Genomic DNA, 107,417 nt, shown 5'->3' on the forward strand with positions numbered 1-107,417 from the left:
AACGTGTGACAAAAGTAATCCAATGGTCGTGTAACGCAGTTACATTTCTATTTCTTGCACCGACTAATTAATCAGATCTTAGTTTTACACTTTTTCTTAGTCTTAAACCAGAAACGAGTAGCTGTATATTCCTATTAAATGATGATTAGAAATCAAAAAGTTCAAATTTCCAATGTAAGAAAAACAAACTACATATATATTGAGTACAAAAACAAAGCAAAGCAAATTATATTGTATGTAAAATTAACGGATTCGTGTTTATTTCCCTAGTTTTAGGATTTAGCTTTTGGAGTGTCATGATTTTAAAAGTTATATGATTCAATTTTTGGACTATGAGGTTAAATTGAAAAGGACTAAAGGTTATTATTCTTTAAACTTTATAGTATTAAAATATAGAATGTTTTCATAACTTTACTAATTACTTGCTTGATGCTTCCACAATATAAAGTTCTATATAAAATAAAGGTTTTCATACAGCTACTCGTTTAAAACAACTTAAGCCTACAAGGAAGAAGACCAACATCAATTTTAATGCATTTAAAAGAACATTTTCTCTCGAAAAGGCGATTTTTCTGATCCCTTTCTTTCGAAGCTGCCGTTGCCGATTTTGACACTGACAACCCTCCTCCAATGACTAAGCCTAAGCGCTCTCCTCATAAACCCTCTTCCACAGCTTCCTCCTCCCCCTCCCCCGCTTCCTCCCCTCATCCTCCCTCCCCAGATCTAGTTTCCCCAAAGGTAGTGAATGAGTTTTCTGCTGTCCCCTCTGCGGCGATGAAAGCCCCAGTTCCCCCCTCCGCCTCTACCAAGGACCCCATCAAGGCTGGTTCTCGGTCGTCAAAATCCGTAAGTCCTACAGCGAGTGAATCGAGACTCCAAACCTCGAAAGTCCAAGAAGATCCCATGGCTGCCGATTCTGCCCAGATATCGGCTCTAGCTAACTGGAAGGAAATGCTCGTTGGCCCTTCAAGCAAGATGAAAAAGAAAAGTACCGCTATCACCTTAGAATCTGGTGAACTGTGTGTTAAAATCCCTAACACGGTGATACAAAAGAATCAAAATCTCTGGAAGGATTTTATTATTGGACAATTTCATGGTAATCTCCCCTCTAAAGGAGCTCTCTACGCCATTCTCAATGGAATCTGGAGTCGCAAGAGAAGAGACATCACTATCTCAAAGTAAGGTCCAAAGTCAGTTCTTATCCGTATACCTTGTGAGGAAACTCACAGAAGGGTCCTTGCCCAGAGGGTGTGGCATATTGAGGGACAATCTATGTTTGTCGTAGATTGGGAGCCTGGCCTCACCCCGGTGATGCCCGAGCTAACAGAAGCTCCGGTCTGGCTTGAATTTAGAGGTGTTCCTCCTCAGTTCTTCTCGCAGGAAGCTTTGAGCATATAGCGGGTCTTGTGGGTCACCCGGTCTTCTGTCACCCTGCTACTATCAATCTCACAGACTTGGAAGTTGCAAAAGTATTTACCATTGTGAACATCACCAAGCCGCTTCCGGTAGCAGTTAATGCTCAGTTTGAATCGGGTGAAATATTCAGGATAGAAGTCTCTAGTCCATGGCTTCCTCCTATCTGTGCTTTTTGTCAAGGAGTGGGACACTCCATCAAACGATGCCCCACGGTCCCGATCCTCTGTAACTTTTGTAAGTCAACTACTCACTCTAGGGAGGACTGTACTCGTGGAAAGAGGGATTCAAAAACTTTACCTGCGGATCCAGTGGTTCGACAAAGGGAAAACCCACTAAGAAGACGTAAGGAGCAAGCAAAAAGAAGTTCTCTAGCTCTAGAGAAAACTTCCTCTGTTAACCCTCGCCTGGAAGGATCCCTGGAACTGGACATTGGTCTCAATACTGCCTCTAATCCTCGTAAGAAGGGGACAAACAAATCCTCTTCCAAGTGCTTATCATCCTCGTCTTCTTCCTCTTCAGACTACGGCTCTCTAGAGGAAATCCTCTTCTTCTGACCCCCCGTCTGAAGAAGATGATAATCCAGATGATAGTGAGAAATTTATAAAGTTCCTATCTAAAAAGGAACGACGAAAAAAGAGGCGCTTTGAGCAGACTTCCTCAAGGAAGGGGACACTAACCAAATCTTCTCATTAATGGTAAAGGTAGACATTTTTTCTTGGAACGTTAGAGGTTTTAATCATAGTGTAAAGCGGAGAAGCTTCAGGAAATGGCTACGGCAGCATAAGCCGGTTTTTGGCAGCCTTATTGAGACTCGTGTCAAACAACACAAATCTCTGAAATATGTGCAGTCTACTTTTGCGGATTGGAATTTTGCAGCCAACTATGAGTTTGCAAAGCTAGGAAGGATCTGGATTGTATGGCATCCGTCTGTGAAGCTAACCATCCACTCGAAGTCTAAGCAGATGGTTACTTGTATTGTTCACTTACCAAAGGAGGATAGCGAGATTGTTGTGTCTTTTGTGTATGCTGTTAACTGTAGGATTGGGAGACAATTACTGTGGGAGGAGATGTGTGCCTTGTCTCGAGATTCTGCTGTGTGCTCTCGGCCTTGGGTAGTAATGGGAGATTTCTATCAAACCCTGAATCCTACTGAACACTCTTCTGGAGGCACTCGAATCAAGAAAGGGATGGAGGAATTCTGAGATTGTCTATCTTATGCTAGTCTTTAGGACCTTACCCTTAGGGGGAACCAATTCACTTGGTGGAACAATCAGGAGCTTAACCCGATTGCTAAAAAGCTGGATAGAGTCCTGATCAATGATGAATGGATGCTTAAATATCCTTTATCCTTTTCACTTTTTGCGGAGCCTGACTTCTCTGATCATAGTCCTTCTGTTGTGGATTTAGGAAAGCGGCAGCAGGGTCGAAGACATTTTATGATTTCCCATTTCCTCCTCCATGATGATGAGTTCCTCCCGTGACTCCTCAATTATTGGCATAATGCAGACTCTAATGGTACTGCACAGTTCAACCTGATCAGAAGGCTCAAAGAGCTTAAAGGTGTTATTCGAGACCTAAACAAGGAAAAGTTTTCGGGGTTGGAGAACCGTACAAGAGAAGCTCAGGAAACTCTGCATCAATGCCAAGCTTTGTTGTTGAGTGACCCCTCAAGGACCGCAGCAGCTCAGGAGAAACAGGCCCACAAGGAATGGATGAATCTTGCCATCGCTGAAGAAAAGTTCACTTATCAGAGATCTCAAATTAATTGGTTTGAGTGTGGGGATCTTAATACTGCATTTTTTCATAGGGTAATGGCGACCCACATAGCACAGATTCAGATACACTATCTGATCAATGAGCACGGTCAGAGGTTAACTAGTCCTGAGGAGGTGAAATCCCATTGTGTGTCCTACTACTAGGACCTGATTGGAGGTCATCCTATTTCTCTTTCTAATCCTGAGATTAAGCGAATCAAGGATCTTATCCCTTTCAGACTGGGGGAAAATTTTCAGGAGTCCTTAGTTGCTGAGATCACTGAGGCAGAAATAAAGAGAGAATTCTTCTCCATGCCAACGAACAAAACCCCAGGACCAGATGGATACACTGGAGAGTTCTTCAGGGCTTCTTGGGATATCATCGGGAATGACCTTATAGCTGCAGTCAAGGAATTCTTCGGACTGGTAACCTTCTCAAATAAGTCAATGCCACCGCACTCATTCTCATCCCTAAGGTGATAGGAGCCGATAAGATATCAAACTTCAGACCCATCTCGTGTTGCAACGTCCTTGATAAAGTCATCTCCAAAATTATAGCTCGTCGAATGGAGGACATCCTAACCCTGATGATCTCCAACTCTCAGTCTGCTTTTGTCAAAGGTCGACTTCTAGTGGAGAATGTATTGCTCGCCTTAGAAACGGTGCAAGGTTTTGGCAGGAATAATGTCACGTCAAAGGCTCTGTTAAAGGTAGATTTGAGGAAGGCTTTTGACTGTGTGAAATGGGACTTTGTTCTGAAGATCCTGGAGATTGCTCGCTTTCCCCCTCGTTTCATTAACTGGGTGAAGCAATGTGTCACTACCACATCTTTCTCCATCAACATCAATGGGAGCTCTGCGGATATTTCAAAGGAGGAAGGGGACTTAGACAGGGAGATCCTCTCTCCCCTACCCTCTTTGTAATCGCCATGGAAGCTCTATCCAACCTTCTTAGCCACCGTTTTGACTCTGGCCGTATAGGTTACCATCCCCTGGGAAGAAATCCAATCATCTTGCACCTAACTTTTGGGGATGACTTAATGATCTTCTTCGATGGGAGCAACTCCTCTCTGCAAGAGATTGCCTCTATTTTGGATGAATTCAAGGAACTCTCGGGGTTGAGTATGAATAGGGACAAGTCCACCCTTTTGTTGCTGGTGTCCCAGATCAGGCTCTTGAACAGCTGTCCCATCAAGGTTTTAACATTGGTTCCTTTTCTGTCCGCTACCTAGGACTCCCTCTCCTCCACCGTAAGCCCAGGAAAGCAGATTATTCTCCTCTACTGGATAATATCAAGGCTCAGTTCTCCTCCTGGTCCACTAAGGTTCTCTCCTTCGCGGGTCGGCTCCAGCTCATCTCTGCGGTGATCTACAGCTCTATCAACTTTTTGTCCTCCGCCTTCGCCCTCCCTAAAGGATATCTCCGCCTCATTGAATCCATGTGTAATGCCTTCCTTTGGTCAGGGAGCCTGGAAAAACGTGCAAATGCACAGGTTTCATGGAAAGATATTTGTCTCTCCAAAAAAGAAGGTGGTCTTGGACTAAGAAACTTCACCGTCTGGAATAAAACCCTCAATCTGAAGTTGGTTTGGCTGCTTTTCACGAATAGTAGATCCCTTTGGGTTGCTTGGATGAGGGAGCATATGCTTAAAACTAACAGCTACTGGTCTGCTGAGGAAAGTTTCGGGGCCTCCTGGATGTGGAAATTTCTAATCTCCGTGAAACCTATGGTAAAGCCTCTCATGGGATGCAATATAGGGGATGGCAAAATGGCAAGCTACTGGTTTGACAATTGAAGTCAGTCAAGACCTCTGATCGATGTTATAGGTCATGATGGTCCGCGACTTATGGGCATTCCCAGGGATGCGACCGTCATCCAGCGAACTGGTCCTCAAGGATGGAGACTTCCATCTTACATGACTAGAAACCCCTTCTCCAATCGCTCCGGCATTCTCTCCTCCAGCTAGATACTCCGGTGGAGTCTGCAGGACCTGACTCCTTCACCTGGGGACCTGAAGGTGACAGAAAATATTTTTTCAGCACAAAGGTAACCTGGAATGTGTTGCGACCTTCATCAGGGATCAAAGAGTGGCACAAAGCTATCTGGTTTAAGAAAAGCATACCCAAGCACTCCTTCACGTTTTGGGTTGCCAATCTTAACAGACTACCGGTTAAAGCGAAAACTGCAAACTGGGGAATGTCTACAGACACAAATTGTCACCTGTGCTCTAACGGTTTCGAGAACAGGGAGCATCTGTTTCTGCATTGTGACTATGATCTTCATCTGTGGGGACTAGCTTTCTCTAGACTCGGTCTCCCAAACCTCATGTTTTCCTCTTGGCAAACCTTGATCAGTTGGCTCCTAGGTACCTCGGCAGGTTTACCCTCCATGCTCAAGAAACTAGTATCCCAAGCTACAATCTACCTCCTCTGGAAGGAACGCAACTCTCGATCTCATGGTGGTCCATCTGTCTCGCCTGACTCGCTGTTCAGACTTCTTGATAGAACAATTCGAGACATCTTCTTAGCTCATCAACATAGCAAACAAGGACAAGGGCTCCTTCTCAAATGGCTAATGCACCTCTACTGAGGATATTCGGTTATTGTAATCAACCTTTTCCATGGGAAGTTTTTTCTCCTGTAACTTACGGCTTTTTAATTTTTTTGGGCTGTAGTTACCTATAAAAACTTTTGTAAACCTCAAGTTCCTTTTGATAATATAATTAACAGTTATACTTAAAACTAAATAAATAATTATAATTTATTACGAAAACTTTTTTTTATGCTTGTTACTCTAGCTTACACATGTGCTAGCTAGCATTGGTCAATAATTTTTTTTTTAATATAATCACAAACCGTAATTATTTACCAACCAAAGGTAAAGTGATAGTATTTCCTAAAAAAAAATAACATTTTAAAATATGTTTAAAATTATTGTATACTGTTATTATGGTATAATGTGGCCTCATTGTCAAGTCCTAGACACTCATATTAATTATACAAGAACTTGTATGTCATGCCACACAACTCAACAAATTAAATGCGTGGCTTCATATAACTTGAAAATTCATTTGACTATGCTTAACAGCATTCAACACATCAATACAATAAAAACACAATGTTTCTTTCCAGAGGTTGACACCTCAGCTTCTGTATTGAAGCAGGTGTTGACACCTCAGTAAAAATCAACAACCTATCAAATTATAACAATTAATACAGCTCAACTTTTCTCTTCCTTAGGTGGACAAAGCAAATCAAAAACGCTTTGTATCACTGCGTTTAATCATCAATACAAATTTATGTTCTTCGTCGCCTCATACCAACCTTCGACCTACTCTCTCTACCATTACCAATCGTTAGTCGATTGATTGATTGCTTGTGGTGGATTTCACAACAATAAAGTACCTAAACCCAGAAGATCTTCGATTAGATGTCGCCGGTTCAATGAGGTATGTTTCCCATCTCTCTATTCCTTGTCTTTGTTTGCTGATTCCTTGTCTTTGTTTGATTCAATGATATACTTATATATGAACACAAAAATTTCAACTTTGTTTTTAGTTCTGCTGTTTTCGAGATGGGCAATACCAAAGTAATTGCAGCTGTCTATGGTCCAAGAGAGGTACTTGATTTGACCTATAAAGATTGGTGCTTTTGTTGTATATAATCCAGTGAATTATGCGAATTGGTTTATTTCTGTTTGTTTTAATTGTATGTATCTATCTCGGTGAGAGCATTTTATCTCAGACAGAGAAGCCAAGTTGCATATCTAATCTTAAGCTGATCGGAGATTGGAAGATCTGCTATATTATACTAATTGCTTCATCGAAGATTCTGAGGTTGGCTAAGTTTGAGTTTCAAATAGATTAATAGATAGATAAAATTACGAAACATAGTTCGTTGTTCACTGAATTGTTTCTTGTTAGGGATCTGTTTGTTTTTTCTTTGTTAGGGATTCGTGATGATAGATTAATAGTTCAGATAGACAAGACAAGAGTTTAATTGTAAGATATATAAGAGATATATCTTATATATCTTATAGAGTACCTGAATGATGCCTTTGACTCGCCAGACGTTATGTTTGAGAAGCACAATATCGGAATGATCAGGATGCAGGGCCTGAAGTTCCCGTCGCACTGACTCTATAGATGCGTTGTGTTCGGCCGAGAGCTGAGTGGCGTGAGCCTCACCAGTCACCCTCATGACTTGTCCTAGCACTGCCCGTGAGTCCCCCGCGTTGGCCACATAGAGCTTCCCATCGCAGATGACGCTTACAAGACAGCAAGATCCTACAGTGGCTATCTGAGATCTTGAGTTCGAGAGAAGACAAACACGCATCTTCGAAAAGTCCATAAATATTGAGTTCTGTCTTGCTCATTAACGAAGATGCTAATCAATAATCGTAACTGTTTTCAGTGGCATAGAAAAGTACAACTGAATATTTTATTTTTGTCATCGTTGCACTTTTGAGTTTTGACTTTGTTTTGAATCATATTTGATGTTTACTCGAATATATTTTCATTACTTTCTCATAGTATTATACTATTATTGACAATGAACGATTTGAAAGTGTGATATGCTACTAAAACCTATAAAAATTTATTGTTATTGTAAAAATGTATATATATTATGAATAGTAGAAGAGTAATCAAATATAGTAGTTTATGTGAAAATTTCCAATTCCAAATAAATTGATAATAATGACTAATGAGTCTGAAAACTTTTCATCTCATTAGTGACATGAGATACGTGATCGTCGTGGTTACTAGGAACCGATTGGTTATGATGTGATTTCGAATATGCGACAGAGGTGGATGTTCAAATATTTTTTGGTTTGGGTTTGAGGCGGATTATGAAATATTTTTTGGTTTGGATTTGAGGCGGATTATGTTTCTTTGAATTTCATTATGAGTTTATATGGTATGGTTTTGGCCTTTTGCGATCTTAAAGTTTTTTATTATTTAAATATTATCTTTTCTTTTAATGTTGACAAATCATGTTTTAAGGTAAATAAAAAATAAAAAATGATAATCAATCAACACATGGTTTGATTTTTTTAATTATTATTGCAAACAACATATAAAAATTTTCTTTAAAATAATTAAAATAAAAACAAAATAAAAAATAATCTTGCGGCGTAGCGCAGGTACTATCCTAGTGTTAATAATACACTAGGGATCCTAACAAAAAAAACTTCTGTACATGTAATCTAAGATTTCAGTTGCGTTTCAGGTTGGCAACGTTTAAATTGCTCATTTGACCGATCTAATTTAGTCACGTTTCAAGTTCATTTAAGTCCCTTTTTACTTTTCAACATTTGATTACTTTTTCTATTCTATTAATTTCCCTTTTTCCTAAGGTTGGTTAGAAAAGTTTAAATCGACAGATTCAAACGTCTTTGGTGGAGTTGATTTAATCTCATAAACGTCCACACACACACACACACAAAAACACTCACCTAGCTAAAAAATGTCAATTGATCGAACATGAGAAAAAGAAAAAAAAAAAGAAAAATTGAACCCAATAATGTCATGGCACTTCTTCAATATTTTTAGTAAACAGCGCGTAGTTGGTTCTTCTCTCACAAGAAACTCACCCTCGACCTTTCCACGCTAAATCACTATACTAGTATACTGTATTGGATTAAGTCGATCCGGCCCATCTAAAATAAAGTCTCGACACTTTTTAACACTTCTTTTTACTGTTTTGGAAGTTGAAACTGAGAGTATGATTGCGTATCAACCATATTCATTACTTACCTAGATTTGTTTTTTAATCGAGATTCTAGGAAATGATGAATCTTAAACAGACTCAAAGAAACCCATTTACTTTTTTAATATCTTTTAAAAGTTAACTAATACTACTAGTCATAGTTCCTGTTTTAGAAATCGTTAGGTGTTAGTCCGGCAGTAAGGGAGGACCTAGCGATTAATCGGAAAATCGGATTTAAATCAGGCATTAATCGGAAACTAGTTTTTGGAGATTTATCTATATACATCTATAATATATTAAAATTGTAACATATTGTTAGGATTCGTTAGTGGTGCAGTAGTTTTCAGTTGCACCTATAATCCAGTGTTCACGGGTTTGAGCTGCACCAACCTCTTTTTGGTTTTTTTTTTTTAATTTTTTTTTAGTGAATACAAAATGAAAAAATTGTTCTTATCTTCTTCCTCATCGAATCTGAAAACCCTAATTTAAGTTGGGTTTTTATTTTCTTGGCGATTATTCTTTATTCTACTTTGTTATTCTTGTAGTTTTAGTCCTTATATGATAGATCTACAACAAAAATCATAGTTAAAACATCAAAACCCTTAAATTTTTTTTTTTTTTTTGGATCCCGACATTTTGGCTGATTGGGCTCAAATCGCGGAGGCAGAGAGCTGTCTAGCGTGTAACCGGCGATTACACGGCTGCCTAGACCGATTTTTAAAACAGGGGTCGTAGTTATGGTTACATTGATATGAGTATATGTTTCCAAAGCAACCGAATCGATGAAAATGGAGATACGAAGAGACATTTGAAAAGATTCGAAAAGACTACTCGCTTTCTCTTCTGAGTTTAATACACCACCACCGAGCATTAACCCAATCACAACCAGGCTGATCACAAGATAAATCGACATAATTTTACAGTGCACAAAACTATAAAATCATAAAGAAAAAAAGAAAAAAAGCTTATTGCGTTTCCAAAAATTTCTCAATCGCTCTTTCTCTTTCTTTCCGAAATCCCGATGGCTAAGAAGAAGCAACCTCAGCCTCCTCTGGTTACTCCATCTCCGGCGAAGGAGCCGTCGGAAGTTGCATCTCCGGTTAAGAAGCCGTCAGAACTCGCCTCTACTTCTTCTAATAAGAAGCAACCTGAACCGCTGCAAAATCCATCATCGGAATCTGGTTCAGAGTCAGAAGAATCGGGCTCCGAATCTGAAGGAGAAGAAGACAAAACACCCAAGAATCCAGAAACTGATTCTGCTCCGGTTGTAGCCAATGAAATCTCAGGTTCAAAGTCTGAGAGTGTATCTGACTCTGAATCTGAGCCAACTCATGCTCTTGCTTTCAATAGTATTAAAAGCTCATTCAGTTTCGAGGTGAGTTTGCATCAGTGCACCAACAAAATCCGGGGTTTAAAGAAAAAGTATGTCAAGAAAATGAAGAACGGTGGTGAGGCCTCAATTACAAAGCGTCATGATCTTATGTGTTTGGCACGTGTTAAGGAGATTTGGGGAACTACTGATGTCGATGTTGTTGACTCTACTCCTGTTGTGAAATCAAACAAGAATAAGAAGGAAGGTGAGGAGGTTAATAGGGTGAAGAATGATGATGACTCTTTGATGATGGTTGACGATGGTGATTGGTTTGAAAGGTCATTTATTCGTGGTGCGATTACGAGTTTTGGTGGTGTGATGGTTGATGAAGAAGCTGTGAAAGCAAAATGGAGGTTGGTACCGGTCACGAAGAAGAAGGGAATCGAGGATAAATGCAAGTCATTGGAAGCTGAGGAGATGAAATGCTTCTTGCTAAAGGCTGAGATTCTGAGTGAGGTGAGTTCTGCTCTTGCTAAATCTGACTAGAGAGAGAGAGAGATATAATCTATTTGAAGATGCATTTGCTCCTTTTTCCTTTTTGGTTTCATGTTGGATCTTTATTTTGGTTTTTGGTTGTAATTGACTAATTAGTTGTATCAGCTAATTAGTTAGTATCAGATGCATCTTTGTTTTTTCTTTTGGGGGTCGAAGTAACAGCGAACTATCTGATGGCTGATCTTATTTTGCTACGATGAAATTCATGATTATGTAATCCAAAATCTTTAATTGTATGTTAGCTTCTCTGCATATTATTATCTAGCCATATGTCTCTATTAGATGTATAATTGAGATGACAAAGGTGTGTGCTCTCGCTCTGAGTGTAGAACTATGTGGTCTTGCTAGGATGCTATGTGATGATATTTACTTATTTGCTTTCAATTATCATTAAGTTTTGACTTCTTAAAAGATCCTTTGTGAAACGAATCAAGATACATGAGTGGGACTGAATAGATTATGTAATAGAAGACAAGCCATGTTTAATGATTAATTTTTGTTTTCCATAAGTGTAGTTTTCCTTAAGTGTAGTTTTCCTGATCATTATCTTCACCTTGTAAATGTGAAATCCTAATAAAATTGTATGGTCGTTTTAGGCTTTTAGCTAGTGATGATTATGGTTTAGTTTAAAATTAAATCAGTCACCAACATAAAAAGATAGAAGTCACAGAACACATGTCTCTTGATCTGAAAAAACAAACAAGACAGAACATGTGTGAAATCTCAATCAGCTTTTTACCTCATTACTGTATATATATTTTACAGAGACTGACCAAACGGAGATGGAAATCTCAAGTTATGGCATCATACACACATTTCTTTCATTATCAATCACTTTGTATTTTGTCTTATTCCTTTGACATTATACTCTGTTACTGGACAACTGAGATGCTGTCTTATATTAGGCGGTGTATACTGTTTACTTAAAATGAATTGTCTAAAATTGTGAATCCACAAAAATATTTACCTCCATCTGAATGGAGTATTTACTCGTAGCACATACGCACTCTGTTTGGTCAAGTAGCAATGGGTTTGACTGGCTGGGATATTTTGGATTGTCGGTCAGATTTTTAGTGTTTGTTGAGTTGAACTTAGTGGGAGTTTCTCTGTTTGATCGTGGACTGTAACTTGTAAAGGAAGCTGATAAGCTATATGAGAGGCACGTGAGAAGGAAGCTTGAGTGAAGAAGAAAATATCTCTAAGTCCTAACAAACTTTAGAGAGTATAAATAGTTAGTAGAGTCTGTTGTAAAGACTGATCCTGCGTGATCAGTTTGTGTGAGTTAGTTAGATCAGAGCTGCGATTCTGTTACAGTGTGATAGGTGATTGAGAACTGTAACTCAGTCCTTATCAAATGGTGCGCTAGTGATCTGCGATCGAATCAAACGCTGAGAAAGTTAGGTTTCAAGCAATTTGGGGATTTTAATCACAATGTGTCTCGAGGGATTTCCCATCTTCGATGGTGTTGCTGGTGAATTGCGATCTTGGATTTCATGGCTGGAGGAGTTCTTTATTCAGGAGGCTTTCATAGGAGATGAGAAGCTGAATCTTGCACAGAGTCTTCTCGAAGGTGACGCTGAAGCTTGGTTTTACTGGCGACAATCACTTTGCACTTTCTCAAGCTGGCAGAAGTTGAAGGAGGCTTTATTGTTTCGGTTCGGTGAAGATGACGATCCAGAGAAGCTTCGATTGCAAGAAAGGAATGACCGACTCATCCAGCAATGGCGTGAGAATAAAATACGTAGGGATTTCATGACGATCGAACAAGAATCAGAAGCGGTAAGTGCAAATGACTCGATTCATGAGGTAGGATCAAGTTGCATAACAAAGGAAGCACATAATCATCTGGAAATTTCCAAAGAATCATTGAATCAAGCTGATGAAATCTTAGAGGAGAGGAACGAAGTCTCAGAGGAGATGAACAAATCGATTCCAGTGGAGAAATCTCAGCATCAACGGGAACTGGTCAAAGCTTCATCAGAACGGAACGATGATGGTGCAAAGAAAGAATCGAAGAGCACTGTGGATTTGTGCTTTGACACGCCCTCGTTCGACGTGAATCGCAACATCGTCACAAACGGGACTTTGCCAACTCCACAGGTACCAGTTTCTGTATTGGAACCAAGCCTTCGATTTAATGATGACGCATTGGTTGTTGGTGAGGATTTCCACTCTAGTTCTGATGTTAATGCATGGTTGATTCATCAAGAAGAGCAATTACAAGTTTTATATGTTGAAGAAGTGTATGTGTTATCTCCAAAGTCAGCATGTGTCACTGATCAGCAAATGGCATACCAAGTGTTCGACAAAATGACTCCACAGAAAGAAAGATTGAAATCACTGAAGAAGAGGAGATGTTTGAAAGCTTGGAGGTTCAAATTCAAATCTAAAAACAGGACAAAGTCAAGAAGTATGAAACAACGTTTTAATGTTGAAATGCAGAAACCTGCATTTCTATGTTATGATGATTCAAGAACTGTTCAAGAACATGGGGGAAGGGCATATCAGATTCACATGGTGAACTTCTACAGGTCTGAGCTTGATTCTAAGTTTCACAAGCGGTTGGAACAGCTACAACGATTGTGGAAGTCGCAGAAACTGCTCAGCTCTTGGACATTCAAGATGCTAGAGTTACAGGTCCACACACAGATTTCTCTCCGGTTGAAGAAACCAAAATTTCTCAAACCTTGGCATTTCAAGTACAAAACCACGGGCTGTGGGAGAGAAATAGAGCTGATAAAGCAACATACATTTGAACTTAAATGGGGTCACATCAGCGAGTTGCTACAAGAGTTGGCTGCAGATTGTGGGATAAAGTTTCTCTTACAGCATATTATACAAGGGAACGATGATTGGGAAGCTTCTACAAAGATGACGGACAAGTTGCAGTTAAAACTCAAACAAGGACTGGATGTAGATGGGGCTTCATGGCATTATTCCACTAACAAAACGAATCAATGGAGCTCTCCAAATGGATTTGTTGTTGCATTACACTCTGGTTTTGGAGAGAAGCTCCACTTTTTTCCTGCTGCAGAGGTGAATCAGTTACAATCTGCAGATGTTCAACTAGACATGGAGCAGCAGGCAGTTCCAGAAAGACAAATACTTTCTATTTGGCATCGTTGGAGACGCAAGGACTGCCTCAACTAGACCTTAGCATTCTATCTTGTCATCTGAGCACAAGCGCACATCAGATGCTTCCCCTTAACGCTTGAGGACAAGCTTTTCTACAGGGGAGGGTATTGATACATACATACATAGAAGAGAATGCTGCAAAAGAGTGAAGGTTAGCTGAGCTGCAGAAGAGTGTTGTAGAAGAGTGGGACGCATTTTTCTTACGTCATTGTTGGAGATGCCTAGAATGTTTCCAGCCACATCTATTTCTTCTTTTAAAGCTTGAGGACAAGCTTTTCTAAAGGGGAAGGTATTGATAAGCTATATGAGAGGCACGTGAGAAGGAAGCTTGAGTGAAGAAGAAAATATCTCTAAGTCCTAACAAACTTTAGAGAGTATAAATAGTTAGTAGAGTCTGTTGTAAAGACTGATCCTGCGTGATCATTTTGTGTGAGTTAGTTAGATCAGACCTGCGACTCTGTTACAGTGTGATAGGTGATTGAGAACTGTAACTCAGTCCTTATCAGAAGCAAGATAAATTCGCGTGAATACATGTTATAATGGCTGGTAATGATAACCCTACCTTCTTGGCTAAGCCAACTAAGATCACCAATGCATGACCAATATTGCCTAAAATAATAATGTCCAAAATCGGTAGACTTTTCTTCCATTATGCTTGTTAAGTGGGTTCGATAAGCAGGACGCCACCGTTTGTGTATATTCTTGACTAGTATTCTGCTGATTTCTTATTTAAACTACTTTAGATGATAAATATTTGTTATTTGTTTCCTTGTTTAACTTGTCCCGAAGATGTATTTTGTAAACTTCTATATCAACCAAAACAACTCGAGTCGATTTTTTTTGTGTGTGGGAATTCTTGATTGTTGAGGATAGTGGCCAAGCGCACGATGAGATACTCGTCCACAAAGGAGCAAACATGTGTTTTATTGCCGGTAAGTGCTCCTCTCGTATATTTGTTGTCGCATCCAGGATGATAAGAAGAAGTTTTGAAGCCTACTACAAATTAGTGAGTAGTGACATGCGGAATACATTGACTTGTTTGTTGATTGGATCATAGCCTAGATAGGTTCTTGCTAGAGCCCTCCGCCCCTCCCCCTCCTAGTTCTCACTATGGGTAATGTTATTGACTGTCCTGTGCTAGGGTTATAAACATTCGCCTTTAAACCATTATGTATATTCATTACAGAGAAATCCACGAATAGGGGCATTGATCCCACCTGATCCCGTGCTAGTGCGGAAACACATGTGACGATTGGTGGCTATAAGAGAAAAGTTCCCGTCTGGATTTAGAGGCTGAGGTGAAGAGAAAAAGAGCCACTTCCCGTTGAGTTTGATGATAAACAGGAGTTGGGGACGAGCCGAAGATATTTCACGAAAATCTCAGTGAATTCTGGACGGCGGAGGATGGAAGACCAGATCTTCGACACGCGACGATACCTCGCTATAGTTTTCACGGATAGTCTCGAGAATATTTCATCAAAAAGATCAAAGGGTAGAGTGTGGCCATTCTCCTCCTCGGAGACGTGCTTCTGTCGTACTTTCATGGCGGAAACTCTAATTGTTAAAATCCTAGATTTGTCCTATAACATTACCAAACCGGTTTACTTAATTAATAATCTTCACTTCATTCTTCCAATTTTTAATTTTTTTATATTAAAAATTAAAAACACTGAAATATATATAATATACAAAATATACCTTTCTAATAAGTAATAATCAACCTATATAAGATTTAAAAAGTTAAGATACAAAATTTATCTACCTAGCTAGAAGTTGTAAATCCGAATACTTGTGACTAAGAGAGGGAACCGAAAGAACCAATAAGATGTCCAAAAGACGATACAGCAACAAAAAAACACATGTCAGACTTAAAAAAGACAGTTCTCATAAATAACTAAATGACAGTTCTCATAAATACCATGAAACATGGTTTTAATTATCGCCTTATAAATACCGTACGTTCCCTTAATGTTCTTGACCCTAATGAGCCAAAATTATAAGGATGTAGTGAAACACATTCCTTTTAAAACATGTTTCCCCCAGCATATCATTGAGATGTATATGTGTGTACAATATTTTAGTCCTCAAGCCTAATCACAAAACAAAATTTGGTGCGATGTTTTGGCTTTAAGAGCATTCTTTACACACAGATCAAGTATGAGTACTAAAGAGAGAGAAAAGAATTAAGGTTCTTAGCTTTTGGATTGAAGGTGGAATATGAGCTAAAGAAGATGAATCAGTGCACATGTATGAAATAGGCATTGTGAGACACAAAGACAACACAAGAAGCATTGGTGGAAAAGGACATAAGTTGTTAAGCAAGTGAGCAAGTTAATGTTTAAGGTTAAGGTGATTCAGGAACAAAAAAGTTTCAAGATGCTGACAAAGAAGATTCAGATCATCAAACAAAGAATGAGAACATGTCAATAACACAGAACTAGAGGATTAAAATAAGCGGTTTGAATTTATAAAAAAGTGGTTTAAATTTTTTATTTTATAATAATATATACACATTTTGTTTCATTATTTTATAAGAAGATGAATAAATAGATTATTAAATGTATTATGACATGTGAAATTCTATTGGTTAAAATAAAAAAAAATGAATAAAGAAGTTCACCTTAAGGGGTGAACCCAAGAATTGTTCCATTACAAAATAGTTAGAAAATATTGTACAAAACCACAAAGACGACGATTAGCTAGTTAAACATAATAAAAGAGAAATGCAAAATATAGAAAAAAAGTTTTATATGGATGAAACTCATGTATAAATATATTGAATTCTAGAACAAAGTTGAAATAAAATATAAAGAAACCCACGGGTTGATTTATTTTAGTCTTTTCTTAAATTTTAGTAATCGAGATAAAGCATATTTTGATAAGCAAAGGAATTACAAACCACATTTTTGCAAGACCATAAAAGCGACTAAGAGTCTTATGAAATCCTAAGCACTCACATTATAAGCTTCACATCTTCAACGTGGTCTACAAAAGTATAGATATCTTGACCACTAATGGGTCCAATTCCTTGGATTCTAACTCTTACGACAGTATTCTTATCCACATTGTAGTAGAAAATGTAGAAAGGATCAGATAAACCGAGCGGAGAAAACACAATTTCACCATTACTAGTCATGCCGACAAATTTCAACCTTGTATCCGCAACAAGATTCTTCCACAAAGGAGGCAACACATAGATTTTCCTCAACCATTTGTGTTGCTCAACATCATCTAGAACCCACAACTCAAGACTTGTAGTTGTTCCACTGAAAAATCCATTACCATCAAGACGCATTACACCTAACTTATTAGTGTAATTTATCATAGTTGGGCACCACTTTGTTTTGTTGTCGAGAGCATAGTCAGTATATGTGAACTTCTCAGACATAACATCAAAGCAAACTATGGTATAAGGTTTTACAAACCTACGTTCTGGAAAGTTGTCGTTTGGATCCGCTATATAGTACAAGACTCCGTTGATACAAATCCCAATATTTAAAGGGTGATGAGGTAAGGAGCATTCAATCAACCTCCACGACAGTGAAAGTGCATCAGAGCTCTGAAGGTGACAGGAGCTTGTGAAGTGTCTCAGAGTGCTGATATGCTGACGTGGCAGGTGGACTGACGTGGAAGAAGATTATGGAAGTCATGATAAGAAGCGTGAGAAGGAAGGAAGAAGAAGATCAAGATATACATGAAGATATTGAGGGTATATTTGATCGAGAGAGTTAAGAGAGGATATTTCTTAGGATAAGGAATATTTCCTTTTAGTTAGGGATTCACAAAGATCTAGGTTAGAGGTCATTTGTGTAAGGTATAAAGGGACGAGGGCTAGCCGCAAAAAGAGCTAGCACTCGTGGGGAAAAGTTTGTGAGTTTTTGTAAACCTTCAAGCAATCGAAAAAAGGCTTTGAAGGTGAGTGTGTTCATTTTACTCTTTTAGATCTACACAGGGTGTTGCGATAGATAGACAAGAGAGTAGGCTTAGATTCATAACTTGTAAAAGGGAGTTTTTATAAGTTTGAATTAAAGCGTTTGCTTGGCGCGTTCCAAGCGGTTTGAGTGATTTGTTGTCCTCTATACCTTTACAATTGGTATCAGAGCAAGCACCTGATAAAAAGTTCTGATATCCTTTTTCAACAGGTGAGATCTTGCGGCAAGGGTATGGAGAAATCATTGGATTTTGTTGCGGTTCAATCACCATTGAAACTCGATCCTGAGTGCTTTGGTTTTTGGAAAGTGTCAATCAAGCAAGTCATCTCAAGCATCGGCATGGAAGCTTGGTTTGCGGTGGAAGATGGTTGGTCACATCCGACGGAAAAGAATGAGAAGGGAGAAATGGTACCTAAGCACATGAAGAAATGGACAGCCGAAGAAAAAGCGGAGTCCAAACATAACTCACAAGCTCTGTCAGTTATCTTCAAGTCGCTGCCTAGGGATATTTTCAATCAAGTTCAAGGATGTGAAGCTGCCAAGGAAGCATGGGACATTCTGGTAGTCACGTTTGAAGGCACAAGTAGGGTCAAACGTACAAGGCTGGACAATCTTGCTTCAGATTTTGAGAACTTGCACATGACTGAAACTGAGTCAGTTGCTGATTACAGCAGTCGTCTGAGTGGTATTGCACAAGAAGCTGTAGTTTTGGGTAAACGCTATAAGGAAAAGAAGCTGGTGAAGAAATTCCTCAGGAGTCTGCCAGATAAGTTTCAACCACACAGGTCTGCTATAGATGTTTCACTGGATTCTGATGAGCTCAAGTACAATCAAGTGGTTGGGATGATGCATGCATTTGAGATACAGCTGAAGAAGAAAGAAAAAGTGAATGAGAAATCTTTTGCCCTTAAAGCCATAGAAGAACAGAAGCTGGCTGAGTCTCAGGAGGTTGCAGATGAAGAAAAGGTGGGTTTGTTGGTTAAGAAGTACTTTCGCAAGATGGAAAGAAGTCAGCGGAAGGGAACATCATCGCTCTTAAAATCTGATACTGATAAGGATATCAGGAAGAGTGACAAGCAAGAACGACAGTGTGCTGAATGTGAAGGTTTTGGGCATTACAAGTCTGAGTGTCCAAACAACAAACGAAAGAATTCTTTGCAGTGCTATGGGTGTAAGGGCTACGGTCACACTAAGTTTGATTGTCCTTCACGAGAAAACAAGCAGAAGTCCTACATCACTTGGAGCGAAAGTGACTCAGATGAAGAAGTCAGCAAAGGAGAGGTTCTTAACAGCTTCCTTGCATTGCTGGATGTCATTGAGGAAGATGAAGAAGATGATGTGGTGCTGGAAACCAAGGACATAGATGAGAAAAGGAATTATGATTCAGATGGAGAAGAGGCTGATTTGTCAGTAGAAGATCAGATAGAGCTTCTCATCAAAACGGTGGTACAGAAGACTCAAGACAACACACAGTTAACTTCTGAGAGAGATACATTACAGATTCATGTTGCAATGATCTCTAAAGAGTTAAGTGAAGAACAGGCAAAGACTCTGCGACTTGAAAAGCAGTTAGAAGAACAGCTGAAGAATATCAGAATGCTGAATAAAGGAACTAAGGATCTGGATACACTGCTTAGCACTGGAAGATCCAGCAATCTGAAATGGGGTCTGGGTTATCAAGGAACAAACACCAATTCAACCACTCAATTTGTCAAAGGAGTGGAGGCTGAGCCCGAGCTGAAGGAGAGGAAGTTCCCTCGAACTACTAGGATGTATGATCAGGTTCCTGTGAAGCAGAATTCAAGAAACCCAAGGATGGTGGTGTTTCCTGAGGTAAATACTAGGCCGCCATATGCCTCGAATGGGTTTCGGCAGACGACTCAAAGACCTGTTCAGCGTAGTAGAAGGAGAGGATGTTGGTACTGTGGGCATCTAACTCACTACAAAGCGCAGTGTTATCAGTTCCAGAATCGTGTGTCTAGCCTGATGCAACGCGGTGAGTTTTATCCAGCTGTAAGGAGAAACACACAGGGATATGTCAGGAAAGACGATCTCTACTGTCATGTGGCTTTCACAGCAGAAAAATCAGAGGTTGATCAGGCCAAGTGGTATTTTGACAGTGGATGCTCCAGGCATATGACTGGTGCCCTTGATAATCTATCACATCTAGAAGGTGTTGCTGGAGGAAGAGTTACTTTCGGTAATGGAGGAAAGGGTACAATCCGAGGAAAAGGTACAACTGGTGGTGATTCTCAACCACATCTTAAGGATGTCTTTTTGGTCGAAGGGTTGAAGGCAAATCTGATAAGTATCAGCCAATTGCGTGATGAAGGTCTGGATGTCACATTCACCAAGAAGGGGTGCAAGGCTGTTGATCAACAAGGGTCAGTACGACTCAGAGGCAGGAGATCTGGTAACAACTGTTACATGTGGAAATCTTCAATGCAGTGTTTTAACACAACTGCTGAGTTGGACACAGAGCTGTGGCACCAGAAACTTGGTCATCTCAACATTCGCACTATGCTGAAATTGGCTAATCAAGAGGTTGTTCGTGGAATGCCAAAGCTGAAAGGTGATCCACATTTCATATGTGGTCCTTGCAACGAAGGCAACCAAGTCAAGTCGTCTCATGGGCCAGTGGCAGATATTCGCACTAGTCATGCACTCCAGTTGGTACATATGGATCTGATGGGTCCAATTCAAGTTCAGAGCATCTCTGGACGACGGTTCATCTTTGTCATGGTGGATGATTTCACTTGCTACACCTGGGTGCGATTTCTTCGTGAAAAAGCTGATACCCTTGAATGCTTTCGCATTCTTGCCCTGCAGATTAAAAGTGAAAAATGTTCCATCCAAGCTATTAGGAGTGATCATGGAGGAGAGTTTCAGAATGACAAGTTTGATCAATTCTGCGGGCTTCAGGGCATTGTCCATCAGTACTCTGCTCCAAGAACCCTAGAGCAGAATGGTGTTGTCGAACGAAAGAACAGAACACTGCAAGAGATGGCGCGAGCTATGCTGCATGGGAATCAAGTGCCACATCGGTTTTGGGATGAAGCTATCAACACTGCTTGTTACATTATCAACCGTGTGTAGGTCCGACCAGGGACCAGCAAGACTCCCTACGAGTTATGGAAAGGAAAGTCTCCAACTATAAGCTACTTTCATGTGTTTGGCTGTCTATGCTACATCCTGAATGACAAGGATCAGTTGGGTAAATTTGACTCTAAGAGTGATGAAGGGATCTTTCTTGGTTACTCAGGACACAACACTGCTTTTCGTGTGTACAACAAACGCACAAGATCAGTTCAGGAAACGGTAAATGTTGTTTTTGATGATACCTCGTTTCAACGGGTTGATATGGTGCCTGTTCTCTCTGACAAGAATCTGGTAACTGATGATGAGAAGTCTGAGCAAGCCTCTGGGAGTCTTAGTGATTATGCCCATCCTGGATTGATTACAGATGAGCTTCCTCCATCTTCTCAAGTTCATCGAAATCACTCCTCAGGCGATGTTATCGGTGCGATTCAGGGGGGTAGAGTTACCAGAGGCAAACAGATTGACTTTGCTCAACTGGCTGGAAAGAAACATAAGTCTGTAGTCCCAGACACTGTCTCTCAGGACTCTGAGATCGTTCAATTTGCTTGTTTTGTTTCCACTATGGAACCAAAGAATCACAAAGAGGCTCTTCGGGATGAGTTCTGGGTTTCTGCAATGCAAGATGAGCTGGAACAATTTGAGCGCAGCAATGTGTGGGAACTCACTAAACAGCCGACTAATGTCAATGTAGTGGGAACAAAGTGGATCTTCAAGAACAAGAGTGATGCCAGTGGATGCATTGTGAGAAACAAAGCGAGGCTTGTGGCTCAAGGTTACTCTTAAGTCGAAGGAGTTGACTTTGATGAGACCTTTGCACCAGTAGCAGGCTAGAATCCATCAGGTTCATGTTCGGCATGTCATGTGCTCTTAAGTTCACATTACATTAGATGGATGTTAAAAGTGCATTCCTGAATGGGATTCTACAAGAAGAAGTGTTTGTAGAACAACCAAAAGGCTTTGAGAATCCACAACATCCTGAGCATGTGTACCGTCTGAAGAAAGCGCTATATGGTCTCAAGCAGGCTCCAAGAGCATGGTATGAGAGGTTAACTACGTTTCTTCTAGATCAATGTTATGTTCGTGGAAGTGTAGACAAGACACTGTTTGTTCTCAACAGCAACAATGCATTGATGTTTGTTCAGATCTATGTGGACGACATAATTTTTGGTTCTACCTGTCAATCTCTGGTGCAAAGGTTTGTAAAAAACATGTCACAGGAGTTTGAGATGAGTATGGTGGGAGAGCTGAAATACTTCCTGGGTCTACAAGTAGAACAATCAGCTGATGGGATCTTTGTGTCTCAAAGCACCTATGCCAAAGAATTGGTACAGCGGTTTGGTTTAGGGAAGAGTAAAGAAGCTAAGATACTTATGGGAGTCAATGACAAGCTTTCAAAGGATGAGGAACGAGAGGATGTGGATGAACAACTATATAGAGGTATAATTGGAAGCTTGCTCTACCTGACAGCGAGTAGGCCTGACATCTGTCTGTCAGTGGGGATATGCGCACGGTACCAGGCCAAGCCCAAGATGTCTCACTTACTAGCAGTCAAGAAGATCATCAAAGGGGACAGTGACCTTTGGTATTTCCTTCACCAAGGATACCAACACCAGTCTGAGCGGATACTGCGATGCTGATTGGACAGGTTCTATGGATGATCGCCGAAGTACAAGTGGTGGATGCTTCTTTATGGGCAACAACCTAATTTCATGGCACATCAAGAAGCAGAACAGTGTCTCACTATCAACCGCTGAGGCTGAATACATTGCTTTGGGCAGCTGTTGTACACAACTCCTATGGATGCGACAAATGTCCTCTGACTATGGTATGGATTCTGATACTCTGTTAATTCATTGTGATAATTTGAGTGCTATAAACATCTCTAAGAATCCTGTCCAGCATTCTAGAACAAAACACATAGATATTAGACACCACTTTGTTCGTGAACTTGTTGAAGCGAAACTGATTGAGATAGACCATGTGAGCACGGAGTTTCAGCTGGCTGATTTATTTACTAAGCCTCTGGACTTCAACAGATTCATAAATCTGAGGAAGTCCATTGGTGTCTGTGAACTCTAACTATTTCTCTGAGTTGTGTTGGTCTAAGGGAGGAACTGGAGCTAGAACAGATCATAGAAATCCTGGAATATATAGAAAATCAACATCTGAACGAGTGTGGGAAATAGCTGACTGTCATGCCGGCCTGTCCATCTTGTTAAACGTTGTCATGATTGAGGAGGTCAAAGAGCTGTGAAGAGACATGCACAATCATTCTAAGGTTTAATAACCTAAGGAATGATGAGTTCCAAATCAGTGGCTGACACAATCAAATGATGTCACTGAAGCTCAAGATGCTGAAGCAGTCACCAGAAGGCTGTTTGAAGAAATAAAATAAAAAATAAAAAAATATAAAAAAATGTGTGTACTCTTCAAAGAGATGAACTCCAGCTGCCTTAACATGTTGGGATGGACTAAAGGCTAAAGGCATGCCAGTGTGAAAGACTACCCACATGCAACAGTCCTCTGATCTTCGACAATTCAAGAGGTTGTGATAGTTTCTAGTGAAGGTTCTGAACAAGTGGCTGATACGACAAAGGTCTGGTTAGTGTCTGATTTCTGCACTATTTGATATTAAAAATAATAATAATAATAATAATAATAATAATAATAATATTGGTGCTCATGTGTTTAATTCTCGATCTGGGTCCCTCAGAATCTGTCATTAGTGGATGTGTGTATCTGTGTGTTTGATTCATGAATCTGTTAAATTGGTTTGTAAAAGAGGAAGAATGAGATTTATTAATGCACTGGTATTAATTGTGATTGAATGAATTAACGATTGAATGCAGTCAAATGAGGTAATAGATGCGGTGTACACTGATGTTTAATTGAGTGGTTTCAGGAAATCTTTAATGTTTTGGGCCGAGTTTGTGCAGCCCATTGAGACTCACGAAGGTGTATAAAAAGGAGCAGCTAGGGTTTTGGCGTTTTCCTCATCCCCTCTGCAATTTCAATCCTGTGTCGATTAATCTTCTGCTCATATCTCTCTCGTCTCTTGTCGATCAGATCTCTAACAATCATGAAGTCCATCTTTAGTGGTTCCCACTATGACTCCAGTTCAGATGAGGAGCTTCACACTCCACCGTCTTCGTTGCCTCCGCCCACTCCACATGTTCCAATCGATCCCGCGACTGCCATGGTGGTTTACCAGCCTCGCGAGGAGTCTGTCACTGCATCTCCGACTCGGGTGGATCAGGTTCCCTCGCCGTCTCATGGGAATCAAGAGACCTGCGACTCCTCGTCTTCTCCGCCGAGAGAGGTGACTTCTCGATTTCCGGTGGTAGATCTTACCGGTGATGTGCCTGTACCTGTCCTGCCATCTCAAGGAGTTTCATCCCGTTTACGCAAAAGACAGCCGCCTGCTGATCTAGACAGTCGTGACTCCAAGCGCCCATCTCTCCACAGAGATAAGGGCACGTCCACCGCATCTCGAGGAACGTCGTCAAAGGATTTTGATGCCAAACGGTTCATCTCCTCATAAGCTGTTTGACGTTATGGGTTCTTTGCTTCTCGAACGCTCGCTCCAGAGGTCTGTTATCCACTAGATGCTGCAGACAAGGCTAGGGAGTTCATAGACAAAGCTGGGCTGCTTAAAACCATTACTCAGATTGGCTCGTACGACTCGGAGGTGGTCTATGAATTCTGGGCGAATCTCCCAACGGTCAAGATTGAGGGGGAGTCTGTCGACGTGCTTGTCCGAGCTGGACCTATGAGTTTTCTCCAAGCCGTATCAATGCCCTGTTTGGTCTGAGGTCTGTGGATGTGCGTGAACAGAGATTGCAGACGGCTGCAATTCTAGAGGAGGATCTGGCTCTGTTTCTTTCTGATGGAAGGGTCAAATCTTGCAAGCAGCTGGTGTCCACTGCAATCAAGAACCCGGTGATCAAGGATCTGCATCGGATCTGCTGTAGCAACTGGTCTCCCACGGTGAACACGGGGTACATCTCGACGAATAGGGCTCTGGTGATCTACATGATCATGCATAGGATTTCGTTCGATTTTGGACGGATGATCTACGACCAGATCATTCAACTAGGATTGCAAGCTCAGTCTGGCTTCCGGTTGCCGTTTCCCAGCCTCATCTATCAGTTGCTGACTGCTCAGAGACCTGTCCCGAGTTTGTCGTCAAAAGATGCAAAGAAGGCAAAGGGGAAGAAGACAGCATCCGTCCCTGTTGACCCTGTTTCTCCAAAAGGGTCTGCAGAGCGCAAAGCCATCCGGTTGGCAATCAAGATCCTGCAAGATGCCTTGGACGCTGGTAAGTAGTTTCTCACTTTGCTGTTCGTTCCAATTTCTGGTTTAGGTTCTTGGTATTTTTGACTAAACTGTGCCAAACAAGCAGGGGGAGATGAGTCTGTTTCAGAGGCCTGAGGGGGAGATTAAGCTATGGGGAGCAGTTGTTGTTGTTGCTCACTGTTTTTGTTGATTTTATGTGTTTCTCCCCTGTTTAAAACTTGAGACTTGTTTTATTTTGTTTCTGTTTTTGGCTTTGAACAATTTATTTTTACAAGTCTTTATCGGTTAACCGTCTTGAGTTGATTGCTGGAATATTTTGCTAGTACGGTTGTATTTTTGTCTTGGCTGTGTTGTCTGTGTATTTTCAGGGTTGATGCTGCGGTTGCTTGTGTGGCAAGATTCAGTCAAAAAGGGGGAGATTGAAAGTGCATCAGAGCTCTGAAGGTGACAGGAGCTTGTGAAGTGTCTCAGAGTGCTGATATGCTGACGTGGCAGGTGGGCTGACGTGGAAGAAGATTATGGAAGTCATGATAAGAAGCATGAGAAGGAAGGAAGAAGAAGATCAAGATATACATGAAGATATTGAGGGTATATTTGATCGAGAGAGTTAAGGGAGGATATTTCTTAGGATAAAGAATATTTCCTTTTAGTTAGGGATTCACAAAGATCTAGGTTAGAGGTCATTTGTGTAAGGTATAAAGGGACGAGGGCTAGCCGCAAAAAGAGCTAGCACTCGTGGGGAAAAGTTTGTGAGTTTTTGTAAACCTTCAAGCAATCGAAAAAAGGCTTTGAAGGTGAGTGTGTTCATTTTACTCTTTTAGATCTACACAGGGTGTTGTGATAGATAGACAAGATAGTAGGCTTAGATTCATAACTTGTAAAAGGGAATTTTTATAAGTTTGAATAAAAGCGTTTGCTTGGCGCGTTCCAAGCGGTTTGAGTGATTTGTTGTCCTCTATACCTTTACAGACAGTTCTCCTATTCCTAATGTCAGAACTTGATATGCCTGCCCTTTCAAAGGGTTTTTAGAAAGTGATATGCACAATACCTTGACTTGCTTGTTGATTAGATCATACCCTAATTGGGCTCTCGCATGAGTCCAACTTGTTATCAAGTTGGGTAATGTTATGGTTTGTCCTGTGCTAGGGTTATAAACTATTGCCTTGAAATCATTATATCTATCTTTACGCCACATAGATGTAGTACAGAGCAAACCTCGACTCTGACATTTATCATAAATTTTTACCTAAACTCTAAACTTAACAATTACGATAGCCAAGATTATAAATTAAGAAAATTCTTTAATATTATGAATGATAACAAAATAGATTATTTTATAATATAAATTTTTTAAATTATGAAAATTAAAAATTTCTTCATAAATTAATAAAATATTAATTTATCGATAATTTAATAATTATTAATTTATCGATAAATTAAAACCTCTATAAATTAATAAAATTTTATGGTCCTAACCTTATTAATTTATAGAGGTTTTACTGTATATAGCAGATGCAAAATTTATCTTTTTAGTATTATATACGATTATGTAAAATTTATCTTTGTTATCGTGTTTATTTAGAAGAGATAAATAAACGAAAATCTTCCGAACAATATGTAAAACAAGAAAAATAAACGAAAAACCAGGAAACTAAATATATACGTCATGGTCCAGTGCTGAATCAAACTCATACTTCCACACACGTGGCTCTCACAGGCGCTTACGTGTGTAACACTTGTCAAACAACATACATGAACTCGCAAACAAACCGTTGATCTTCAAATCTTTAATCTTAACCGTTGTTCACGTCCTGTAAAAGTGATCACTACAAAGTCCGTAACACTGGATTATGCCTCGGCCTTTATACTACATGTGAGATCTTTCTAGTCTCATGAGAGTCTTGAAGCTTCTCTGTAACTTCGATCACTGATTTAATCTACAGGTATGGATTCTAAGAAAATTTCCTACTATTTTCCTACAAAAGTTATACAAATTTTCTCGCATCATTGTCGCTCTCGCTTGTTAGTAATTTGTATCACACTATCATATTTCTTGCTTTGCCTCTCTGTTGATTGAATATCATAACATATTTTATACGGTGCAAAAACCTATACTTGCTTCAATTTTTGACATCTTTATCATTTTTTTAACTAGTAGTAAATATCAGTTTGCTTTTGCGGTTTGCTGATATTTGCTAATGTATTTGAAGAATCAAAAACAGAACACTATTATACACCAACATGTCAATCATTCTTTTTCTTTTCACAAATGCAAAATTGGAGTTGGAACGATGTGATAGTATTAGTATACACAAACACAAAGTTAAATTGATGCCATATTGTATATTAGTGTGATAAAATTCAATTTTTACTATGTTATTGAGAAGGAACTTATGAATATTATGTTCTGATAAGTACACTATATATTATATTAGGCGACCTAAATGGCAAATGTTCCGAAGATCGGGAAGGCTATCTATAAAGGACCAAGCATAGTCAAAGAGATATTATATGGAATAGCACTAGGCATTGCGGTTGGAGGGCTGTGGAAAATGCATCATTGGAACAACCAACGACGAACGAAGGAGTTCTATGATTTGCTTGAGAAGGGAGAGATCAGTGTTGTCGCGGAAGATGAGTAGTACTCGTGTACGTTTCTCGGTTTTCGTCTTGCACTATATTTAAATAATAAGCATTTTTGGCGACATGTAATGAAAGTGTGTCGTGTGCTTAACTGATCTGAATTTTGATTGTGTAATTTTTTTCTTGATGTAGGATGGCATTTGTTATGTTACCCAATACGAATTCAAGATCAAGACCCGTTAAGGAATGTGTCTTAGGTTGTTGTGTCATGGAATGATTGTGTTTTTTCAATAAATATTAGAAGAAACAATGGGAGGTTATAAAATGTCGGATATATATGTTGAAAGAGTTAGTATTTTGTTAATAAAAGGATATATTGTTAATTCAGTTTGTGAAATCCATATTCGTGCTAGAAAATCAGATTACCCGAAAAGTAGAGCTGTCAAAATGGACGGGCTGTCCATGGACGGACTATGTTTAATTCATTATGGACCGGTCAAGCCCATAATTGAAACGGGCTTAAGTGGACGTGGACAATAAATCCCATGGACAAAACAGACGTGGACAACCTGGACATTGGGCGGTCCATTGGACAGATAATTCTAGGTTAAAATTGATTTGGGGAAAATGTAAAGCACATTTCTCACTTTCTTCTAACTAAGTTAATTACACCATTATTTCTCATTTTACAAAATATGTTATATTTTTGTCCAATGGACACTCATGGACAGCCCATAAAAATATGGGCATAAGTGGACATGGTCGTTAATGGACTGGACGTTAATGGACACGGACAACTATTTGTCCAAAATCAAACTGAACAATGTTGGACGGGTCAAAATGGACGTGGACAGCCCATTTTGACAGTTCTACCGAAAAGAAAGCTCGATATAATGCATTCGTATGCAATCAAATGAATTTTGTGTACACGTACCTACCTCAAGAAATTGGTTTAATATTGTAGGGAAAAAAATCATTAGCTTCTATGAGTAGTAGAAGATTCTGAAGAGGTATATGAAGCTTGATCCGTTTTGACCATCGTGTTAAACGTCGTAGTACTATTGGTGCTATGAGATATAGTACTACTGTTGTCTAGGTCTGTAGTTAGAGGGCTAGTCCTCAAGAATGGAGGATTGGTTGGAGATGGAATCAGGTGTTCTCTCTCGGTTAACATGCGGATGACTTCTTCCATCGACGGTCTTAGTGATGGAGAAGCTTGCGTGCATAACAATCCCACGCGAAGAACTTTACAAGCTTCTGCTTCGCGGCCTTGTTCTTGACGAACCTCATCTTTTAGACATGAGTCAAGAGCTTCAACCAATCTATTCAGTGTGTAGAGGTTCCAGACCTAGATACAACAAACAATGGTGGATATGAAAATTCAAAGAAACCTTAAACTTTGATAACGATGAAAATGTTTTTTCGGGGATTCTTACTCTTTGTAGGAGATGACCTGTCACTGGTACGAAAGCGTTGTTTCTTTTTCCACAAGAAATCTCGAGAACAAGAACACCAAAGCTATAAACGTCTGCTTTTTCCGTTAACTGTCCTCTTACAACATACTCTGGAGCCATGTAACCTCTGTATAAAGTGACAAGTTAAACTTCGAGCTTAACACATAAAATATGGTAGTGATCCGGACCATCATAGGTTCTACTGTTTTTGAGTCGCTTACAGAGTTCCTGCGATGCCGGTACTAAGATGAGTTTTGTCCGGACCAAAACATCGAGCCAAACCGAAATCAGCGATCTTCGGATTGAGCTGTTCGTCTAGAAGAACATTACTAGTTTTGATGTCACGATGAATAATCCTCACTGGAGATCCACCGTGCAGGTAAGCCAGTCCCTCTGCTGTTCCCAAGATTATATTTAGCCTCTGGCTCCAGTTTAAGACCTTGCTTTTACATTCATCTGAAAATCACAAAGAAGTCACCTATTAGACTCTACTCTGTTTTCAAAACATTTTAATATTCATTTTCTTCTAGAGATCAACTTAAGGAGAATTTATTACCAAAGAGAAAGTGGTCGAGGCTTTTGTTGGGCACGTACTCGTAGACCAAGAGGCTCTCGGGTCCTTCAATGCTACAACCAAGAAGCTTGACGAGGTTTTTATGTTGGATTCCACTAATGAGATTCACTTCGTTGAAGAATTCTTCTACCCATTCTCTTGTGTTGAACACTAATCTCTTCACGGCCACGTTCTTACAATTTGGAAGAGTTCCTAAGAAAACGGTGCCGTTTCCTCCTTCTCCTAGTTTTTTCTTGGAGTTGAAGTAATCTGTTGCCTTCTCTAGTGTCTCATACTTGAACTTCGTCTTTGAATTGTTGAATTTTCTCGAAATTAAACCCAGGTTTTTTTGTTCTGATCCCGAGGAGATGAGGAAGATAAATCAATCAAAAATTAGGCTGCCATATGCATTTCGGGTATGTGACAGGTGACATGCCTAATCAAAATAATGTTCTAAGCTAGAAAACGAATGCTTCTACATATGGATTCAACATATCACATATGCATTTAATTGAATGTTTTACCTTGTTTGGTCTTTGATACTTTTATCATAATGGCATACGTTGCCAAGAGAATGACCATGACAAACGCTGACGTTGTCAAGACAATAGCCACAATGACTCCTTTGTTAAAAATCACTACAAGCAAAACAAAACACACCATTAGTTTGGTTCATAATGTAGTTATTTTTCAATCCATATATCAAAAATTTGAAAATATGACATAATAACTAGTAAAATCTTACCATGAATTTTATGATGTCCATCACCATTGTAAAACTTGTGATCAGAGTATCTGAGATAACACCCTGTGTTCATAGCTCTTCCTTCTCGCCTCGAAACGCACCGTTTCACTTCTTTAACAGCTTTCTCCAAACAAACCCTACAATCTTCCTTCCCCAAACTCTCCCAACACTGAGCAAGCGCGTGCACACCACTCTCTTCGGCGACTCCGAACCCTCTCTGTGTAACCGCGACTCTAGCCGCCGTCTCCGAAACTCGAGACCCGAACTGAGGATCCAAAACGGTGTTGTTGCTGCATGAATAACTATCCGACGTAGCGGAGACTGATTCGCCGTAGAACTCGTAAGTTTCGTAACGGAGGAAACAACCGTCGAGGAAGATTCTTGCGGAGGAGGAAGGGAGACAACGAGGGAGGCGCGTGCGTGCGATCGCGTAACAGAGCTGGCAATCAGACGGTGAGAGATCGTTGTGGCATTGGATCAGTGCGAAGACAGACGGCGTGGTGTTTAGAGATTGAGTTGCGAAACGTCGTGTGGTTAGTTTTAGAGAGAGTGAATGCATGTCTTCGACGAATGTTGGGATGAAGTTTGGATCTGCGGAGGATCTGCTACGTCCGCCGCAGAAAAGACCGGATACGGTGGTTCTTTGATCGTCGGTTGAGGAAGACAAGAACGGTAAAACGAAGAAGGAATATAAAAAGATGATGTAATGAAACGGTATTGTTTTTGTGAGGCAAAACATTTTTTTAATGTTTTCTTATGTTGTGATGTTGGTGTTTAGATATAGGACTGCATTTGAATGCATTATACTAATCACTTAACTGACTAAAAAAACATCTATTTGAATGAATTTTAACTAATCTATGATGTAATAAACGAATGTATACAGATAAACGATATAGAGACATCATGTATCACAATAGAGGATCCTGGATTTAAAGCGATAGGAAAACGTGTACAGTTGTAAGAGTCTGATTAGGTCCAAATTAAAAGTAGTGATAGATACTTCAGACATTCATACTGCTTTAATAATTGAGTACAAATTTTTAAAATTTTATTGGTTTTATCCTCGAAAATTTCAGGAAAAAGAAACCCATTAATAGATTTTTTTTTTTTTTTTTTTTTCAATTTTTTCTTAAAGGTGTAAGTAAGATTGTAAATATTATTACGATTTGTGTGTGAACGTACTATGTAACCAAGAGAACACTACACAAAGCATAATTTCAAATTGAGAAGTATCGTTTTCAGAAATTAAAAGAATGGGCCGTCCTAATTTATGCGTCGGTGGCTAACTCGTCAAGTGGGTGGGGTAGGGTTAGGTTTGGGTGCAGCTAAATTCAATAATCTTCGCCTCAGTATACTGACTCGAGTCGTACTCATCGGAATACAACGTTGCGTATTAATATTGGAGTCAGTTATATATAAATATTGTCTAGAGTTTTGGGACACAAATATTGAAAAACAAATATAAAACTATTAATCAACCTAAGTTGATTCTTTACAATTGTTCTAGCTAGTTTGATATTTTAAAAAGTTAGATCTTAGTTCATTTTTTTATATAACATCAACTTTTTGTTATGTGTATCAGTGTACGAGTGTATCTATCAAAGTTTCATGAAAAAAATATCGTATCTACAAATCCGTAGTAAAGTTTAGCAATACAAGGTTAAAACTTGCAATGCAAGTATGCAACTTAAGCCACATGATAAAATTTATTTGTTGACGGCCACATTTTCCAAACCTGTCTTAATTAACGTTGGAAATTGTTGCACACATGAATCATTTCTATAGGTTTAGACAGAAGCATTTAAAATCAAATTTGATTAATTAGTTCTAGTAATGATGGATAACTTTGTTCTTTAGTAGATGTCTCTAAATAAAGACTCATTCTCTTATCATAGATCCAACAACAGATAATGTGTGTGCACTGTGTAGAGTTCATTAAGCTACATCTGCTTGAAATTTATTTGTGGTTGGGTGCGTTGATTTGTTGTACAAATTATTGTTGTGATCGAATTTATTGTTGCACCAAGAGGCCTAAAGCCGTAGGCCCCTAGAATATTTTGAGCCTGATTACATATTAAGGAACACTGATTGTCAGATTGATGTAAAAAAAAAAAAAAAAAAAAAAAAAAGGAAAAAACAGATTAAATATTAGTTTATGTTGATTATTATTTCTCCATAACTTAACAAATCAAATTAGAAAATATATAATAAAATAGTGATTTCCTAAAAAAAAATAGTGATTTCCTAAAATTTATATTACACTAAATTTTATTCTATTTTATATGTAGGTAATTAATTTATTGAAAGCAATGCTGAGATTTCAAAAAAATGATTCTTTAAGAAGTACAGACGCTATTTTCACCAATTATATTAAAGAAATTAAAATATAATAAAACGAAATCATGTGATAAAAGTTAAAACTCTTTGTAATTAGTCTTTTTGTACTATTTTCTCTTTTATTATAAAAGGTATTAAAGGATCATTACAAAAATGAAAAATCCAATTGTTTCTTGATTAATTATTAACGTAGCGATGAAGAAAAAAAGAAAACGAAGGCCCACTAATAAGCCCAATAACATAAAATGTAAATGAAAACATCGTTAAGTTGGTGAACACAAAACAGTTTCCCTTCCCGTATCGGAAAATAATTAAATCACCGTTTCAAAATCGACGGCTGATATTGCATTAAATAAAAATCCCCGTTTGACTGATTCTACAAACAAAAATATCTTTTTTATCATCCATATTGCGTTTTTATAAAGCCTAAACTGATCCGCTTCTTCTTCTTCTCTTCTCTGATATTTTCATTTCCTTCTTCTCCTCAAAAGATCAGATCAAAACTTAAAGGTTTCTTAATCTCGACGAAGATGGCGACGCAGAAGGCTAAGGACATCGTTAACAGCGACTCAGTCGTTGTTTTCAGGTCCCGCTTCTCTTTTCTTTTCTCAATTTGCGCGATTCTCTCTGTTTTTTTTTTTTTTTTTTTGTATTTTTGTTTGTGAATCTTCGAATCTGTGGTCTGTGCTTTCTTTTTATGGCTTTGATTGTGTTGTTTTCATTGGAATTTTTATACGATTAGGAATCCATGGATGTATCTAGACGCTTTTTTTTGTGTACCAAAAGGGAGTAATCTGATCGGTAAATTTTGTGTGGCTGTGGTTGTTTTTGGAAATTGCAGCAAGACGTTTTGTCCTTACTGCGTGAGGGTCAAGGAGCTTTTGCAACAATTGGGAGCTAAGTTCAAGGCCGTTGAGCTCGACACCGAGAGTAATTTCACTAATTTTTCATCATGATTTTGGAATGTTCTAACAATTTTTTCATCCGAGGGGTTTGCTCTGTTTTAGGGATAGCTCTATTGCTCTGTGTATTGAGATTCATGTTTATGTTTACTGATCCAAGTATAGATTGTGTTCATGCATCAAACCGTAGAAACTTTTTCTGGAGATTCATGTTTAGTTTTTTTTTTTTTTATCCAAGTATCTGTTTTCTCTTGGATCTCATGATCATGTGGTTCTGTCTTCCATGAGTCAAGATAGTTTCATTAAGCTTATGATCATCAAAAGCACTTTCAGAAGCAATGAGTTATGTGTGTTACATTGATCAAAGTATAGGTTTTGTTCATGAACCCATCATATAAATGTTACCGGCTTTCTCTGGAGATTGGAGTTTGTGTTTTTTGATTCTAGTAGAGGTTTTTTTTTGCATGTTCCTTTTTTTCTCTGGGATCTCATGTTCATGTGTTTCTTACGTCCTTGAGTCAAATTAGTTTCAGAAAGCATGATCATTTACCACCCTTAAAGCAATCTTACAAGCAAGAGCTATGAGTTTTACTTTTATTCAGATTTGTATATATATACTCACTAGAGAGAATCCACACTCAAACATGGTAGTGCTATTTTCTGAATTATTCACTGCTGTTGTTGAATACAGGTGATGGTAGCCAAATTCAATCAGCTCTTGGAGAATGGACTGGACAACGCACTGTGCCTAATGTGTTTATTGGAGGAAATCACATCGGTGGCTGCGATGGTAAGACATTTAGATCTATTCCCTTCAAAACTTTTGCTTTTTCTTTTTTTTTTTTTCTGTTTGCGGTTGCGGACCTCTAATTTTGTTATCCTTAACCAAATTTTGTGATTTTTATTGCAATTGTAGCAACATCAAACTTGCATAAAGATGGGAAGTTGGTTCCTCTGCTAACTGAAGCTGGAGCTATCGCTGGAAAGACTGCAACAACTTCTGCTTAAGAAGCACATCCATTTGTGATTGCTTCATCAGTAATAAAATGGTTTGAGTCGGGCAATAAGTACTTGTTTCGTTGTCAAGTTAATAAGTATTCTGAAATGTTTTAAGATTGTGGTAATGTCGAAGTCGGTTTTGAACTTCTGATGCATTATGTTATCATCTTCTGGATTTGCGTTTGGTAACATTTTGTTATTAAATAGAAACTCGAGTTTAGGCTCTCAGGTTAAATCAATTGAAGAGTGTAGTATACTTTGGTATATAATTAAAATATATTTCAGAAAATTAAGCAGCTATTTTAGTTAAAATAAATCTTTTAAATAACATTATAAATAGGGGCATTCTCAAAAATACCCTTTTTTCTATACTCCTTTTTAAAAATACCCTTTCATATTGACCATTTTTAAAACTACCCCTCTTTATATACAAAATGACCAAATTATCCTTTTTGAGTGACAGCAAGAATGTACAGTCATCAAAATCGAAAATATTTTCCCACCAAAAAAGTTTCCCGCCAAAATTTTTTTTTCCCACCAAAAATCGAAAATTTTTCCCCAAAAAAAATATTTTTTCCCGCCAAAAAAAAAAATTTCCCGCCAAAATCGAAAATTTTTCCCGCCAAAAATATTAAAATTTATACCTTTTAAAAACATTGTAAACGCTTTTAAAAAACTTTTAAAAGCGTTTACAAGGTTTTTAAAAGGTTTTTAAACACATTGTAAACGCTTTTAAAAAGCTTGTAAATGCTTTTAAAAAGCTTGTAAATGCTTTTAAAAAGCTTGTAAATGCTTTTAAAAGGTTTTTAAACACCTTGTAAACGCTTTTAAAAGCTTTTTAAACCTTTTAAACCCTTTTAAAAAGTTTTTAAAAACTTTTACAAGGTTTTTAAAAACATTGTAAAAGCGTTTACAAGATGTTTAAAAACCTTTTAAAAAATCTTTTTAAAAACTATTTGAGAACCTTTTAAAAACCTTTTAAAAATCTTGTAAAAGCGTTTACAAGTTGTTTAAAAAACCTTTTAAAACTCTTTAAAATATCTTGTAAAAGCCTTTACAAGGTGTTTATAAGGCTTTTATAAGGTAGAAATCTTATAAAACCTTGTAAATTTTTTTTGGCGGGAAAATTTTTTTGTCGAAATTTTTTATCAAAATTTTTTTGACAAAAAAATTTTTGGCGGGAAAATTTTTTGGCGGGAAAATATGTCGGAAATTTTTTGGCGGGAAAATTTTGTTTTTCTTTTTATTGAATAAAATAATTTTCATCTAAGGGTAAAATGGTCATTAAAAATTAAAAGAGGGCAAAAATAAAAATGGCCAGAAAATAGGGTATTTTTGAAAAGGGGTATTTTTAACAAATTCTCAAAAAAACCATATAAAAGTTTAAAATAAAAGAATTAAAATTATATACTACAGAAACCATCTTGTAGATATTGGTGTTACCTTAATTCTTCCAACTCATAAGTAAAAATGACTAGTTTATCTTTAAAGGACTATTACATAAAAAAATCATAATTTATAAGAATTCTTTAATTTTCGAATTTTATTTCTAGCACGTAAATGTTTTTTTTTTGTTGCATTATAGTTTTTAAGAAAATTTGTCAAAATTTACCAAAAATATATTTTCAATGAAATAAATTATTGTTCATATAAACTTTTTATCATTAAGACTAGTTTTTACATTTTGCCATTTTAGTCAAGTTTAAGGAGTGCATTATTTTTATGGATTAATCTTTGTAAAATCTCAAATTCCGGTTCCGCAATTTCAATGTTTGGATTTGGCACCCAGTGGCGGAACCATGTTTTGTAAGAGAAGAGGGCGGCATATGCCCAAGATGAATTTTAAATTTTAATGCAAATTTTAAACAATTTCAGTTATTCCTTTGATATTTGCAATTCTGTCCCTCTAATTCTTTGAACAATTTTTCCTGAAACTTGACATCACAATATGAAAGATTTGGACCAATTGATGTAAAACTCTTTTATATGACGTGATGTGAACACATTTGTTGCGTTGCATGTTTCTGCGAAGAATCAGATGTAAAAACTATTTTTCTGAGGGCTACAGTTTTGTTGTATACAAAAAAAAAAAGTACTTGGTCACTTCTGATTTTAAAAACATACTCTACATATCATATATGTCTTGTCCAAATAAAACACAAATAGTCTTTCATTAAGATAGATAGATAATAGATGATACTTAAAAAAAAACCGAAGATATAAAGATAGGTAGCTAGTTGGATAGATAGATGATAGACAAGACTTAAACATGTAGGTGATAATGAGAAAACATCTTGAGCACAGCAATCTCCTTCATTAGAAATTAGCTAGTTCCAGCCATTCATGAGCATCCATGCATGTATCATCCATGGGTTCATAAACTCTTGCAAAATCATTACCCCATGTAACCGCTGTTTTCTCCGGAACATAAACTGCGGTTGTAGACGCATCCATCACCATTGCGGCAGTCTGCCTTCTAGCAACTAGATTCAGATTCACCCCATCGACAACATGCTCACATTTGTTATTCTTCATTTCAGCGTTTGCAGTTACAGTATCAGCTCCTCTGTTCATGAGGAAGACATTGTTGTTGATTGTAATAGACCATATATAATTTTCGAGGGCTTTTTTGCCAAGAGGGAGGAAATCACTTCTCCTGTTCCTCATCGAGAGTAGCCGACGCTTTGTGGCATTCCAATGATTTTTCACAATGTTTTCACTTCTTCCAGGGAGTCTTTTAGCGATTTCGGTCCATTTGTTGCCAACTAGCTTGTGGACTTCAACAAGTATTTGATCTTCTTTTTCACTCCAAGATTTTTTCTGAAAACACACATACAATATATTCATTTCATATATAATAGAGTTCATATACAATTCTTTATTGTTTAACATAGTTTCTAACCTAGCTTATATAACCACATGTGAGTCGTTATTATGTATATAGATACAGAAGATTATTAGAAGAAAATTACCTTGATGTCCGGACGGAGATGGTTGTGCCACCTCTCTCTACACTGTTTACCAATTCTTGGAACATTTTTGCGATTGCTGTCCATTTTTTCGTTCCATTACGTTTCACCAATGTCATCAACATCCTATATATTTATACGGCCCACCACACATACTGGTTGTAATACAAAATCCTCAACAATAATAATTATGTGCCATAAAACAATTATAATTTTTTTTTGTAGTAATGGATCGTCAAAAATAATAAAAATAATAATAATAATAATAATAATAATAATAATAATAATAATAATAATAATAATAATAATAATAATAATAATAATAATAATAATAATAATAATAATAATAATAATAATAATAATAATAATAATAATAGTAATGTAATCAATTTTTTTTTATCAACAAACTGAATTACCAATAAATTTTTCAATGATACAAAAAAAAAATGAAAACTTACTCGTCCTCGGTAGGAGTCCATTGTTCTTTGATACTGATGCCTTTCTTCTTCTTTTGATCGGCTTTGATAATCACCTGCTCCTCCTGACTCCTGTTAGATGTCTCTTTTGTTATGCTCTTATTGATATCCTCTGGCTCTGATACATTAAATTGTTGAGACTCAACAATGAAATGAACAAGGGCCGGCTCGTGACTACCGTTGAAAAGCCCTTGATTGTGAGAAACATCTTCCAACCTAGTGTTTCCTTGAAAATCATGCATATTGTATGATGTACCTTCTGATGTTACAGGGAACGAGGTGTAATAGGTCACTGGGAATTTTAGGTCGCTGGTTATGTTATTTTGAAATTCCTCACAAACATCGGTGTTTGAGTAGGAAGGGTTACCCATAGATGGATATTTTGAGGGTATTTCAGTTGAAGGAAGTCTGGGAAATAAATGATTTTGATCAATAACCCAATTGTGAAGATCATAATTTTGGTTTGGAATCGATGGAATCAGATTTTGGTGATGGATGTTAGGAACAACAGTCAAAACAGAAGGTTGAGCCCATCCATTACAAGAAGAAAGAGTTAAACTATCACTTAAGAGATTTAAGATGATCTTTTTGTACATAAGATACATCATCAGTATGAAATCGGTGAGATTTAATGAGATTATCATCGTAGAGGTTCGTCGGCAACCCTATTTTCAACACCAGCTCGAGCTTTAAGACAATCCAAAAGCCGATTAATTCTAGATATGAAATCAAGAAATATTTTGGTTGAGATCAAAAATACAAGAGGAAGAAAAGAGATAAAAAGAAAAATCATTGACCGGAAACTATATATAAATGTAGAAAGGGAAACCGGAACTTGAGCTCTACAAAGATGAATCCATAAATGTAATGCACTCCTTAAAGTTGACTAAAAATGACAAAATGTAAAAACGAGTCTTAGTGATAAAATCTTTATGTGAACAATAAAATCTTTAGCCATTCATAAATATTGTAGTCAATATGATTTAAAGAATTACTTCATTCAAAATATATTAATGGTAAATTTTGATAATTTTTTTAAAAAGCTAGTATAATGCAACAAAAGAACATTTACGTGCAATAAATACAATTCGACAATTAAAGTACTCTTATAAATTAAGATTAGTCCAATGCTCAAGGATAAAATAGTCATGTTTTGGAAAGAAATCAGAATCTTGAAATCATTATGGCTTATTAGGAATTTTGTGTCTTCCAGAAGAATTCTCGAAATCTTTAGACACGTAATAGACATTTTTTTTTTGTCAACGAAAAAGAAATCATCTCAAACGAGCCAATTTGCGGGAAAGTTGCTTACAAACAAAATATGATACGGAGACAAACGCGCACGGCGCACTAAAGAATCCACTCGTACATTAGCATTTTTATTAACGTAAACCAAAGAAAAAGAAGAAAATTCCTCCCTGTCACTCTGGATATCGTCTAGAAAAGGTGCAAAGGCCGGCCAATCCTAGGGCGAAGACACCATCTTCACCAAGTCAGAACAGTCCGTATAAAAAATCACCTCTCGGAAATAATGTCCAATCATACAGCGCATCGCCCAAATGAAAGCTTCAACTTCTGCATGCAATGGAGACAAACTGCGCCGGTAGTTGGTTGCACCATACAAAGGGGCGCCATGTGAAGAAGTGCACATCCATCCTGCACCTGCAAAAACATTCGTATCTTTCCACGAACCATCAACGAAACACTGATGACCTGAAAAACCCGACGGTAAGTGACATCCCAGAGGCCTGGTAGACAGAGCACGTGGGGAGGAAGCAACTTCGTCCTGCGGGAAAGTTGTTTACAAACAAAATATGATGCGGAGACGAATGCGCACGGCGCGCTAAAGAGTCCGCTCGTACATTAGCATTTCTATTAACGTAAACCAAAGAAAAAGAAGAAAATTCCTCCCTGTCACTCTGGATATCGTCTAGATAAGGTGCAAAGGCCGGCCAATCCTGGGGCGAAGACACCATCTTCACCAAGTCAGAACAGTCCGCATAAAAAACCACCTCTCGGAAATCATGTCCAATCATACAGTGCATCGCCCAAATGAAAGCTTCAACTTCTGCATGCAACGGAGACAAACTGCACCGGTAGTTGGTTGCACCATACAAAGGGGCGCCATGTGAAGAAGTGCACATCCATCCTGCACCTGCAAAAACATTCGTGTCTTTCCACGAACCATCAACGAAACACTGATGACCTGAAAAACCCGACGGTAAGTGACATCCCAGAGGCCTGGTAGACAGAGCACGCGGGGAGGAAGCAACTTCGTCCTGCTCGGGCTCCACCTGTGCCTGCTGCCAAGTCTGCATCTCTCCTACCGCCACCTGGACAACCACGTCAGGCCGTTCCACCTCATTCTCGAAAAACCGTACGTTCCAAACTTTCCAGATATACCACATTAACCAAGGAAAAACTGCCGCTTGTGAACCCGGGTTTGGAACCCAAGAAATGATCCATATTAGCATAGACAGATTCTGAAGGGAAGAGAAGCGACCCCACAGTAACATGTGCTAATGCCCATGCCTGTCGAGCGGGAGGACACAGGAAGATAGCATGATTGATATCCTCCACCTCGGCCCCGCCCATCGTGTACACAGTTCATCACAGTCAAGCCCGCGTCGTCTCAAATTAACCGATACCAAAATACAGCCTGTCAAGACTTGCCACATAAAATGCTGCATTTTTGGCGGACATGGAACTCCCCAAACCTTAGCCAGAAGTGAGGTTATCTCTGGACCTTCCCCCGAAGTCTGAAAAGTGTGTGGGATGGCTAAACGCTCCACCGCATACCCTGATTTGACCGTGTATTTTCCATGTTTTGTAAAATGCCAACCCCAGTAATCATCCTTCGGACAATTACTTAAAGGCAAAGCGTCTATCAAAGTTGCATCCATGGGATCAAAATGCTCAAAGAGCAGATCTCGACGCCAAGTATTCGTTTGACGATCAATTAAATGAGTCAAACGGAGGTTTGGATCCTTAAAAGAACCGTTACTTAAAGCTGGTCTCGGGGATTGAGCCGGTATCCAGGGATCATGCCATACTGAAATGGATTCCCTAGAGCCAACCCGTTTAATAAGCCCTTTATTAACCAGAGAGCGAGCTGAAACAATGCTTCTCCATCCATAGGATGGAAAGTATGACCGTATTGGATCCATAGGATTTGAATTTCGGTAATACCTACTCTTGAAAACCCTAGCAAACAGGGAATCCGGGAAATCCATCAAACGCCATAACTGTTTAGCCAACAATGCCGTGTTAAAGGCATCAACACTTTTAAACCCCAATCCACCCAGCTGCTTACTACAGCAAAGCTTGTCCCAAGCGATCCAATGCATGCCTCCAGATTGACCATTAGAACTCCACCAGAAGTTGGCCACCGCACTCGTAAGTTTGGATGTTTTCGTTTTCGGTAACCGAAAACAGGACATCACAAACGTCGAGACGGCTGTCGCAACTGACTTAATAGACATGTAAGTAAGATTTTAATTGTAAAAGTTTTCTCTTTATAAAAGTTTTTTTTTGGATTTGAAAAGCTTTATTAATTTTAGCAATGATGTGATTTGTGTTGTAAATATCTTTTTTGAACTGTTCAGACACATGCTAGACATGTAAGGAAGCTCTTACGGAAAAAGTTTTATATTTTGGTAGAAAATTTTGTTCCCATCATGACTGAATTCATCTTAGGGTAAAAAATTTCTACTTTTTACTAAAAAAACGAGGTCAATAGCCTATTGCACCATCTCCATATAAATCATCTTTCCTAAACCCAAATCTTCGTGCAACTTATACACCTTCATGGCTGAATTCTCGAATAAATATGAAACAGTTTTTAATATGTTCTTGAACTCCACAATGATAAAATGTTGGAACACGAAATTTCACAAGATAAGCCTTCTCCATTTGATTTCTCTAAGAATATAAAACACTTTGGTCTAATATGCCCAACAATACCAAAACGATGACAAGTGGGATGGAAAATTCATCGAGGTTCGCCTTGGCCTAATATGCCCAACAACACCATAAACACCTTGGTTCCAATTTCTTTCACAAATGTTGTCTCTATCGTAAGTTCTGTCACAATTCTAGATTTTATCACAGTTGCAGTATATGTCACAGTTCCTGATGCAAACGTAAATTTTCCATCATAAACAAACACATGATCTGGTTTTTTCCTTTAAATCCAAAGCCATACCTATTAGTCTTGCCAGTATTCAAAATATGATCCAACTGCTTTGTGCCATTATTAAGAATTCTCAAATTATTTTATGATTCTTCAAGTTGTACTTTAGTTTGTGATGTTTTTTTTTTCTTATTTTCCATTGCATACTTATCTGCTTCAACGACTTTAACCTCTAACTTGAGTTTCTTCTTAGTCAAAACTGTATTCTTTTGTTTTCGGTTGCGTACTTCTCAACTACAGCTTTCTTACCTCTAAAGGACGTGTCGAACACCTTATTTTATAGCCAACATGATTTCCTAATCACATAAGAGAACCTTTTTAAATTCCAGAAGTGTTGGTGATGGGTTTCGGCTAAGTCAAGGCCCAACGATAAAGACCCAACACGAAAAGTTGGACACGACGGTTACTGGCATAAGGCCCAGATGCAAGGTGGAGATTCGAGGCAGAGCATCTCGGGTCCATCGGCAGAGAAGATCGCAGGTCTGTTGATAGGATCGAGATGGGCGAAGCGAGATCTTCGGGGAAGCGAGTAGCGATGAAGTCAAGGAAAAAGAGATATAAATAGATGTATCAAGAGGAGGATTAGGGCAGACAAATCATTGACAAAGAAAACACTAATACTTGTATACGATTTTGCATTACTCATTTGATAAATATCAATCTATTTCGTTATTTGTTCACGATGTGTTAACTAACCTAAACTGAGAGCCAAACTTCAAGTCCCCCAAAACCAGTTCAATCTATTCAAAATCATTATTGTGTTTATTCCTCGTAATTACTCTTTCATTTTCCTTGTCAAACTTCAATTTCATCATATGTGATACCCCGGTTTCAGAGACTTGGGGAGATGTTTAAAAGAATTGATTTGACCACCTATGTCACCAAAGTGCACTTCTCTTTTCGGTTAAGGGTCTTGAGAGAACTACACAATTAAGCATGTTTGAGTTGGAGTAGTCTCAGGATGGGTGATCTTCCGGGAAGTGATTGTCGGAACTGTGCGGGTAAGAACAGAACACAAGAAAAGATGTTCATATGGTGATTTGTAGAGATGGTAACAAGTCTCTAAAACCTTCCGGATGTAGCAAACCGACCGTCGGATATGGACGTGAGAGGACGTGAGGCCCATTAAGGAAGGTGGACCCATGGACTGGAAGTAGACATGGAGACCACTAAGAGGTGGCGGTCAGGGCGTTACACATCAAGGATAAAATTGTCTTCTTCATTTGATCTATCCTCCAAACAAGCTCTTATCTTTCATTCTCTCAAAATTTCTAGAAACTAGACACGCTCACAAAACATCAACATGTTGTATCACTTCTTGTGTCATAGATCAACTGCATGAGACAGAATAATTACATCTTCATATGGTACATGTGAATACAAATCTATAAGAAAGTCTTAGGAGCTTATATCTCTTGGACGCCAAATAACGCCAAACCCTAATAGGTAGAAGAAGTGTTACCTTATAGGATTTGGATTCATGGTTATGGATGATGATGATGGAAGAAAGGGAGAAAATGAGAGTAGAAAAAAAAGATGTATTTTTTTTATTGATTCCTTCGCCAACTGGATAAAGAACATTACATAAGAGTTTGTAAGGACAAACCAAGTACAAATTGAAAATAGTAACCGAACATTACAAACTCAAGTTATTAAACCAAAAGCGAACTTGTGAGCAGGAAATATCACATCATGTCACAAGAGACTTGTGCCTAGTTTGATCATGAAATACATGCTTTATTTCTATGAATATGATGTGTTTGCATAATTAGCTACCTTACCAAGCCAAGAATTCTAATGTCATGTTCCATCTGTCAAAACATTATTTAGTCAACGACCGGTCAAAGAATATGTATTCCTTATGAATACCTCTTCACTACATCTAGTAAACAGGATGGGCTAGTGGACGGAATTTTCGTTCTCACACCCACATACATGAACAATTTTCGTTCTCACACCCACATACATGAACAATTTTCATTCACCTTTATGCAATTTTTTTTGTACGAATTCTAGTCCTTCCGTTCATTTCTCCGTCTCGAATAAACTAGATCTTTCTCCAGTTATACTTATCCTACATCCTAACTATGTAATCCCTACATGAAGACAACTCTCATTTGTCCTACCAAACATTTCACTCACTAATGTTGTAGGTATTCGCATCCTTGTCAATCAACACATATACATATTCCTCTCATGAGCGTAACTTATTCTTTCTCAGCAAGTTAGATTACCTCATGAGCTACTCTTCCAAAAAACAATGTGCATTAAGGCACCGATCTTGCTAAACCGAGAAGGAATTTTATTTAATCCCAGTGGCCAAACTGTTCAGTGTTGATGTCGGAATTGGTCACAATTAGAGAGTTTAGTTTGGTAAAAGGAGATAAAAATTCTCTTTATAATTTGGTTCCGGGGCACAATAAGTCGGGCTACAAAATAGACTAGACAAGTCTAAACAGTGAAAGGAAAGATAATGGACGAGCTGTGAGCTCGTCGATTCTATGCTTTGGACGAGAGAGCGCTTATTCTCTTTGTAATCATATTCTTTCCTCTTTTTCGCAGATCCTTTTCTCAAACGCCGTACGTCCGTATTTATAGGTAGTCGTATCGGTTCGTCCCTTGAAAAGACCAAAATAACCTTCCTTGGCTTGTACACTTACTTGGGCCTTTTATGGGCTGGGTCTTTTGTGGGAGTGAGGATCCACCCCCAATATTTAGCGCTAGAAAGAGAGTGGACATAAAAACTAACCTTAATTCGATAATCCCTAAGTACCAAAAAGTATCATATCAAACCCTGCGGCTCGTGAGTTTGAAATTTCATTTCCTTTCATAGATTCTTTAGTCACAGTTAGACACGCCTATGCAGGACAAATGCATTAGAAATGAGTTGATATTCATATTCATAAAACTATATACTCCCTCCGTTCTAGTTTAACTGTCCTTTAAGGGTTTTGCACACAAATTAAGGAAACTATTAAATTTTATGTTTTGCCCTTCATTAATATATTTTATAATTTTTTCATGGGGCATTCTCAAAAATGCCCCTTTTTCCATACCCCTTTTTAAAAATACCCCTTCATGTTGACCATTTTTAAAACTACTCCTCTTTATATACAAAATGACCAAATTACCCTTTTTGAGTGACAGCAAAAATGTACAGTCATCAAAATCGAAAATATTTTCCCGCCAAAAATTTTTTTTCCCGCCAAAATCGAAAAATTTTCCCGAAAAAAATTATTTTTTCCTGCAAAAAAAAAAAATTCCCGCCAAAATCGAAATTTTTTCCCGCCAAAAATATTAAAATTTATACCTTTTAAAAACATTGTAAACGCTTTTAAAAAACTTTTAAAAGCGTTTACAAGGTTTTTAAAAGGTTTTTAAACACATTGTAAACCCTTTTAAAAACTTTGTAAATGCTTTTAAAAAGCTTTTAAAAGCGTTTACAAGGTGTTAAAAACCTTTTAAAACCCTTTTAAAAATCTTATAAACACTTTTACAAGGTGTTTAAAACCATTTTAAAAATCTTTTCAAAAACCATTTGAAAACCTTTTAAAAAACTTTAAAAACCTTTTAAAAACCTTGTAAAAATCTTGTAAAAGCGTTTACAAGTTGTTTAAAAAACCTTTTAAAACTCTTTAAAAAATCTTGTAAAAGCCTTTACAAGGTGTTTATAAGGCTTTTATAAGGTAGAAAACTTATAAAACCTTTTAAAAACCTTGTAAATTTTTTTTGGCGGAAAAATATGTCGGAAATTTTTTGGCGGGAAAATTTTCTTTTTCTTTTTATTAAATAAAATAATTTTTATCTAAGGGTAAAATGGTCATTAAAAATTAAAAGATGGCAAAAATAAATATGGCCAGAAAAGATGGTATTTTTGAAAAAGCGTATATCAAAAGGGGTATTTTTAACAAATTCTCTTTTTTCATTGGTTAAAACTTTAAAACAGCAGGGATAAGATTGGAATATTCATCAAACATCTGCATTAAAAATCTAAAACGACAACTAATATGAAACAAAAATTAAATCCTAGAACGACAACTAAATTAGAACGGAGGGAGTATTATTTACTTTTAATTTAAACGAAATAAACTATACAGTTATATAAAAGACTTTGTAATTTATAAACCATAATTATGCGAGTAAATGCACTAAAAAATCAGGTGTACATTAGGATTTAGCGTGTTCAATTTGGTTTCAGGTTATTCTTGTTTTATTTTTTCACTTAAGAGTTCAGTTTATATATATACTAGATTAGAACCTGCCTGATGTGCGGGTTTGAAGTTTTTTAAATAAAATTAAATTTAACAAAAATATAAAATAAATATTTTTAGTAATTAAAAACTACTAAATAGATACACCAAGATGTCCAATTTGATATTTGTTGTAAAAGGTGTGACTCTGCGGTTAAGACTATTAATTATGTTTTCTTTGAATGCCCTCGCTCGTGTGAAGTTTGAAATTTATCTCCGACTCTGGTCTCGTCAGAGGCTTTTCCATATAAGTCGGTGTACTCAAATTCGGATTTTCTTTTCTGGAGGGATGCCTCTCAACATGGTGATCATGATCGACTTCTTCAATTACCACATAATTTATAGGCAATCTGGAAGGTCATAAATAAAAAAGTTTCAAGGTTTAGAGATCGATCGAGACGAATGATATAATTGCTCAGGGTTTGGGCGATAAGTTAGCCTGGAAAGAGGCGCTATCTTTTATGGCGGTCATGTCAGCTCTATCTCCGTCTTCGGATGTCAAGGTTTCTTCACCTCATTGTCAGATTGATGGTTCTTGGAAAGCAACCAATGTGCATTCAGGATTGGGCTGGTGTTATTGCGTTGGTGAGGAGCGAACCTTGTTGTTGGGGGCCAAGTGTCTAAGGCGGAGCCCCTCCCCCTGCATTCGGAGTTAGAAGCGTTCTTGTTGGCCATTGAGCGGATACGTGTTGCATGGACCGCTTGTCAACATTTCGAGATTGATTGTAAAACAACCCGACCGGTTTTTTTAGTAACAATAATATATAATAAATAGTATAATTAAATACCCCATGATATTTAATTGTAACCATCAAACAAACTATCAATAACCAACATACACAGCGGAAGGCATATCAAACCAACTCCAATTTAATATAAATACCATATCAATTATAACCAATTAAAACCATCACCCTAACATGTTTCTAAACCAGGTTCCAGAAACACAAACACTAAAAGCCAACATCACAAAACCGAGACCCAGATCATCCTCCTCCTCATAGCCATGATTCCACCTACACATTACCTGCACCACAAACACAATGAGATGCGTGAGTATTACCAAAAATACCCGGTGAGGCGATTTCCCCCATCTACGAGCTATACACACAAACAAATTGAGAGTACAACCACAAATAAAACATAACAAACCAGTCATTGAACATGTCACCCAATGACACATTCACCACACCTACATATCATCACACAAAACAAGTCATACAACCCAATCGCTTAGATAAGCTCATGGTCACGCACTCACCTTAACAAGTGATTCACGAAAATAACTACAGCCAAAATTGAAGCTCTCCAATATCCAAGAACAACCAAACTCGCTCCTACAACCAATCACAACAACAAACAAACATTGAAAACAAACGGCTCGAAAAATCAGAAAAAAACAACCTCACAAGTGAGACCACGAAATCAAAACTAACCGTTAACTTTCCAATCCCTCCGGTGAAAAGCAAGGTCCAGACGTCCAGAAGCGTCCCACAAAATTTCTGCACGATCAGATCTCAAATGATCCCACAATCGATCCCGAAACATCCGCTCGTCTCAACTCACGACTAAAAGAACGTGTCCGACAAAACTGCCCATAACTCACAGAGTTTAAATCCAAATCTAGTTCTGTAAAAAGGAGAATTACAATGAAAGGCTTGAGAATAACTCTATCAAATTTCGTTATCTTTGAAAACGATTTAATATATAAACTGTTTCCTTCCAAACCCTAACGATTCTGCTCCTTCTCCTTTAATCTCCTTCACACCACAACAGGCTCTCTCCTCTCTCTCTCTCTCTTTCTTCCTCTCAACACAAGTACTGAATAACAGCCGCGACCAAATATAGAGAAGAGGCTTCCATATCATTATAAATACATCACTTAGGATTTCCCAAAACCGGCTCTAAACCGGGTGAACTTAAACCAAACCGGGCAATTTCATGATTTCACATAAATTGATCGGTTCTTCCACTTTTCTTTGGGACACGGGCTTTACAGATTGTGCTGAGTTACTCACTATGGTGCAGTCTCTTGAAAATTGGCTATCCTTCTCCAACTTGCTCGATGAGTTTAACTCGTTGGAGTCCTTCCCACTATTCTCCATCTTTTGGATCCCGCGTGCGTCAAATACGAAGGCGGATTGTCTTTTCCATGCTTCGCGTTCTCTTACCTCTGAAGAAAATGGGAAAAGCCAGAGTTTGAATCCATCTTCACTAACTCCATTGATCTTTGTGAGGCTACAGAGCATATCGAATTCATCCAGGTGATCCAATGGGTCCTCCATTGGCAGTCCATAAAACTTGTTACTCTGAATCGTCTGGATGAGACTACTCTTGATCTCAAAGTTGTTGTTTTGAACAGCAGGTGGCACAATGCCATCTCTTTGACTATGAGTAGATGGAGCATCTCCTGCTCCTATATTGGTCATCTCTTGAGGAGCTGGTGGACCATTCTGATTATTCATGATCTCCTCAATTGTGGTTGGTTGCGGTTGCTGGACTTGTTGTTGACGGAGTAACCTTGGTCTGTGATGTTGTCTATGAAAGGACTCAAGTGTTGGCTATCCTTGGATCGTGTTTGCATGTATAATCAGTTAACCGAGTGAGTACACGAAGGTCTACCCGATCCAGGTGATCGAGTGACGGGTCGAGTTGTACCTAAAATGCAAAACAAACAAAAACGAAAGTAAACAAGTCAGTTCTGAACCGATGGATAGAAAAAGAACTTGATCTAGCAAGTGTTGAGATCTTAAACGTAGCAAACAAAATTCAACCAAATGGCAACGGCGCCAAATTGATAACAGGATTTTCACCCAGGGTATCAATTCTCTATGCAGTTGTAGTACAAAGGGTTATCAATCCAAATGGTTGTTATGCAAGCAGATAAGATATGATTAGAACAATGCAAGTCAAACCAAGCAATAATGGGGGTTTTATCTAACAACCTAAAGTAAGCAAAAGTAAATAAAAGGACAAGAACCGCACGACCTAAGTACTCGATGGAAGCATTCGGGTACATGATCAAGTGGGATGATCAGATCAAGAAGACAAGGATGAATAACTCGAAGGTATACACGAAGCTGGTGATCGAGTACCAGTTCGGGTAAGGGGTCGAGTTATAAGTAAAAAGCTAAACAATCAAGATGCAAAAGCTCCTAAGGATGGGGTAATCGACTCCTAAGTGCTCCTGATCAAATTGGGATGTCTTACATGCCTCAAGCAAATATTCCTTAGACAACGAATATCTAAACCTTGCGAAAACACTCTCGTAATAGAAACAACCAACCTCAATCACTTCCCTACCCAACTCTCGTTGGAGAAACATGACTAAGCAGGCATTAAAATCTGATTCATTATTGTCAATAAACTCCTTACACATCTAATCTCTTAGGCTAAGTGAGTAAATCTTTAGCATTGATTGATTCAAGCATTTCAACAACATCTCTAGATGGCAAAACACCCTAGATCTAATCTCAACCTCTCGGTCTGAAAATAGCATTAAGAACACCAATCTAGAAAGAAATTTTTATAAAATAACATTCAAGCTAAGACATCCTAACCGATCAAGAACACATATTTATCTATCTCATCCTTAGAAACTTTGGTTCACTACTCAGATCTCATGGTAAAAAGCATAAAAACACAAATGAATAAAAATTGCATTGTATTGAAAATAAGATAAAAGTAATAGAGTACAAAATCAAAACTGAAAAGAATAGCAAAATAGTAAAATCGAATCCTAACAAAAGTAGAAAAAGTGTTTGAATCGCTCTATCTCTCTCTCTCAGAAGCTCTCGCTCTATGTTCTAAGTGTCTGCGGTGTGATAGGGCGAGAGGAAGAAGAGGGGGGGGGGGGTTTATATATAGAAACCCTTTTAGCCTAGCTGCTCAGTTCTGCCCGAAGGTGTGCTCAAGGCGGTGCAAGAGGATCCAGTCAGGTAGTTCCTCGGGTAGGGCTTCGAGTTATTCTTCTTGCTCTCAGATCCTCTTTGATCAGGTTGAGGTTCGGACTATTCTTCTCGCACGATCACTCCTTCGGGTACATGTTCGGGTTTTACCTTATTCTTCCCCATTTTGGGCTCCAAAGCACCTGTTTTCATCCAAAATGCACAAATGCAACAATGCAGCACCCTAAATGGCCTAAATACAAGTTCCTATGCAAAATATGGAAAAAAGGGTGTCTAAAACATATAAATTAGAGAGTTATCACACCCCAGTGGCAGACCCACGTTAAGGTTGGTGGTGGCAGTTGCCCCCAGTAAGTATAGAAATACGTAAAGTTTTTTACACTAGACAAAGTAAGAAAAGTGGCAAAATGGTTAGAGTTTGCCCCAGAATTGGTCACAGGAGGTGTGCTCAACTCCACCTAAGAGCAATCTACACCCACTATTAATTTTTTCTAGTTCCGCCCCTGTCACACCCCCAAACTTATCTCTTGCTAGTCCTCTAGCAAAGAAGTAGGAGGATGAGGTTTGAAAATGGGGACTCATAACCTTTTAATACTAAGCGAAGGAATCAAGCTCAATCGGTTTCAAGGGTAAGGCTTTTTGGTAGGTAGGTTCCAAACAATATCTTTAGGTGGCTTACTCTCAAAAGAAGGAATGCTAGACAATTGTGAAAGCTATCTAAGATTGAGAACAATTGAGGCATACAAAGCTTAACTCTTGATGATCTACCCCTTTCTCATTCACATTCTTTTTATCCAACACCTTAGAATAAAACTGCCTACAACCTTGATTTTAACTCCCTTTTTTTTTTATAATCCCTAAGGTTTTAACTTAAAAATCTAGCTCTCTTTAAAAACTTTTTTTTTCTTTCTTTCTTTGCTATACTCCTAAATTTTTTTGTTTTCTCTTTTTTTTTTTTTTTCTTCTAGGAGACTATAGCAAGATCTTTCTCTTTTTTTTTTTCTTAGAGACTTAGAGCTAATTAAACTGAACCTTAGAGACTCTCTTCTTTATTTTCTCTTTTATTCCTCAACCCAACCCCAAATAAACATGCTAACCACCTATCTTTCAAAACCGATTCTATTAGCTAGTCCAAATGATTCTAAACTTAAGCGAAGGAATCAAGCTCAATCGGTTTCAAGGGTAAGCCAAATGATTCTAAATGGCCATTTCTTTATCGTTCTCAATACTCTCAAGGTTTCACAACCTATAACACTAACAAAGCTGAAAAGGCCTCACTCAACAAATCACAACAAGGCTTGAAAGAAAAGGTTTGGGTTCAAGGGTAGGGTAAACAATTCTGGTTAAACGAAAAGATTGGTAAAATAAAGTGTTAAATTCCATGAAAGAATAATGAACTTAAAAAAGAAATTTAATACATGATGTGTATTAAAATTACATGAAGAAAATAAAATAGAAAAAAATGAGTTTGTCGAAATAAAATTTTGGTTAATTGATGAAAATTGACAAAAGTATTACTTATGAAATTATGACATATATAAGAATAATATTTAGGATATTTTTGGATTTCCAAAAAATTTTGTGGATGTTAACTGATTTTTTTAATGATTATTTTTATTATTAAATTTAAAATACCAACCAATATTCATATTATCTCATATGATGCTCATATTATTGTTGTTATTAAAATTTTAACTCTAATCTATGAAGAAGTGAATTATGGTTTTACGATGAAACAGATAGTTAAATGTGATAACTAAACTGAATGTCTAACAATGAATTTTTTTTCCAAATATTAATATGTATCATTTTTGCAAAATTAATTTAAGAATATTAATAATTTTTTATATATGATTTTATAATTTCAACACATGTATTTTTGTAATGCATATGTCAAAACATAAGATAATTTGAAATAAATTATAATTTATAGGAATGAATCTTCAGTTATTTGACGAGAAAGTCTCTTTATCTTTATATGTGTTTTTATTTTATAAATTTCACTCATTTAAAATTGATTATGACATATGGTAAAATTAGTACTTATGAGATAGCAACATAACAAATATATCTTAAATAATGTTGATTCAGTTTTTTTTTTTGCGAATTATATTTTGTAAAATTTTATTTGTATTTTCAATTCTTACTATAATATAGATTTTATATGATGTATAACTGGGTTTAATATAAAATGTTTAGTTCTATATGTATTAAGATGAAATGTGTAATTAAACTTAAAATATGGTTTATTATGATGGTATAGATATTTAAATTGTACTCCCTGTCCTATAAGAGTTTTAGGTAAAAGCAAAAAACTTAATAAACAATAAATATTATGTCATTTATAACACTTCAACCAATAAGAAAATATACTGCATAGTTCAAAATAGTCATAAATTGTTATATTAATAAAAATTGTACATAAAAATTTGGGAAAATATTATAAAATAGAGGAAAAAAAAAGCCAGAGTATCAAAATGAAATATTAGAGGTTCATATTCAATATTAATATTTTACAAGATAAAATCTAAAAACATGTATATTACTACATAATTATTCTTAATGAAATATTAGAGGCCTTATTTGTTTAGTAAGTTTAAGGAAGTCAATTATTTATTCAACTATAGTTATTTTCATGCAGAAATAAAAACAAAACCCAAAAAATCTCCTATAACTAGATTAGGAGTTAAATATGCAAAATTATTATGTCCCAGTTGTAAATAGAAGGCTCTTGGAAAGTATCGAACCCCAACTCAGGTTTGGGTTGGTGCTATTATAATGGCGATGATCAGACTTTATTGTTGGGTGCTAGATGTTTTAGATTACAATCATAAGAAAGTGGATTCCTCTAAATCTTCTTTCTATGCACAATACTTCAAATCCCACACTCGGTCTAGCCACATAAAAGCTTCAGCTCGATCGTACATCCTTACGACCATTAAAAGATGCCCTCAATAATCCTTCTTAGAACTGTTCATGTTTCTTAGCATAAATTGCACCACATGCCATCATTTTTGTTTTTAAAAAATTTAATAAATTTGGAATTGACATGTGTCAATATCTGAATGATACAATTGACGTGTCAGAATTTTGTTAATGAGTGCCTTTGACATCAAGCTTTTTATTATAAGATAATGATATCTAAATTAAAATCGAATAAGTTATAGAGAGTTTGGTATAATTTTGTTAGTTTGGGTTTCAGTCAAATAGATCATCAGTTATATATAAAAAAGTTGGTTTTAGATACGGTTTGGCTAGGATTCAACATGGTCCGATTTTCGGATTTAAGTATTTTAGTTCGATTTAAATTGGTTTATTTGGATTGTACTTGTATATATATATTAGGTTTTCACCCGCGGTACACCGCAAGACTTAATTATAAATTATTGTATTTTAAATAATAATTTTTCATTTATTTAGTTTTTAAATGCCAAATTAATTAACTTTTATCTGATTAATTTATAATTTTGTTTAGAATGTTTTTTTTTCTTCTTACGTTTTATATAGTTTATAACATAATTACATTAAATTTGTTATTAGATAGGATATAAAATTTTAAAATACTTAGTTTTGTTTTCTATAATTATATAGAGGTATATGCCTATATGGTATTTTAGTGTATACAATTTTTTTTTTTTTTGGAATATTAAGAATGTGTTGTAGTATGTGTAATATTTTGTAGTTCATATATTATATAATTTTAATATATACACTGCTAGTATGTGTAAGATATATTGATAGATATCATACAATTAATATGATCATACACTATCATAATTAGGTGGTGAAGCTATATAGCTTAGGCATGTCAATTAGGGCCAAAGCCCGCGGGCTGGCCCGGCCCGGCCCTGAAAAACACTAGGCTCGGGCTTAAATGTATATGTCCAAAAAAAATCGGGCCTTTCGGGCTCAGCCTGTTTGGGCTATAGGGTTTTTCGGGCTTAGCCCGACCGGGCTCGGGCCATCCCGAAAAGCCCTTTAATAAATATATTTGTACCTTTTTGTTAACATATTTGTTTGATTGCAATATCTGATTAATAATTTAGTGTAAATAAAGTTTTAAACTCTAATCCTAGTTTTCATATTTACTCAATAACCATATTTTATACTATAAATTTTTTATTAATGATATTCTATATGAATTATATATTGGTTTATTTGATTAAAATATCGAAATTTTATTTAGTTTTAAACATTTTCTATTAAATTAATTGGTTGTAGTGAATATAGATGAGTTATTAAATTTTTGATTGATTTGTTTTATAATGCACCTTTAAACACTGCTTTTTAAGGGTTATAAGTTTGAATTTTTGATAAGCCCGGAAAAGCCCGAAAAGCCCTGTAGCCCTGTTAGGGCCGGGCTCGGGCTTTGAAATATAAGTTCGGAAATATTTCGGGCCGGGCCGGGCCGGGCTCAGATATATGCGGGCTTTACAGGTTTCGGACCGGGCCGGCCCGATTGACACCCCTAATATAGCTCCCTCCCCATGTGTTATTACAATTTCTATAAAATAAAATAAAAAACGACAATAAGTGTGGCTAATTAGTACTATATCTAAAGTCATTTAAGATTTTAATTTGGACTAAAAATTAACAACGCCTTAAATTTAGAAACCTTCTCTCTATAAAAGCAGTAGCTAGCCCACCACTATTACCTCAAAATATAAAAACTCTCTCACACTTTCAGAACTCTCCTTTTCTATTTCTCTCTCTAGAAATTATCTTCATCTATCATTTAGATAGTAGAGTTATTAAGACTAACTTCATAGATATGGAGAAAAGAGTAGGTGGTACTGGTGGGTCGGGATCAGGAGATGCAGATGTGAGAAAAGGGCCACGGACCATGGAAGAAGATTTGATTCTCATCAATTATATCACCAATCATGGTGAGGGTGTTTGGAACTCTCTCGCCAAATCTGCAGGCCAAATTCTTATATAAATTACAATTAATCACCAATATTTGTTATTCATATATGTTTGTATGTGTGTGTGTTGATGAACTAGGGTTTTGATATTCATCACAAGCGAAGATTTTTATATTATAATCTCTAATATGGTTGCATAGAAATTTAATTTGAGCTTTGTGACATCTTCCATTAGGAATTTTTCGTTCATGTATTTTAAAAAACTATGTAAGCAAAGACTATCTCAAACTATTTGAAATTCATGGATAGTATAAATTTTAGTAAGTTTCCCAATTTGTACACATATAAGCAAACTAAATAAGAAAATAAAGTTTTGAATCCGGATCCTAAGTTGCTGCACCCAAAAAAAAGAAAACAAAAAAAAGAACCAGATCTTAATTGAATAAATCAATTGATTTCTCTAAAAACGTGGTCTTGACGGGAACTAAATCATCACTTTTATATGTATGTACATAATTTAGAAATTATTTTTTGGTTGTGGAGAAACAAAATATTTAAACATCTAACTGAAATTTGAAACTATTGTCTTCCACAGATCGACAGACCTTTTCTTATTGGAACTCTTTTAAAAAAATTGACCTTAATTTCTTCTTACACTCTCGACGTATCATAAGCAAATTTAATCCAAAACAACTCTATGCAAAACATTTAATAGCAACGTTTTTAGACCTGACCTAATCTGTCTTGTTAGAATTGTTACTGCAACAGTAAAGCTGATGTTTTTTTTTTTTTTTGATCAAAGGAGTAAAGCTGATGTTAGGGTTTAATATTCCGAATAATACTATATATGATTCTTTCTAAATAGCTAAAACACACTAATAGAAAATGACAAAAACAAAATTTTGGTATATTTTACATATGAGTAGTACATATATACACATGCATGCACACAATCGATATTTTGTTTCTTCATAATTGATTGTAATTGTAATTCTATGTAATATAGGTCTAAAACGCACCGGAAAAAGTTGCCGGCTCCGGTGGCTGAACTACCTCCGACCAGATGTGCGACGGGGAAATATCACAGCAGAAGAACAGCTCATCATCATGGAACTTCATGCCAAATGGGGAAATAGGTTAGTAATTTCTTCATATATATACCTAAATATACATATATAAAACTCAAAACTTAATAATATATAAGGTTATATATGTATATAACGAGAGAATCAAAGCTAATTATTCGAACTTTGAATCGGTTTTATATATTCTTTGAGGCTAAAGACTGAAAGGATCTTTAAAAAGACATCAAAGCAAGACATTAGGTGAAGAAGCGAAACATATTGGTGGGTATAACAAAACTTACAATTCTTTTCAACCATTTGTTTGAGTTTCCACACGTGTCGAAATTTCTTCACCACTAATATTAAACCTCGTGCCAATTCTTCCACGTACTTAGTAGTTGTGATTAATTCTTTTATACGACCATGTACAAAGACAAGTACCGAATTTATATACATCTTTTTCCCCCACACGAAAATACTTATTGATTGGGAATCGTATATACACGCATAAAAGTGATGTATACCGAAAGTTAGATATTTCTTCATAGATATCGTCTTATGATTGAAATTTTGATTTAAATACTGAATTTTCGGGTCTAGCTCTCAAATTTTTTTTTTTTTTTTTTTTAAACTCATTCTCACCGTACCATACTACCATGCATATGTAACAGTAGCAATATTTGGCTAATGTTGTTCTGATATGGAAGCTTTAAAAGTCTCAATGCAAACCTTATTTTGGTCAACGTATGTAGTTGTTTCCTTGCAGCCACAACTTGGATCTAACCTCAATATATATAATCATTTGTTAAGTTTTAACACAAGTACATAAATATTAAATCCTGATGGTAAATTATTATTGATTATGATTAGGTGGTCGAAAATTGCAAAGCATTTACCAGGAAGAACCGACAACGAGATCAAGAATTTTTGGAGGACCAAGATCCAGAAATACATCATTAAGAACGGAGAAACGACGACCGCTGGATCACAAAGCTCTGAGATCATAAACCATCATGCCACAAGCACGGGCCAAGTCTTGAATGATACTCAAGAACCCATAGATACGTATTCTCAACATGCCAACAGTATTGATCATCAGCTTAGTTACAACACTTATGTGCCTGAATCGGATTCGATCATGATGCCATTATCAGTTGATCAATCCGAACAAAACTATTGGAGCGTCGATGATCTTTGGCCCATGCATTTATATAATGGTAATTAATTAATAAGTTATTTAAATTGCGGTCCAAAGAGGGATACAAATATTTTATATACAACTATACGAGTAAATAAACGTCGATCGGTTATTTCTTGGCCTGATATGCTTAATATAAAGGTAAACCAGATATGAGAGTACTATATGGGTTTGTCTCATATCGTTTACTCAAGATCAGGTTGGAGACTTTTATGGTACCCATTCGACGTTATACCTAAATAAAACTACGGAAATGGATCATATATACGTATTTGGAAAATAATTGGTTAGTGCTTTATTGTTGATGTACAAGAACACCCTTCAATTTATATTATGTTTGTGTCAACATACGATTATTTTTTTAATCTCTGTGTGTTTTTTTTTGTTTAATTAAGTGTTGAATATGTTTTTTGTTTTTTTTTTTTGGGTAAGAAATGGGATCTAGTCGGGAGTTCAATGTGTACGTACTTATGTTATCGAATAATTCTATTTATAGTACTTCTGTTAGAAGAAACTTATGGGAAAATAATAATTTTTGACCTTATCTATCTTTTCAATAAAATGCATTATGTATGTTTTAAAACGACTAGCGATACAACGACGAAACTAATACAAACAGTTATGTTACATATGGAGAAAATATGGAGTTATCTCTATTGCAACGACTTAAAATGGAGTTATTTCTATTACAAACAATTATGTTACATAGTATAGAGAAAAAATTTGGAGTTATTTCTATTGCAACGACTTAAAGGAGATATATCTCTTCGTCACTTATATATTTATTTAATTTTAAAAACTTAAATAAATAAGCTATTTAAAGAGTCAAATGGAAACGAAATCAGGGTAAGATAATTTAAGAGTACATCAAACGTTTTTTACAATATTAGAATTTCTAAAAAACGTAGACCCGACTTTGATACTGATTTATTGGGTGGATATACATGTACATGTGGATGAATGAAAGCACATGGCACACATGATGACATTTATCAACATGCATAACCTAATCCAACATATATATAGTCATAGAACATGCATCACAGCTATACACTTGCACCACTTCTTATTACCCTTATTCCCATTGTATCCAATTCTGTTCAAAATGTAGAACCCGACGTTAGCCTAACTCTTTGAACCGAACTTTCCAAACCTCAAATATTTCTAAGAAATTTCCATTATAGAGTAAGGCTCTATGAATGAAACAACTGTTATAATAATCGATCCAAAGATACCAGCAGAAAAATAAGAAGTGCCTGGTGTGGAATATATTCGTGGACGTAGTTAATGTGCTCAATATATATACTGTTGATGTAGAATAAACAAAGTGGCTAAATTTTTTGTTAGTGTATTAGAATGCTATAACAGTTAACGTCTAGACTAACTTGAGTTTTAGCATGACGAGATCAAGTTCAGGGATGATTGATTTAAAAATTTTAATCCAAATATATCTGATTATGAAAAGAAAAAAAAAGAATAATCGGACCGACAAGGATATTATTCGTGGACGACAAGAAGTTCGGTAAGGGAGTGAGTTCACTATAGTAAGGCGGCATAAGTATTTAAGGTTTACCAAACTTTCTGCTTTATACAATGAAGCCTTTTGTCCAAATTGCCATTAATATACTTGTATAAATATATAACCAAATATATGTATATATCAAACTAAATATAATCCATATCAAATGTTAGGTTTGCATACACACAAATAAATTCACATATGACAGCAGTGGAGTTGTGGAGATTATCATCTTAATTAACTGTGTATAAATCAAGTTTGCTATTGCAATATGGTTTCACTTTTCTTTTTTTACCTGTTTATTGAAATTATATCTTTCTGAACTGGTCCAGATAAAAAGATATACTCCATAATTTAAGTTACACATTCAAGATTTGGATGAATAGAAATGGAACTAAGAGTAGATGCACTGGTTTAATGGTGATCATATGTTTTCATCACACGATTCACACCAAAGAGACTTGGATCTCATCTCAATCCATATTTCCATATTGACAAATAAAAAAATCTTATAAGATGACAAACCGTTGATGTATGATTTCACGTCCAAAGAGAGTAGATCACCTTATGACCAAGTTGCTTATAGTGTTTAGGATGTATAGCATTCACCTCATGACCAAAGTTGCTTATTATATAGTGTTTAGATTGTATAGCATACATATTCTAACTGAATCTAGAACATGCTCAAATCATATTTGTTTTTACACATCTTCAATCGTAATTTATAGATATAGGCATTAGATGCAAGTACTCTATAACATTAAATTTATTGAATTAGGTTGCATATCCTTTTAGTTTTGCCCACATGTTTTTCGTGTGAAAAATGTGAATTTCCCATGTGAATCATAAATGAAAACATCACATGGTGGGTCGTGCAGCACAACTTACAATTAGGTATTATAGAAAACGTGCATGAATTTTGAGTTTAATCTACTTATTTATATACTTTTGTCTCTTCTATTTTCACTGTAATGATTCGTCAGTCACGTAACCTTGGGTCTTGCACTTTTGAGATTGATTGATGGTATACCCAAAGTTGGGTTCAAGTTTATTAAGCTTTCTTTTAGGGCCTGTTCGTTTCCTTATGGCATCGTCAAAATGAATTAAAGAGCACTATATATCGACAGTTATATAACATTACAATGTCAAAATTCTCTTCGTCGTTTGTTATATTCTCCGGTGTGGCTCTATTTTATCGCTACGTTGAGGACACGAACATGGCCTTTGATATGCTCAAATTTACCCTGAGCTACTCTCTCAAATTAAGAGATCACTGTAATACTTAGGAATCGAATTCCACAAGGACTCAAGTCTACACAATAAATTATAGAGTTTTATAATTATGCTAAACAAATTGATTTAAATAAAGAAAAGCAATGCAAAATATTAAATAAAGCTGTTGTAAATTCAGAAGATCAAAAAGCTAGGTCTAGGGAATTTCTCAGGAAATTATGAAATATTAAATCAATCAATAAATTAGGATTCAAGCAATTAAGAACAGATCTAGAACTCTAAACACTTTTGTAAATTAAATCAGTTCTCACTGCAAATAATATTTAAATTTAAAACCAGAAAATCCAAATCTCTTTGTAAAATTCTAGGTAATAAATCAGCAATAAAAACAGGTTTAGATTGTTCACAAAATTATTAAATCAAATCTCTTTGCAAGAAATAATTTTGCTCATCAAAAGGTTTTTGTCAGGAAAATCAATTATATTCTCATATCAATTTATTTTCCTAAAGTATTAATTCTAGGTAATCAATCAAGAATTAATATGAAGAACAACCTAAGATGAAGATCTAGAAAGATAATGAATCCTAAATAAATAGATCTAATAATTCATAAAAATCCCTGTGAAAAACCCTAAACCTAACAAGCAAACTACTCAGACATAATCAATGAAGAACAAGACATAATTCTGAATAATATGCAATTGAAATTAAAAGAGTAAGGAATGAGTTTAAGAATTCTTCTCTCAAAGCAGTTCAGATCTCTCTCCCAAAAGCTCTCAAAATTCTCTCAGGGTTGCAGAAAAATAAAACTTGATAGAATGAAACTTCAGGGTTTGGAAAACCTAAAAACACTATTTATATGTCCTAAAACACGTCAGAGACTTATGTTGCAAATGTGGAAAACTTTGGGGCAGATTTGTAAATTTTCCAAAACTTGGGTCTTGAGTCGGCAGAGATGAGTGTCGATTGATGCCTCCTATCTTGGTGTCGGTCGATGCTCCTGCTTTCATCCGAGACCAAATTGATTCTTCAAGATTTATGCTCCAAAACATCCAAATTGCTCCATTTTGCTCCTTCCATGCTAAAAACCTGTAAAGACTCAAAAACAATCTAGAAACAAATGAAAAGACACTAAAAGACTCTTTATATCATGGTTAAAAACCACAAAAACCATGATATATCAACTCCCCCAGACTTAGCCTTTGCTTGCCCTCAAGCAAAACATAAGCTTAGACATGTGAAAGAGGTTTGAAAACAGGGAACTCACTCAACTGCATGATGATTCTTATTCACACTCTTCATTTACCTGACTCAAGAACTTACTTCTTATACTCAACCATGATAAGCATCAACATTCCTTACTCAAATCCCACAATCCTTTGGAATCTCTGAAATCTCCATTGTCATCTCATTAGTCAATATTAAAGCACAAATAAGGTGAATTCTTACCTTGGGTGTATTGATCAGTGACATATGGACTCTCTTCAGGCCAAGACATTCTTCTTACATCTCCTTTCCTCTCCCTTTTCTCACTTCCATTATTTTTTTCTTTTTTTTTTTCTAAATCAAAGGTGTAAGCGAATACCGGGGTCATCGGTAATTTACCTACCCCTCGCCTCCAAGCTTTGTGTGATCATTTGACTCAAGAGTAGAATAATGAGGTCACTGGTAATTTACCTACCTCTCTAAACTGATCAAAATCATCTCATCTTTTATTCTCTTTATATTTTTTTTTAAAGCACTGAAGGGAAGAGAGAGGGGAGACATACTTTGAAAAATTGCACTGTCTTGTATGGCCCGAAGAAGAAGTCTAGTCCACTGATTTCCAACCCCAAAGTAAGAGATTAAGTCCGGTTAAAATCCTGATAAAAGTTGAGACAACGTTAGATCAATCAGATATCCATTGAATAAGGGCTTTCAGGATTGTTGATAAGGCTCATAGTCTTTCTAAGCTTCAGTTCTGAGATCAAGCATAAACAAATAATCATTAGAGTGTTAGCCAAATAAGAGAAATCATTAGTCAAGATCATAATTCCCAAAGACAAAAAGAAAAATTTTGAAAAATTTGACTCAAACTTTATGGTTTTGACTGACACAACTGAAACTCAAAAACAGAAAACATAGTTAGTAACTAACCTCCCCCAGACTTAAACAACACTGTCCCCAGTGTTATCAAGTAAGAGGAAAGCAAAAATAAAAATAAAAATAAAATAAATAAAAATCAAAATCAAAAGAAAAAGAAAAACCTACCAGTGGGTTGCCTCCCACTAAGCGCTTGTTTTCAGTCATTAGCTTGACTGTGTTGGAGCTCATGCATCCGGAGGATCAGAACATGGCATTGAAATCCTCTTCATCCAAGGCGGTGTATAAGCGTTAGGTGCATGAGGCTTGCCAAGGATGTTAGGAACAAGATCAGTGTGGGATTTAGGGATGGGATTGCTTCTCTTATGCCCTGCAAAATCATCAACAAAAGAAACAAGCGCTCTACGATAATCTCGTGGCTTGGTTAACTGTAAAACAGTTTTTATCTCTTTGAAATTCTTGTTGATGATAGGAGGAAGTTTAGGAGAAGGAGAGGTGTACCTTTGCCTTACCTGAGGGCTTTGGAGTGTGGATTGATGACTCTTCTGTTTGGGAACAGATTTCTGACTTGGAGCATCAGTTTTGGACAAGCTTTGTCACGGTCGTGGAGGGGTGTCGATCGATACCCTCTTGGTGGTGTCGATCGACACTGAGCCTGATGCTCGTGTTGCAGAAACTTTTTCAACAGAAAAAGTCTGTCCATCAATAGTAGGAACTCTCCTCAATGTATCCATCTCAAAACTCATACTCAAACCATCCACATTCAGTGCTATGTGTCCCTTCTTCACATCAATGACTGCACCAGCTGTAGCCAAGAAAGATCTTCCTAAGATGAGAGGATCTTTAGGCTCTTGGTCATACTTCAGCACCACAAAGTCAGTGGGAATCATGAAGTTTCCAACCTTAACTGGAATATCCTCTAAAACACCTTCAGGAGTTCTTCGGGAGCGATCAGCCAAGATAAGAGAAATCTGAGTTGGCTTGAATTCTGTCATCCCAAGTCTCACAGCAACAGAATGTGGCATCAAGTTGATGCCAGAGCCAAGGTCACAAAGTGAGTGAGAAAACCTTCCTGCTGAGATAGAGCAATCAAGTACAAAGCTTCCAGGATCTGGTAACTTCTCCGCAGTCTTACATTGAATGATTGCACTCACTTCCTTAGAGACAACCACCTCTCGCTTTCTCTCCTTCTCCCTCTGGACAGGCTGATTCAACAGAATTGCACTAACATCCTTTGTAAGAAGTGTTCCTTCTTCAGGGCTCAAACCATTGGATACCATTCTCTTGACATAGCGCTTAAGTGATGGTGAAAGCTTCACTGCATCAATTAAAGGCATCTCAATCATCACCTTATCCATCATAGTCTTGCATCTAGCTTCCTCAAGCTCCTGCTTAGACCTTCTTGGCTTGGGAAAATGAACCTTAGGCTTGTAGACCCTTTCAACAACAGCTGGAACATGAGATTTTGTGTTTTCCGCATCTGACTGAGATGGGTGTCGACCGACACCCAGGTGGTGTCGATCGACACCATCATCTGGATCCGACAGATTGGCCGATTTTTCTCCTTGTTATGCAGAAACAATTTCACCATCATCTTCATCTCTCACTGATATGGCATTGCAAGCATGTCTGGGGTTTGACTCAGTTCTTGCTGGAAGATAATTCTCTTGCCTTTTGACAGACCCAGCAGTCTGTGCAACTTGAACCTCCAGCTTCTTAACATGAACATTCAATGCTTCTATCTTTCCATTCAGCTCAGTGTAGACATTGTCAATCTTTCCATTGAATGTCACTGTCAAATTCTCTTGTCCTTGCAAAAGCTGCTCAAGCATGGCTTCCATTCTACTCTCTGAAGAATTCTTAGGAGGTGGAGACTGATAAGATGAGTTCCCATAGGTCCTTGTATAGCCATTGTTCTGTTGCTGCTTCTGGTCACCATTGTAAGGTCTGTTTCCTTGCTGATTACCGAATCTCTGTCCCTGATACCCAGCTCCATACACATAGTTGACATTCTCCTCTGAATTCTCTGGCTCTGGCTCAAACGTCTCAACTTCAGCAGCAAATTGGACTGACTTCTTTCCCACAAGAAGATTGTGCACTGAATCAAGCTTAGCACTAACAGAAGCTAGCTGATTTGCATCAAACTCTCCATGCAGTCTCTTCCTTTCAGCATCTGCTCCCTTAGTGCTATTGCTAGAAGCCAAATTCTCAATCAAAACTTCAGCATCTTCTGGAAATCTTGTCTTGAAGTTCCCATGACTTGCAGCATCCAAAGCTAACTGATACTTCCAGTCACACCCTCTGAAGAAGATACTCAACAGTTGTACCCTTGAAAAACCATGGTGTGGACAGTCCCTCTGATAAGCTTTGAATCTCACCCAAGCTGCCTTGAAAGCTTCATCTGGTCTTTGCTTGAAAGTGGATAGCTTGACTCTCAACTCATCTGACATTGCATCATCATAGAAATGGTTGAGGAAAGCCACTTTGACTTGTTGCCAAGATGTCAAAGATCCAGCTGGCAACTGCTTCAACCACTGAGATGCCTCTCCTGCAAGTGAGTATGGGAAGAGCTTGCAGAATATGAAGTCCTCAGTCACTCCATTAGCCTTGATACTGGTCACAAGATCCTCAAAATGCTCAATATGGTCCAGAGGCTTCTCATGGGGCAGAGCAGAGAAAGGTCTCTGTCCAACCAGTTGAAAGTAAGCAGGCTTCAACTCAAAATCATTCCTCTGAAAAGGGGGAGGAACAATAGCAGACCGGTTCTCATATACCAGATCAGCCCGGTTGTAGTCAGCAATGGTCCTGATCAAGTCCCGGTTGTTCTCTTGTCGTCGAACTGGGTTCTGTACGTGGTTGGTAGCTCCACGCACCTCTGCAGGTGGGTGTCGATCGATGCCACCTGGTTGGTGTCGATCGACACCGTCGAAACCATCAGCTGGTTCGTCGACAACAGCAATTTCATCAATCACATTGCCCTCAGCATCAATCTTTTGGCCCTGCTCATTGCGCAAGTGGCCCTCTTGATCCCTCAAAGCACCATCCTCATCTCGCATCAGAATGATTGGGTTAACCATCTTCAGAGATTTGGCTGCTTTTCGGTTCTCACGCTCAAGTTTTCCCAACTCTTGGTTTGAAAGCTTCAGAATTGGACCAGTCTTGTTGCTCCTTGTGTTAGGCTTATTAGGCATACACCTGAAACACACAAGAGAGAAGAAGACAAAAGCGTGTTAGTTTGAAAATAAAAAGAAAAATTTAGACAAAATCAAAAACTCAAATCTAATGGTAGATCAAAAAGTCTCCGGCAACGGCGCCAAAATTTGATATGCTCAAATTTACCCTGAGCTACTCTCTCAAATTAAGAGATCACTGTAATACTTAGGGGTCGAATTCTACAAGGACTCAAGTCTACACAATAAATTATAGAGTTTTATAATTATGCTAAACAAATTGATTTAAATAAAGAAAAGCAATGCAAAATATTAAATAAAGCTGTTGTAAATTCAGAAGATCAAAAAGCTAGGTCTAGGGAATTTCTCAGGAAATTATGAAATATTAAATCAATCAATAAATTAGGATTCAAGCAATTAAGAACAGATCTAGAACTCTAAACACTTTTGTAAATTAAATCAGTTCTCACTGCAAATAATATCTAAATTTAAAACCAGAAAATCCAAATCTCTTTGTAAAATTCTAGGTAATAAATCAGCAATAAAAACAGGTTTAGATTGTTCACAAAATTATTAAATCAAATCTCTTTGCAAGAAATAATTTTGCTCATCAAAAGGTTTTTGTCAGGAAAATCAATTATATTCTCATATCAATTTATTTTCCTAAAGTATTAATTCTAGGTAATCAATCAAGAATTAATATGAAGAACAACCTAAGATGAAGATCTAGAAAGATAATGAATCCTAAATAAACAGATCTAATAATTCATAAAAATCCCTGTGAAAAACCCTAAACCTAACAAGCAAACTACTCAGACATAATCAATGAAGAACAAGACATAATTCTGAATAATATGCAATTGAAATTAAAAGAGTAAGGAATGAGTTTAAGAATTCTTCTCTCAAAGCAGTTCAGATATCTCTCCCAAAAGCTCTCAAAATTCTCTCAGGGTTGCAGAAAAATAAAACTTGATAGAATGAAACTTCAGGGTTTGGAAAACCTAAAAACACTATTTATATGTCCTAAAACACGTCAGGGACTTATGTTGCAAATGTGGAAAACTTTGGGGCAGATTTGTAAATTTTCCAAAACTTGGGTCTTGAGTCGGCAGAGATGAGTGTCGATTGATGCCTCCTATCTTGGTGTCGGTCGATGCTCCTGCTTTCATCCGAGACCAAATTGATTCTTCAAGATTTATGCTCCAAAACATCCAAATTGCTCCATTTTACTCCTTCCATGCTAAAAACCTGTAAAGACTCAAAAACAATCTAGAAACAAATGAAAAGACACTAAAAGACTCTTTATATCATGGTTAAAAACCACAAAAACCATGATATATCAGCCTTAAACGATGGTTAAGTGTGGAATCATTGATTTATAAGTTTTAGTTTGTAAAAGTTAAAAAAAAAGTCTTAGGTCAAGTGCGATACGCAAGATAAGTGTAATGTGTTTACTCTAGACTGTTCGTGCCCCATACTAAATTGCATCATTAATTTTTAAAATATATATATATATTTTACAAAGAGATAATGGGCCGAAACCAACAAATATTACCCACCATTAACAACACCTAAATACTTGATTAAGGATCCACTAAGACATGAAAGCAGAGGGTATCAATACCATTGGTTAAACAAGTTCTCAATCACATTAGGCCTGTGAGAAGGATCCAGATATCCGGGGTTTTTGGAGATATCTAGATCTGAATCTATATCCAACAAATTTATTAAATTGGTATCCAGATCCATATCCGCTGATCCCGGATATCCGGGTTTTGAATATTCGTAAAAATTCTGAATATCTGCCGGATATCAGAATCCGTTGTATTTTTTTTAACAACAAAAATATTATTATTATTAAAAAACAAAAAAAAATGTATGTCTCTTCGAGATATTCTCCCTTCCATCTATACATCACCAAAGTCATCTTTCCAAAAGCAAAAGAAAAAAAAAAGCAGAACAATTAAGTTTACTTCATAAATGATCAGAGCAATCCAGTTGCTCTTATCTTTATGCTCATTTGACATATCAAGGTAAATAGCCTAATAGGTTTGGTAAACAACAAACTCTTCGAAGTCAACATCTCCATCACCAGACTCACCACCATCGTCGTCATCATCATCATCATCTTCATCATCTTCATCATCATCATCTTCTTCATCAACATCATAATCATCATAGTCATCTACGCAACCGGAAGGACATTCTCGTTGAAAAATCTTCCATTCGACCCCACAATCGTAGCAAAATTCATAATGACATCTACAAAACAAAAACCAAAAAAGAAGAAGACATTGTTAAATAATAGTATATATATATATATATGATGTAGCTAATTAATCGGCTTCGATTTATATCTATACATGCACTTGATTTTTATGCAGCCCCTAACGCGTTCAATAAAGAGCCTGCACTTGACACATTGACGCCATATATTCTCCTTTGCCAGAGACGTGACCTTCATCTCATTAACAAGAATTTCAGGGGGAAGGTTCTTGTAATCAGCACAGGACAAACCAGAATGGGATGGTACTTCGCAATCAATGCAAAAGAGTCCAGAGCATTTAACACAAGCACGAACATTGAACGGGTGGGCTTGAATGGGAACAAGATTGGCTCTGGACATCACCGTTGAGCAGCTTGGGTATGGGCAACAGATTCTCTCTGCAGCGGGAATCAAGTCCTCTTTCATCCTTTGTTTCCACAGCCCCTTCAGCTTTGGTTTGAAAAGCATGAGCCAGCTTCCAAGGGTGAGCTTAGACATGCATCCATGCTCAAGGCATATGGGCAAGACTCCGCTGAGCAGTTTCACTTCCACATACCTTTTCACGCAGGTAAAGCAGTGACGGTGACCACAACTGTTAGTAAATAACATGTGGTCGTCGGCATCGTCATAACAAATGGGACAAGTTACTACTCCCTGTGTTGCCTCCACATCAGCGTTGCTGCTGATTTGAGAAGTTATCACATCTCTTGCAAGTCTATAAGCAAACTTAACATCATTTGGTGCAACCAAGACAATCTCACTTGAAGCCAGTTTCTCTTTATAGTGTATGAATTCTCCCACGAAATCTTCCATCATTTGCGTAGAAGGATCTCCTCTACCATTTATCTGAAATGAAAATAATCAGAAACCAAAGCCAATAATTTAGTTCATTCTAGTTCTCATTTAAAATCAAATTGTTTGAGACTATATATAAACTCTACCAATCTCTCCAAATGCAATTACTAAACGTAAGTTAGTGGTAGGAAAGTTAATTGTACCCAAAAAAAAAAAAAAATGGTAAAAGAGAATATGGTATTATAATAAATAAAGGGTCAATTGACCCCTCCCCTCCAAATACCTCTGCCCATGCTATCAAATCAGACAAGTATTGAAAGATATGGTAGATCAATTCATGAAGTTTATTCAAACAATATATCTCTAAAGCAAGATTAAAAAAAAAAAAAAAAAAGCAAACAATGGCTACCATTCAAGCTATTTTAGCCTCATTAATTCTTAAACTAACCAATAAAAATAACATAGAAAAGAAACATTTACCAATTGGTAAATTCGATGGTCATCACAATAAATCACCACATTTTTTATCCCCAATTGAATTGTGTGATTTATGCCACAAATCGCTCCTAGAATCTCTACTCGGCTGAGAATCTTGGTGGCGTCCACCGATTCCTTCATTTCATACAGCAAATTATCCGCATCATCGCAGATCGCAACTCCAATAGCAGCAAAGACCATCTTTTCATTACCCGTCGTCGTTTTATCACTCACCAAACCTTTGAAGTACAATCTGTAAACTGTACTACTAACAAATTTGTTTGTCGTACAGATAGATTCGCCGACCTTAGAACTACCCTCGCCCTTAAGGTTTGGAATATCTTCGATTATCATGGAATCTATCTGTTGTTTTTTAGAAATCGAAGAATCTAAATCACGTCTTTCCATGATTATTTAGCCTCCAAATTTTCTCAAGAAAATGTTATTCCATATATAGAGGAAGAGAGTTGGATCCAAGCGGAGATTGCAAAGTTGTGAAAGAATCTTTCATAGATTGTAACCGTAATTTTTTTACAAGGAAAGATTAAGCTGTAGGATTGGCGTGACTATTCATAAATGCTTAGTTTGACTGAGATTTTTTTTTATCATATTTAATTTTGTGAACATTCATTATTTTTAGTCTTTTATTTTATTGTCAGCATTTATTTTTATAAAGCAGACAAAACAAAAATTTAATGCAAATTTAACTTTAAGACTATTATTTTGTTTTCTTTTAAAAGTAAGCCTTTTTGCAAAATTAGTAATTTTGAAAAAAATATATTAAATATATAGCATCATAGTGGGAAAAATGAAATAAATAACAAGTGTATATTAGAAAATGACTAATTAAGCCTTCTCTTGAAGGCTTGAAAGAGAACTATATCCGTGAGTGAGAATTGATTGGTCGTTTCATCTTTTTTCAAGATCCGTTCTTCCAACTAATTTCACTGAAAACTCCACACAGAGACATAGCTGATCGATTTTTCACATGCTTAGAAAACATTGCAACTGTCGATCAGTGGAGACATAAACTGGTGGAGTATCTTGCGATATATGTTTCATAGCCTTGTTCGAGATCATGTAGTTCAGCATTAGCTGATGGCTCAACGCGTCCAATTCGTAGTCACCGAGAGCCAACTTCACAAGTTTGTCGTGCGTTGTTTCTGCTTCAATCTGCACAACTGTACACCCTCTATTGTCGGTGTTAATTACATATTTTTTTGTTTCTTTAACCAATTACCAGAAACAACAATTACTTGAACCTGATACATCATATTTCAGAGCAGGATGAACAAAAATGAAGAAGAATGAGGAAGACGATAATGAATTGGTTGTTCAAAAATAAAGTTCTAGATGTCTCTCGTGATGTGAACAAGGTGAAGAACAAATAAATATTTTTTGAACAATGTGAAGAAAAAGACGAGTAGAAAAAAGACATTTCGTATTTCCTTTTACGATGATGAGATGCATCTGACGTCATTTTTAAATTGATGAAGTTGCAAGTAAGCCGCCAAAGGAACATGTAAATCAGCCTAATTAAACCAGTCATCAAACAAAACTATAAGTCAGTCGCAACATGACTGCTATCACAATAATTAAAAAACAAAAAAATGGCTGCCAAATTCAGTCGTTTAATGTTGTAACTCAACGTATAGTCTTTAACTCAGTCATATCTTTTAGTAAGTTGGTCGTAATTGCATGCTACTCTGGTAATTAATCTGATATATCATGGTTTTTGTGGTTTTTAACCATGATATAAGGAGTCTTTTAGTGTCTTTTCATTTGTTTCTAGATTGTTTTTGAGTCTTTACATGTTTTTAGCATGAAAGGAGCAAAATAGAGCAATTTGGATGATTCTGGAGCATTTAACCGGAGGAATTTAATTTGGAGTCTGATCCTATGAGGAGCATCGACCGACACCACACAAGAGGGCATCGATCGACACCCCTCTCTACCGACTCAAGACCCAAGTTTTGGAAAATTTACAAAAGTTGCCCAAAGTATTCCATAATTGCAACATAAGTCCCTGACGTGTTTTAGGACATATATATATAGTTTTTAGGTTTTTGCAAACCCTCAAGTTGTATTCTATCAAGTTTTATTTTTCCTGCAACCCTGAGAGATTTTGAGAGCTTTGGAGAGAAAGATCTGCTTTGTAGAGAAGAATTTCTTGAACTCCCTTTACTCTTTTAATTTCAATTGCTTATTATTCAGAATTATGTTTTGTTCTTCATTGATTATATCTGAGTAGTTTGCTTGTTAGGTTTAGGGTTTTTTACAGGGATTTTATGAATTATTAGATCTGTTTATTTAGGATTCTATATCTATCTAGATCTTCATCTTAGGTTGTTCTTCATATTAATTCTTGATTGATCACCTAGAATTAATACTTTAGGAAAATAAATTGATATGAGAATATAATTGATTTTCCTGATAAAACCTTTTGATGAGCAAAATTATTTATTGCAAAGAGATTTGATTTAATAATTTTGTGAACAATCTAAACCTGATTTTATTGCTGATTTTTAACCTAGTATTTTACAAAGAGATTTGAATTTTCTGGTTTTAAATTTAGATATTATTTGCAATGAGAACTAATTTAATTTACAAAAGTGTTTAGAAATCTAGATCTGTTCTTAATTGTTTGAATCCTATTTATTTCTTGATTTAATATTTCATAATTTCCTGAGAAATTTTCTTGGCCTAGCTTTTTGATCTTCTGAATTTACAACAACTTTTATTTAATATTTTGCATTGCTTTTATTTTAATTCAATTTAATCTGTTTAGCATAATTGAAAAACTCTATAATTTATTGTGTAGTCTTGAGTCATTGTGGAATTCGACCTCTAAGTACTGCAGTGATCTCTTAATTTGAGAGAGTAGGTCTAGGGTAAATATGAGCATATCAAATTTTGGCGCCGTTGCCGGGGACTCTTTGATCTACCATTAGATTTGAGTTTTAGATTTTGTCTAAATTTTTATTTTTATTTGAAACTTACACGCTTTTGTTTTCTTTTCTCTTGTGTGTTTCAGGTGTATGCCTAATAAGCCTAACACAAGGAGCAACAAGACTGGTCCAATTCTGAAACTTTCAAACCAAGAGTTGGGAAAACTTGAGCGTGAGAACTGAAAAGCAGCCAAATCTTTGAAGATGGTTAACCCAATCATTCTGATGCGAGATGAGGATGGTGCTTTGAGGGATCAAGAGGGCCACTTGCACAATGAGCAGGGCCAAAAGATTGATGCTGAGGGCAATGTGATTGCTGAAATTGCTGTTGTCGACGAACCAGCTGATGGTGTCGACGAAGTCGATCGACACCAACAAGAGGGTGTCGATCGACACCCCCTTCCTGCGGACGGACGTGGAGCTGCCAACCACGTCCAGAACCCAGTTCGAAGACAGGACCAAAACCGGGACCTGATCAGGACCATTGCTGACTACAACCGGGCTGATCTTGTGTATGAGAACCGGTATGCAATTGTTCCTTGATATATCATGGTTTTTGTGGTTTTTAACCATGATATAAAGAGTCTTTTAGTGTCTTTTCATTTGTTTCTAGATTGTTTTTGAGTCTTTGTAGGTTTTTAGCATGGAAGGAGCAAAATGGAGCAATTTGGATGTTTTGGAGCATAAATCTTGAAGAATCAATTTGGTCTCGGATGAAAGCAGGAGCATCGATCGACACCAAGATAGGAGGCATCGATCGACACTCATCTCTGCCGACTCAAGACCCAAGTTTTGGAAAATTTACAAATCTGCCCCAAAGTTTTCTATATTTGCAACATAAGTCCCTGACGTGTTTTAGGACATATATATATAGTTTTTAGGTTTTCCAAACCCTCAAGTTTTATTCTAGCAAGTTTTATTTTTCTGCAACCCTGTGAGATCTTGAGAGCTTTTGGGAGAGAGATCTGAACTGCTTTGAGAGAAGAATTCTTGAACTCCCTCTTTACTCTTTTAATTTCAATTGCTTATTATTCAGAATCATGTTTTGTTCTTCATTGATTATGTCTGAGTAGTTTGCTTGTTAGGTTTAGGGTTTTTCACAGGGATTTTATGAATTATTAGATCTGTTTATTTAGGATTCTTTATCTTGCTAGATCTTCATCTTAGGTTGTTCTTCATATTAATCCTTGATTGGCCATCTAGAATTAATACTTTAGGAAAATAAATTGATATGAGAATATAATTGTTTTCCTGATAAAACCTTTTGATGAGCAAAATTATTTCTTGCAAAGAGATTTGATTTAGTAATTTTGTGAACAATCTAAACCTGATTTTATTGCTGATTTTTAACCTAGAATTTTACAAAGAGATTTGGATTTTCTGGTTTTAAATTTAGATATTATTTGCAGTGAGAATTGATTTAATTTACAAAAGTGTTTAGAGTTCTAGATCTGTTCTTAATTGTTTGAATCCTAATTTATTGATTGATTTAATATTTCATAATTTCCTGAGAAATTCCCTAGGCTCTAGCTTTTTGATCTTTTGAATTTACAACAGTCTTTAATTTAATATTTTGCATTGCTTTTATTTTAATTTAATTTAATCTCTTTAGCATAATTGAAAAAACTCTATAATTTATTGTGTAGTCTTGAGTCCTTGTGGAATTCGACCCCTAAGTACTGCATTGATCTCTTAATTTGAGAGAGTAGCTCTAGGGTTTAATTTGAGCATATCAAATTTTGGCGCCGTTGCCGGGGACTCTTTGATCTACCATTAGATTTGAGTTTTTGATTTTGTCTAAATTTTTCTTTTTATTTTCAAACTAACACGCTTTTGTTTTCTTCTCTCTTGTGTGTTTCAGGTGTATGCCTAATAAGCCTAACACAAGGAGCAATAAGACTGGTCCAATTCTGAAGCTTTCAAACCAAGAGTTGGGAAAACTTGAGCGTGAGAACCGAAAAGCAGCCAAATCTCTGAAGATGGTTAACCCAATCATTCTGATGCGAGATGAGGATGGTGCTTTGAGGGATCAAGAGGGCCACTTGCGCAATGAGCAGGGCCAAAAGATTGATGTTGAGGGCAATGAGATTGCTGAAATTGCTGTTGTCGACGAACCAGCTGATGGTGTCGACGGTGTCGATTGACACCAACCAGGTGGCATCGAACGACACCCACCTGCAGACGTGCGTGGAGCTGCCAACCATGTACAGAACCCAGTTCGACGGCAGGAGAACAACCGGGATCTGATCAGGACCATTGCTGACTATAACCGGGCTGATCTGGTGTATGAGAACCGGTCTGCTATTGTTCCTCCCCCTTTTCAGAGGAATGATTTTGAGTTGAAACCTGCGTACTTTCAACTAGTTGGGCAGAGACCTTTCTCTGCTTTGCCCAATGAGAAGCCTTTGGATCACATTGAGCATTTTGAGGATCTTGTGACCAGTATCAAGGCTAATGGAGTGACTGAGGACTTCATATTCTGCAAGCTCTTCCCATACTCACTTGCAGGAGAGGCATCTCAGTGGTTGAAGCAGTTGCCAGCTGGATCTTTGACATCTTGGCAACAAGTCAAAGTGGCTTTCCTCAACCATTTCTATGATGATGCAATGTCAGATGAGTTGAGAGTCAAGCTATCCACTTTCAAGCAGAGACCAGATGAAGCTTTCAAGGCAGCTTGGGTAAGATTCAAAGCTTATCAGAGGGATTGTCCACACCATGGTTTTGCAAGGGTACAACTGTTGAGTATCTTCTTCAGAGGGTGTGACTGGAAGTATCAGTTAGCTTTGGATGCTGCAAGTCATGGGAATTTTAAGACAAGAATGCCAGAAGATGCTGAAGTTTTGATTGAGAATTTGGCTTCTAGCAATAGCACTAAGGGAGCAGATGCTGAAAGGAAGAGATTGCATGGAGGATTTGATTCAAACCAGTTAGCTTCTGTTAATGCTAAGCTGGATTCAGTGCATAATCTCCTTATGGGTAAGAAATCTGTTCATTTTGCTGCTGAGGTTGAGAAATATGAGCCAGAACCTGATCAAGGACACCAAGAGGAAGATGTGAACTATGTGTATGGGAATCAGGGACAGCGGTTTTGAAATCAGCAAGGCATTAGGCCTTACAGTGGGAACTCTTCAGGCTACACTTCCAAGCCTGAGTATCAGCAGCAACAACAGAACAATGGCTATACAAGGACTTATGGGAATTCATCTTATCAGTCTCCACCTCCTAAGAATTCTTCAGAGAGTAGAATGGAAGCCATGCTTGAGCAGCTTTTGCAAGGACAAGAGCAATTGACAGTGACATTCAATGGGAAGATTGACAATGTCTACACTGAGCTGAATGGGAAGATTGATGCATTGAATGTTCATGTTAAGAAGTTGGAGGTTCAAGTTGCACAGACTGCTGGGTCTGTCAAACGGCAAGAGAATTATCTTCCAGCAAGAACTGAGTCAAACCCCAGACATGCTTGCAATGCCATATCAGTGCGAGATGAAGATGATGGTGAAATTTTTTCTGCAGAACAAGGAGAAAAATCGGCCAATCTCTCGGTTTCAGATGATGGTGTCGATCGACACCACCTGGGTATCGATCGACACTCATCTCAGACGGAACCAAAAGCTGCGAAATCTCAGGTTCCAACAGTTGAAAGGGTCTACAAGCCTAAGGTTCCTTTTCCCAAGCCAAGAAAGTCTAAGCAAGAGATGGAGGAAGCTAGATGCAAAGCAATGATGGACAAGGTGATGATTGAGATGCCTTTAATTGATGCAGTAAAGCTTTCACCACCTCTTAAGCGGTATGTGAGGAGAATGGTATCCAATGGTTTGAGCCCTGAAGAAGGAGCACTGCTTACTAAGGATGTCAGTGCAATTCTGTTGAACCAGCCTGTTCAGAGGAAGAAGGAGAGAAAGCAGGAAGTTGTTGTCTCTAAGGAAGTGAGTGCAATCATTCAATGTAAGACTGCTAAGAAGTTACCAGATCCTGGAAGCTTTGTACTTGATTGCTCAATCTCAGCAGGAAGGTTCTCTCACTCACTTTGTGACCTTGGCTCTAGCATCAACTTGATGCCACATTTTGTTGCTGTGAGACTTGGGATGACAGAATTCAAGCCAACTCAGATTTCTCTTATCTTGGCTGATCGCTCCCGAAGAACTCCTGAAGGTGTTTTAGAGGATATTCCAGTTAAGGTTGGCAACTTCATGATTCCCACTGACTTTGTGGTGCTGAAGTATGATCAAGAGCCTAAAGATCCTCTCATCTTAGGAAGATCTTTCTTGGCTACAGCTGGTGCCATCATTGATGTGCAGAAGGGACACATAGCACTGAATGTGGATGGATTGAGTATGAAATTTGAGATGGATAAGCTGAGGAGGGTTTCTACTATTGATGGACAGACTTTTTCTGTTGAAAAAGTTTCTGCAATACGAGCATCAGGCTCAGTGTCGATCGATGCCACCAAGAGGGTATCGATCGACACCCCTCCACCTCCGAGACTGAACTTGTCCAAGACTGATGCTCCAAGTCAGAAACCTGTTCCCAAACAGAAAGTCTCCCACTCCACACTCCAGAGCCCTCAGGTAAGGCCAAGGTATGCATCTTCTGCACCTAATCCTCCTCCTATCATCAACAAGAATTTCAAAGAGAGAAAAACTGTTTTGCAGTTAACCAAGCCACGAGATTATCGTAGAGTGCTTGTTTCTTCTATTGATGATTTTGCAGGATAGAAAAGATACCCTCCCATCCCTAAGTCCCGCCCTGGTCCTGTTCCACACATCCTTGGCAAGCCTCATGCACCTAAAGCTTATACACCACCTTGGATGAAGAGGACTTCAATGCCATGTTCTGCTCCTCCAGATGCCTGAGCTCCAACACAGTCAAGCTAATGACTGAAAACAAGCGCTTAGTGGGAGGCAACCCACTGGTAGGTTTTTCTTTTTCTTTTGATTTTGATTTTTGTTTATTTTATTTCTATTTTTGCTTTCCTCTTACTTGATAACACTGGGGACAGTGTTGTTTAAGTCTGGGGGAGGTTGTCTACTAACTATGTTTTCTGTTTTTGAGTTTCAGTTATGTCAGTCAAAACCATAAAGTTTGAGTCAAATTTTTCAAAATTTTTCTTTTTGTCTTTGGGAATTATGATCTTGACTAATGATTTTTCTTATTTGGCTAACACTCTAATGATTATTTGTTTATGCTTAATCTCAGAACTGAAGCTTAGAAAGACTATGAGCCTTATCAACAATCCTGAAAGCCCTTATTCAATGGATATCTGATTGATCTAACGTTGTCTCAACTTTTATCAGGATTTTAACCGGACTTAATCTCTTACTTTGGGTTTGGAAATCAGTGGACTAGACTTTTTCTTCGGGCCATACAAGACAGTGCAATTTTTCAAAGTATGTCTCCCCTCTCTCTTCCCTTCAGTGCTTTCAAAAAAAAATAAAGAGAATAAAAGATGAGATGATTTTGATCAGTTTAGAGAGGTAGGTAAATTACCAGTGACCTCATTATTCTACTCTTGAGTCAAATGATCACACAAAGCTTGGAAGTGAGGGGTAGGTAAATTACCGATGACCCCGGTATTCGCTTACACCTTTGATTAGAAGAAAAAAATAAGAAAAGAGAGAAAAGAAAAAAATAATGGAAGTGAGAAAAGGGAGAGGAAAGGAGATGTAAGAAGAATGTCTTGGCCTGAAGAGATTCCATATGTCACTGATCAATACACCCAAGGTAAGAATTCACCTTATTTGTGCTTTAATATTGACTAATGAGATGACAATGGAGATTTCAGAGATTCCAGAGAATTGTGGGATTTGAGTAAGGAATGTTGATGCTAATCATGGTTGAGTATAAGAAGTAAGTTCTTGAGTCAGGTAAATGAAGAGTGTGAATAAGAATAATCTGCAATTGAGTGAGTTCCCTGTTTTCAAACCTCTTTCATATGTCTAAGCTTATGTTTTGCTTGAGGGCAAGCAAAGGCTAAGTCTGGGGGAGTTGATATATCATGGTTTTTGTGGTTTTTAACCATGATATAAAGAGTCTTTTAGTGCCTTTTCATTTGTTTCTAGATTGTTTTTGAGTCTTTGTAGGTTTTTAGCATGGAAGGAGCAAAATGGAGCAATTTGGATGTTTTGGAGCATAAATCTTGAAGAATCAATTTGGTCTCGGATGAAAGCAGGAGCATCGATCGACACCAAGATAGGAGGCATCGATCGACACTCATCTCTGCCGACTCAAGACCCAAGTTTTGGAAAATTTACAAATCTGCCCCAAAGTTTTCCATATTTGCAACATAAGTCCCTGACGTGTTTTAGGACATATATATATAGTTTTTAGGTTTTCCAAACCCTCAAGTTTTATTCTAGCAAGTTTTATTTTTCTGCAACCCTGTGAGATCTTGAGAGCTTTTGGGAGAGAGATCTGAACTGCTTTGAGAGAAGAATTCTTGAACTCCCTCTTTACTCTTTTAATTTCAATTGCTTATTATTCAGAATCATGTTTTGTTCTTCATTGATTATGTCTGAGTAGTTTGCTTGTTAGGTTTAGGGTTTTTCACAGGGATTTTATGAATTATTAGATCTGTTTATTTAGGATTCTTTATCTTGCTAGATCTTCATCTTAGGTTGTTCTTCATATTAATCCTTGATTGGCCATCTAGAATTAATACTTTAGGAAAATAAATTGATATGAGAATATAATTGTTTTCCTGATAAAACCTTTTGATGAGCAAAATTATTTCTTGCAAAGAGATTTGATTTAGTAATTTTGTGAACAATCTAAACCTGATTTTATTGCTGATTTTTAACCTAGAATTTTACAAAGAGATTTGGATTTTCTGGTTTTAAATTTAGATATTATTTGCAGTGAGAACTGATTTAATTTACAAAAGTGTTTAGAGTTCTAGATCTGTTCTTAATTGTTTGAATCCTAATTTATTGATTGATTTAATATTTCATAATTTCCTGAGAAATTCCCTAGGCCTAGCTTTTTGATCTTTTGAATTTACAACAGTCTTTAATTTAATATTTTGCATTGCTTTTATTTTAATTTAATTTAATCTCTTTAGCATAATTGAAAAAACTCTATAATTTATTGTGTAGTCTTGAGTCCTTGTGGAATTCGACCCCTAAGTACTGCATTGATCTCTTAATTTGAGAGAGTAGCTCTAGGGTTTAATTTGAGCATATCATTCCTCCACCATTCCAGAGGAATGATTTTGGGCTGAAGCCTGCTTACTTTCAACTGGTTGGGCAGAGACCTTTCTCAAACCTGCCCCATGAGAAGCCTCTGGACCATATTGAGCGCTTTGAGGATCTTGTGACCAGTATCAAGGCTAATGGAGTGACTGAGGACTTCATATTCTGCAAGCTCTTCCCATACTCACTTGCAGGAGAGGCATCTCAGTGGTTGAAGCAGTTGCCAGCTGGATCTTTGACAAACTGGCATGATATCAAGGTGGCTTTCCTCAACCATTTCTATGATGATGCAATGTCAGATGAGCTGAGAGTCAAGATCTCTTCATTCAAGCAAGGACATGATGAAGCTTTCAAGGCAGCTTGGGTGAGGTTCAAAGCTTATTAGAGGGACTGTCCACACCATGGTTTTTCAAGGGTACAACTGTTGAGTATCTTCTTTAGAGGGTATGATTGGAAGTATCATATAGCTTTGGATGCTGCAAGTCATGGGAACTTCAAGACAAGATTTCCAGAAGATGCTGAAGTGTTGATTGAGAATTTGGCTTCTAGCAATAGCACTAAAAGAGCTGATGCTGAAAGAAAGAGACTGCATGGAGAGTTTGATGCAAATCAGCTTGCTTCTATTAATGCTAAGCTGGATTCAGTACATAATCTTCTAGTGGGAAAGAAGTCAGTCCAATTTGCTGCTGAAGTTGAGACATTTGAGCCAGAGCCAGAATACAGAGGAGAATGTCAACTATGTGTATGGAGCTAGGTATCAGAGACAAAGATTCGGTAATCAGCAAGGTAACAGACCTTACAATGGTGACCAGAAGCAGCAACAGAACAATGGCTATACAAGGACCTATGGGAACTCATCCTATCAGTCTCCACCTCCTAAGAATTCTTCAGAGAGTAGAATGGAAGCCATGCTTGAGCAGCTTTTGCAAGGACATGAGCAATTGACAGTGACATTCAATGGGAAGATTGACAATGTCTACACTGAATCAGGTTATTCAGACTGTTGGGTCTGTCAAACGACAAGAGGGTTTTCTTCCTGGAAGAACTGTGTCAAACCCCAGACATGATTGCAATGCCATATCTGTGAGAGATGAAGATGATGGTGAAATTGCTCCTGCAGAAAAAGAAGAGAAATCGACAAATCTCTCGGTTTCAGATGATGGCATCGATCGACGCCACCTGGGTGTCGGTCGACACTCCTCTCAGACGAACCCAGAAACGGCAAAATCTCAGGTTCCAGCTGCTGAAAGGGTCTACAAGCCTAAGGTTCCTTTTCCCAAGCCAAGAAAGTCTAAGCAGGAGATGGAGAAGCTAGATGCAAGGCAATGATGGACAAGGTGATGATTGAGATGCCATTGATTGATGTAGTAAAGCTTTCACCACCACTAAAACGCTATGTCAAGAGAATGGTATCCAATGGTTTGAGCCCTTAAGAAGGAGCCTTGCTAACTAAGGATGTTAGTGCAATTCTGTTGAACCAGCCTGTTCAGAGGAAGAAGGAGAGAAAGCAGGAGGTGGTTCTCTCTAAGGAAGTGAGTGCAATCATTCAATGCAGGGCTGCTAAGAAGTTACCAGATCCTGGAAGCTTTGTACTTGATTGCTCAATCTCAGCAGGAAGGTTTTCTCACTCACTTTGTGACCTTGGCTCTAGCATCAACTTGATGCCACATTCTGTTGCTGTGAGACTTGGGATGACATAATTCAAGCCAACTCAGATTTCTCTTATCTTGGCTGATCGCTCCCGAAGAATTCCTGAAGGTGTTTTAGAGGATATTCCAGTTAAGGTTGGCAACTTCATGATTCCCACTGACTTTGTGGTGCTGAAGTATGATCAAGAGCCTAATGATCCTCTCATCTTAGGAAGAACTCCTACCATTGATGGACAGACGTTTTCTGTTGAGAAGATTGCTCAGATAAGCTGCAGAGAAGCAAATTCACGAGCATCAGAAGCAGTGTCGATCGACACCACCAAACGGGTATCGATCGACACCCCTCCACAACCGAGACAGAACAGCTCCAAAACTGATGCTCCAAGTCAGAAACCTGTTCCCAAACAGAAAGTCTCCCAATCCACGCTCCAGAGCCCTCAGGTAAGGCCAGGGTATACATCTCTTTCTCCTAAACTTCCTCCTATCATCAACAAGAATTTCAAAGAGATAAAAATTGTTTTGCAGTTAACCAAGCCACGAGATTATCGTAGAGCGCTTGTTTCTTCTGTTGATGATTTTGCAGGATAGAAAATATACCCTCCCATACCTAAATCCCCGGCAACGGCGCCAAAATTTGATATGCTCAAATTTAACCTTGAGCTACTCTCTTAAATTAAAAGATCACTGTCATACTTAGGGGTCGAATTCCACAAGGACTCAAGTCTACACAATAAATTATAGAGTTTTATAATTATGCTAAATAGATTAAATTGAATTAAAATAAAAGCAATGCAAAATATTAAATAAAAGTGTTGTAAATTCAGGAAATCAAAAGAGTTAAGCCTAGGGAATTTCTCAGAAAATTATGAAATATTAAATCAATAAAATAATTAAGGTTCAAGCAATAAAAATCAGATCTAGAACTCTAAACTTTTTGTAAATTAAATCAGTTTTCACTGCAAATAATATCCAAATTTAAAACCAGAAAATCCAAATCTCTTTGTAAAATTCCAAGTTAAAAATCAGCAATAAAATCAGCAATAAAACTATAAGTCAGTCGCAACATGAGTGCTATTACAATAATTAAAAAACAAAAAAATGGCTGCCAAATTCAGCCGTTTAATGTTGTAACTCAACGTATAGTCTTTAACTCAGTCATATCTTTTAGTAAGTCGGTCGTAATTCCATGCTACTCTCGTAATTAATCTTTCACTAATAATTCAGCCGTAAAATGGCCAAGTTTTTTGTTAATTCAGCTCATTACGGCTATATTATGACACTTAGCCGTAAATTAGTTGTAACGACATCCCATAAGTAAGCATCGTTAATAACTCAGCCAGTCGGAGAAAGTTAATTCAACTGTGTCGAAGTATTAACTTAACCAAATTTTTGACAAATCAACTATCAAGTAAAAAGTCAGTCGTAATTACAGATGTGTTATGCTCGAAACTCAGCCGTAATTACAGATGGGTTATGCTCGAAACTCAGCCATTTTCTCATAACTCAGACAGATTTCATGAAATCATCCGTAACTTTAGGCTGGGTTATGCTCGTAAGTCAGCCGTTTGCTCATAACTTAGCCATTTTCCTTAAATCAGCCGCAACATACCGTAACTCAATCATCATTTCTGCTGTAGCGCTTTACAACTGATTTTTTTTTTGTCAACCAAACATTAATTAGAATACGACTCCACTATTGGTAGCCCAAACCATAGGAAATGAGTTTACAAAAGAAATTGTAGAAATTAACAATCTGGACAACCGAGCTAGACAGTCCGCCTTCAGATTCGAGGAGCGAGAAATCTTGGATAAGGAGAAGGAAAGGAAGGAAGCCTAGGACTTGTGAAAATCTTCTAGAGGAGTAGAGAACGCGGGTTGGTATTTAGGGGTTTGAATCATCGCGATTAGTTCCGCACTATCCGTCTTAGAGTTCTGGCAGATAAATCATGTGGCAAGAATACTCTCCATGGCCCAAAGTAGAGCTTCCAACTCCGAATGAAGCGGGGAAGGAATTCGTCTTAGACATCGAGCTCCCAATAATAAAGTCTGAGGTTCACCATTACAACACCAAAAACCCAAACCTGAATTGGGCTCAATTTTTTCCAAGATCCTTCTATTTGACAATGGGGACCCTGACCCTGGCTCACCATAGGAACCAGAGAGTTCAATGGATTTTAGGGACCGGAAAAAGCCTCTACCCGAGACTGCACCTCTTCCATAATAATTTTGCACTTACAGCCTGATTAATTACGTCAATTAGCTCCGGCTGTGTGCCTTGAAAAACCTTCTTATTCCTATCTTTGCAAAGCGACCATAATTTCCAGGGTAACTGATGAAGAGAATCTGGATCTCCTGAAAGAAAAATTCCTCTCCAGTAAATACAATCCAAATTCGAATACACTGACTCATAAGGAAAGCCTCCTGCTAAAACCTGGATTGGAGACAAGTCCCAAATTTAACACGTGGACACTAAAAAAACTATCAGCCACATATCTCATAGTATATATATATATATATATATATATATATATATATATATATATATATATAACCAAGACATCTGTAAAGAGTTAATTATTCGAATGCAATGAAGAAACAAATGAAACATAATTATTGGTTAAAAAAACATGGTCTATTGAATAATGAAATAAAAATACCGTAGGACCTATGGTATAGATTCTCTTAAACAGATCAATGATTCTTAAAAGAAAAAAAAAGATTAATCAACAACAAGCACTAAATTTTTGATACTCGTCATTTTAACTAAAACGAAACAAGATCATTTTAACTAAAACGAAACAAGATTAAGAGATACTAAGGGTGTGAATGGTTGCAGCGGTTGGGGTAGACAAGTCCATTTGCAGATTAAACCGTTTTTTATTTACTATTCATTAATTTTACTCCACAGTAGTGCGATCCAAAAGAAATATAGATAAAACCACAACGGACCAACTGTAGACAATTTTTACTTACAAATAGAGTTAGACTGCAATGGTTCGTTATCTACACTTAAAACAGAGCGGTCCAATCAACATATTGATTTGTCCTTCCTAATCGTGATTACCATTCAGATCCGGAATGACTTAGCGGGCTGAGCATATCCGTAAAAATTAAAACAATATTTTTTTTTTGAGAAAACGGCAAATATAAGTGTCGTTTCATAGACCATTTGAAAAATCTCACTGCTTTTACTACTGCAACTATAAATAAGCCGTCGAAGCACCACATATTACAGCTGTCGATCATCTAAAGCTTCTGATGCGGCTCTCAAATCTCTCACCTCAACTCGCCTCTATCCGCGTGTTACTCACTCTCATCTCCGATTCCCGCCACGTAAGACTCTTGATAACATAAGTATCAGACAGAGAAAGCGAGTATAATTAAAGTTCTCTACTCTCGATGGTTGGTCTAGTTTAGTCGTGAAAGTGACCACAAGCTTATTTTGGGAAATTTCTTTAAAAAACGTTGTCTTTATTCTTGGGGCAAAAAAAAAAAAAGACATTAATTACGAAAGTACCCTTTAATTTCTCCGAAAGCTAAAACTTTTTTTTTTGCAGCCGCGTTTCACTTTCAACGATACCTCTTCATCTTCCTCTCTCTCTCTCACAAATCCTAAATCCAGATAGCTCCTCTGAGTCTCTCTATCTCCCTCCCTCTGTGTGTTGTTACTAGACTTTTTTTTTTGCTTTTCTTTTTGAAGATTCGCTAGGTCGCTCGGACGTTGTTGTTTTGCGTTTCTCTCGGAGCTCAAAACTAGGTAAATCAAATTTGATTTTACATAAGATTTTAACCTAATTTATACTTTGGTTTATTTTTTTTGGAGAATTCGTTGGTGTTTATGTGTAAATTGACTAGTTAGGTTTGATTTTTTTTGTCGTTTTCTGATTTTTTTTTTTGTTTTTTTTTGTTTTTTGTAATCTACAGTCGGCGAGGAAGTTAGGGGAAAAAAATGGAAATGGAAGTTGTCTTGGGAATCGGAGAAGAGGAGAAACCTAAAGCTAGCTGTGCTTCGGAGATTGAATCTGCTAAGGAACACGATTTAGGTGAGAATACGCTAAAGGATGATGGTGGTGTTGTTGTTGTTCAGGAGAACGGTTTTAAGGTTTCTGTAAACGGAGATGGTGAGGGTGAGAAGGAGAAGGTAAACGTTGTTGAGGCTGAGAAGAATTTGAACGAATCTGGTGTTGTTGTTGAAGATTGCGTTATGAATGGTGTTTCTTCGTTGCTGAAATTGAAGGAAGATATGAAAGAAGAAGAAGAAGAAGATGGTGGTGATGATGAAGAAGAGGAGGAAGAGGAAGAGGAAGAGGAAGAAGAACATGGGTACTGTGTTGGAGATTTTGTGTGGGGCAAAATCAAGAATCATCCATGGTGGCCTGGTCAGATTTACGATCCATCTGATGCTTCTGATTTGGCTTTGAAGATAAAGCAGAAAGGGAAATTGCTTGTGGCTTATTTCGGTGACGGGACGTTTGCTTGGTGCGGTGCGTCTCAGTTGAAACCGTTTGCAGAGAGTTTTAAAGAGTGTTCGAAGGTGAGTAATTCTAAGAGTTTCCTCGTTGCGGTGGAAGAGGCGGTTGGAGAGATGGGGAGACACGTTGAGCGTTTGCTGGTGTGTGATTGTGCTGAGGGGAAAGATAAGTTTGATAGTCGTGCAGCTAACAATGCCGGGATTAAGGAAGGGGTTTTGGTGCGCGACTTGAGACGCGAAATGATTTCGTCTTTGCTGGTTGGGAAACATGGAGAGATTCTTAAAGATGTTAAATGCTCTGCATTGACGGTTAGCTTTGGTGGGTTGCTTGAGCTGGAGATATTGAAAAGGAAGGTATCTGCGTTTTATCGGTCTAACAGAGGATATGGTTTGACTGAGTATCATGAGCCTCAATCAGTTCCAGGACTTGAAGACAAAAACAACAGTGATGATGATGATGATGATGATGATGATGATGAAGACGAGAATGTTGATGATGGGTTAGAATTGCGTGCTAAACGTTCTAGCATAGAGGAAGCAGAAGCTTTGGATCCTGAAGAGTCGACTCTTCAGGGATCGTTAGAGAGGTGTTCCGGGTTTCCTGATCATAGGCTGCTCCACAGAAGGAAGGAAAAGAGCATTGCTGATATATTGGAGAATGATTCTTCTGCTAAGGTGAGATTTGAGACAGAACTAGTGAATGGAGATGTAAAGTCAAATGTTAAGTCGGGTAGGAAAAAAACAAAACGCTTTGATGAAGTTAATGGTGAGCTTGAAAATGTTACCACCACTACACCGAGGAGAAGAAAGAGTGAAGTTTCTACAATCGAAAATGCTAGTCAGAAGCAAGTGGAAGAAGGTAGCAAAAGCGAAACTTCAAGTAAGAGAAAGAAAAGGGCTGTGGATGATGATGATGGGAGTGGAAACAGAGAAGAGACAGAGAAAAACGAGGCTTCGAATGTGGATATAGATATTGATTCAACTCCTTTAGCTTCACTGCGAAAAAAGGTCAGGTTTGATATTTCCAAGAATGATGCAAGTGGCGAGACCGCCACACAATCATCAAAGAGGGAGAGGAAGAAGAGCAAGTACCTTTCGCCTGATTTCTTGTCGGATTTTTCACGCAAAGGGAGTAAAAAGAGTCAGGTTGAATCTGAATCTTCTAACATTTCAAGTCAGAGCCAAGTAGGAGAGCAAATAACCGATGCTAATGACAGCATCATGGCAGTGGAAGAAGATGAATTGGATTTACCATGTGAGCCTTCATTTGATTATGGGTTAGGTCGCGAAGAACTGTCAGAGGAACTAAGTAACGCTGTCGATTTTCTGAGGTTGGGAGCTACACCAAAGGAAATGCAAGATCTAATTCGTGTATCAGCTCTTGGTACACAATATCCAAAAGACAGTAGCTCAAGAGACATGGTAAGAGAATTCATGACCATCTATAGAAGCTTCACATATCATCAGGGAGCCATTAACAAGACTTTAGGGGGTTATGATAGTTCAGATAAAGAAAAAGAACAACTGAATGAGATGCCCAATCCCGAGACTAAGGGGAAAGAGAAAAAAGATAAGAAGCGTAAAGTGAAGCAGCCAGCAGAGGAGGTTGAGGAAACTCGGAAAGAAGAGAATGAGACAGACAATAATGGGACAATGATGAAAGAGCAAAAACATAAGAAGTCTAAAACAAAGAAGCGAGCTGATGAAGGAGAAGAAACCCGGAAAGAGTCAAGTGAGTCAATAAAGAAAGAGAGAAAACGGAAGAAGTCTGAATCAAAGAAGCAAGCAGATGGAGAAGAAGAAACTCAGAAAGAGGCGAATGATTTAACTAAAAAGGAGAGAAAACGTAAGAAGTCCGAATCAAAGAAGCAAGGGGAAGCGGTTGAAGAAAAGGATACCCAGAAAGAATCGAGTGAGCCAACCAAGAAAGAGAGAAAACGGAAGAAGCCTAAACATGACGAAGAAGAAAGCCAGAGTGAGACTGTGGAACCCGAGAAGAAGAACAAGAAGAAGAAGAAGAAAATAGAAGGAAAGTCTAAAAAGAAAGAAACTGAAAGGGGATTTGCAGGAGCTGAGCTATATGTTACATTTGGTCCTGGTTCGAGTTTGCCTAAAAAGGAAGATCTGATTGAAATATATGAGAGGTTTGGGACATTGGACAAAGAAAGAACTGATATGTTAGAGAACAACCTGTCTGCCCGTGTTGCCTTCTTGGATGTACCTGATGGAGAAAAAGCTTTTGAATCCTCACAAGAGAAATGCCCGTTTACTACTAGTTCGACCGTTAAATTCAGGCTCAAGTATCCTAATGAGAGAACAGTGAAGAAGAAAAATGAAGCTGAAGTTGCAGAGACGACAGTGGAGGTGGAATATCTGAAGAAAAAGATGGACGAGATGAGAATGTTACTTGACGGATGTGAAGGAGGAATGACTGAGGAAGTGAGAGTGAAATTTGAAGGTGAGATAGTAAATTTGTTGGAGAAAGTGAGAAAGTAAGAGAGATGAGATCTTCGTAGGATTATGCTATTATGTTTTTATTTTGTTGGTTGAGAATTTTCAGGAGACTTTTGCAGGTTTTAGGATATTTATGGTTTCTGCAAAACAAAAGAAAACTATTTTGAGAAGATGATGATACTTATGAATCTTGTCATAGGTTAGAGAGTTAGATCGATGTTCCTTTTTGTTTTTGTGTAGACTTTTTCAAGTTTACAAAATTTGAAACTAAACCGGTAAACCCTCTACACTGGGCTTTTGGTATATCACTCTCTTGAGTTTGGGATACTGTTGTAATTTACCTATTGATTATTTTTCTTTTCTTTGCGCTAGCATGCAATAGTTTTAGGCAATTGTAGTTTTGTTAACTGAGAAAAAAAGATCATATTACAAAAGATCAAAATCCATGAAAGCTAAGTGTTTGGATTTTGAAAACATCCAAACCATTGGTTGACCATTGGTTGACCAAAAATACTTGAAAAGCTTAATAGATTTTGATCTTTTCTTTCGAGTTAAATGTTTAATTTTTTATCTTCTCCCACAGAGAAAACAGATTTAAAAATATGAACATTGGTTAACCAAAAATACTTGAAAAGCTAATTTAAAATCGATTTGGAGAAAATTAAAACTCAATTTTAATTTTTTAAAATTGATTTAAGAGAGATTTTAACGACGGATTTTCATAGCGTTATTGCACCAATCAATTTTATCCATTCATTTTGATAAAATCATATGAGATTTTGGAAAGGTTGGTAAACTTATTGTTTTTTAAACTGAAAATTTGAATTTTTTTATCACTAAAAATAGTTTTTTACAAATTAATGTTTTCTTGCCAAAACCATGTTCTCGCCTAAATCGCAAAACTAGATTTTTTTTGTCAAAACCACAAAATTTTATAACTAAAAATGTTTTCACATAATACCGAATTTTATGTCAAAATTGTACAGTTACATTTACGTAAACATAAACATTTGTTCTATTTCGACTAATGGACATCCCATTTAAACATTGTCGTTAATAGATATTGTTGTCAATGATCATGGATTCATGGTCATTTAACCGCAATCAAATTGTTCAATATTGCTATATTCGATAGGTCTAAAATAGACGTAGACAATCCATTTGATAGCCTTGGTAACTAATAGCTAATTTTAAGCACATAATAATTAGGCTCTAGTGTTTACAGTTAGGGGTGTCAATCGGGCTAGCCTGGTCCGGCCTGGCCCGAAACCCGTAAAATCCGCATATGTTTGAGTCCGGCCCGGTCTGGCCCAAAATATTTCTGAGCCTATATTTTAAAGTCCGAGCCCGGCCCTAACAGGATTACAGGGTTTTTGGGCTTTTTCGAGTTTATTTTACCGATCAAAAATTCAAACTTATAAGCCTAAAAAAACAGTGTTTGAAGGTGCACTATAAAACAAATCAATCAAAAATTTAATAACTCATCTATATTCACTACAACCAACTTAATTTAATAGAAAAGGTTTAAAACTAAATAAATTTTCGATACTTTAAGCAAATAAACCAATATATAATTCATATAAAATATCATTAATATAAATTTTAAAGTATTAAGTATGGTTATTAAGTAAATATGAAAACTAGGATTAGAGTTTAAAACTTTATTTACAATAAATTGTTAATCAAATATTGCAATCAAACAAAAATATTAACAAAAATGTAAAAATATACTTGTTAAAGGGCTTTTCAGGCTGGCTCGAGCCCAGTCGGACTAAGCCCAAAAACCCCTATAGCCCAAACGGGCTGAACCCAAAAAGCCCGATTTTTTTTGGACATATATATTTAAGTCCGAGCCCGATATTTTTCAGGGCCGAACCGGGCCAGCCTGCGGGCTTTAGCCCTAATTGACATGCCTATTTACAGTATTGCAAATTAATTTTTAAGTTTATAAAACTTTGAACCTTTATAATCTTTTTTTTTTTTGTCAAACTGAACTTTTATAATCTAAAACCACACAACTACTACTTCTTTTTAATTTGTCGACATATACACTACCACTTTGACGTTTTTCTTTTGGTCAAACGCTTAGATTAATAAGATGAAAAGTTAAGCTCCAGTAGGGGAGGAGAGGGATACATATGATAACAAAGAAATAGAGAAAGCAGATTTAGCTAGAGTATCTGCTGCAACATTGTTTAAACGTGGAATGAAACTGAAAATAAGAGAGGAAAAGACATTCTTCAGACACGAAATGTCATGGAGAATTCCTTTGAGCTCCTTGAGACTACCAGACGAGTTGAGAAGCTTGATGAGGACTTAAGAGTCCGAACAGATCTTGAGAGACCGGTAATATGAGTTATATGAGCCAATGCCCAAATAACTGAGTACTCATGCCTGATCATGCCTACATATGAGTTAACTTAGCGTTATTGTTGCCTGATCATGCCTACATATGAGTTATATGAATGAGCCAATGCTCAAATAACTGAGTACTCCATGCACGGAATATTCAAACAATGAAACCAAACATATGCGAGTTGACGTCCTTAGCCTGTCTCACCTCAATAAAAGTTTAAACAGCCCTAACTTAACATGTTGGTAACTATGTTTTTTTTCTTTTGGTAACTACTAGTATATAGTATAGAATAAGAGGCTGAATAATTCTCATTAGATAGAAGGATTACATTATATATACACTAGAGATTAGGGTTCTATCATTTACAAAACTAGCCTTTCCATATATACATTCTACACGCCCCCTCAAGATGGAGGGGCTGAAGTCACGCCAATCTTGTCGAATAACTCAGTGAATCTGCTTCTCGGCAAAGGTTTGGTAAGTGCATCTGCAAGCTAGTCCTTCGTGGAGACATGTTCGACCCTTAACTCACCCGATTGAACCTGCTCACGGATGAAGTGATAGTCCAAAGCTATGTGTTTCATGCGAGAATGGAAGACGAGGTTAGCACATAGATACGTGGCGCCTACATTGTCACAGTAAACCACCGGAGAAGTCGGAAGCCTAACGCCAAGTTCCGTAAGTAAAGAAGTGAGCCAACGTAGTTCAGCGGTTGTATTTGCGACAGCCCTATATTCTGCTTCGGTGGATGAGCAAGCCACTCCTCTTTGCTTCTTAGAGGACCAAGAAACTGGAGCCGAACCAAGATAGATAAGGTAGGCGTTGGTGGAGACCATGTCGTCGGAGTCACCGGTCCAATCGGCGTCGGAGTATGCATGTAGTGCAAGAGGAGCATTAGGGCGAAGGTAAATACCATGAGAGAGGGTTCTAGCGAGGTAGCGGAGAATCTGTTTTGCATCCTGCCAATGCATATCAGTAGGGCGATGCATAAATTGAGACATCTTGTTCACCGCATAAGCGATATCAGGCCGGGTGAACGACAAATATTGAAGGCTGCCTAATACCATACGATACTTGCTTGGATCATCAAAGAGAGTACCGGATGTGAGAGACAACTTCGGTTTTGGTGACATTGGTGTAGACACCGGCTTATAGTCAATCATGTTAGTCTTGACTAGAAGATCAAGAATGTACCGTTTCTGCATGAGATGGAGTCCTTGTGGTGTTCTCGTAGCGTAGTTCAGTGGGAGCTTTGAGTGAGAACCGAGTGGATAAAGCACCAATGAAACCGGTGATAAGGGACTGAGAACTTCCTGTCGCGATGATATCATCGACATAAACAAGTATGTAAACAATGTCATTACCATTGAGATAGGCGAAAACCGACGTATTAGCAAGAGAGTTTCTAAACCCCATCCGAAGCAAGTAGGTCTTTAATTCCTGATACCAAGCACAAGGAACTTGTTTAAGGCCATACAAAGCTTTGTTTAACCGACAGACATAATGTGGAAGGTCCTTATCGATAAACCTCGGTGGTTGAGACACATAAACCTCATCCGTTAGCGTCCCATGCAAGAAAGCGTTATTGACGTCAAGTTGACGAATTGGCCAGTTATGGTTCACGGCAAGTTGTAGCACCAAGCGAATGGTATTAGACTTGACCACAGGGCTGTATGTTTCGTCATAGTCAAGCCCATACTCTTGATTGAACCCTCGAGCCACCAAACGTGCTTTATACCTATCAAGGGAACCATTGGGCAAGTACTTTAGTGTATAAACCCATTTAGTAGGGATAATGTTATGACCTTTAGGTGGAGGAACCAAATCAAAAGTACGCATCCGCGTTTGTGCATTCATCTCCAAACCCATTGCATCTCTCCATTTCTTATCTCGTATGGCTTGAGTCACCGTCGTTGGAATAGTGATTTTGGTGGTGATGGCGGAGAGACTAAACTTTGTTTTTGGCTTAGTAATATTGTTCTTTCTCCGTGTTTGCATGGGATGAATGTTCTCAGGTGGAATCGGAGGTGGTGCTAACGGTGGAGCAGGTGGCGGCACCGGTGACGGAGAAGGATCCAGTGATGGAGATGAACGTAGAGAAGGAGACGGACTCGTTGCTGGTGGACTAGGCGGTGACACAGAATCCGTAGATAGACCTGGAGATGTGTCACGACCCAGCAAAGAGTTCCCGTGATGAGGGTCAAACTGTGGTGGTGATGTTGGCGGAGTCGTGACTCGAGGTGATGGTGAAGGAGCTAGAGGGACCGGTGCTGTTGGAGAAGTAGTCGGAGTTGTAGTAGGTGGAGATGTCGGAATGGTGACGACGGAAGGAGGAGAGGTCACATCATTCTCCGGCGGAGAGTTGGTAGTAGCGGTTGACAGCGAGACAAACGGAAAACTCGATTCCACAAACTGAACATGCCTCGACGTATAGACCCGACCCGTCACTATATCAAGACACAAATATGCACTTTGTGTCAATGAATAACCCATGAACACACAAGGTTTAGAACGATCGTCAAGTTTGTGTGCCGTATATGGGCGAAGCCATGAGAAACAAAGACTCCCAAAGACATGGAGCTTGGGGTAATTAGGCTCCTGCTGAAACAGCTTGATATAGGGTGATACATTGTCTAACACCGGTGTTGGCATCCGGTTAATGAGGTAGACCGCAGTTGCGAATGCATAGGGCCAGTAATGCTTAGGAACCGAGGCTTGATGTAACAGAGTGAGACCGGTCTCAACGATATGCCGATGCTTCCGTTCAGAAATACCGTTGTGTTCCGGTGTGTGTGGTGGTGTTGTGAGATGTGAGATCCCGTTTGTTGCCAAGAAATGTCGCAAAGCCAGGAATTCGCCCCCATTGTCGGAGTAGAGCGTTTGTATCTTCTCCTTGAACCGTGTTTCAACTAAAGCTTTAAACGCAATAAACGTTTCTTTGACATCCGATTTTTGCTTCAATGGATATAACCATGTGTAACGAGTATAGTGATCCACAATGACCAAGTAATATTTGAAATTTTCATTTGAGAGTAAGGGAGACATCCAGACATCGGAATAAAGATATTGTAACGGTTTAGTAGAAGAAATAGTGTTTGTATTGAAGGGAAGCTTATGGCTTTTATTAATAAGACAATGAGAACAAGGATAATGTTTATTTGTGGATTCAGAACAAGGTAAAGAAAATTTTGAAAGAATAGTGTGTAAAATCGGAGGTGATGGATGGCCAAGTCTGGAATGCCAAGATGATAAAGATGGTTTGGAGGTGGTGGTGGTCAAAATGGAAATGGAATCCTTGGTCATTGGGACTGGCCACTCATACAACCCATTCTTAGTTCTCCCTTGCAGCAACCGGACCCCCGTTTTGAGATCCTTCACCTGAAAATAGGCCGGAAAGAATTCCACAGAAACCCAATTAGCATTGCATAAACGGAAAACCGATATAAGGTTTTTAGCAATATTAGGAACATATAAAACATCATTCAGAGAAAGCGGTTTATTTGGTGTAGGGATTGAAGTGGAACTCGTGTGGGAAATAGGAAGACCAGTGCCGTCGGCAATAGTAACCTCTTCACCGCCGTTGTAAGGCTCTTGGAGAGAGAGGTTGCTCAAGTCGGTCGTAAGATGATGAGTGGCCCCCGAATCAAGAAGCCATGGAGTTGTGGTGGTCATGTTAGCGCGGGGCTGCCATGGAACGGATGTCGGAGTGTTGTTGTTGAAAGGAGCACCAGAAACTTGAAGGTGAGAGCAACGGTGTGCACTATGGCCATAGACGCCACAAATCTGACAACGACCTTGGTAGCCACGAGGAGCAGAGTTTTGTGAGCGCGAAGCGTTGTGTTGACGAGAGTTGTGTTGATAGCCACGAGATTTTCCTCGAGACTGAGAACCGCGAATATTGATGGCATTCGCAGTAGTCGGAAGAGACAGAGAAGACATGATAACACTCTTGAGTTTTACTTCATGATGAAGCAACTTCTCGTAAACCTCAGCGAGAGTCGGAGTTCGATCACGTCCTTCAAGCTGATCAACAACACGACCGAACTCCTCTGGGAGACCACCGAGAATCTTCTCGAGCTGATCGTCATGCTCCATGGGGTTACCCAAATGAGCCAACTGATTGAATCGTGTGGTAAGACCTTGGAAATAAGTCTCAATTGACTTGTCACCTTTGGTCCAGAGTTTGATCTGTTGGCGGATCTGTTGAACGTGAGCACGACTAGGAGCGGCATAGATCGACGTCAACTTACGCCAGATCTCAGCAGAGGTGGCGGTGGTGGAGAGCAGAGGTTGAACGGAGAGAGAGATAGCACCCAAAAGTGCACTGTAAATCAAGTGATATTGTCGCTTCCAAATCTTGTAATCTGGATTGTCGGAGGTAACACCATCTGTGGTGGTTGTGAGTGGGGGAACGACAACGGTGTCATCGACATAGCCGACAAGGTCGTAACCATCGAGCAACGCACGGACTTGACGACTCCACATCAAGAAGTTTGTGCTGGTGAGCTTAGTCACGTTCATCATGTTGATGGAGAGGATGGACTGTGACGCGGACACAGTGATGGTTTCACCGGAGGAGGATGACATGGTGAGCGGCGTGAAAGAGAGAAAATAATTTTTTTTGTGTTTTTAGGTTAAGAGATCGTGGCTCTGATACCATATAGAATAAGAGGCTGAATAATTCTCATTAGATAGAAGGATTACATTATATATACACTAGAGATTAGGGTTCTATCATTTAAAAAACTAGCCTTTCCATACATACATTCTACATATAGTTTATAATACATAATCTTTCATAACATGATTTAATACTACTACAGTACTACTTATTGAAAAAGATTTCTCTGTAAGTTACAATTAAATTAAGACAAAAGAGTTGTTAGAGATATATAGAATGACTATTATGAATTGTTCTATTAATTAGTATGATTTTATTTTGTGATCGATACATACAAAAATTGTCTTTACCTTCTCCCTTAAGATTTGTCAAGGCAATCAATTATTACTAATAAGTATATAAAATAGATTAGACAGTATCACACAGTACACATAATATATATATGATTTTAATAAGCCTACGTTATGTTGTTGGGAGGAGAGCAAATAAATAAATGCTGTAACATTAAGAAACTGAAGCAATCGAACCTTCGTTTTCGAAGAGAAATTGTTATAGAGAAGAAAAATAATTGTTGGAGTACAAATGTCGTCATGCTTCTTGTTCATTCATGAGCAATTACGTATGCATTATTTTATCTGATGTTTCCGGTTTCCCAAGGAACAATACGAAGCAACATTTTGTTTGATGACTATATTCTCAATTTTTAGTTTAATTTTCTCCTAATTATTTTTTACAAAAAAAGGTTATACAAGTTGCCTAAACGTTTTTCTTGGTTGAATTATTTCTACATTCGATTTTTTAAAAAAATATAATTGATGATAAGGTTTTTGTATCAATTATTTTATTTTAAATTTTGCATCAGCTAACTTTGTTTTTGAAAGCTTTTTCATCTTTTTGTTGAACAATTTTTAAGGACTCAGTCTTACAACATGTTCGCTTTTATTAGGAATAATGATTTATCTGTGTTATGCGTAAAAATCAGTAATACACCCAATACACAAGAATCAGGTAACATCTCATTGTCAATTAATCAATCAGAAAAAAAAAAAGAAAAAAGAAAACATAAAACTCCACCTAAACTATTGATACAATGATACATTACCATTTTCTTTGATTTCTCTTCTTCTTTTTTTTTTTTTGTTAAATTCCTTAATTTTATCTAAATTGCCATTTTTATTTGCCAGCAATTTCACCTATATATATATACACCGAAGGATACAAAAACACCATTAGAGTCACAAGCATGGAGAAAGAACATGACTACACGGCCTCGTTTTGCCTTAGCTTTAACAGTTACGCCACCAACGACCGAATCGCTGGGACCGCCGAGCGAGTTCGACTCGAATTTTCTGATGAACAAAACGATGATGAGTTTGAATTTCCAGTTTTCAATCAGAACCTCATCGATAAAGACGAGTCGTCACTGCTGCCAATGGCAACGGTTACAACTCAGCTGAGAGATTTATTCCTCCACGAAGATCAGTCGAATTCATCATCTTCGTCAGATGAAGAAGAGCTTGACGTAACCTCGAGTGAGAAATCGCATAGAAAGAGCAAATCGACGGGAGCATCATCGTCAACGTCGTGGAGAATTAGTGATTTGTTGAAGAGAAGTTATAGTGAAGGGAAACAATCTCTTAAGTTCTTGAACTCGAATTCAAGAAACAGAGACGAGTCTACGAAGAAGAAGGAGAAGGTTTGTGCACATGAGAAGTTTTATCTGAGAAACAAAGCGAAGAAGAACGAAGACAAGAGAAAATCATATCTACCTTACAAGCAACATGTCGTTGGGTTTTTCTTTACTGTAAAATAGTAATGCTTAATTAATTTTCATTAACGAATTAGTTTATTACTGCATGGGAGAGAGATACAAGATAAAAATACAAGATTTATTAGTAAATCTAAATAATCAAAACCTAAACAAACCAAACGGAACTAGGTAAAAATACAAGATAAACAGCCCAATTTTTATTGGGAAGGCCCATTAACAAAATTTGATTTTATAAATTAAAAATATATACTTAAAGTCTGATAATTTTTTTTTTACTGAAAGTTTTTATTTTTTCATTATGTACTATTTCTGATATGAACTTCATATTAAACTAAACTTAAAGCTCTATTTGAAAATGATATAAATAGTAAAATAAATTTAAGAGATATTTATATCGTAAATAAAAATTAAAAATATTTTAAATTATTCTTAAAATTTTATTGTAGGTTATCTATTGGCTAAGAATTTTATTGACATAAAAATTTTAAAAATTTATCCATTGTGTCATGTATATTAGCAAAGTTTATGGATAATATCAATTTTAATTGAGTATTTTCTAAAATGTCATAGTACCCACTATTAATACAAGTAAAATAACAAAATTACCCTTGACCAATTTGTTCACATTTATGTTATTTCTTTCTCTCATTTATCTGGATCTCTCTTAGCTACCATCTTTTTTTTTTTCTTAAAACCTCCTAAACTTCAACTCTCTCTCTCTAAACCTCCATTTTTCCAAACCTACAACTCTCTCTCTCTCCAAACATCCATCTATCTTATTTCAAAACTCCATATGATCCACCTGTCTCAGAAATTTGCGATTCAAAAGACACATCTAATACATTTCCGGTGGACTAGATCCATGATCCATTGTTTATTGTCTCTCGATGGACCAGATTCAACAACCGGACATGTTTTGTCCACTCTAATTGTGTCCATCGATCTCTTTTGTGGACTAGATCCGCTTGGTTGTATTCTATTTGTCCATCATTACCAAAATAACTTGTCCACCTTGTTGATCGGCTTACGTAGTAAACATGTTGTGCCTCCTGTGGACCCAGATTCAACCCTGACCATGTTTTTATCCATCACAACTTTTTCCTTTTGTCTTTTTAGTGGACCAAATCTGTTTGATTGATGAAACTTGTCCACCACAAATAGTCTCGACATTAAAAAAAAATATTTGTTTATTTGTCTCTTTCTCTAATTCTCTTCCCTTTTTCTAAAACCCATATCTGTTTCCAAAAGTTTGATTTGAAATTAGACCCTCAACTTATGAATTAACACCAAACATAACACAAATGAATCCTACTCTAAACCATCATTAACTATCATTATCGCTTTCTTAACCCCATAAAGCACCCTATAGACCAAACCCTCGGTGCCATTAATGCATTTCCCATCGGCATTAATGTCTCCCTCTCTTTGAATTTCCCTCCTTACGCTTCTCCTCTTTTAAACAAAGGATAAATTCGTCTTTTAACTCCTCCTCAAAAATCCTAAACTGGCATTTCTCACAAAACAAAAACTAGCATTTTTAACAAGTTTTCCCATAAAAATGGCATTCTTAGCCAAATGGATAACCTACAATAAAAATTTTAAATTCCTAGCCATATGACATATGAAATATCTAAAATTTAATTCAAAATTTTTACTTTAAATTGAAATACAAAATTCATTATAACCCAAACGCTCAGATAAACTCATGGTCACACACTCACCTTAACAAGTGACACGAACAATAATTACAACAAGAAAAAACTCTCCTCGCGTATGAAACAGTACAGAAACGTCCTACAACAAGCCACACAGCCAAAAAACAACCTTAAAGCAAACTAGACACAAATATCAGAGAAGAACAGTCCCAAAGATGAAATCCTAAAATAAACCAACCGTTAACTATCAAATCCTTCCGGTGAAAAGATAGCCCTAGACATCAAGAAGCTTCTCACAAAATCTCGTGCCGATCAGAAACTAGACGAGACCACAATATCAGTTGCAATCCCTGATGGTCCCAACTCACGTCCGAGAAAACATGTCCCACGAAAATGCCAATAACTGATGGATTTTACACCCAAATTCACTTCATTAAAAAGGAGAATGACTATGACAGGCTTGGAAATAACTCTATCAAATTTCGTTACCTTTGAATACGATTTGATATGTCGAGACCATTTTCTCCCAAAATCTTATGATTCTGCTTCCTCTTTACTCTCCTTCACACCAAGCTTACTATATTTTCTTGTCTCCTCTCTCTCTTTATCTTGATTCTATGACGATAATAAGGGAAAAATCAAGGAGGCGTCCTAAACTTGTAAACACCCTCTTAGGATTTCTCAAAACCGACTCAAAACCGAGAGAACTTAAATCAAACCAGCAAATTTCAAAAATTAGGAAACCAGGATGTTACAATTCTTCCCACCAACAAGGATTCATCCTCGAATCTGGACACACCGCCATTCATCGACAAAATTCCTCCAACCACCATCACAACGGTTTGCACCATCTAACCATCTAGTCTACCGCAATCAGAAAACCACTGGCCCAAACCACCCTGACCCCATTGGTCAACCCATCCTGACCCCACTGGTCAACACCATCTTGACCTCACTGGTCCACACAATCCTGACCTTATCGGTCAAACAAAGTTCTGACCCCACTGATCAACACTAAACCCAGGAATGAACCACCATCAACCCCGACATCCACATTTAGTCATTATGCTTATTCACACGTCCTAGACTTTATTTGCTCCCAACTCATCCACTTTCAGGTCAAAACCTTTGAGCCATACCAATCTCACTCTCAAAACACCGTCCTCGAGCCATACCATCTCACTCTCGGGTCATCACCCTCGAGATCTTGGTACTAGGGGAACCACCATTTCCTCAGGAGAACCACAATCTCCCAGGAGAACCACCATCTCCTCTGCCACTCTTAGGGCACACCACCCCTCAAGCTATCGGTATACAGGGGAACCACCATCCCCTCAGGAGAACCACCATCTCTTTATGAGTTGTTCAGAATCCACCGTCCCTAGAGCAAACAAGTCTTAACGTCTCTAAGCACTTCCTGACAAGAATTAGCTCCTATGGTCTGCGTAAAACATCGCAATGTCATACTAACCACCATTTACTCATTCCCGAATACCACTATGACCACCACCAGGTCACACCGGAAACACCACCACATCTCAAGATAGTTTCCATACACTTTCCAAATATAGCAAAGCTCTAACTCCCATAAAACTTTCCATTTTAAATTTTTTTTATTTATTAAAACTTTCTATTTATAGAAATCCCTATCTATTTCTTTTTCCACATGACACACAAATCCAAAAAAAGAAAATCCATAATAAATCTCCATCTTAACTTCTTGAAAATCCATTTGCAACACATCCACTTTCACAAATCACCTTTAACGGTATTTCCCGATCCACCTCTTTCCAATACTTTTCAATAGCCAACTTGTAACATCCGCGAACCAATTAATGGGTTTTTGGGATGGGTGTCGATCGACACCAGTAATTTTTGGTTTGACAAGTTTGATTTAATTGTCGGTTTGGTTTAAGGAAACCTTATAACCGGGTTATTTAAGTGGGAGGTCGACGAAAAGGGTTTTGGGGGAAGTGTTTTGTCGCTGTTTAGAGAGAGTTAGAGGGAGAAAAGTGTTCTTTAAGAGTTTGGAGGTTTTTTGGGAGATTCTTCGCTTGGATTGAGAGATCTGTTGTTGTGGAGTGAAGATCTTGTGCTAAGAGCAAAGGAGAGACTACTAAGGGTTGGATTCGTCGTTGTTGGGTCAGAACTTTCTGCAAAAGAGGTGAGTGCATGACCATGGCTGATCTAAGCCTGAGATCTCTTTTGTTTTGCTTGTTCTATGTTGTTTGTGGTGTTTTTCTTGCTTGTGGTTGTTATGTTATGGTTTCCATAGGTTCCTGAAGCTTTTGGGTGAGTTTGGGACGGATTGGAGATGGTTAGAAGCGGAGATTCGATGATCGGCTTCAAGCAGAACGTATCTGCAGAGTCGGTGTTGATCGACACAAGGTAGGAGTCAGTGTCGATTGACACCATTTTGGTGTCGGTCAACACCAAATTGTTTGACGCTTGTTTTCCTGGTTTGTTGTGCTGTTTGTGTTGCTTAACAGTGGAATCTCAGTTGCTTGTGTGTATAGCCTAGTAGATGGGAGGATTGCCTCACTAAGTGTTTGTGATAATACTTACGCATCTCAATTGTTGTTTGCGGTGTGCAGGTATGTGACGCGGAATCATGGCAATGAGGAGGAGGACTATCTAGGGTCTCGGTTAGTGTGTTATGGTTATGTTATTGATGTTGGAACCTTGGATAGAGTTATGCTAGGTTGTTGGATAGAATGGTTAGAAATGTGATTGTATTGATGATATGTTGGTTTTGTATTGTTGGTATGTTTCCGCTGTGCATATTGGTTGTTGTTGGTTTATTGTTGAATTGTGGTTTGGTTAGTTTAATTAAGTACTATGGGATGCTTAATTATATATTGTTATTATTAAAAAAAATGGGTCAGGTTGTTTCACAACTACACTTCCCGCACAAAAGCTAAAAACACTATACAACTAACAACATACAAAACAACTTACCATGGAATCTCATTGAAGGCTCGAAGAGGATGATACTAGGACTCTATACCACATGCAAATTGACTAACTACTCATAATCAATTCCATCACACAACATCATGCAGCAAGCAATAGGAAAATGATTCAACCAATTAAATTCCTAAACCGCTCTAAACCATTCATTAACCCGCCCTAGAACCGTAAGGGCTCTGATACCAAACTGAAACAACCCGACCCGCTTTTTTAATAATAATAATAATATAATTAAATAACCCTTAATATTTACTTACAACCCAACCAATAAACCAACAATAACCCAACATACACAACGAAAGACATATCAAACCAACTCAAATATATTAAAATACAATATCAATCATAACCAATATAAACCAGCAACCTAGCATGCTTCTAAATTAGGTTCCAACATAAGTAATATAGCCAATAATACAACCGAGACCCTAGATAATCCTCCTTCTCATTGCCATAATTCTACGTCACACATGCATTACCTGCACGCACCACAAATACAATGAGATGCGTGAGTATTACCAGAAATACCCATTGAGGCGATCCTCCCATCTACGAGCTATACACACAAGAAAATCAAGAGTACAACCATAAATAAAACATAACAAACCGAACTTGCTTGCCTTTATTCATTGTTCGTAATGTCGTTTGTATACACACGACTTTTAGGGTTACAACACAAGAGATTACAACCGTCATTAACAAGTAATGTACTTTAGCCCAACACAAACAAACCCAACAGATACAGCCCAATACTCCCCCTCACGATGGACGATGAGGATCCGAAATGCTCAACGTGGACATTATAGTCTCAAACTGAACTCAACCAAGCGATTTTGTCAAAATATTGGCAAGTTGATCGGAGGTACCAATATGTTGCGTGACAATGGTTCCATCGGAGACTGCATCACGCATGGCATGACAATCATTCTCAATGTGCTTTGTGCGTTCATGGAAGACGGGATTCGCAGCGATATGAATAGTGGCTTTACTGTCACAGAAGAAACGTGTGGGAGACGTTTGTTCGATGCCCAATTCTTTCAACAACTGACGAAGCCATTTGATTTCGCGAAGTCCTGCAGCCATTGCACGATACTCAGCTTCAGCAGAAGAATGCAAGACTGTCTTTTGTTTCTTTGTCTTCCAAGAAATAGGAGAACCACCAAGCATTACCACAAACGCACTAATTGAACGACGAGTTAAGGGGCGAGACGATGGTTTTAAGGTAAAGGCGTGGCTGCTGCGGGCGTAGCACCAAGATCACCACAATCGGAAATAACATCCAAAGCATACTTGCGTTGAGACAAAAAAAATTCCTTCAGGACCATGACTTACTTCAATCCCAAGAAAGTATTTTAGTTTGCCTAAATCTTTCATAGCAAAACAATGAGACAAATAATCCTTGAATTTCTGAAGTATATAGGCATCATTACCACAAATGAGGAGATCATCTACATAGACCAAGACGCGAAGCTCAATACCTGCACGAGTGTAGGAAAAGAGTAAATAATCATCATAGGACTGAACAAACCCAAACCAAGGCAATGCATCAGAATACTTCTTGAACCAAGAACGAGGTGCTTGTTTAAGGCCGTAAAGTGACTTTTTAAGATGACAAACTTTGTCAGGGTATGAATGACGAAAACCAGGAGGAAGTTTCTTGTAAACCTCTTCTTCTAAATCACCATGGAGGAAGGCATTATTAACATCCATTTGATACACTTCCCATTGTTTAGCAGCAACTAACCGGAGTACGGAGCGAACGGTGGTCATCTTAATCACGGGTGCAAACGTCTCGTTATAATCTTCCCCTTCAACCTGGTGGTTACCGAGTATAACTAGACGATCCTTTTACCTCTCAATCGTTATGTCAGCATAATACTTTGTTTTGTACACCCATTCAAAACCAAGAGCTACTTTACCTTCGGGTAACGTTGTGACATCCCATGTATCCTTGTCTTCAAGTGCCACAACTTCCGTAGTCATCGCATCATTCCATACTTTAATGCGTATTGCCTCTTTGAAATTTTTTGGTTCCTTGGATTGTGTAATAGTGGCTAAGAATGCCCGATGCCCTGGAGAGAATTGTTCATCAAACACATAATCTGTCAAGGAAAGAAGACACATACCTTGGACCGTTTGGGAAGACTCAAATTGTTGAGCGGGTGAAGCGTGATGGGTATCCGCAGTTGTAGACAACACATGATGATTAACAACATAATTACTTAAACAGACGTTTTCTTTTCGTGTTCTTTCACTACGACGTAAAGGAGCAGGTGCAAGAGGCTCATTAACCGGAAGAGCAACCGGAGGTGCAAAGACGTCGACAGCCGGAGACACCTGAGACACAGGTGACGAGGGTGACGAGGGGTCAGCCGGAGTCACGGGAACAACCTCCTTATGATGACTCCCCTCACGGGAACATCCGGTGGCAGAACAGCCTCATTGGGACTCCCCCTCACTCGAGTATCCGGTGGAAGAAGCCAATCTCCATCAACATCACCAGAGTTCAGAGGAACCGACGATAAAGTATCCGTATGTTCAGCATACGGAAAAACCATCTCTTGAAAAAAACATCACGAGAGACAGAAAAAACATTCTTCTCACTGTCATAAACCTTCCACCCTTTCTTGCCAAGAGCATAACCAACAAAGATACAAAGACGACTACGCTCCCCAAACTTATCTTTATCCCGAGAGACGCGATGCACATAACAAGCAGAACCAAACACTCTCAATTGATCATAAGCCGGCTTACATCCATGAAGGACCTCATAATGAGAAATACCTTTGTGTATTGATGATGGTGTGCGATTGATCAGTTAAGCCACAGTAAGAACCGCTTCTCCCCAAAACTTGATCGGAAAATGGGCTTGAAACAGCAAGGCTCGAGCCACATTAAGAATATGTCTATGCTTGCGTTTGACTCTTCCATTCTGTTGTGGAGTACCAACACAAAAATTCTGATATAGAATGCCTTGTTCCCGAAAATGCAAAGAGAGACACATGAACTCCATACCGTTATCGCTACGCACCATTTTGACAGTTTTACCAAACTTTTTTTCAGCATATGCGAGAAATTTTATTAAAATGCCACGAACCCCTGATTTCTCCAACATTAAGAAGGTCCAAACGGCTCTTGAAAAATCATCAACAATAGTTAAAAAATAAACTCCTCCACAAAAAGCCAGAACCCGATAGGGTCCCCAAACATCGCAATGAATCAATGATAAACAGTCGTCTGCTTTATTAAAACTATCATTAAAAATTTCTCTTGTCTGCTTGGCTCTAAAACAAACGTCACAAAAACTAGAGCCAGCCAATTTATTTTAACTAGAAAACATAGGTAAATCGGAAAGTACAGGAAACGAAGGATGCCCGAGACGTCGACGCCACAATGTGTCGTCAACAGTAGCTTTCACACTCTGTATCTTAGCTGAAACAACCTCTTTCAAGTAGTAAACCCCATCACGCTCTTCACCGCTTCCAATCAAAGTCTTCGAAGAACGGTCCTGCAAACCGCAAAATTCATCACTAAACCACGCATCACACTTTGTTTGCTTTAGAATTTTTGAAACAGAAATCAATGTGCAATTCAAACTTGGCACATAAAGGACATTTTCTAAAGAGACTGTGCTTGACAGCGGCAAACTTCCAACACACAAGGCAAAAGTTTTGCTTCCATCCGCAAAACCAACATAACAAGGAGAAATTTTTTGCAATGTGTTGAAGGGAAGAGAGATTTCCTGTCATATGATGAGAAGCTCCTGTATCAAGAATAATATCACCTAGAGCTTTCTTACCAGATAATCAATCACCACCACCAGTCCCTTGCTTTTCTTTGCTTGTTTTTTCATCAAGCAACTCCTGCAACAACTTCAGCTGATATTGTGAAAACTCAGGAAAGACCGACTGATTGGAAATAGTAGCATGGGCTGTGACCACTCCTCGACTACGGCCTGCTCCAGATCCTCTTCCTCTCAGTCCCCTTCCATTGCCTCGACCTTGCGAACGCTCTTCCCACCAGTCAGGGAAGGCACCAAGCTGCCAACAATCATGTTTGTCATGCCCTGTTCTCCCACAGTGAGAACAGAGTGACCTGCTTCCGGGTTTTAGAATGGAAGAGGAGCCAAGCTTATGACTTCCTTGATGATCAGACCGTCCTAAATACGCAACCGATTCAATCAATGCGTCTTTGACTAACGAAGGCTCATGGGATTCACGTCGAGCCACGAAACCGACGGCATCACGTAGCTGTTCACGACCACGAGCAGAGGACAACCGTTGTTCTTCGCAGATAACCTTCGAATATGCTTCACCAAGAGAAGGCAAGGGTGTTGTGCCAACCAAGTTCGTACATAACCCTCCAAACCGTGCATCATCAAGTCCTAACAAGAACTGATGAAGCTTCTCTTTCTCTGTTTCTTTGGCAAACTTGGCTGTTACACCACACGAACACCCACCGCAAGAACACACCGGAGGAGGACAATAAGTGCGCACATCATCCCACAAAGTACACAATTTTCCATAGTAGTCTAAAACACTCTGCCCATCTTGTCTACACGAAGCAAGGTGAGCCTTGATCTGATGGACACGAACTTCGTTTCCAACAGAGAAACGCTGCTTCAAATCCTCCTACAATTGATGTGCATTAGAGACAAAGGTCACGGTGGACTTCACCTTTGATGCAATCAACGAACGGATCCACCCCACAATCATTAAGTTAACTGTCTTCCAGTTTTCTTGATCAGGATCATCGAGAAGAGGTTGCGGAATCGTTCCATTGATGAAGCCTCTCTTCCACTTTGCTTGAAGAGCGTTCAACATCTCTTCTGGCCACTCGTTGTAGTTATCTCCATTCAAAGTAACAGAGGAGATAGACGTTTCGGGATTGTCAGAACTTGACAACAAATACGGCGACACCGCCACCGTCTTTTGCGAAACAAGAGCAGCTGCTTTACTTTCGTCACATGACATCTCCGAACAACACCAACTTCTCAACTAGAGAAAAGACAAATATCGAAACTATCGATTAACAAAGAAGAAGTACAATTTAGGATTGAGAAATTTTGATCTTAAGCTCTGATACCATGTAGAATTGGATATCGAACTTGCTTGCCTTTATTCATTGTTCGTAATGTCGTTTATATAAACACGACTTCTAGAATTACAACACAAGAGATTACAACCGCCATTAACAAGTAATGGACTTTAGCCCAACACAAACAAACCCCAGATACAGCCCAATAGTTACCTATGTCCTCGTTAATGTCTTCATATTTAGAATCTTCAATATGTTCTTTAATACTTCATCCGTTTTTTATTAATCCTATTTCTAAAAAGAAAATTGTTTTAAAAGATGTTTTTAAAAAGTTTTAATATGTGCAAAAAATCTAAAAATGGGATCAAATAGGAATAGAGGAAGTAGTGCAGCTTACGGATTCATCATCTTTCAGTTCCATAGAATCTGCTGCATTTTTCAACTCTGAATCAAGTTCTCTGTTGAGTTATTACAGATAGTTTTTGTACAACTTTGTCGTTAACTTGAGCTTGTCCTTTACACTAACAGGAAGCGCACTGCTATAGTATTGTTTTATAGCCTTACGAATGAGATAACATAATTCGATTAGGACGAGAATCCGTTATCCATATGTATATCTACAACATATTTTCTTTTTGTTATTTTTAAGAGAGGGAGTGCCGGAGTGGAGAAAAGGTTAGCCAAGCCGGCCGATAGGCTAAAATACCTATCAAACCCATCGTTGTTCAATATATATGCACTTGTCAAATAAAAGAGAGACTGATCATGTAGGCAAGGACGATAAGCTTGAACAAACTTATGTTAAATAGATGATTCGGTCTTCTAACGGAGAGTGTTGACACACACACACACACCAAAAAGAAAGAAAAAGTCGTTCCGTTTCATTATAAAAAAAAATCAAATTATACTTATCTTTGATTAGTTTATTGTACAATTTTTTCTTCGGTCAATTTTTTCTTTGTATACGAGCTTGTCCATAACCAATCCATTATATTTTGGATATGAATGGACCATAGACAACCTGCCTATTTTAAAAGCTCTACCTCAGT

At 37.6% G+C, this 107,417-nt stretch overlaps 9 protein-coding genes, 4 long non-coding RNA genes, 1 other non-coding gene and 2 pseudogenes across 19 annotated transcripts; 7 read left to right on the top strand and 9 right to left on the bottom strand.

Moving 5' to 3' along the window:
• Positions 1-2,108: 2,108 nt before the first annotated feature.
• Positions 2,109-4,093, top strand: LOC147933333 (uncharacterized). Its single transcript, XM_087477407.1, has 5 exons — positions 2,109-2,528; positions 2,646-2,838; positions 2,923-3,305; positions 3,429-3,596; positions 3,647-4,093. Exons 1-5 carry the CDS (start codon positions 2,109-2,111, stop codon positions 4,091-4,093), a joined length of 1,611 nt encoding a protein of 536 aa, XP_087333533.1.
• Positions 4,094-16,832: 12,739 nt separating this feature from the next.
• LOC147933334 (F-box protein At3g49450 pseudogene) lies at positions 16,833-17,267 on the bottom strand (annotated as a pseudogene).
• Positions 17,268-27,025: 9,758 nt separating this feature from the next.
• Positions 27,026-28,176, top strand: LOC104732791 (putative cytochrome c oxidase subunit 5C-4). The gene is made up of 3 exons (XM_010452372.3): positions 27,026-27,149; positions 27,642-27,855; positions 27,982-28,176. The coding sequence occupies exon 2, from the start codon at positions 27,651-27,653 to the stop codon at positions 27,846-27,848; it is 198 nt and encodes a 65-aa protein (XP_010450674.1). The 5' UTR covers positions 27,026-27,149; positions 27,642-27,650; the 3' UTR covers positions 27,849-27,855; positions 27,982-28,176.
• Positions 28,177-28,436: 260 nt separating this feature from the next.
• On the bottom strand, positions 28,437-31,538 carry LOC104732792 (cysteine-rich receptor-like protein kinase 42). The gene is made up of 6 exons (XM_010452373.2): positions 30,542-31,538; positions 30,321-30,434; positions 29,800-30,150; positions 29,465-29,699; positions 29,226-29,370; positions 28,437-29,137 (listed from the first exon to the last, which is right to left on the bottom strand). Exons 1-6 carry the CDS (start codon positions 31,278-31,280, stop codon positions 28,766-28,768), a joined length of 1,956 nt encoding a protein of 651 aa, XP_010450675.2. The 5' UTR covers positions 31,281-31,538; the 3' UTR covers positions 28,437-28,765.
• Positions 31,539-33,151: 1,613 nt separating this feature from the next.
• On the top strand, positions 33,152-35,071 carry LOC104732793 (glutaredoxin-C2). The gene is made up of 4 exons (XM_010452374.2): positions 33,152-33,467; positions 33,723-33,811; positions 34,475-34,573; positions 34,700-35,071. Exons 1-4 carry the CDS (start codon positions 33,412-33,414, stop codon positions 34,789-34,791), a joined length of 336 nt encoding a protein of 111 aa, XP_010450676.1. The 5' UTR covers positions 33,152-33,411; the 3' UTR covers positions 34,792-35,071.
• Positions 35,072-37,109: 2,038 nt separating this feature from the next.
• Positions 37,110-38,918, bottom strand: LOC104733953 (transcription factor MYB115-like; annotated as a pseudogene).
• Positions 38,919-39,766: 848 nt separating this feature from the next.
• LOC147933335 (uncharacterized) lies at positions 39,767-41,709 on the bottom strand. Its single transcript, XM_087477409.1, has 4 exons — positions 40,945-41,709; positions 40,631-40,759; positions 40,090-40,560; positions 39,767-39,889 (listed from the first exon to the last, which is right to left on the bottom strand). Exons 1-4 carry the CDS (start codon positions 41,707-41,709, stop codon positions 39,767-39,769), a joined length of 1,488 nt encoding a protein of 495 aa, XP_087333535.1.
• A 5,737-nt stretch (positions 41,710-47,446) lies between these two features.
• On the bottom strand, positions 47,447-49,327 carry LOC147933336 (uncharacterized). Its single transcript, XR_015574441.1, has 3 exons — positions 48,106-49,327; positions 47,931-48,006; positions 47,447-47,696 (listed from the first exon to the last, which is right to left on the bottom strand). It is a non-coding gene; the product is annotated as an uncharacterized LOC147933336 (long non-coding RNA).
• A 1,293-nt stretch (positions 49,328-50,620) lies between these two features.
• On the bottom strand, positions 50,621-56,946 carry LOC147933337 (uncharacterized). Of its 5 annotated transcripts, none has more exons than XR_015574445.1 (3): positions 56,809-56,946; positions 56,462-56,555; positions 50,621-50,759 (listed from the first exon to the last, which is right to left on the bottom strand). It is a non-coding gene; the product is annotated as an uncharacterized LOC147933337 (long non-coding RNA). The 5 variants fall into 5 exon arrangements; XR_015574444.1 differs by lacking the exon at positions 50,621-50,759 and adding an exon at positions 55,370-55,507; XR_015574443.1 differs by lacking the exon at positions 50,621-50,759 and adding an exon at positions 55,448-55,493.
• LOC104732794 (transcription factor MYB24-like) lies at positions 54,210-58,246 on the top strand. Its single transcript, XM_010452376.3, has 3 exons — positions 54,210-55,499; positions 56,449-56,578; positions 57,377-58,246. Exons 1-3 carry the CDS (start codon positions 55,349-55,351, stop codon positions 57,729-57,731), a joined length of 636 nt encoding a protein of 211 aa, XP_010450678.1. The 5' UTR covers positions 54,210-55,348; the 3' UTR covers positions 57,732-58,246.
• A 288-nt stretch (positions 58,247-58,534) lies between these two features.
• LOC147933338 (uncharacterized) lies at positions 58,535-59,928 on the bottom strand. Of its 2 annotated transcripts, none has more exons than XR_015574440.1 (2): positions 59,788-59,928; positions 58,535-58,800 (listed from the first exon to the last, which is right to left on the bottom strand). It is a non-coding gene; the product is annotated as an uncharacterized LOC147933338 (long non-coding RNA). The 2 variants fall into 2 exon arrangements; XR_015574439.1 differs by having other exon boundaries at positions 59,749-59,925.
• A 7,631-nt stretch (positions 59,929-67,559) lies between these two features.
• On the bottom strand, positions 67,560-69,792 carry LOC104732795 (E3 ubiquitin-protein ligase RSL1-like). Its single transcript, XM_010452377.3, has 3 exons — positions 69,250-69,792; positions 68,072-68,820; positions 67,560-67,970 (listed from the first exon to the last, which is right to left on the bottom strand). Exons 1-3 carry the CDS (start codon positions 69,652-69,654, stop codon positions 67,751-67,753), a joined length of 1,374 nt encoding a protein of 457 aa, XP_010450679.2. The 5' UTR covers positions 69,655-69,792; the 3' UTR covers positions 67,560-67,750.
• A 1,532-nt stretch (positions 69,793-71,324) lies between these two features.
• LOC147933339 (uncharacterized) lies at positions 71,325-73,232 on the top strand. The gene is made up of 3 exons (XR_015573874.1): positions 71,325-71,401; positions 72,281-72,718; positions 72,829-73,232. It is a non-coding gene; the product is annotated as an uncharacterized LOC147933339 (long non-coding RNA).
• Positions 73,233-79,685: 6,453 nt separating this feature from the next.
• On the bottom strand, positions 79,686-79,792 carry LOC147933340 (small nucleolar RNA R71). The gene has a single exon (XR_015576897.1). It is a non-coding gene; the product is annotated as a small nucleolar RNA R71 (small nucleolar RNA).
• A 4,685-nt stretch (positions 79,793-84,477) lies between these two features.
• Positions 84,478-88,261, top strand: LOC104732796 (PWWP domain-containing protein 3). Its single transcript, XM_010452378.3, has 2 exons — positions 84,478-84,790; positions 84,958-88,261. The coding sequence occupies exon 2, from the start codon at positions 84,983-84,985 to the stop codon at positions 87,998-88,000; it is 3,018 nt and encodes a 1,005-aa protein (XP_010450680.2). The 5' UTR covers positions 84,478-84,790; positions 84,958-84,982; the 3' UTR covers positions 88,001-88,261.
• A 7,819-nt stretch (positions 88,262-96,080) lies between these two features.
• LOC147933341 (uncharacterized) lies at positions 96,081-96,790 on the top strand. Its single transcript, XM_087478302.1, has one exon. The coding sequence runs from the start codon at positions 96,179-96,181 to the stop codon at positions 96,746-96,748; it is 570 nt and encodes a 189-aa protein (XP_087334428.1). The 5' UTR covers positions 96,081-96,178; the 3' UTR covers positions 96,749-96,790.
• The last annotated feature ends 10,627 nt before the right edge of the window (positions 96,791-107,417 follow it).

This window comes from Camelina sativa, chromosome 12, assembly GCF_030686135.1.
Source record: "Camelina sativa cultivar CO46 ecotype springtype chromosome 12, ASM3068613v1".
In the NCBI taxonomy this organism is placed as follows: Eukaryota; Viridiplantae; Streptophyta; class Magnoliopsida; order Brassicales; family Brassicaceae; genus Camelina; species Camelina sativa.

Excerpts from the sequence above, each read along its gene's own strand:
- LOC104732791 (XM_010452372.3), top strand. The coding sequence starts at position 27,651 with ATGGCAAATGTTCCGAAGATCGGGAAGGCTATCTATAAAGGACCAAGC.
- LOC147933333 (XM_087477407.1), top strand. The coding sequence starts at position 2,109 with ATGGTAAAGGTAGACATTTTTTCTTGGAACGTTAGAGGTTTTAATCAT. Across the intron at positions 2,839-2,922 it reads TTTAGGAAAGCGGCAGCAGG|ACTCTAATGGTACTGCACAG; the intron begins GTCGAAGACATT and ends GGCATAATGCAG. Across the intron at positions 3,306-3,428 it reads GGTTAACTAGTCCTGAGGAG|GAGTCCTTAGTTGCTGAGAT; the intron begins GTGAAATCCCAT and ends GAAAATTTTCAG.
- LOC104732793 (XM_010452374.2), top strand. The coding sequence starts at position 33,412 with ATGGCGACGCAGAAGGCTAAGGACATCGTTAACAGCGACTCAGTCGTT. Across the intron at positions 33,468-33,722 it reads GACTCAGTCGTTGTTTTCAG|CAAGACGTTTTGTCCTTACT; the intron begins GTCCCGCTTCTC and ends TGGAAATTGCAG. Across the intron at positions 33,812-34,474 it reads CGTTGAGCTCGACACCGAGA|GTGATGGTAGCCAAATTCAA; the intron begins GTAATTTCACTA and ends TGTTGAATACAG.
- LOC104732794 (XM_010452376.3), top strand. The coding sequence starts at position 55,349 with ATGGAGAAAAGAGTAGGTGGTACTGGTGGGTCGGGATCAGGAGATGCA. Across the intron at positions 55,500-56,448 it reads CTCTCTCGCCAAATCTGCAG|GTCTAAAACGCACCGGAAAA; the intron begins GCCAAATTCTTA and ends TATGTAATATAG. Across the intron at positions 56,579-57,376 it reads CATGCCAAATGGGGAAATAG|GTGGTCGAAAATTGCAAAGC; the intron begins GTTAGTAATTTC and ends GATTATGATTAG.
- LOC147933341 (XM_087478302.1), top strand. The coding sequence starts at position 96,179 with ATGGAGAAAGAACATGACTACACGGCCTCGTTTTGCCTTAGCTTTAAC.
- LOC104732795 (XM_010452377.3), bottom strand. The coding sequence starts at position 69,654 with ATGGAAAGACGTGATTTAGATTCTTCGATTTCTAAAAAACAACAGATA. Across the intron at positions 68,821-69,249 it reads ACCATCGAATTTACCAATTG|ATAAATGGTAGAGGAGATCC; the intron begins GTAAATGTTTCT and ends TTTTCATTTCAG. Across the intron at positions 67,971-68,071 it reads TGCATAAAAATCAAGTGCAT|ATGTCATTATGAATTTTGCT; the intron begins GTATAGATATAA and ends TTTGTTTTGTAG.
- LOC104732796 (XM_010452378.3), top strand. The coding sequence starts at position 84,983 with ATGGAAATGGAAGTTGTCTTGGGAATCGGAGAAGAGGAGAAACCTAAA.
- LOC104732792 (XM_010452373.2), bottom strand. The coding sequence starts at position 31,280 with ATGTTTTGCCTCACAAAAACAATACCGTTTCATTACATCATCTTTTTA. Across the intron at positions 29,700-29,799 it reads CCTCGACCACTTTCTCTTTG|ATGAATGTAAAAGCAAGGTC; the intron begins GTAATAAATTCT and ends TGTGATTTTCAG. Across the intron at positions 29,371-29,464 it reads ACCGGCATCGCAGGAACTCT|AGGTTACATGGCTCCAGAGT; the intron begins GTAAGCGACTCA and ends CACTTTATACAG.
- LOC147933335 (XM_087477409.1), bottom strand. The coding sequence starts at position 41,709 with ATGTCTATTAAGTCAGTTGCGACAGCCGTCTCGACGTTTGTGATGTCC. Across the intron at positions 40,760-40,944 it reads TAACCTCACTTCTGGCTAAG|GCATGGGCATTAGCACATGT; the intron begins GTTTGGGGAGTT and ends CCCGCTCGACAG. Across the intron at positions 39,890-40,089 it reads ACGTTAATAGAAATGCTAAT|GTGCAGGATGGATGTGCACT; the intron begins GTACGAGCGGAC and ends ATGTTTTTGCAG.